We start from the raw sequence: 121,896 nt of genomic DNA on the forward strand, positions 1-121,896 counted from the left end.
CCAGGCCCAGGCGCTGCTCCCAGGAGGAGCCCGCCGTGGGCGGGATGGGTCAGCGGCCAAGGCCGAGCCCTCAACTTGCCGTCCCTGCCGTGGCCCCTGAAGATGTTCGGACGCAGAGGAAAACAACGCCCCCCAGGACCCCCCAGGGAGGGGGCAACTGTAATGGGCAGTGGGGGGCCCAGAGGGAAGACGTCCTGCAATCTCAGCAACGGGGAAGCTTGCGACCGTCCTCGAACTTGTCAGGTGTGAGCCCGGGTGTGGCCACCTGAACTGCGAGCCGCCTCACCTTGTCTGTTCTGCTGGACTCTGACTCTGGACAGAGCAGTTCTACTTAAGACGGCATTTGCCATCGGAATTATTACAAACAATAGGATTCTTTCACATGCAAGTGGCAGAAACTCATCTCAAACTGCTTAGGCCTCAAAGGGGACTCAGGTCCTTTATGAGACTAAGACAGAGGCTTCAGGAACAGCTGGATCAAGGGTGCAGGTGTCAGGACTCTGGCCCTCTCTGTCTTTTGGCTTCACCGCTTTCTCTGTGATAGCTTGGTTCTCAAACAGAGGATCTCCAAAAGGGACATGATGGCCATTGACACCCCTGGATTACAGGATTCGAGGTGCTTGTGATTTCAGGAATGGAGTCCCCTAGGGGGACAAGGTGGCCGTTGTAGGATAAGAGCCCCGGACAAGGTAAGGGGAACAGTGTGTGTGTGCACAGAGTATGCATCCGTTCTGCCTCCTCCTCCTGCCCTCCCAGCTTTGAGCTTCCGGGCTCCGGAAAGCTAACTACACGACTTGCCTGGCTCCCCCAGTCCAGGCTGTTTGGTGCCCTGTGTTTTCGCCTGTGCCCTGTCTTCTGCCGGAAATGCCCTCCCCCTTCACTTCTTCCCACTCCTACCCCACACTCACCTAAAGGTCCTTGGCCCTCCATGTCCGGTCCCGGCATCGAGAGCACATGGGGGGAGCGCAGGGTCTCAGCTCCCCCCACCACCTGATGAGTCACAACCTTCTGTGACAAGGTCTTCAAGTGATTCAGACGCCCCTTGAAGCGCGGAAGCACCATCAGTGACTCCTGCTCATCCGTCAGGGTTCGGCTCAGAGGCCACCTCCTCCAGAGAGCCCTCCAGGCCTGCTCCCCGCCCCCAGCCTGCAGCAGGGGCAGTTGAAGAGCCCGGGTGGCCACCTTCTCCAGCACTTCGCGTCCCTCTTCTGTGCCCGTGACCCTGCGGAAGGACGCGTATCGTCTGTCGTGGTTCTGCCGGGGTCGGCGCTCGGGAGTCTGAGCGCCCGCTTGGGAATCCTCCCCCTGCACTCAGGCCCCTCCTGTAGCCGTGCTTGGGGTCCCTGTTGTGGGAGCCCCTGGGAGGGGAGACCACCTGCTCGAGAGGGCTTTGGGTGCGGTGGGAGCGTGGTGGGAGCCCAGACCGACGTGCCTGCTGCGGACTCCCCTCCTCGGAAAGCTGGCTTCCTGCTGGAACGGTCCGCGCCCTCCTGAGTGTTCAGGGCTCCCCGTAGAGATCTTCTAAGGGCTCCCCGGGGACGTGCGGACAGCCCTCGGGGTTCTCAGGAAAGATGTGAGGCCTTCTTCCTGGCTCTCCTCTGAGCACCACCCAGTGCTCCATGCGGACCCCGTGAGCCCCCTCCCCCTCCCCCACGCCACCTCCCCTGTCCTCACAGCCTCGGAGATCTGTGTAGGACACACATCACACATCCCCAGTGGCCACCCTCTCCCTCCAGGCCTACCCCTGCCCCTGGCATCCCCCCCTGCACCACAGAGACGTCTGTGCAGTTGCCCTGCCCCTCCCATCCCCTCACATCCCATCACCTTTGCCCCAGTTCCCCTGCCCCAGAAGCACAGCCCTCAGGCCTTTATACTCTTGTTCTCTCTGCCTGGAACGTTCTGCCCCCTCCCCTCCCAGGCTACCTCCTGTTAGCTTTACTCTCAGCCTGAATGTCACCTCCGGGTGTGATCTCTGACCCTGGTTAGCCATCACCCTATTGGAACCATCTACAGAGCAGAGATGACCATCCTTTGTCCCTTTGGTCTTTGTCACCTGGCCTTGCCCCTCCTACAACGTAAGCTCTGGGGTCCACGGGGTCCACGGGCTCACTGGGGTGTCCTTTCCATCACTGCCTCCCATGCACTGGAACACACATCATAGAAGCTGCACAGACATTTACTAAATAAACAGACGTGAATGAGGGAGTAACACACACACTTTGCATCAAATAGAGTCAAGGGTGCTGGTCCTTCTCCGAATTGCGTCTGGACCCTGTCTGCCTGCTCTGTGCCCGAGGCTGACCCCTCTGCCTACGTTCCCAGTCCCCTGGGGGGCTGTCCCTCTCCAGCAGTCCAAGGGGGACCGGAGGACAGAGGGGGCATTTCCCTGTTCCCTCGACAGCCCCCACTGGGCTCAGCTGAGGCCACATCCCTCTCCTCCCTCCGGACCGAGGTGGGACCAGGTTCCCCTGGTGCTGGTGGCTAGGAGCCCGCCTCCTGGGTCCTGCCCTCATCCTTGCTGGAGCTGGGGACTATCTCCTCGCCTTGTCGTCCTCTGCACCCTGGGGGAGAAGTGCTCCTGGCTGGGACCCTGGCTGATACACAGGGCACCTGCTTTCTGGGGATGAGATCAAGGGGTCTTTCCTCTGTTTACACATCGCACACACACGTTTTTGCTTTTCAGTTATTTATTTATCTAAAAACATTTTTTTAAATTTTCAATTCTATTTTTACATTTTCAGGTACTCAAGAAAGAACTAAAAGAGCCTAGATTCTACACATGTGCACGTGTGTGTGCATGTGTGTGTGTGTGCGTGTGTGTGTGCATGCACGGGTGCATGGGAGTGTGTGTTTGCCATTGAGAGAAAACTTTTTTTGACTGCATAAAATTTATAAGTGTTCAACAACAGCATCTTAAAACCACAAAGATGAAGAAAAAAATGACAGAACAAGAAAGAAACGGTTGCAAATTCTTAAGTTTTCCCATCTATAAATTTAGGACTAAACTAATCCCATGAATTTAGGACGAAAATATAAATGTAGGGCTAAAATATAAACGTGGGACTACGCTAATAACAATTTTGTGCAAGTTTGAGTGGGATGTGGTTTACGTTTTTTTCTCGTTGTTTTTAAAACCAAGCAAATGTTATTCATGTAAGTATTAGGTGACTTCTGCAGATTTGTGACCCTAGTCCTAGGGCGCAGAAGTGGTCTTGTTTTGGACATTTTTATGTCCGACCTTATTCTATGTCAACCTTAGAGAATGTTTGAAGGACGAGTGGTGTCAGTTTAAATCAAAACGCAATACTTCCATGTTTCTAAAGCGTCTGAGGGGGAAATCATGTATTCGTGAGAACATTCACGCAGCTATATTAATATGACGCCGCGGTAAAGCTATGCTGCTCCCCTGGGAAGACAAGTATAGCACGAGCGTAGTGACAGCAGCATAAGGAAAGCGAGGACGATCAGAGATTCGTCGCAGAAATGCGTGCAGGTGTGCGTGGGGGTGTGGGTGTTCAGGGCCCCGCTGCCCTGAGCTGAGTCAATCCCACAGGCGACCCCGGATCCCCGAGCCCTCACAGTGGGGACCCTGGTGACCCAGGGGACCCCCCTGACCTTCCCGGCCTCTCTGGGCTGTGGGGGGAGCAGCGGGAGCGAAAGGGCCCCTCGGGAAAGGCTGGCAGCTGGACTCCCGGCGGGCCAGCAGCTGCCTGATGTGGTCATTTTCTGCCCTTAGCGCCTCGAGCTTCCTCTTGGTGGACACAGCTGCCGCCCAGCTCTTCTGGGCTCTGTCCCAGTGGGCGAGGACCTCCTGGTGACAGTAGCGGGAGTTTCTCTCCAGCTCTGGGCCCACGTCCCGGGCCATCTTCTCGTACAGGTTGCAGATCTCACATATGGAGCTGGTATTTCTGCACACACTGGGAGGTTTCTTCTTGATCTCTAAGCAGACAGAAACATAATAACTTAGAAGGTACCAGTCCACACCTTCCTAATCAAATGATACAAGTTAATAGAAATAATATTGGCACAGGCCAACGTCACTAGCCTCCTGATGTGATGCACTGAAGAGAACACAGCATTTCCTCTGTGGTTCCCCGGCCGGAAGTGCGTAACTGGAATCGGATTACGAAGAAATTCCAGACAGACCTGAGATAGGGGGCATTCGACGGAAGGAACTGGCCCGTATGCTTCAAACCTCTAAAGGTCGTTAAAACCAAGAAAGCCTGAGAAATTGTGTCATAGTCAAGGAAAACTCACCGGACAGGACCACTCATGGTCCTGGGTTTGATCCTGGGCCACAGGAAAGAAACAGTTAGAGGCAATAGCATTTGAGAAGACGAAGAAAATGTGAATGCGAACAGTGGATTAGACAAGCACTGTGTCCAACGTTAGATGCCAGTATCGGTCATCGCACCATCGTGGGGGTGTACTAGGAGGTCTCGGGGAACAGGGGTTACGTGGCTTCAACTTTGTCAAAAGAAAGAGTTAGTCTCGTCTCTTCTTGATTCTAGATTTTACCTTCACATAGGGCTCTTTCTCCCCACCTACCTCTCAGAGGCTGCCCCCACCCAGGGAGACCCCACCCCCGCATTGCTGTTTCGGCTTCTTTGTTCTCTATTCCACAGATACGCCCGTCCCGCCCCTGGCTCCCATGGCCTTAGTGTGCCGAACATAGCGCCCGTCGTATGTACAGCTTCTACGCAGGATCCTGAGAAAAGAAAGGTTTGCGCTGCCCTGTTTGTGGGGGCTACAGGATGGCCATGCTGGGTACGTTGGGCAGCCGGCTCCCAGGCTCCCTGTTGCTCACGGAGGACTGTCGCCTGCCGAGTTATTCGGAATCACTGAATTTTTCTGTTCAACCTCATTCTAGCTATTTTGGGTCCAAGATAAGGAAAAGTTAATTACTTGCGTATTTGATCAACTGAGAAAAACAAAACCTCCAGACTGTGTATTTTGAGCCCTGATCCATTAGGACAACTTGCCCAGAGGAACCAAGTGAATGGTTTTCACTGTCAAGTCCACGTAGAAGAAATTCTGGCTGCCTTTCTCGCTGCACCTGTGCAAGGGCCAGAGTTTGTGAGAACAGCAGCGATGAAAACAGTAACTCGGGTGCTTGGTAAGCAGCGAATCGCTTCCAGGCTTGGTCTCATGAGAGCTTTGCTCTGCGAGACATGGATGGGCAGCTTCCCGTACAGGTGAGGAAACACCCTGGTTGTTTTTCTTCTTGCTCTGGTCCTGTATGCACTTGGTTGGGCCACAGGTACGAATAAGTTGTTCATACCTTTGTTTAAAGCTCTTAACTGCCAGGGTCACCTGGGTGGCACAGGCTTCAGCTCAGGTCACGATCTCGCGGTTCGTGGGTTCGAGCCCCGCATCAGGCCCTGTGCTGACAGCTCGGAGCCTGGAGCCTGCTTTGATTCTGTGTCTCCCTCTCTCTCTGCCCCTCCCCTGCTCATGCTCTCTCTTTCAAAAATAAATAAAAATATTGAAAAGTTAAAAAAAAAAGAAAGCTCTTAACTTTCAAAGGACAAAGAAGAATCTTCAGAATTTAATCTTTACGTAAAAGAAAACCAACTCTCTTGCCCAGTTAGCTCCTCTCTTGCCTTGGTCCTTGACTGTTTCCTTTTATTTCTATTTATAAAGCAAATTAACAACAACAACAACAACAAGGTAGCAGGATATGTGGAGAATAGCCAGGCTCCAGAACAGCCCTAGGTTGAATCCCCTCTGTCACCTACAAACGTGACTTCAGGTTCTTCCTTTAGTCTCTCGAGCCTCAGTTGACTCACCTGTAATGTCAACTTCAAAGTCAGGTTGAGAAGACCGAAGAAATAATGTGCGTCGTGCAGCAGGCTTGCAGCCTCTCGTGGAGAAAGATGTACCTGGAGGTGGCAGGCTTCCTCTCCACTCTTGGGAGACTCTGCTCTTGAAACAGGGTTGGCCCCAGGCTGCAATGACAGGGCCGACGTCGCTGCGAACTTCAGGCCAGTGAGCAGGTGCTGTGCTCAGCCATCCTGGGGGGAGGTGGGGGCGCAACCCTATGAATCACCTGGGAAGAGAAGCGGTGGGCTGTGATCTAAGTGGTCAAGTCCGCCCAGAAATTCCCCTTCCTTTTTGTGCTTGGGCTCATCCCCTCCAAATGGAAGGGAATCATCTCTGTCAGTGTCCCGCTCTAAAGAATCATTGGAAACAGTCGTTCTAAAAAAGTTTGGAGACGAAAAAGTTAAGTGGTGACTACCAAAGCATTAGTCACAAATACCAATGAGGAAGCCTGTTTTTGGTACCAAGATCCCTACCTAGGAGGGATTAAACAGCTCTTCCAAAAGTGTGCATTGTACGATTTCATCGCAAGCTGAACGCCAGCAAATCTCAGCATCCGGCCCCACACCAACATCTGAAACATCTTTTCCCTTCATCCCCATCCTCCAAGAATAAACACTCTTCATGGAAATCTCAAGAGGAGGCAAGAAAAGAAGTTGTTTTTCCAACCGATTTTAACCGTCTTTTCTAAAGTAGGAGGCTGTCCCTGGTGTACCTTCCTTATAACAAACGCCTCAGTCAAAGAGGGCCACTGCCGCTTCTTCTAGCAAGTTCCCTGGGTGCAGAGAGTCAGGACGTGGCACCTGGCATGACTAACAGGCACCAGAATCCGGAGGGTTCCCACTAACTCACCAGGCGAGGTCACATTTTATACCTTGCCAAAGGGAGACGTGCCCTGAACTCTGCAGTCCCGTCCTCCGGTGGGAAACCTTAAAAGAGATCAAACACTGTTATTTTGAAACACCAGAGCAAGTATTTCCAAGATGGTCTCATCAAGTCCCATGGAATTAACATGGCTCACTCTACGACGAGAAAAGCCATGCGTACACGAATGTTCTGCTAGCTAGAGGAGTGTTTGCTGGGAATAATGCAAACAGAGCTGGGGAGCCAGATCGTTGGGGAGCAGGACAGCAGCTCTGGAGGCGGGAAATGATGGTGCCTGGCAATCCGTGTTGCTGCATCCTGAAAACCTCTGCTCCTGGTTTTACCAGGAGCTCATAACATCATGTAGAAAACAGATTGACAGAAGCAGTTAAATAGGAAACTGCATGGAAAATTTGTCAGGGAATTATTTGTTTTTCTGATTATGTAAGTAATATACATGTTCTTAGTGGAAAAGAGGAGAAATGAAAACATGGCATATAGAAGAAAATAAAATCACCCAAAGGACTCAATTCTCGATGAAAAATGACCATTTTCTGATATATATATATGTATATATTTTTTTTCTTTTTCTACAAAATTGTGTTTTGCTCTCTATATATTTGTCTTATGCTTTTCCACTTAATTCGATTGTATTCTTATGTTGTACTATCCGAGGGGCTGAATGCCTAGGACACCCATCGCAAACATACTTCTTTGAGACTTAGAGTTTTTTTTCTAAAATATTTATATGAACTTTGTGGCCTACTCTGAAACATATGTATATTTGTTTTCATATAAAATATGCAGGACACAAATATAAAATGTAAGTTTTATTATAGGTAAATAAAATATAAAGTGCAATCTGTTTGGTAAAACATAAAATTATAAAACATATAATATGTAAAAGATATAAAAATGAAATATGCTTCGCTCTACATAAGTGGAAGTGCTGTTCCTTCATACTCTTTGACATTTTAGTTTATGTCATTTAAACACTGCTATGGCCCGCACCTCCAAGAAATTTTTTTTGCTTAATTTTAGGTAGCATCTTTAAAATTCTTTTTTAAGTTTAATTATTTATTTTGAGAGAGACAGTGCAAGTGGGGGAGGGGCAGAGACAGAGGGAGAGAGAGAATCCCAAGCAGGCTCTGAGCCATCAGCACAGAGCCCGATGTGAGGCTCGAACTCACGAGATCATAACTTCAGCCAAAGTTAGATGCTTGACTGACTAAGCCACCCAGGCACCCAGGGTAGCATCTTTAAAATACTCTAGGTTACTGGAAAAAACTCACTTGGTAATTTTTGTACATAACACCACCCACCGCACAACACACACACACACACACACACACACACACACACACGGAAAAACGAATATTCATTGATGGACTCCTTGGCCATAATTTCAAGGCTTGGAGGAAGGGGATTTCCTCAAGAAAAATGAATCTCCAACCCAATTCTAGAGTTGGTCTGAGGTGCCCCTTCGCTACACATAGACTGATCGATTTACAGAAAAAAGAAATCAATGGGTCGCAACATTTTAATTAACATTTTTCTCCGCTGAATGTCATGCGGTTTGGGCTTTCACTACTTGCCTGTGAAGAAATGAGTCACCATATGGCAACAGATCAGCCACGAAGGCGTCACTCATGCTTAGCATGGCTGTTTGCTGTCTTCATAGCCCCCAGATTGTTACATTATATTGCACATGATAAGGTTACATTCTCTGCAGACACAGGCATTGCTTTTCTACATGGAATTAAATATTTCGGTATTTCGTGACTCATTGCACAGAGTGTCGTCTCTCCCCACTGTGCCCCCTGATCTGGATGGACAGTCACCATTGTGGGGACCACCTCGTATATTTGGGCATCAGAAAAGCACACAGACTGAAAGATGCAAGAACAACTCCTACCCGGCAACTGACAAATGAGCCCAGCCCAGCAGAGGAACTATTTGAGATGTCCCCATCATCCAACTCGCCAAAGCCCAGCGTTCCACAGTTAGACATTCATATCATTGGCTTCAGCCTATTGAGGTTGCATGGCTTACAAAAGTGCTGATGCCACGGAGGTAAAGCCATACACTTTCAGCAGTCATTGCAACAGTGTTTCTCCAGGAAGAGGGATCGAATTGTCTATAACAGTAACCTAGGTGAAGGGAGGGAGAGAAGGGAGCACGGTTAGAGATTTATAGGCTCACCCCCAGAGATGTGATTCTGGAGCTCTTTATATCCTGAAATGAATGCATTATGAATCCTTTCTTGAGAGCAGAGAAGATACTAAATGATCTCTGGGGGTGATTCAGTGACCATCACTAAGGGACAAAGGGGAGCCTGCACAGGGCACCGAACAAGCCCGATTTTTCCTGGAAAGTCATCTATTAAGTGCTTTCTCAGACCGGGTATAATAATGGTGTACCTTGGATAAATACACAATAAAATGACAAAAACAAATATGTGTGCCTTTGTGCCCCGCTCTGTTCATCTAGGAAGGAGCGTACGTGGCACAAATAAAGCGCCCCCACTCCTCCCGAAGTTCCCTCCTTCATTCAGGCATGAGCCCCAGCACTGTGGCCGGGACACCAGCTGTTTGTAAGCGGACTCCCAGGGCGCATCAGCGGACCTCACCTACCCGGCCAGAGGCCTCTGGTGGGGGAGCTACTGGCCTCCGTAACAAAGTGCCCACAAACTGGGTCACTTGAACAGTAAGTTTACCGTCTGAAAGTTCCGGAAGGTAGAGATGAAGCATATCAGAGGGGTTCCTTCTGAGGGCCTCGAAGATCTGCTCCAGGCCTCTTCCCTGGCTTCTGATGGCCTCAGGCATTCCTTGTCCTTGTCCATCTTGTCCTTGCGTCTTCACATTGTCTTACGCTGTCTTCCCTCCTTGGGTCCTGGTCTCTGTGCCCAAATGTCCCCTTTTTAAAATTTTTTTTTTTTCAACGTTTATTTATTTTTGGGACAGAGAGAGACAGAGCATGAACGGGGGAGGGGCAGAGAGAGAGGGAGACACAGAATCAGAAACAGGCTCCAGGCTCCGAGCCATCAGCCCAGAGCCTGACGCGGGGCTCGAACTCACGGACCGCGAGATCGTGACCTGGCTGAAGTCGGACGCTTAACCGACTGCGCCACCCAGGCGCCCCCCAAATGTCCCCTTTTTATGAGGACATCAGTCGTATTGGATTAGGGACACCATAATGGCCTCATCTTAACTTCATCTTGTGCACCCAAATGACTCGGTGCCCAAGTAAGTTCACATTCATGGGTACTGAGGACCTCAACATCTTTTGGGTACACAATTCAGCCCATAACGCCTCCGTCTTTCTCCCTGGGTCTGTCTCAGCCGTGCCTCCCTGTGCCTTTGGTGGCTGGGGATGGCACCTGGTCCTGCACCTGTGTCTCCTCTTTGTCTTGAGCGGCTGAACAAGCAGTTCTCATCAGTGTCCCCACAGCCCCGTGAAGGATCCCCACAACTCCTTAGCGACTTATGGGGTTCCAGTAAAGGCAGCTTATCCCAACAGGGTCACAAAGAAACTGAAGCTCAACCCGGATGTTTGCAACAAACTAGGAAATCGACAGGCGAGCCCCGGATGGTCTTTCAGGGTCTGATTTCACCAGCTTTCTCCTTAGTGTGACTCTTATTAAATCATTACTTAATAATAATTATATTATTCTTGGGGCGCCTGGGTGGCTCAGTCGGTTGAGCGTCCGACTTCGGCTCAGGTCATGATCTCACGGTCTGTGAGTTTGAGCCCCGCATCGGGCTCTGTGCTGACAGCTCGGAGCCCGGAGCCTGCTTCGGATTCTGTGTCTCCCTCTCTCTCTGCTCCTCCCCCACTCATGCTCTGGCTCTCTCTCAAAAATAAATAAACATTAAAAAAATTTAAAAAAATAATTGTATTATTCTTGTGTCTGAGCTTGGAAACAAATTATACCCCTATCTCTGGAGGGATATTTAGATCTTGCCTCTGGGTCTTGTCCGATAAAAGGTTAAAATTCAATTACCAAATGATCAAAGAGTTCACTTTCCCCATAGAACCATCTTAACCTAAGAATATGATACTAGTGACAACAGCAATCATACTTAAGAGGCCATGATTTAATTTTTCAAAACTTTGCCGATACCCATCCCCCCAAAAAGAGATCTCCTTGTCACCTCAGAGGAAGCCAAAAGAAATATCATTCTTAGCCCTCACTAGGAGGTGAAATTTCCCACCTATCATAAGGTACCTGATCTACTTCCCGTGACTGTCCCTCTTCACGCCCAGAGATACTGAGCACCCTTCATTCAAAGTTTTTCCCAGTGTGACCAGTTGATGAAGCCATTGGCTCCTTCGGCCTCAGGTCAGTACTGGCACCATGATGGACCTCGCCTGGTCCTGCAAAACCACAGCTCAACTCCCGGTAGCCTGAGGAAGGGTGGGGTGTTCTCACTGCTCCAGGGCATTTCTGGAACAGATTTGGTAGCAAGCCATTAAAGCAACAGATATTAGGCTTGGGATTCTAACATGTGACTACGTGGTTACTGTTACCCAAATACTAGGAAACACTGCCCCAGATCAGGGGCGTTAGAGATTTTCTCAAGGGCGCACATTTCAATGTGATCCTCTCCACTCTGGGTGCCCTCTCTTCACTTGAAACACGGAGGTTTACTGGAAAGACTCATTCCCAAGAAGTCATGCCCATTTATTCTGCCTGCGGAGTAACACAGGGCTTCTTGTCTGGTCTCCCCGTGTGTGTGTGTGTGTGTGTGTGTGTGTGTGTGTGTGTGTGTGTGCATGTGCACCTGTGTGCACATGCCCTGGGGAAGGGGACAGCCCTGGGCACCACCTAAATGTGCCTGCAAACAATGTTCACTTATTGCTCCTTCAGACTCTCTAAATCTTAGAAACAAGCCCCCTGGGCGGGCTTGGGGGAAGCTTGGGGAGAGGGGCCCGAGCTGGGCAGGCAGCCCGAAGGGACCAGGGGGTGAAGAGTCACTGTGTGTGCTGCCTGTGCCTAATGGCATGCTCAGAGTCAAAGCAGGAAGGCAAAATACGTCCTATAAATCCAGGCGCAAGTTGGGGGTCGGGAATGGGAATCTGCACGAAGCAGCATTAGAAGCCCATGATGTTGGAGCATAAAGTCGAGTGATGGTAAGGTGACAGACACCTGGAAGTTGCCATGAAGGGGCCTCAGGCCCACTTGGTTCAAGTTTCCCCTTGTCCTGAGGCAGCCCTCAGCCACCAGCAGTTAGGAAAGGAGGCGTTCCTGCAGGATTTAGGGCCCCGGGCGGGTCTGTGGGTCTTGGAAAGGGCTCCACCCCTGTATTTAGAGTTTCCAAGGTCACTCCCAGTTCTACCTAATCTTGAGATAACTACAGGCCTTTGCCGAGTTCCCTTTTCCTAATCTGAAACCCGGGAAAATAAAATCTCCCCCACGGGAGGGGAGTGGCTCCCTCCTGTCCAAGTTCCTTGCACAGATGAAGCACATAATTCATTTTCCCTTGAGTTGAGCTTTTATTTGTTGAGCCTTGAGGTGACTAGAAGGGTGTACCTTTAAAAAGCCAGGAAGGGGGTGGGGGCCCTGTGCATTTGTGCCTGACTTGAATGTTTCTTGACTTCATAACAGCCTGACAATTTCACATTTCATGCTTGTATACAGACCGTTTTCTGTTTTCACTGAAAATGAATACTTGCTTCTTCTTCTGTTTATGAAATAACATTATAGCAGAACTGGGAAAAGGCAGAAATTTCTAAAGACTCAGCCCCTGAACCACTTTGTAAAAATCACCGTTTGCGTTGAGATGTATTTCCTCTCAGTGTTATCTTTAATTTTTAAATTATTGATAAATAAATGAATTGATTGAGTGATTTCACAATTTCCTAAGGGGAACTTCCTGAGGAGATCAGATTCAAGATCGGTTTTAAGTTTTTGGGCTACCTGCTCACTTTCTCTTTAGAAATATTGTGCTGATTTGTGGCCCTGTGATCACCGAGGGAGAGTTCAAGTTTTACCACCTTTTTCCTTAACATGAAATAGGTTGTTTAAATCTTTGCTAATTTGGTGGGTAAAAATTGTAACGTAGCTTTTCTTACTTACGCTTCTTTGAGTTTTTCGGAATGCTGAGCATATGTGTATTTTGGTGTAAATGCTTTCTTGGGTTCATTTCACAATGATATGATTCTGTTAGTTGTCTATTGCTTCATAACAAATTACCCCCCAAATAGGGACACGAATCGACAAACATTTATTATTTCACAAGTTCTGCGCGCCAGAAATTCCAGGGGCACCTGGGTGGCTCAGCCGGTTGAGCGTCCAACTCTTGATTTTGGCTCAGGTCATGATCTCACGGTTCGTGAGATCGAGCCCCGCATCAGGCTCTGTGCTGACAGTGCGGACAGCCTGCTTGGGCTCCTCTGTCTCTCTCTGTCTCTCTGTCTCTCAAAAATGCATAAATAAACATTAAAACCAAAACAAATTCCGGAGAAGCTCGGCTGTTCGGTTCTAGTTCGGATCTTGGTGGAGCTGTGGTCAAGGTGCTGGCCGGCACAGAGGCAGCGGAAGGCACGAGGGGGGCTGGGCAGTCTGTTCCCACATGCTTCACTCACTCAGCTGTTGGCACGAGGCCTCAGTTCGCTCCCGTGTGGGCCTCTTCATACATCCGTTTGCTTGAGTGTCCTCATGATCCGACAGGTGCCTTCGCCCAGAGCGAGGGACCCGAGAGTAAGTAAGAAGAAAGCCACAGAGGTGTCTTTCACGACTCACCGTAAGGAGGTCACAGTGTAGTATTTTTGTAAATAAGTTACCAAAATTGACTGAAGAGAAAATGTAAATAGACCCAGAACAATGAAAGAAATGCAATTGATTGTCTCTATGTGAGAAAGGCACATTATCACATGGTTCAGAAAGGGATACTCGTAGTCCATACCACTTTTCCAGAAGAGTAATGGATAGGGTAAGTCTGACCACCTACTCTATGAGGCAAGAACAAAAACAGAAACAAAAAAACACCTGGATAACAAAGCCAGAGAAGTACATGGAAGGAAACGAGAAGGCTCGGATAACTAATAGAAACAAGCGATATTACATATGAAAATCCAAATAAAGTTAGCAAACCAAATAGAACTTACATATAAATATATCATAGTGAAGTAGGATTTATCACAGGACTGTATCAGCGGTTTAGCTTTAGAAACTCTATTATCTCCGGGTGCCTGGGTGGCTCAGTGGGTTAAGCGTTCCACTTTGGCTCAGGTCATGATCTCACGGTTCATGGGTTCGAGCCCTGCTTAGGGCTCTGTGCTGACAGCTCGGAGCCTGGAGCCTGCTTCCGATTCCGTGTCTCCCTCTCTCTCTGCCCCTCCACAACCCGCCCCCCCCCCAGGCACTGCACTGCCTCTCTCTCTCTCTCAAATATAAATAAACATTTAAAAATTAAAAAAAAAAAGAAAATCTATTATCTATTCACCACATTATCAGATTTAGGAAGAAAAACATGATTATTTAATAGATGTAGAAAATTAATTCAACAAAAATTCTAGTGCTCCTTCATAAGAAAATCTACTAATGAAGTTGAAATGATAGGATGTATCTAACAGATATCTGATACTGATCATAAGCAAATATGATACTTCGTAGTGAAATTTTGTAGGCATTTCCTATAAAACCAGGAAGGGTTCTGACTCTTCTGTTCAATATTCCATGGAAGATTTTAGAGAAAATGTATCTCAGCAATCTTGCCGGGGAGAAGACTCCTACAAAAAAGTAAATTATGTCCCTTTACATAGAAAACAAAAATTACAAGAAATAATTAAAAGATTTCATTTATTATTATTTTTTTTAATGTTTATGTATTTTTGAGAGAGAGACCGAGTGTGAGTGGGGGAGGAATAGAGAGAGAGGGAGACACAGAATCGGAAGCAGGCTCCAGGCTCTGAGCTGTCAACACAGAGCCTGATGCTGGGTTCGAACCCACGAACCATGAGATCATGACCTGAGCTGAAGTTGGACGCTTAACCCACTGAGCCACCCAGGTGCCCCTAAAAGATTTCATTTAAATGAATCAAAATATTCCTTTTACAAGACGGTAAGATTCCCCTGTTTTTTATTATATATATTTCAAATTGTACATATGTACGTCTTTAAGTATACTCCCACACACAGTTGATTCTAGTTGTTCACAGTCCTCATGTCCTGCAAAATCACCATGAACACCAAATTAGCGCATCCTGAGTCATCGCTTCTAGAGAAATACAAGGTGAGTCCCGCAAGCCTCTGGTCGCAATGATGTCATCAGTAGGTGAATGCATAAACTTGTTTCATGTGCATTTCTGTTTAAAGATACATGATTTCATATTTGTTTAGCATATATCATTTCATTAAACATTGACTCATGGCCAACAGCGCCGTAACTCTTATCTGAACCAAGTTTATCTAACTCACATACCCTCCCTGTAAGGCACGTTATGGCCTTCTTGGGCGTAGGAACACCGCGGGCACTTCAGCACCATGCTGGGGGTGGGAGGTACTTTAAACAGTGACGTCGCCCACGAAAAGTACAAAAGTGTGGAAAATGTCACACTAAATAGACTGAAAGAGGGACACTTGTTTATAGTGCAAAAGCTGAGGCAAAAAGGCAGGGTGTTACCCCCCTTAACCTCCCCTGAGAAGATCAAAACCGGACGTCCCAAAATTTTCACCGATTTGTGCGTGCGCATCTGCAAATGACAAAGCATCACCAGTCTAGATTGGGGGTGACAAATACATTTTAGAAAGTAGGAAATTTTACAAATATGGCATCTGTGAATAATGAGGATCAATTCTGTATATATGCATATACATGTGCCTACATATACCTACACATACAAACACAGTATGTATAATATATGTATACGTATAGATAGAATATATGTATGCAGTAAAAGACATCGAAGCATGGAGGCCCTTGTGGAAAAAGTAAAAAACAAACAAGAAACTACCGAAGATGTACACAGGAGTTCTGGGTGGGGACACATGTCATGTTCACAAATGGCAAGACTTCATTTCTCAAAGGTGAGCATTCTCGTGTTGATCTATGAATTTAATCTAATTTCAGACAAAATCCAACCAGGCCTTCTTTTTTTTGTGGAAAATGGCAAGCTGGTCTCTATGTTCCTCTGGGAGAGATCAGGAATTATCAAGACCATTTTACAGAGGAAGGAGGAGAGCAAAAGAGCAGAGGCCAGAAGAGGGAGGGGCGTTAATATTCACTCCACCAGATGGTAAGTAAACAACCTCAACTCAACTAGAGGAGGAGAAATGTCAGAAAGTTACAGGTGAATCCCAGATGAGCAACTTGGAAACCTGAAAATGTAGGGAAAGTTTGTCTACCTTTCCAGATTGTTTAAAATGACAGCTTTGGGGCGTCTGGGTGGCTCAGTCAGTTGAGACTCTGATTTCGGCTCAGGTCATGATCTCACGGTTCGTGGGTTCGAGCCCTGTGCCGGGCTCTGTGCTGACAGCTCGGAGCTTGGAACCAGCTTCAGATTCTGTGTCTCCCTCTCTCTCTGCCCCTCCCCTGATTGCACTCTCTCTGTCTCTCAAAAATAAATAAAATTTCAAAAAATTAAAAAATTAAAAAAAAATAAAATGACAGCTTTATTGAACTTTATTCACATACCATAAAATTCACCCTTTTAAAGCATATGCTTTTGTGGTTTTTATTACATTCACAGAGTTGTACAGCCATCTGTTGCACTATTTAATTTTAGGACATTTTCATCTCTCTCCCCAAAACTCTGACGCCATTAGCAGTCACTCCCCATTTTCCCCTCCCCTCACCCCCTAGAACAACACGAATCTGCTTTCTGTTCCTCTGGATTTGCCTATTCTGGACATTTCATACAAATGGAACCGTACGTTGTGTAGCTTTTTGTGATTGGCTTCTTCCACTTAGCGTAATGTTCTCCAAGTTCACCCACGTCATGTCATGTAGTGGTGCTGCGTCCGTTTTTAAGACTAAATAATATTCCGTTGCATGAGTAGACCACATTTTATTGATCCATTCATCAATACATCTGGGTTGGTTGATTGATCCATTCATCAATACATTTGGGTTGTTTCCACTTTGGGGCTTTTCTGAACTGGCAACCACCAGTTTGTTCTTTGTGTTTGATTCTGTTTGTGTTTGTGTGGTTGTTTGGTTGGATTCCACAATAAGTGAAACCCTATGGTATTTGTCTTTCTCTTCTGCTTTAGAAAATTCTCGGTAATTATTTCCTCGAATTTTGCATCTTCCCTATTTTTTCTATTTTCTTTCTGGAACACCTGTAGAACATATGTTACAGTTATTTATCTTCTCACATTTTCCATTTCTTTATGTCTCTGCTGCATTGTTCGTAATTTTCTCATATCTGTCTTCCAGTTCACGAATATTTTCTTCAGCCATATCTCTTCTGTTGTGCTGCCTGCCAATTAAGATTTTAAATTCAGTAATTATATTTTATGTCTCAAAGATATAGCTTGTTTTTTAAACGTTTTTTTTCTGGGGTGTCTGGGGGGCTCAGTTGGTTAACTGTCCGACTGTGGCTCAGGTCATGATCTCATGGCTCATGGATTCAAGCCCCATGTGGAACTTTGTGCGGACAGCGTGGAGCCTACTTCAGATCCTCTGTCTCCCTCTCTCTCTGACCCTCCTGCATTTTTGCTCACTGGTACTCATGCTCTCTCTCTCTCTCTCTCTGTCTCCCTCCCTTCCTCCCTCTCAAAAATAATAAACATTAAATCTTTTTATTCCTTTTTACTAGCATTTTTAAACCTATATCTTTCATCATTCTAAACACACTCATTTTATATTCTCTTTCAATTGTTTTCTTATATCCCAGGTAATGGAATTCTAATTTCCTATTTACTATGTGCCTGCCGGCCCTCTTGTGGAGTGTATGATGTCCTTGTATATTTTAATTTTTTTTAATGGGAACTAATCTTCATTGGAGTTTGCTTTCTTTTTTCTTTTTTAAAAAATTTTTTTAATGTTTATTTATTTTTGAGAGAGAGGGAGAGAGAGACAGAGCAGGAGCAGGGGAGGGGCAGAGAGAGAGGGAGACACAGATTCTGAAGCAGGCTCCAGGCTCTGAGCGGTCAGCACAGAGCCTGACACGGGGCTTGAACCCACGAACTGTGAGATCATGCCCTGAGCCGAAGTTGGATACTCAACCAACTCAGCCATCCAGGTGTCCCTGGAATTTCCTTTCTTTCTATGTGGTCTGGGTTGTCAGAGTGTTTCTCAAAAGAGGTTTTGATCTTTGTTTATCTCGGAAGATTCCAGAGGGGCACACTGGTTTGGAACACGTTTTATGCTTATTTCTTGCCAGGGAATTCCTGGACAAAGTGGGGGGATGCAAATTGGAACCCTAACTTTGTGATAGGAAAGGGCTATGCTACTGGATTCTTAAGGGTATTTCTACCTTTACACCCAAATCCGGGTGGAAGGAGATAGTTGTAACCCTTGTTGTAACCCTGTACTAACGGGTGGGTGATTTTCTGGTCAGCTTTCAGGATCTGGCCCAAATGGGGGGTAGTCTCAGTTCCCACTCTTGCTTTGTCTGGCTCCAGGACCTCAACGTCTGTCCCTGTCTGGGTATTGAAACCTTAGCCTCCTACATTTCCAAAACTAAAATCCATTCTACGCCCAACTGCTTTAGCATCAGGTCACATGCTTCTCGTACCTCTACTCACGTCTTCTTCTTTCGTTTTAATGCTATGTAGTGTTTTTAAATATTTGTAGCCCAAGGCTTTTCCGGTTATCCAGACTGTCACAGTGCTGGCCACACACCCTGATATTTTAAGACCCAGATTTAAAAGCTGACCTACGTTATTATCCAAGCTGATCTCAGGGATGTTTCCTTTGATTCGACACTCAGAAGAACTAACGTGTTAAAATACGGAACACATCCTCTTCTGAAAAAATACTTCTAAAAATCAAATTAACATCTCGGGGCGCCCAGGTGGTTCAGCCGGTTAAGCGTCGGACTCTTGGTTTCGGCTCAGGTCATGATCTCACAGTTTCATGAGCCCCAGCCCCACATCAGGCTCTGTGCTGACAGCACGGAACCTGCTTCGGATTCTCTCGGGCTCCCTTGCTCTCTGCCCCTCCCCCACTCACACTGTCTCTGTTTCTCTCAGAATAAATAAACTTAAAACAATGAACATCTCAGGTGTCCCTCTTGATGTTTTAAATGATGAATTACGTATTTGTGTCTCCTAAAGCGTTCATCATGGCCGAGACCTTTATTTTCTTGGAAGCTGTGGGTACAGAACCAGGATACTGTGCCCAGCAAATGCAGTTCCACCAACACCCAGTAGATGGCGTAAATACAACCAGGTTCCAGGGAATGGCCTGGTGTGGCACAGAATCAGAAGGAAGAGAAGAACCATTTATCATTAAAAGGAGAGTTTTGACAGAGAGGTGGGGCTGTCTCAAGTTTGAGACGGTCAGGGAAGCTGATACCTTAATCTCTCCCAAACGACATCGGAAAATGTCTGCCAACACGACTCTATTTAATTTTTGTTCAACTTTCTCAAAAGAAAAACAAGAAAAAAGAGAAAAGAAAAGTGATTGTCCAAACAAAAGAAAAGAGGACAAAGACAGAGAGATATCCAAAGTGGGGCAAAGCCTGCGTTTTATGGGACCTTTTCACCAGGTGGTTCTTTCTTTGATGGTAAAACCCTATTTTTTTTTCTTTGCTCACTTGGGTTGATTAAAAGTGACCCTCCCTCTTTTCCCCCCAAAATACAAAACATGAGAAACGAAAAACCATGTTCACTGGGTTTTGCCACAGCATGGACTTTCCTTTTCAGAAAAGGAACTTCAGGCCCTACTGAACTGGCAACCCAATGTTGAGGGAGAGAGAGTCCCGCCCTTGGATTGCCCAATGCGCTGGGTTGTGGTAAGACCAAGGCTTGTCCAATTCCTGTCAACTCCAAGGATGTGGAAGAAATTTCGTGTGAGACAAGCGAGTCTGCGGAGATGTTTAAAACCCAGGACCCTGGTGCCTTCACTTAGACGAATCTAAGTTCTCATTCTACGTCACACTCCACACGTAGTGACAGAGAGCCACACGGCCAGGTGAAAGCGCACACACATCCAGCGTGCACACACACTCTCCGTGGAAGCCTTCCTCATCCTGTCCTTCCCTCAGCACTGGAGTCCGGGACTTCCCAGAGGAACAGAACAGGACCAGTTGGAGTGGTAAGTGTCCAAGCAGAAAAGGGTGCAGAATGGCTTTTCACAACAGGCAGCTTGGTGGCTGGATGCCTCCTGTTCTCCTAACACGTGGCCAAGATCGTCTGGAGTTTTGGAACTAGAGGCTCACAGCAGGAGAGACTGGGCAGAACTTGAAGGTGAAAAGCCCAGGGTAGGATTTAGTCACAGGAGAGGTTAAAAGGTGTTGCCAAATATTCAGATCAGACTGTGAGTGTCAAGGGAAGGACAGGAGCATGACTTTGGTGCTGTCCATTTCTTTGAATTGGTTAGACTGAAAGAAGTAAGCACAGGATAAGGCGAGAAATCCCTATGAAACAAACGAGCTGGAAAATCCTGGCTGTGCTCCCGGCTGATCTGGGGCAACGTGGAAAGGCGGAACGCAATTCTCGGACCACCTCCCACCCCACCCCCCATCTTAACGTCCTTTGTAGATGTTCCAGAGGACTCGGTGGTGGGGGCGGGGCGGGGGGAGGTCTTTCATTAGCATAGGGCTCAGTTATGGAAAGACTACATGATTTTGCTGTGGAGGGAAAGTCAGCCAATGTGAGACCTCCGATTTTCATAGCATAAAGTGAGTACATGACAATGGCATTGCTGCTCAGTGGCGAATAATGTGTTTATGAGGATGTGAGCATAAAACCCGGGACGTTTCCCCATCGCATTGGCTCACGGCTTTCCTTGTTTGCTTCTATTGCTGCAACTCTGTGAGAAAGTGACACGTTCCCTTTTCTTGGTGACTGATTCAACACCCTCTTGTCACATTCATCACACTTTTCTCATTTTTTTTTTTTTTCTCCAGGGCTCACAGTTCTGCTTCTGGCCTCTCCTGGGGTTTCAAGATAGTTATTTTTCTCATCCGTTCCTTTTTAGCTTTGTGTGAAGCAGCGGTAGAATCGATCACATGCCTTGTGGCGTCCCTTGGAAATCAACTTTCATGTTTTCCGATCACTGGGCTTTTGGTGGCACTCCTTGAATACCGATTGAGAGGTTCCCTTGGCTAAGTTACCAAAAGCAAGTAAATTCAAGTGAAACATTTTAAGTAAGATCTCCACGGAGTCCTGCTTGGTTTTTTTCTTACTCTGCATAGATAGCAATGATATTTATTCTATTACCAATAATAGCATAAAAACAAAGGCATTTCACTTCTCCAGATCCTTTCTTCTTTAAGAAGACTGTCTATTAAATAGGTAGCAAGCGAATTCAACACTTCATTAGACCCTGCTAAATTACAATACCAAGTTAAATAGAGGCACGGTGCGGGCACTAATCTGTGGCAAGTTATAATTTTGCACCTAGACCATTTTCCTAACTGGATGCCCCTGGAGCTCCAGGACAAAAGTTGAAAGTAGCAAAAACATTCTATTCCTTAGTTTTATTGTAAGAAATAAGGGGCAAGTATGTAAGCTTCTATCGGCCTAACGGATTAATAAAAGCTGAAGTGTTGATTTTGTACAATTACTGCTACTAAGCACTGTATACAGTGGTTCAACCGGGAGCTATTTTGCACCCCCAAGGGACATTGGCCAATGCCTGGAGATAGTTTCGGTTGTCGTAACGGGGGGGAAGGGATGCTGCTGTCTTCTAGTGCGTAGAGGCAAAAGATACCGCTAAACATCCTGGGATGCACAGGACAAAGGGACACTCCCCAACAACAAATAATGATTTAGCTCAAAATATCACAAGTGGAAACACTGAAAAACGCTACCGTAATGAATGATTCCTCCAAGGAAACCAAAACTCACACTGCACGACTGATTTACATGGATTCGGCTTTTTAGCACCTTTATTGAGGTGTAATTCACATACCAAAAAAATGCACCTCTTTGGAGAGTGTAATTCAATGACTTCTAGTTTGTTCGGGCTTGTGCAATCACCACAATCAAGTTTACACTTTTCTCACCCTCCAAATGTCACATTTTAATCCACTTTAGTCATTTCGCCCCCACCGTCTCCGCCCCCCAAGCCCTCGACAGCCACAGATATGCCTGCTATCTGTATAGAATTGTCCTTACCGTGCGGCTTTCATATCCACGCAATTATACGAGAGGCCACCTTTTGTGCCTGGTTTCTTTCAGCATCATGTTACCAAGGTTCATACATGTTGTAGCATGTATCAATACTTCATCCCTTTTTAGTGACGAATGGTGTGGTGTGTAAATAAACTATATCTCCTTATGCATTCATCAGTAGATGGCATTCAGCTATTTTGAATAGTGTTGCTTGAACATTCACGTACAAGTTTTCGTGGGAATGTATGTTTTCGTTCTCTTGGGCACAGACCCAGGAGTAGAATTACTCGATCATCTACCTCCAAGTTTCCCGTTTCGGGGAACAGCCAAACTGTTTTCCTAGTGCAACCACTTTGCATCACTCCTAGTAATGTATGAGGTTCCAATTTCTCCCTTCCATGTCTTTTTCATTATAATTATCCTCATGGGTGGCAGGTAGCATCTTATTGTGGTTTTGATTTGCATTTCCCTAATGACTAATGACAGCGAGCATCTTTTCAATGTGCTGGTTGACCAGCTGCTTATCTTTGAAGAAATGTCCATTCAGATCAATCAGGAATTTTTTAAAAAAAATTTTTATTAAGTTGTTAAAAAGACTTTATATAGACGCAAGTCCCTTATCAGGTGTATGATTTGCAAATGTTTTCTCCCATTTTGTGGGTTGGCTTTTCACTCTGTTGCCAGTGTGGTTTACAACTTAAAAGTTTTCAATTTTGATTGGGCTCCAATTCATCTATTTTTTTTCCTTTTATTACTTGTGTTTTTAAAGTCATATTCGTGGCTTTGCCTAACCTTAGGTCGCAAAGGATTGCTTTCATGTTTCCTCTCAGGAGCTGTATAATTTTAGCTCCTACATTTAGCTCTATAGTCTATTGTCAGTTAATTTCTTTGTATAATGTAACGAAGGCATCCAACTTCGTTCTTCCGCAAGCGGGCATCCAGTTGTGCCGGCCTCACTTATTGAGAAGACTTTTCTGTCCCCATTGAATTGCCTTGGCACCCTTGTTGAAATTAATTGATCACAAATGTGAAAGTTTATTTGGGGCCTCAATTCTATTTTATCGATCTGTCTGTCCTTATGCCAGTTCTACATGCTCTTGTTTATTATAGTTTTGTGATAAGTTTGGAAATCAGGAAGCCTGAGCTTCTCAGCTTTATTCTTTTTCAACCTTGGTTTAGCTATTTGGATCCTTTGGACTTTCATAGAAACTGACAATTTCTGAAAAACAGCTAGCTGAGCTTTTCTTTTTCATGTTTATTTTTGAGAGAGAGAGAGAGCGCATGAGCAGGGGAGGGGGCAGAGAGAGAGGGAGACACAGAATCGGAAGCAGGCTCCAGGCTCTGAGCTGTCAGCACAGACCCGGATGCGGGGCTTGAACCCACGGACCGCGAGATCATGACCTGAGCCCAAGTCGGACACTTAACTGACTGGGCCCCCCAGTCACCCCCCCAACTGAGATTTTAATAGACATTGCATTGAATCCGTAGATCAGTTTGCAGAATATTGCCATTTTAACAATATTAAGTCTTTCAGTCCACAAACATGAAATGCTTTCTCGTTTGCTTTCCTTTCATTCCTTTCGACAACTTTTTGTAGTTTTCAGTGTACCGGTCTTACATTACTTTTGTCAAGTTTACTCCCAAACATTTTTGGGATATCGTTATAAATGGAATTGTTTTCTTAATGTCATTTTCAGATTGTTCATTGCTAACATATAGCAAGATAATTGACTTTTGTAAATTGGTCTCATATCCTGCAATCTTGCCGAACTTGTAATTTTTTAGTGGATTCGTTAGGGTTTCCTATAAATAAGACAATGCCATACGCAAATAGAGATAATTTTCCTTCTTCCTTTATAATCTAGATGGATTTTCTTCCTTTTATTTCCCTAATTTCCCAGGCTAGACCTTCCAACATAGTGTTAAATACATGTATCAAGAATGGACATGTTTGGGGCGCCCGGGTGGCTCAGTCGGTTAAGCATCCGATTTCGACTCAGGTCATGATCTCACTGTCCGTGAGTTCAAGCCCCGCCTTGGGCTCTGTGCTGACAGCTCAGAGCCCGGAGCCTGCCTCGGATTCTGCATCTCCCTCTCTCTCTGTCCATTCCCCACTCATGCTCTGATTCTCTCTCTCTCTCAAAAATAAATAAACACTTAAAAACATTTTTAAAAAAGAGTGGACATGTTTGTATTGTTCCCCATCTTAGGGAAGAAGCATTCAATCTTTCGTCGTTAAGTATAATGTTGTCTAGATATTTTTGTAGATGTCCTTTACCAGGTTGAAGAGAGTTTATTTTCTTCCTAGTTTGTTGAATATATTTTTTATCATGAATGGGTGTTAGATTTTGTCAAATGCCTTTTCTGTTCTTTTAAAATGATGTGTGGTTTTGTCCTTATTCTATTGATATGGTGTATTACATTAATTGATTGTTGGATGTTAAACCAGCCTTACATTTGGGGGATATATTCAACTTGGTCATAGTGAATAATCCTTTTTATATATTCCTGGATTCAGTTTGCTAGTATTTAGCTGAGGGATTTTTGGGTCTATATTCAGAAAAGATATTGGCCTGTAGTTTGGAGAGTTTTCTTATGATGTATTTGTTTGCTTTTCGTGTCTGTGTGATGTTGGCCTCATCGAATGACCTGAAAATTGTTCCTTCCTTTTCTATTCAAATGCTTTGTGAACAGTTGCTATTAATTTATGTTTAACTGTTTGGTCAAATGTAATCATTGAGTCATCTGGGCCTGGGTTTTTCTTTACAAGAAGTTTTTAAGTTAGTAATTTAATCTTTTTACTTATTACATGTTCTTTCCAATTTTGTTTCTTCTTGAGTCTGTTGTAGTAGTTCCTGTCCTTCTTTTAATTTTTTTTTAAATTTTTATTTGAGAGAGAGAGAGCGAGAGAGAGCATGGAGAGGGGCAAAGGGAAAGAGAGAGAGAGAGAATCTTAAGCAGACTCCATGCCCGGTACAGAGCCCTGTGTGGGGATTGATCCAATCACCCTGGGATCATGACCTGAGCTGAAATCAAGTCGGATGCTCAACTGATTGAGCCACCGAGGCACCCTCGCGATAGTTTGTGTCTTTCTAAGAACTTGTCCATGTAATGTGTGTCCGTGGCACAGGGCTGTTCATACTATTCCCTTATTATTCTTTTTTTATTTCTATAGATTAGCAGTGATGACTGCTCTGGTCTTTTATTAATGATTTTAATAACTTGAGTTTCCGATTTTTTTCTTGGTCTAGCCAAAGCTTTGTCAATTTCGTTGATCTTTTCAAGGAATAAACTTTTGATTTAATTAATTTCTTCCATGGTCTTTCTGATCTCTGTTTCATTAATTTCTGCTGAAGTTTTTAATATTTACTCCCTATGATTACTTTAGCTTTAGTTTTCTCTTATTTTTCCAGTGTCTTAAGGTGGAAGTTTGGGTTATTGATTTGAGATCATTTTTCCTTTTTAATGTAGGTGTTTATGGATGTGCATTTCCTTAGAACCATTGCTTTACTTGTATCCTATATGTTTTGATATGTTGTGTTTAGTTGTTATTCATCTCAGAGTATTGCCTACTTTCCTTTGTGATGTATTCTTTGGTTATTTAGGAATGTACTGTGTATTTCCACATATTTGCTAATTTCCCAAACTACTTTTTATTATAGATGTCTAATGTCACTCCATTGTAGTTCAGAGACTATACTTTACATGATTTCAAACCTTTGAAGTTTACTAAGCCTAGCATATGGTCTATCTGGAGAAACGTTCCATGTACACTTGAGAAAAATATCTGTTCTATTGTTGAGTAGAGTGGCTTATAAATGTTTGTTCTTGTTTGTTTGTAGTGTTTTTCAAGTCTTATATCCTTTTAACCTACTTCCTAATTGTTCTATACATTACGGAAAGTGGGATATGGAAGTCTTCAGCTGTTATTGTTGAATTGTCTATTTCTTCTTCGATTCTGTCAGCTTTTTGCTTCATCTGTTTTGGGCCACTGTTATTAGTTGCCTATATGTTTTCAACTATATTTTTCTGATCAGTTGATGCTTTTCATCATTATAAAATATCCTGTTTATCTCTAGTAACATTTTTTTTTGTGGGGGGGGGGTCTTAAAATCTACCTTGCCTGATATTAGTAGTCTCTTTTCTGGTTGCTGTTAGGATGGGATATCTTTTTCCAGCCTTCTGATTTTCAACCTATTTGTTTTGCCTTGTTTTGTTTTGTTTTTAGAGAAAGAGAGAGAGGGAGAGAAAGCATGCATGCATGCGCGTGCGTGAGCTGGGGAGGAGCAGAGGGAGAGGGAGAATCTTAAGCAGGCTCCACACCCAGTGCCTGACAGGGGGCTCGATCTCACAACCGTAAGAACATGACCTGAGCCAAAATCAAGAGTCGGACGCTTAACTGACTGAACCACCCAGGCGCCCCATCAACCTATTTGTATTATTGAATCTAAAGTTCGCATCCCGTGGACAGCGTAGAGCTGAATCATGTTTTCTTCTCCAATCTAACAGTTTCTGCCTTTTGATTAGACTGTTTAATCCTTTCACATTTATTATTGTTATTGGTATGGTTGGATGTGTAGCTTCCATTGGACTTTTTGCTTTCTACATATCTCGTGTCACATTTCGTTCCTCTGTTTCTCTTCACTACTTTCCTTTGCATTAAATGCATATTTTTAGCGTAAGACTTTAATTTCTCCAGTGACTTTTTTCCTTTGTTTTTGAGTAATTTTCTTAGGCTTAGAGTAAGTTATTGTCTAGGGTTTATGGTACATGCCTTAACTTATTGAAATCGACTTTAGACATGCTAACTTAATACCAGTGAGATATAGTAACTTTTCTCTTACAAAGCTCCAACCTCTTCCCTTGTTTTGTAATATTATTGTTATACATATTATTTTCTGTATGTTATAAGCCCAACAGTAAATTGCTGTAATTTTGACTTTATATAATTTCATCTGTTTTAAGGAAGCTAAGATCAGAAAGGACAGAGACTATATATCTCAAGGCTTTGTTGTGATCAATTTTTTTTTATGTTTCATTTCTTGTTCGCTACATTTGTTCCTGTAGATTCCAGTTACCATCTGGGTAACCATAGCTTTGTTCCTTTCCACCTCCTTTATGCTATCATGGTCATATATATTACATTCATATACATTATAAGCCCTGAACCATATTTTGACTAAAAGTTCTACACAATATAGTGTGAAGTGGTTAGTTATTGTAGTCCTGGGTTTCATGTAGACCAAAGAGAAATACGCAAATGAAACGACTTATTTTCAGCAAGATATAACAATGGCAAGCTTAAGGGACATCCTGACTTTGTGATCTCTTTGACAGACTGACTAAGGCTGGGTCTAAAGATCTCTAATTCATGAAAGAGTACTTCACAACTGGGAACTTGTTTTGAACTGGCCAGTAATGCTCTGAAACCCTCACAGCTGCTTCAATGTCTGATTTTCCTGTGGTTATACAGACCCAGCTTGAGTGGTGTCATATTATTATAGAGTTCCTTCTTGCCTATATAAACATTTCAATACATACGAGTTTATGCACAAGGACATCTGCTCTTTTGGAAAGCTGAGTAGTGAGGGACTTGTTTTTGCAATGTTCCATATTTCTGAATTTTAAAATTTGCTCAGCATCCCAAGTCTGACAAGTTCAAGAATGAAATGAAAGGCCAGGCTGGCAACAGAGGTGTTTTCTGACTCATGAATAAGCCATCCAGGTAGAGGCAATACCTGTCGGGCAGGTTGGGTGTGTTACTAGATCACTTTCTCCATGCTTCAGCGGAGGGTGATGTCCAGACACCCACAGAAAGTAGTTTCCTGCTAAAATCAAGAAATGCTGGGAGTTCAGCTGAGAACTTCGCTTTCCCAAAAAATCAATATGGTCAGTGAACGGTTTCAGTAGATTTAACAGGTTTTTGGACACGGAGACTCTAGTTGAGGTCTTGTCTTTCTTTCTTTCTTTCTCTTTCTTTCTTTCTCTTTCTTTCTTTCTTTCTTTCTTTCTTTCTTTCTTTTGCTTTCTTTCTCTTTCTTTCTTTCTTTCAATGTTTATTTATTTTTGAAGGAGAGAGAGAGACAGTGTGTGTGCGAGTGGGGGAAGGGCAGAGAGAGAGGGAGACACAGAATCCGAAGCAGACTCCGGATTCTGAGTTGTCAGCACAGAGCCTGATGCGGGGCTCGAACTCATGAGCCGTGAGATCATAACCTGAGCTGAAACTGGACGCTTAACCAACTGAGCTACCCAGGTGCCCCTGGAGCTTTTCTTGAAGTAGATTAAGAAGTTTCCTCCCTTTTCCTTTTGCCTTTGCTTGTTAGAAAACCTGTCACCAAACTGCTTCAGGTTTTGACTAAACTCTCTCTTCTTTTGCCCAAAGAGATGAGCTGGAATTTGAGCATATTTGTTACTCCTCGAAAAGAAGGTGTAGACGCTCCCACTACATCCCCACACAGGGCTGTGATGGGAGCCCCGTGAGGGGGATTTTTCCTCCTTCTTCTCTCTGACTGTGTGCTCACTCAACAGCATGAATGTTTAGCATTTTGTCTTTGACGTATGGACTATTAAAAATACTAAGATACTGAGTACTTACAACTACTCTAAAAAACCGCTTCAAGTCAGCGTCTGTTGGTCTGTGAAGCCCTCTGGAAGTTGTCTGTTAACTTCTACCGACAACAAACAGAAATGTGGAGGTAAAATGCTTGGATCTCTGATGAGCTCCAGTCAGAGATGATTTCTCTAGAATAAGTATGTAGTTTTTCTAAACATAGGCCATTTAGACTATGCTAACATTTCTATTCTGCAATTGTGTTGTTACTTCCTTTTGCTTTCCTTTGTACTCATTCATTTCTTCATAAAATAAATAACTGTGGGGGCACCTGGGTGGCTCAGTCGTTTAAGTATCCTTCGTCGCTCAGGTCATGATCTCACGGTTCGTGGGTTCGAGCCCCGTGTTGGGCTCTGTGCTGACAGCTCAGGGCCTGGATCCTGTTTTGGATTCTGGGTCTCCCTCTCTCTCTGCTTCTCCCCTGCTCATGCTCTGTCTCTCTCTCCTCTCTCTCTCTCTCTTTCTCAAAAATAAACATTAAAAAAATTTTTAAATAAAAAATAAAACAAATACCATGTCGTTTCATCAAAGTGCTTGTATGGAAAGGCCACACCATCAGGGGGCCTGCTTCCAGCTCTCCCCACTTTCTACATTATCTTCCAGGTCAGGATGGGACCTTCTGTTCAGCTTACTGAGGGCAGTGATGAGGGTTTTAGCTTTGGTCAGTTGCCTGTACCTGGCTAACACGATTTCCTTCATCATCGCTTGCACTGGCTTCTAGTGTCAATTTATGCAAATAAAATTCTAATTATATTTGAAGAAGCCCGTTGTCATTCCCTTCATGACTTCTTAGCATCCTTGCGCTCACTCCTCCACCAGGTGTTAAGTGAAGGAAGCCTATATTCTCTTCTCTCTGCACATCTAGCACGTTACCAATGGAAGAATCGTGCTCAGTTAACAGTCCCCTTTCTTCCTGACGCGTCGGTTCTCTCAGGCACCTTCGCAGTATGACTTAGATATATGCGTGGCTCCCCACCCAAAACGCTTGGTTCTGAACCTCTCTCCAAATTCTACTGGAGACCAATCTCCAGACCATTTTCCAGCTGTGAAAGCAGGCTCTGTCTGGGAACTTATGTAGGCTCGCTTCTCCCCAAAGGAGTCTGGCCCAGAAAATATCCAGGGACTTCTCTTAGTTGCAGGGACACTGCACTGAGAGTGACTTAGTCCTAGGCGTGTCTCAAGTATTTGGATGTTCACCTGTTCACATCCTGGCACTAAATTCTACTTATGAGGTCAAGACACAACTCAGTCACAGTTCTATACTTGGAACTGTCTTGAGCTAGAAGCAGCGGAATAAATTCGGCTTGTTTTTCAAGCCTCGAGAGACCCAGAAACAGGTGGTGTAGGGATTGGGGGTGGGGGTAACTCACAACGTCGCAGGGACCCAGGTTCCCTCTTTCTTTCTACTCAGTACAGGGTTGAGTCTCCACACCGCAAGGGGGCCGGCTGTTATGCCACCAGCAGGAATAGGGAAAAGGTGAAGGGTGACATTGACACAGCCAGTTAAGTAAACTCTTGTGAAGATGTCTTCCAGAGGTGGGGGACCCCTTGCTCAAAATTGAGTTTAGGTGTTGATGCTGATAATACCATAATTGCATCCATCCAGAGGGCATGGAAAGGTTTGCTACCGATATAGTGAGGCTTTATGGGGTGAGCAGGGCGGATCATCCCAAGATGATCCCCAAATATCTTAAGACAGCAGAGAAAGGAGCCTGCCTTGTACTTTATTGAGAGTAGGAGAGGAGGCCAGGGGGAGAGTTGCTACATGTGGGTCGGAGCTTGTGGGGTCGAAACTTTCCACCACCGGCAAAGGAAGGAGCACCCAGGCTTGGTTCTCAGCTTCCTAGATGTGGGGCAAAAGAGGGAGGGCGGTGGGGCTTACAAGCAGAGATCAGAAATGGAGTCAGACTCAATCACACCGTCTTGTAGTCTCCTGCTTATCTCTCATAAGCGGCTGAGAAGTGTAGGGTTTAACTGCCACCGAGGAGGCCTGACTGTTCGCTCAGGAAGAGTTCATGCTGGTGAGTTAGGCAAGTCCCAGCCTCTTCCTTCGTACTGTCCTCACTCAGCAACTATTGCAATAGTCCCTCCTGGTGTTCCTCATTTGGACGTGAAAAGTGATCTTGGCTGTCCATCAAGATCAGTGGCGTTCAGGCGCTCTGCTCATTTTGGGCAGGTGACCGGGTCCAGCGAACTGTAGCAATGTGAGCTTTCCCAGGGCTCAGAGGATCAACAAGGCGACTCCGAGAAGGGGCTAGCAGCCACCCTTTGGGCCAGAGCAGGACCCACAGTGTGTGCTCGATATAAACACAAGCATGCGAATGCAGGCGTCTTAAAGCTCGATCACGGCGACACCTCTTGTTGTTAATCGCAAAGACAAAACGAACGCACATTATTTAAAAATCAGCCTAATTCTGACTTCCAGGTCGAAGGCTGTAATTCTTTAAACCTGAGGGAGAAGTCCTCTGAAAGATTATTCATAAAAGGAAGAAATTTTTCCCAGCGCAAGGACAAGAGGACAAAAATAGAATAATTAGATAAAAGTATTTTCCAATACTGTATTGTCCAGGGTTTGGCATGGAAAAACAAAAGTGTAGGAGAAGAACGTTTCTCCCTTGGGCTCTCTAAATCTCTTTACCTGTCCTTCCCTTACAAAGCATTTTTGGACTCAGAGCTCACTCCCTCGTTAAAGACAACCCTGCAATTGGAAGGCAGGTCCCTTGGGAAGGTCTGTAAGTTCAAATCCTACCAGTAGGTTGGCAGCCGTGACAATGGACATCTAGGGTGTTTCTGGATGGAGGTGAACTTGCAGAAATAAGCCATTTCCCACTGAACCATAGAAGCTATGGTGCCCGGCTTGCTGATACAGGAGGAAGAGAAGGTCTATCCACATGGCATGGATGGATGGAGAAGGATTCAGAACTCGTTTTTATTTACTTTTTTTTTGCGCATTTTCAATACTTCAAGGAGCCAGATGTTCCTGGAGGCATGTTCACACTTGCCGCTAAGAATTCAACCAGAAACCTCTTTGATGTCACATTTACATTACAACTTTGATATTTGTAACCAATCCTCAGTTCCCACGAGATTGCTATCTGAACGGCCCAAGGTCACAGAGCCAAGCCAGAAAATACACCAAATTTAATAGCCACCTAGGGCACTTATCCTGCTTCCCCAGAGAACCCATGGGCAACTCACAGGACTCCCTTGTCAGGGAATCTGAACACAGTTCTGAAAAACCTCTTCTGGGTCCTGATTCATTTTAAAGTGCCCCCCGCCCCCCCCCCCAACCGGCCCCGCCTTTCTTCTTTTGAAGAGCTTCAAACAAAAATAATTTCCACTGTAGCTGGAAAAGTAGAAAAGGTACTTAACTCCAGCCACATTTTTGGTACCCTATAAAAGCTAAATAAAAAATAGCAGTTCAACAATGGACGAGGTACTGCATAGATGTGCGAGATCTTGGCAGGCTCATGAGCAAACCAAAGATAGGGGAAAAAGAGAAAAACCATCAGCTCCTCCAACTTTATCTCAAAATACAAATTAGAGTCACGAGGGAAAGACCAGCACCTCCGCCCAGGGCACAGGAGCATCCCCAGCTTCTCACCTCACCTTGAAATGGGAACAGCAAACATCCTGTGCATCTGCTTTGCTGTGATGGCCCAAAGCAGAAAAAGGACATTTTTGCCACGACTGTATCATTTCATGCAGGAGTTTGGCTCCCGTCTCCTGATCTTGTCAGCAAAATTGACACTGAAGCGTTAGAACAAGAGTCTCGGTTTACGTATGCTTTCCTATGAGGTGCAAATTTGCACATACAGGCACCGATTTAACTGCCACCCCCCTTGCGGGGCTTCGAGTTCTGGGGTCCATTCCCTAGTCTTTCTGCTCGTTATGAACAACTAGATGCAGCCCTCGGGTTTACTAGTCATTTCTACCTCCCCTCACCCTTGTAGCTCCAGGGACCACTGTAGTAAAATACACTTTATCGCAGTGATGGCTGTTTCCCGCCCTCTTTTTTGACGACCATCAAGAAATGTAGACTCCCACCACGGCACTGCGGACGGTCAACTTCTTGTGGCCTCTAGACTTTCCAAAGTGGGCAACAAGTTAAAATAACGGGGAGTTCTCAAAGGTCATCGAGACGAGACCGTCTTCAGAGAGCCCGATGGCTGGATCGGAGGCACTCTGTCCAGTTTTCCCGACTGAAAACGGTTAAAAAGTCGCTAGGAAGTTCTGAAAAATCAACCGCGGTTATGATAACAAGTTAAGCATTAGCAAGGAAGTTTTTCTTGAGTGTGAGTCTTGATGCGTGGTCTGGGCTTTGCCAGTAATCTTACACCGGTTGTCTGTTTTCCTTTCAGAGGCGGGTGGGAAGTCGTTCCCCCAATGCATCTGGGTTGTTGAATATCCATTATGTTACAGGGGCCTATTCCTTCTTCCAAAACAATGCTAATTTTTATGGAGTCTAAGTGAAAACAGGAACATTTGCTTTCTTAGGGGTAAAGTTCTTGGAATATGACAAGGAGTGAGTACATTTCTTGACCAAATAGCACTTAACCAGACATTGCTTTCACAATTGACTTCTCTTAAAAGAAAAAAAAAAGATTTATTTTTTTTAATGTTTATTTATTTTTAGAGAAAGAGAGGAGAGAGAGAGAGAGAGAAAGAGAGACAGAATCCAAAGCAGGCTTTAGGCTCCAAGCTGTCAGCCCAGAGCCCGACTCGGGGCTCGAACTCACAAACCGTGAGATCATGACCTGAGCCGAAGTCAGACGCCCAACTGAGCCACCCAGGCGCCCCTCCTGGGGCTTAGTTTCTAGAAAGGCCCACCTCCCATGAAAGGCTTCTGTGGTCAACAGGTGGTACCAGCCGTCAGTGTATTACTCACAATAAAAGTGGCACGTGGGCATTATTATTGCTGTTGAATCGAATAAACACACCCCCAAATTGCTAATTTGTTCAAATCATTGAAAGATTCTCTGTGATTTACTGGATTCGATGAGGATGCAAATATAATAATAATAAAAAAAAAAAAAAGCCGGGAGAGACAGCATCATGGAACATATTGTACCTTATTGTAAAATAAAAATAGCCTTGGACAGCCCGTGGAATGTGTTCTAACAGCCTAATCAGTACTTTACTGTGGTTTTCCTGCCGGTCGGGGAGCCCTGCGTCAGAGACTGGATGCCAAGTGACTGGTTTGCGTTTTGGTGAGACATGTTTTTCTTGCTGAGAATTTTCAGGTCTGCAGTTTCCCTAAGTGCAAGGCAGCTAGGTCACCTTCCTGTGCGCTGGGGCACCGCCTTCGTGCCGGGTGTCTCATCGAAGGCTGGGGTACGGGAGCTCAGCTCACCGGTGGACCCCAGGAACCTACAGCCTCTGTGGCGAGGCCAGCCGGTCACCTCCCTGTCCCTGGCAAACGGCAAGGATGGGGGTGACCCACCGGCATTTCTAACGTGTACAAAGGCACTCGCTCTCCAGATCTAGACTCTGTGCTACAAACAGCAAATTCATGACAATGTGGGCCGTTGAGGCAACTACCTAAGTCAATCTGGGCAAAGCGATATGAGATTTTCACCCTCCATGGATTATCCTAGGGTTTTTTTTAGCCTAAACTTTTCAAGAATGACTTGCTCTTTTCTTTCTTTCTTTTTTAATTAAAAAAAAATTTATTTCTTTGTGAGAGAGAGAGAGAGAGAGAGAGAGAGAACAAAGTGGGGGGAGGGGCAGAGAGAGAGGGAGACCCAGAATCCCAAGCAGGCTCCAGGTTCCGAGCTGTCAGCGGAGAGCCCGACTTGGGGCTCGAGCTCACGGACCGTGAGATCATGACCTGAGCCAAAGTCGGACACTTAACTGAGCCCCCCAGGCACCCCAAAACCGCTTTCTTCTGTCCAGGGAGGGATTATCCTCAACAGATGCAAGAGTACCGGCCGTCGTGGCTGCCTCCCTCCCTGGGCTCTGGGCACCTCTACCCGACGCGGTGCTCCCAGGTCATCTTGTTTTGTTCAGGCAAGACCCAAATGGTGCATTTTTCATGCTCTTTCTTGGTTCTTTACCCAAACAGAAAACATAGGGAGCCGGGCCTACTGTGGTTATGAGCTTCCCGGATCGACCCAAAGTTGCTTCTAGATACATGCCGTTCCCTCTGCTGCTTCTCTGCTGCTTATTTCTGCCCCACCGACAGCGCTCTGGGGATGCCCGAGCACCAGGGTTTCACGCGGGTCTCCGCGCAGAAAAGATCCCGGCCCTGCAAACACACGCACGCACACATACGCACGCGAACGTGCGCCCTTTGAGCCAAACCGAACAAACACCCAGGACAAGGAGTTTAAAAACGGAGGCCCGTGCAATATTTGTTATCGATGTCCAAGGAGCTTTGTTTCAAATTCTTACCATGCCCGCAAGCTCTGCAAGGTTTCCTCCCCAGCCTGCCCCACGCCTCGCCTACCGCACTGGCACCCTTGCTCCCCCGCACACCCCCAAACCCTCCCTTCTCCGGCCTCCCCTCTAGGACTCGACCTGCTCGGCCGATTCCCCCCATCTCAGCGCCAGACGAGCCTCTTCAGTGGCACATGCCCGGCTTCCCGGCCACCTCACTGACCCCCATGACCCCCACGACCCCCGTCATGACTCCCGTGACCCCCATGACCCCCATGACTGCCCTCCTTGTCTTCTTTACCTCCCGACGAATGAGGCTTTTGTATGTTTGCTTAGAAGCTGATGGTGAAGAGGAAAGAAAGTGAGACTGCGCGGAGGGTCTGCTCTGTTTACCGCTGTCTTCCTAGCTGGTAGGAAGGCGCCTGACCCATCGCACTTGGTTCAACTTGGTGAATGACAAATAAACAAAGTTGTCAAGCCAAATGGTGTGGTGTACAAGGAGGAAACAAATGGTGGAGGTTCGACTCCCTGCCTCTCCACCCGGCGCTGTGACCTCAGCACGGTCTAGAAAGAGAGAAGGACCCAAGCCCGAGAGTCACCGAGCAAGTCTTTATTTAAGTGACAAATGGCCAACAATGGAAATGTGGCTAAAAGATGGGACATAGCTTACGTCTAATTCCGAAGCACTGAACGTCTCTCGCCCTTGTCTGCGCCATCAGTGAGACTTGGGCTAGATTTTTCGGAAGTTAAGATTTTGAATGGGTTTTCAAGCCACAACGTTTGGGGAGTATTTATCTTCTTTCTGACTTTTTCTACTGGGCTGTAGTCTTCTGAAGGGCAGGGTTATAAAGTGAGCATCTTTTTATTCTCTTATATTCCCAGGACAAACTTTGCGCTTGGAGCTCGATAATTCCTTATTGGAAAGAACCCCTTTATTTCTGGAGACTTCCTGTACTTTTTGTGGCCAGGAAGTCTGTTTCGAACGATACACTTCATACTGTCTGATCTGCCGAATCGAGGATCGGCAATTTCTTTTTTTCTCAAAAAGACCAGACAGTAAACATTACGCATTTTGCGAGCCATACTTCCTTGTCACAATCCTGTCACACCACCGTTTTAGCATGAAAGTAGCCATAAACAATCTCGTACACAAATGGGCATGGCTGCGTTGCAATAAATCTTTATTTATAAAAACAGGTTGTGGGCCGCATTTGACCTTTGGGCTATAGTTTGCTTTCTCCTGTGCTAGACTATTCTTACCATAAAATAACCATTCCTAAAGTGAACTGTTTGGTTCTCTCGTGTTGAATTGGACGTAAACTATGTGAGATCATTTTCATTTGCATTTCTAGTGTTATTCATTTGTTACTTGAATAAAGACTTGCTCAGTGACTCCCAAGCTTGAGTCCTTCTTTATTCCCTTTTCAGAAGGTATGAAACTTGACCCACTTAAGAAACGTACCGAGGCACTGCCTTCTTTTTTTTCTTCCTTTTTCTTTTAAATAATACCTCATTTTTGTGACTATCCTGTTGACACAAACTGAACCTGAGACAAAGCTCCTAGCGCTGGCTCACTAAGCTCTTTGTGGTCAAACTGGTTTCTCACCCACCAGACTCCGGGAGAGAGAAAGAGAGGACTGTACCAGATTAGATGTGTTTTGAGGAGGGATCAATATGTAATATACACCAGACTGTACCTCCTTCATTCTCCCTGGGTCTAACAACAGCTAATTCCCATATACAAATTGTACACAAGGGAGGACAAAGGGATGGGCTTTGGTCCCTTAGTTGCGACCCTAAAAATGCCAGGAAAGCAGAGATGCGTTGACGTTCCAGGCTTGGTACAGAAACCCAAACGGAACCGAGCCCTAGGAATTGACCGTGGACCACTGCCTTTCCTCGTCTGGTGGTTACCAAAACCCCTCTGCATAGCTGTGCCTTCCACTTTGCCTCTGTCTGATCTGGAACAGATTGGAGATTGTCTGTAGAACTTTTGACTCCCCAGGCCCCCGGGTCTCCAAGTGCCCCCTCTAAAGAGATCTAAGCCCAGCCAAAAAAAAAATCTTTATCTCTGGTTCCACCTCATTCTCACACAACCCAGAGTTCAAAATGACCTAGGGAAGTGGGAGAGAGGGAACTTTTTCTTTTGACTCCTGGAAAAGCTGTGTCTTATCCCAGGCCCTGGGGACAATGGCACCGGTGGTTAATGAGACAGTGGGGATTTGTCTTGTAACCTTTAGCGTATTTAGTCTGCAGAACTAATGGGAACCAGTAGGTACTCCAGACTGAGAACAGCCTCTTTTCTTCTTAAGAAGAGGTCGTCGAAGTCACCAGAGGGCTGGACTGGGAACACAGCAAAGGGCCAACCAGGGGCCGTGGACACAACCGAAGGCAGATGACCGCATGGACACGGTGGGTCCAAGATGCTCTTTTCAGGATGGGGAAAGGTACAGCCAGCCCTCTCTGTGGCCACGGAAGGGGTTCTCAGCCTTGGTTTCAAACCCATCATCTCAGGATGGGAAACACAATGTTGACGTCCTGGCCTCACCCCAGACTAACTAAATCACAATCCCTTGGCTGTTTACAAAGTTTCTCTGGGTGATTCTAATGTGTAGTTGGGGTTGGGGAACAGCATTTCACTTCATTACTGTCACAGTGCTGAAAACGCTATCGGAAGGAAGTTACTAAAGGTTACCAGTCTCCCCACCGGTCCCTCCCTTGAGATCCTCCTCATCTGAAACTAGGCTGTGAGGTCACCTTGTAAATGATTCCACTTATATATTCTTTTCCAAAGATGAAGGAGGAGGCATCTGGGTGGCTCAAGTTGGTTAAGAGCCTGCCTCTTGATTTCAGCTCAGGTCATGATCTCACCATTCGTGAGTTTGAACCCCATGTTGGTTTCTGCACTGATAGCGTAAAGCCTGTTTGGGATTCTCTCTCTCTCCCTCTCTCTCTCTCTCACAAAGTAAATAAATAAACTTAAAAGATAAGTAAATAGGGGCACCTGGGTGGCTCAGTAGGTTAAGCATCTGACTTCAGCTGAGGTCATGATCTCGGGGTCGGTGGGTTTGAGCCCCGCGTCGGGCTCTGTGCTGATGGCTCGGAGCCTGGAGCCTGCTTCGGATTCTGCATCTCCCTCTCTCTCTGCCCCGTCCCCGCTGGTGCTCTGTCTGTCTGGCTGTCTGTTTCTGTCTCAACAATAAACCATAAAAAATAAAGAAAATAAAACTTAAAAGATGAAGGATGTCTACAACTAGAAATCAAACGGGACTCCAGTCTGATGTCATGTGTTCAGTTTTGGCCATTTCTGTTCCTCATGGTGTGACCTGTTACTGCAGCTCAGTTAACCCCGAGGTGACCCACATGGGTGGTTGTAAAATACAGTGATTCAGAGTGTGAGCTTTGAAGTGAGACCTGGGTTTGAATCTCTGTGCCTCAAATTACTAGCTCTTTGGTCTTGGGCACGTGACTTAACCTAAAGCTTAGTTTTCTCATCTATAAAGTGGAAAGCTTAGTTTTCTCATCTATAAAGCTTAGTTTTCTCATCTATAAAGTGGAAAGAATAATCCTTATCTCAAAGATTTGTTTGCGGGGGGGGGGGGGGAGGCAGAGAGAGAGGGAGAGAGAGAATCCTAAGCAGGCTCTGCACCATCAGCACGGAACCTGACACAGAGCTTGAACTCACGAACTGTGAGATCATGACCTGAGCCAAAACCAAGAGACAGATGCTTAACCGACTGAGCCACCCAGGCACCCCTGATTTGTTAATATGATAGTAAGTGCACTATTAGAATAAATAACTTGATAGATAATAATAATTAAACAAGGCAGTGGATATAAAACACCTAAATCAAATTTCTGCTCCATGGTAAGACTTCAACCAATGATGGTTTTTATCATTAAAACCAAAATGAATGGTGTGTCTGGGCCAGAGTCTCAATTTCTTTTCTCAAGGTGTAATGGTTCAAGAATAAGACTCAAGCCCATGAAGAAACTCTTGATTTTTCTTGAGCAGTGAGCTCACTAAAGTTTTCTTATGTTGCCAAGTACAATCAGATCCAAGGGTATTGGTTACTGTCGGCATACAATGAGGACAAACGTTTGGAGGAAACTTTCTGCAGAATACAAGCCAAAAATAAAAATTCCAGGGCAGCCTTTGATTTTCTTTGAATGCACAGAAACTCATGTGAGGGATGAGGATATTTCCATATTCCCTACTATCTGCTGGAGGTTAAGAGATGACGTATAGTAACCTGAAGGGAGTGTTTCTATAATCTTGGTTGAAATGAGTGTTAATCATTTAGGCAAAGTATGAACATCTCCAGTGCTTGATTTCAATTAAAAAAAATAAAACAAGTAGAAATATACCACAAAGCAAGTAGAGTTCTAACATAATCTTTAGGAGGTAAATTATGTTTCATGTCACCCTACCTTGTGACCACAATATTGGCTACCTGGCCAATATGGTGTGTGTGTGTGTGTGTGTGTGTGTGTGTGTGTAAGGGCCAAGTATTTACCTAGTTGTCTATCAGACTGGTAGAACCAGTCCTACTCCACAAAATTTCTAGAACTTGCTCTTCACGATAGTATAAATGCATGTTTGAGAACCAAACTTGAACCTCGTCTTCCTGACAGGAGACATTTTAAATGGGAGGCTATCCTGACCTTCAATTCAAAGAAAAACGGAAAGTTCCACCCGAAAGTCAGAAAATGAAGGACAGGTGGGTGGATGGATGGGCAGATAGACAGATGATAGATTTAATAAAGCCCTGGAATGAAAAGAAATGCCTGTTATCCTGTCCCCCAAAGCTCCCAAGGCCAATCCACACTTAGCCTCCAGGTAGACAGATGGTATCACTGTTGTCAGGTTGGTGACAGAGTTTTTCTTTTAAGTAAATGAGTTTTTTTAATGTTTATTTATTTAGAGAGAGTGGGGGAGGGGCAGAGAGAGAGAGAGGGTGAGAGAGAGAAACCCAAGCAGGCTCTGTGCTGTCAGTACAGAGCCTGACACAGGGTTTGATTCCAAGACCGTGAGATCATGACTTGAGCTGAAATCAAGAGTCGGATCCTCAACCGACTGAGCCACCCAAGTGCCCCCCCCCATTTTTTTTAAATGTTTTATTTATTTTTGAGACACAGAGAGAGACAGACCATGAGTGGGAGCGGGGCAGAGAGAGAGGGAGACACAGAATCCGAAGCAGGTTCCAGGCTCTGAGCTGTCAGCACAGAGGCCGACGCGGGGCTCGAACCCACGTACCTTGAGATGACCTGAGCTGAAGTCGGACGCTTAACCGACTGAGCCACCCAGGTGCCCTGAGGTGCTCCTTTTTAAAAAATAAACATAACATCAATATCTGGCATTGGGCATCCTGACATTTGTTCATTACAGGTCCTCAGAAAACAAACCTAAAAAGCAGAAAACAATTTTCAAAACTCAAGGTCCAACGACCCTGTTTGCACATAGCAAAGTCGGCCCCTGCGTCTCCCCTGCGTGTTTCATCCCGTGCCGGTTTCCCCCCAGGCTTCCCCGTGTGCACCAGGAACACACACACACACACACACACACACAGTTTTTCATGTACCACTGTAGACAAGCTTTCCACTCCTCGCCGCTCCCCTAACAAAACCAGACGGGACCTTGTTGACGCAGGCTTCCCTCTTAACTGAAATTCCATCTCTGGGACGCAGTGAACTGACCAGCGTCGCTGCTTCCACATTTGGCCCCTGCTGACCCCGCCCAAGTGGTTTCCACACCCCCAGGTTTTCACTGTATACTTACCGCTGGTAGGAGCGCGTTGCCTCACCAGGAACCGTGAACCATCAGCGCACTCGCACCCCGTATCTCTGTTCGCACACATCACCAAGTTAGTTGTATCTGTATTTGATTCAGTATCAGGCAGAGTCAACACATCAGTAGCAAACAAGAAACCGGAGGGGGTGTTTGTGCAACGTCAAATATTGTTTTAGGTTCTATCACCAAGATTGGAGATAGATTGTCAAGCTTGATTTCTGGGAATGCTAATGTCCCATAAAAGTCAAGAAATAATGCTTAACTCAGTGCTATAAACCTTCTAGCTTATCACTGCAATGCAAGGCACTTCAGGAAAACTGGCACGATCAAACTCGTTTCCTAGGAACGAGCTAATTAGGTCCTATTTATTCAAGCAATCTGAACTCTTTGACTACCCAAATGGTTTTCGATAAAGAAAAAAATAGAGCGATACTCAGAAAACCCTCGGAAGCCCTTAGACCTATGTTGCCGTCCTTGGAAGAAGAAGCAGGACTTCTGGGGAATGAAATCATTGGAGATATTTTAGGCCTGCTCACGGTCTCTGCGTAAGGACCGGTAAAAACAGCAGATCTTGGAGGAATCCAAGTCTCCCACAATTGAGCTGTCCCACAATTCATTGCAAACACAGACGAAAAGAGCATCTAGGTATTAGAACAGGGCTTTGCACGGGATCGTTAGTGGGGGGTGTGGGTTCAGGCAAAACAAGCGAGTGTCCTGTCACAGTGGCCGAGCGCCATGGGCAGGAAGAGTGTCTTGGCACCAGCCCCCTTCCCCACGGAACCCTGCTCGCCAGGGTCCCCTGACAGAGCGCTCATGGAACCAGACACATCCCTCGACCTCGTCTAAACTGCGCGAGAACCCGGGAGATAAATTTCCTTCCCTTAGTTCACTAGTGCACAAACCAGCTCAGAGGATTCAGTGAACTTCCCCCCGGTCATGCAGTCAGTACATTCTAGAATCAACTCCATTCCTGTCTGAGACTAAACCTATACGTTTGCCCCCCCCCCCCTTCCAGCATACTGTTTTGCCAGAAAGAAATCATATCACAGTTCAGCATTCCGAGGCAAGGATTACATTTTGGGTTCATTTTTTTTTTTTTTTCTCTGTTGGTCTCCACACTACGGAGCGAGAGCTGACGGGTGAGATAAGATATACCATTAAACAATTTGAAAAGCAAAACATGACGCTGTTTGCCCAAGAGATCGCTGCGAGTCTAAGCCGATAACCCGAGGGTTCCTGTTGGTGCACATGCTCCACTGGGGGATAAGGGCTATTTATTGACTGATAAACCGTAATGCCGTGCCTTTGGAATCACCGCCGCCTAGTAAGTACACACAGATTTCAGAAGGGAAGTGAGCGAAGGCAAGTGTTCAGTGATTAGCAGAAATTCGACAATGGGAGTAGGGTGACAACTTACAATTTGTTAGTCAACGCTTGCTCCGGACGGGGGTGACCACAGTGGTGAACCAAAGCAGTTGGGACACAACAGATGATGGAGATAGAAAACGTTGGGGCACCTGGGTGGCTCAGTAGGTTAAGCGTCCAGCTTTGGCTCAGGTCACGATCTCACAGCTCGTGGGTTCGAGCCCCGCGTCGGGCTCTGTGCTGACAGCTCGGAACCTGGAGCCTGCTTCGGATTCATTCTGTGTCTCCCCCTCTCTCTGCCCCTCCCCTGCTTGCACTCTGTCTGTCTCTCTCTCTAAAAAAAAAATAAACAAATATGAAAGAAATTAAAAATAATAATAAGGAAAAAAAGAAAAAAAAAAAGAAAATGTCCTCCAGCACGTGGCCAAAAATAAATGCACAAAGGGGGAGTAACCCGAGGGATATTTCTTAGTGGGGGAGTAAAGCCAATCCAGTCACGCCGTTTCCAGCCTGGATACGTGCTGTCAGCCACCGAGGGAGTTGAAGGAGGCACAGCCTGGCTTTCAGGAGCCCAAGCTTGCCTCGGAATTCTCCAGATCCTCTTATTCGGGCTGGATCGTCAAGGAGAACAAAGAAAGAAAAAGGCCTCCTTTTACTGGCATTCTTTATCATCTCTTTGCCCTGCTGATGACTCGGCAGCGTCTACAAGTGCCCTTGATAAGGGGAAATGCCGTGCAAGGACAAGAGTGACCATGGACAGTCTTCCCCTTGAGCCCATTTTTCGTTTGACACATGTGTGTACCTTTTGGGTAGATCGGCGCGAGGCAGTGTTTCCCTAAGCAGTGTGGACCCTCTGCTTAGGTTGACAAGGAACAGAAGGGGTTTACGGCTGATATTTTAAGAGTGCCTGGTATCCTCTTTCTGCACTCCTGCTCCGTCTTCGGTGTGAAGTCCTTTAGAGTTTATGACAACTTGGCTGGGATCTTTCACTTTGCACAATTTAGCCAAATTGCATCACTCAGTTTTTCCACAATAGCTAGGATATTTGGCCACAGGCACAATCCCGCAATGGGAAAAATCCAAAAGCAAAAACCCCAGTTGTTTACCCAATTTTGCTAATAATAAATGTCTGAAATGAGTCCTAGGTGCATTTACGTCCTGTAGAAATAGGGGTACTGATGGAGAATCAGGATGTTTTATGACATTCTTCTGTGTGGGCTGTCGGAGATAGGAGCTATATGGGCTCATAGGGAAGCGATTCAGGATGCTACAAAAGAAAGAGTTACAGCCTAATCATTTCAATAACTGGTAAATCGAAATAAAAAGAGCCGGAAAACATGCAATGCGCCCCCAGTGGGCTGTGCCAGAGGCCAGGGGCTGAACTTGGGAGAAGTGGACAAGAGGCTCTGTGTATGTTCAGGAACCAAAACCTCAGGGCAACAAGTGTCAGAACAAGCGAGGCCCGTAGGGAGGGAGGGGACCGTTTGATGCGATGTGCTGATGAAGGTCCACATCACCAGATGGAGTCACACGCCTTGCTTGCCCTTTGATATTTCCAGCCTAAAAAGAAAGATGCCCCACTGAGTTGGTGATTTATTTTATTTTATTTTAGAGCGTAAGTATGCAAGGAGGAGAGAGAGTCAGAGGCAGAGAGAGAGAGAGAGAGAGAAGGAAGGAGAAACAGGGAGAGAGAATCCCAAGCAGGCATAACGCTCAGCATAGAGCCCAATGTGGGACTCAGTCCCGCAACCCTGGGATCATGACCTGAGCCAAAATCAAGAGTCGGACGCTCCACTGACTGAACCACCCAGGCACTCCGACTTGGTGACTTTTTATCACTAACCAAGGAGCAAACACTAAAATATTCACTGCTTTTGTCTTCCCCAAGTGATCACTGAAATTATTCAGGGTGATAATACCATTTTCTGTACGACTCTATTTTAAATATTCTAAATGTAAATCTTGGATTCTCCAACACAGACTCAGTCTACTGGGTGCAAAATACTGCATTTGCCCATCTGGTAGAGATAGGGTCCGTGGCCACCGATAGTTCACTGTCTGGTCTAGCCTATTACCTATACAGCTGGTTCAAGATTAAACAGTAAGATGGCAACAGAAGATGTGAGCCGATGCCTGTAACACGTTGCCGGATCAGTGATATGGCCGGGCTCTGAAAGGAAGGTGGCATCCCATTGGTTGCAATGACCTGGAAATGGGAACTCTACCCTGTGGATGTTGCTTTCCTGCTTCCCAGCCCACACTGTCAACACTGAAAAACAGACAATACCGTCTACCTTTCATTGATGGGACTCGCCACCATTCACCTAGTAAGAGTGGATGTCAGGTGAACAGGAAACAAATTGTGCGTATTTAACATGAGATATAAGGTGGCACCAACACTAGCTAAAGCAACAAAGTCCGACTTGAAAAAGGCAAGGGGAAACTGGATCACCATTGGGTTCACGTCAGTGGTGCTTCGTACGTCACCGACACTCGAGCCGTGCTGCAGGTGGGGACCTGGAATCAACAACTAGCTCCAGCAGAGGTTTAAAGGAAGGTGTCCACCCCCCATGAAGAGTGGTGATCATTTCTGTGTCTAACTTTTTAAGCATACATTTTCCCACTTGACAAAATTGTATCATACAAATGCCCTAGCAAAGGTCTGTTTGGTGCTAAAAAATCAGGATAGCATGCCTATGCTAACACTTTTATTTCCAAATTAAGTTTTGAAAATTTAGCAGTTGACTACAAAGATCTAAGGGATTTTCTGGGACATGAGACTGCCAGGGTCAAAACAGGGAGAATCATGGGAAAACCAGAAGATGGTTCCTTACCCTCCAGAGGAATAACTCGGAGGTTCATTGCTGTTAAGGAACTTTTGAATTTTGGGGTAATCTCTGTGCCATCCCATTATAATTTTGTAAATTTATTCTGAGTGTGTGTGTGTGTGAGAGAGAGAGAGAGAGGGGGAGAGAGAATCCCAAACAGGCTCCTCATTGGCAGTGCAGAGCTCGACGTGAGGCTCGAACTCACAAACTGTGAGATCTTGACGTGAGTCGAAACTAAGAGTCATACACTTAACCAAATGAACTACCCAGGTGCCCCTTTTTCTGAACAGGGCACATGATTTACTAGTCCAGGGGCTGTGTCCTATGGGATGGTTTAAAAACCAATAGATGAGATCAAGTTCAAGAACAGATGACCTTGTAAGTAATTCAGTGAGGGCCGTTCACCCGTTCTGTGCAAGGGAGCATCCCTTCACAGTGTTCAGGTGTAACTGGCCTCGTGACAAAAGTTGGGCGAGCTTACCTATGAGGCCAGCTTTTCTATTAGGTTTATAGAAATACCGTTACTTCACCTTACCTACTCTTTCAGTTGGTAGCCCCTAGGCCTTGAGTAGTTGGCTTGTTTAGCTCCTTTTCAGAATTTGCTGCTGTTGATAATTTCGAAAATTCTCTCAGGTCCTTCATGGAACACAAAACAGCTACACTCCTCACCCTAAATGATGCCCTCAAACTTGGCGTGTTTGATCATGATTGTTTTCAACAGAAGAGGCCCAAACATGTATTTATCTGTTTCCCCATCGGTCTCAACCTCAATCAAGAAAAAAAAAATGGAGTGGCTTGTGAGTTCTGGGTTGAGGCAAGCTGGCGGCAAGAAGTTAATGCAACAGGGATCTTGTTTGGACCATACGCCATGTTATGGGAAGGAGGAGCAAAGAGAGAGAGAACGCTAGAACTGGTCACAATCCTTGAAAGGCAACACGATACTGTTCTGAGAGACCCCTGTAGTCTACAGAGATGTTGAATGTATTGTCAACGATCAGTCACTGAAACTCCAAAAGCGAAGGGCGAGCTCTGGGGATGCGGGCTGGTGCCTGCTTCCACATTGAGTTCGATGCCTGGGGACGCCATTTTATTTCTAGGCTGATCTGGTGTAGTATCCACTGGGAGAGCCTCCTCCGAAGGCTTGAGCCTTTGGAGAAATTATTCTTATTGTTCTATTAACACTTTATCAGCTTCAAGCTCCAAGCCCATCAGGCAAATCTGGGGAGAGAATGAGTCCAATAGCTTGTCCTCGTGTCCTGACAGCCTCACACTGAGACCCACAGCTCTTTTTACACCAATTCGAGCTTTGACATGGGTTTCTGCCATTCGAATAAATTATATGGGTACAAACATGTGTAAAAGTAGGGATTAACATAGTACAGCTCAGGGTATGAGAAGCTACAGTGGGATGTTGGTGTAGATCCTGGGTTTCAGGCTCTGTGGACACTGTGAAGGAAACTCCCCGGTTTTTGGAGTCTAACTCAAAATATCAAGAAACTGGACAGAATGACCTGTAGGCTCCCTCGAGCTGTGACTAAGCCTTGCTGATTCTTCTCCTTGCTTCCTTTCTGGGACATAACCATCAGTAAGTGATTCCCTCTCCCTCAGAGCCACTCCAGGGAGAGATGTCCGGTGGGAGAGGCAGGACGGCAAAAGTGGGAGATGAGGTGTTTACATGAACGGGATGGCTTGGAGAGCTGGCGAGATGCCCTGACAAAATGGCGTTCTTGGGGGTTTGGGGCAAGCTCACTTCTGCTTGGTGACTGGAATGTCTAAATGGAAGGCAGAAATGATAGAGAACAAATATGAGCTTTGATCTCTTCGTTACAAAGTTAATATTCATAAAATGTAAACATTAATAAATAAAAATGTGGCCTTTATTTTCTTTTAAGTTTATTTATTTTGAGAGAGAGGAAGTGGGGGAAGGGCAGAGACGGAGAGAGAGAGAATCCCAAGCAGGCTCTGCGCGGTCAGCACAGAGCCCGATGTGGGGCTCAAACTCATGAATTGAGAGATCATGACCTGAGCTGAAGTCAGATGCTTAACCAATGGAGCCACCCAGGCGCCCCAGCCTCTATGTTCTTCTGGTGTTACTAAGAGAAGGGCACCTTTCAGGCTCTTGAGGTTCATGCTAAGGCCAGTGTGACCTATATACTTTCGTACTTAATGAAATACCCTTAATGGTTCTATAGCTGGATCCATTTTTGTTTTTGTGATTCTTGCCATCAAAACAAGATCCCGTAAGGCTCAGGTTAGAGCCACCTTGGCGAGTTGCCCCACAGGTGAGATCGCTTGGCTCTTCCCATGTTCACCATCATTTGTTCTATTTATTTTTTCTATAATGCCTACAGCCCTTCAGTATCCCTGCCTATGAAAAACTTACCAGTTGAACTCGATCGTCCCCTCCTCTGGAAGCCTACCTTCAAACTCCCAGGGCACAGTCCATTGCCCTTCCTATGGGCTTCTAGAATATTTTGGTCATGTAGCATTTATCACCCAGTTTATAGTCAGCTACTTCCCGATCTTGCACTCTCCTCCAGGCCTGGGACCGTGGGGTCGTTGTCACCCAGCAAAGAGAAGACACCCAGTTCAGTTATTAATCAAATTAAATTGACACGGCCTCAATAGCAAAGTGTTCCATTGGTGCTAGGCCCTGCTGGGATCTGCCTGGCACTTTGAGGAACTGACCATGTGTGTCTGAAGGGAAATTCCAAATTTTAGTGCTGACATCCCCAATTTTATTTTGATTGGGAAATTGATGTAGCAGAGGAGGGGGGTGATGGATGCTGAGGGGGTGAGGGTTCACCGTAAGGGGGGGGCCTGTACCAGTGGAAGGGATCACTTCCAGCATTCACAGGATGAGCCCATGCCCCTGGTGGCCTGCCCAGATCCCCTCGGACCTCCTTCCCTGCTTCTCGGTGTGAATATTTCATCCCCGTCCACCACCTCCTTAAGGCCACCCTTGGCCACTTCCTGGCAGAGGCAGAAAGCCAGAGCACCGGGGAGGTTGGATGTCCCATCAGCCCTTCTCTTAGTGATAGTGGCCGGGGCAAGAGCAGAAAAGTCCAGATCCCTTCTCTACGATGCTACTTTCACTCCAGAACCCTCTCCAGATTCAGGCCTGAGCCTAAAATTGTCCCCTTCCTTAACTTCATCCCTCCCCTGCCTGCCTCCCTTTCTCTCCGTCAGAGCGATTCCAGGAGCACTTGAATAAATCTCAAGTGCATCCTTGTTGCAACACCTGCTTCTAGAAAGCCACTCCCAGACGAGTTCAGCTCTGCGGCTTCCTGGGGCAAGCCTCCCGTTGACAAGGTCACAGGCAAGCGCCCCAGCTCTGGTCTGCAGAGTCTTGTGAGGATTGAAACGGACATTCTTCATTCCCCACGGCTCACCTACATTCGGGGGCAGGAGGAGTGCTCTACAGGCCTCCGGGACAGGAGCTGTGGGAGCAAATGAGGCACCCGGCCACATCCTGCTGAGCCTGTGCAGGGACTTGGAGCTGTGGGGTCATAGGCAGCTTCCAGGAAGTTTTAACATAACACTGACATAACACTCCATCAACAGTCCCATATCTGAAGCAACTTAAATAGCAACTTAAATAGTACATTTTTACTCAAAGGTAAAAATGTACTTTTTTCCTCTTAAAACACTTAAGGTGTTTGAGAGAACGAAGGTTTTTTTATGTCTCCATTTAAGCCAAGATGAGAATTGGAAGCATGACAGCATTTTCTTTTTTTTGGAAATTATTCTTGGGAAGTGGCTCTCCTGAAAGGCCTAGGTCTTGTGATCTTTTCTGTCCAGTTTTAAGACATCATTTTAGAACTTTGGATAAAAATGCAGACTTTAGATGTGTACTCTATTCAAATTTGACACATGTAAGAGTCTTGCTTTCAATTAATCAGGAAGGAAGGAAGGAGGGAGCGAGGGAAGGAGGGAGGGAGGGAGGGAGGGAAGGAAGGAAGGAAGGAAGGAAGGAAGGAAGGAAGGAAAGAAGGGAGAAAGAAAGATTCACTGAATACTCATTCATGTTTATTTTTTATTTTAAGCTAATAGACTAATAACATTAACCCTCTTCAATTATAAGATGATATGCTATGTGTTTTGAAGAAATCTGATCGTAGATTCCAGACCCTCCTCTCTAGAAGTGGCTTGTAAAGCAGATTTCATTCACTGGATAGGAGAGAGACTGGGTGACACAAAATGTTTTCGGTCAAGATTAATAATTTACCCTGGTTTTCTCACTTAGCATCCGAAATAATTAGCTCATTCGGTTATCAAAACATGCTAAGGAAAGTCTGTCCCCGTGGGACCCGAAATCTCATATAGATACTTTTCTAGAACTTTCCTACTCACCTCTCCACACTTTGCCTTGCATTTTTAATGCCTCGCCACCTTTTGTTTACCTGCAACCTCAGCACCTAATTGTCTTAACCTCTAAATTATTTCATGTATTCACACTATTTTGAGCTCATTTTCTTCTTTCATCACGTTTAAGAGTGTGTCATGAATGAACATGAGCTCTACTTTGTATGGCCCTGCAAGAACGAAAGCCAGAATACTAGACCGTGATTATCATTCATGTAGTGTATGACTACATATTCATGTAGTATATTCAAAGGAATCGACACATGCATATGTATGCCCACCATAGACTAATTTGAGAAAAATGTAGCCTAATGAAAAATGCATGGGCTGAGAGAGAGAACTGTTTTGAGCCTCACCCCTGACCCCCTTCCAGCTCTATGATTCTGAGCAAATCACTTAACCTCTCTGGCTCCCTCGCCCTTCAGTGCAACTAATCGTGCCTTTTTAGCCTGAGTATCAAATTGATAACATCCCTGAAAGATCCTGAGAATAAGTTGAGAACGAGTATTCAAATGTTAGTTTATTAATTAAAGCGGAGACTGGAAATATTCATCAAAAAGTAAGAAAATAAGAATTAAATTTCAATTGTAACAAACTGTAGTGTCCGTTTACAAATCTACGTGACAATTGATTATTTTAGGAACTCCGATGTGCCAGGGGCACGCAGCGAACAAGACTGGTGCGGTTGAGTCTAAATGAAACCAGCGAGAAACGATAAAGAACCAGCACAATTCAGGCAGTGCTCAGGGACATGCAGAGTAAAAGGGAGACCTAGGAAGCGAGTTGGGTTGGGGTCCCATGAGATGAGGGGCCCAGCCCCCCTGAGCAGGTGCCATTGGGCTGAGTCCTGAATGGGGTCAATTGGGTAAATGCAGATCTGATGGAGAACCTTCTGGGCTGGTAGGGCAGCCTGTGCCCATCACCTGAGGTAGGATATAGACAGACCTTGAAGTTGGGTTTCCCCTTTCTTGTTATTCTCCACCTCTGTGTTTACCAGTTGTATTTTTTTTTTAATTTTTCAATGTTTTTTTGAGAGAGAGAAAGAGAGAGAGAGAGAGAGAGCATGAGCAGGGGAGGGACAGAGAGAGAGACACAGAATCGGAAGCAGGCTCCAGGCTCTGAGCTGTCAGCACAGAGCCCAATGCAGGGCTCGAACCCACGAACCGTGAGATCATGACCCGAGCTGAAGTCGGACGTTCAACTGACTGAGCCACCCAGGTGCCCCTACCTGTTTTATATGGGGCTTCCTTACGAGCCTCCTATGGTGTCCGTCTGATTCTACGATCTGGAGTAAGATCACCAGCTGGAAGGTGTCTGCACCTTCCGTGTCGTCTTCATCCTCTCAAGCCCTGAGCCCCCGGGGAGCCCAGCATCTTCTCAGAGGGGCCATCATACTCTCGCAGGCAGAAGAGGAAGCCCTTGCTTCCCGGGAAAGAGAAGGGCAAAAGGGAAGGGTGCACTGTTCCCCCTGGGGAACTGGAAAAAAGAGAATGATTTACGCCAGTCCTTGGAGTCAAGGGAGGGGGTGGGACAAAATAGGGACTTTCAGACATCCCCCCTTAAAAAGGAGAATAACCCCTCACCCCTTCCTGCCCCCATTGAGTTCCGGCCGCCTGGAAAGCCACAGCGGCGCCCAGCGTGCAGCCGAGGGGATAATGCACAGCAGTGCGGACCCCAAAAATCAGGGGAGGGGACGTATCATTTGCTTCCAACAAATCACTCAGCATAAAGCAGCCGCAGAGCCCTGAGCCCTCCGAGGTGCCTGCACAGGGTGGGTGTGAGGGTGCCGTCGTCGCCTTTGTGACAGACGGCCTTCGCTTCCCTTGGCCTTGCCTTTGGGCCCATGCAGGAGGTCTCACTGGGGCAGGCGCCTGTGGGAAAGTCATCGCCTCGGAGTCTGCCGGGGCCCCTGTGCACTCTGGCCACGGGGCGCCTGGAGACCCGCACAGGCCTCGGACGGGCCTCCCCTGGATGGGTCATGGCCGCAAGAAATGGCTTGGTAGAGGGCGGACTTACCGCTGTGCCCCAGAAACAAACTCTGCCTCCATTTCCAGAGACTGAGGCTTCCCCCTTAGCCTTCTGCTTCGAGGACGGAAGTCTTAAAGGCGCCAGACTCTGCACACAAACGCCGGAAGCCAGATTCCAACAGGGAACCTCAACCCCAGCTTCCGCGACCCAGAAGAACCCGATTTTACCCATATCCGTCCAACTTCTTTATGCTGATCAGAGAACACAGAGGCTGTAGGAAAAATCAACATGGCCGTAAGGGGATCGAGCGGAAAGCACACAGTTTTTCTCGGTGATATTTTGCTTTTATGTATATAGTCACCATGTGAGTCATCGGTACAGGTTCCCTCTGCTTTTCCCAAGAGGCAGGAGTTTCTGTTAACATTCAGCTGCAGTGGGGACAGGGTGAGGAGGAGGGAACAGGAGGTATAGGGGAGCTGGCTAGAAGAGAGCGTCTGGTTATTTATTTATGGTTTATTCAGGCAAAAGGGCCTAAAAACAGGCTTTGAGTGGCCCGAGTTTCCTCAACGGCTAAATGGCCCTTTTCTTGGAAAGGACATCAGCTTTCTCTCCTACAGGTGTTCAGGGACCTCAGGGCTGGTGTCCACTAGAATGTTTTGCTGGTCTGTAGGTTTCCTTAAGGCACACTGCTGACATCATGGAGCCCTCTCTCCCTCTCCCTCTCTCTCTCTCCCTCTCTCTCCCTCCCCCCCACCCCCCCCCCCCGCCCTCCTCCCTCCAGGTCCCTCCTCCCTCCGCTCAATCTCTCCCAATCTCTTTCCTCCTCTCTTCAGTTCCTTCAGGTAAATCCTCCTGAAACTTGTACCAACTAGTTTTTGACTGACAGCAAGCAGCGAGAGACTTTTCTTCACTCTGAGAGAACCAACCCAAACACCGATCTTTCCCAAGGCGACCTGTATCACCAGGACCATTTCTTTGCCAGGTCACCGCCTGCCTTCTAGCCAGGAGCCCGGGGCATCCCTGCAGGTAAGAGGTACGCGCCTCGGTCAATACCGGAGCCCTCAGCCGGCTGCAGGGTTTTCTGGAAAACTTTACTCCAAGGCAATGAAGGGGGTTGGTGAGTCTCTTAAAACTCACTTAAATCATTCAAAACTTCCTAGCTTATCTGGGGGAGATTTACAAGTGCCGTTTGCATGTGGAAAGCGGGTTTTTACTTAATGATGGGGCAAAAAGAAAAAAAAAAAAAGCCCTTTATTCCTGCCTGGGAAACCATATCCAGATGTGGTCTTGTTTGCTGTGGGTGTAAGTGATCTAGGTGGAGGGACGGAATGACTCCGGCTTCTCCTTGCTAGTGTTTTCTCTCACGGTGTCTGTCGGAGCGGGTTTGGTACTGATTTGCAGGGATGAGATAGTTCTTGGGTCGTTCTCTGGCCGTGAGCTTCCTTTGTCCGGGGAGAAGTCAGGGTGGGCTGCCGTAAGGCGAAACCTCACCGGAATAGTTTAAAATCTGTTACCTATCCTCATGAGAGAGAGAGAGAGGGAGAGAGAGGGAGAGAGAGGGAGAAAGTTACGTAAGTTTTCCACGGTAGGTAAACAATTCTGGCTTCGGACACATTAGGAACCCTGTTCACAACCCGGCGGGGGAAGGCGTCTGCCTTAGAACCCGTGTGTGATTTCCTGTGAGTTCCCACTGCTCTCAGCTGAGCAATGTCACTCGGTGTGGAATTTCCACGCTGCTCCCGTGAAACCGCTGTTGTATCTCCTGCCTGCACTTCCGCGTGGCGTCGCCTGGAGGATATGAGAACCTGCCGTCCGAGGTGGTGTTTCTTGACCCCCCTCGCCGCGGGTCGGGAAACTGACGCCACAACGCGATGTTCAACTGGACGGAGTCCAAGACCCGAATCGTGTGCCCCGCTCGATTCACACGTGCGTGGGTTTATTTCTTCCGAGCGGAAAACAGTTTAATCTTTGTTTTGTTTCGTGTGTGTGTGTGTGTGTGTGTGTGTGTGTTTTACCTAAAGGAAGCGTTTTGAAAAAAAGAAAATGACAAAGGATTTGTCAAGTCCTTTCTTTGAAACCTCAGAACCCCGCTCACACTCACGCACAGTCGACTGCCATCCCAGATCTTACCCTATGGGTCCTGTCTTTGTAAATGTTTACACACCTGTGTAACGAGCGCCATAGCCTGAGGTGACGGATTCTCTCGACTTAAACTTGTCCTAAGGATCCAAAGGAGAGAGTCCAATGCGGCCACCGCTCGTGTTCAATTCAAACACCAGCCGCTGGTCGGGGAGCCACCCAGAGGTAACATGGCAAGTCTCCCCTAAAGGTTGCAAATTAGAAGACTTTAACCAGACCGGGGTCATCCGTATCCCAGAAATGCTCATCAAATAACGGAGCTGGCGGGTGTTCGCCGAGTTAAATCAACGCATAAATCGTTGGGGGTTTGCAGGAATAGACTAGGTTGAATGTTGTGATTCTGGAAGCTTAAGGAAAACACATTTTTAAAAAGCCCTCCCACCCTCTTACCACTCCTTCCTCCACCAGCAGTTGTGGTCATTTTACGGAAAGTGCTGTTTCCCCGATTTCCTCTCATCACACTTCAAGCCAGTGCAGACGGCCCGTGTTTGCAGGGAAGGAGAGCGAGACCCCAGGCTTCCCACGCCAGCGGCCGTGACAGCCAGTAAAATCGGGTCTGCGGGTTTCTTCACACAGGGCTCAGCACACCCCGGCTCTGCCCTGGCGTGCAGGAGATCTCCAAAGGGCTGCGCTTTCTTGTTTCGGTGTGTGTGTGTGTGCGCGTGTGTGTGTAATTATATACCTGAAAGACAGCAACATGCTCGGCACAAGAAAACCCACCCATGTGGGGCAGCGGCTGCACAGAGGCAAACCTTTTCAGACCTAATCAGTGAACGTCAAACACTTGAAATTGCCTTTCCTGCCGCACCCCCTCCCCGGATAGAGACACGGAGTCATCCGCTGACTTCCTCGCATGCCTCGCGTCAGAGTCCTGAGCTGCTCGTGGACTGGATTTGCCTGCTGGCCGCATCAGAACCTTAGAAGCGACACAAGCAGTCCACAGACAGAGCCGTAAGCATGATAGGGCACAGACGACTATCCCCTGTTCAAGGCGTATAAACCTCCCTAATCATTTCCTGCAGTCTTTAATATATAGGTGATTCAGCTACTGTCTTTTCGCAAGTTTTTTAAAAATTTTTTTAGGGGCGCCTGGGTGGCGCAGTCGGTTACGCGTCCGACTTCAGCCAGGTCACGATCTCGAGGTCCGTGAGTTCGAGCCCCGCGTCGGGCTCTGGGCTGATGGCTCAGAGCCTGGAGCCTGTTTCCGATTCTGTGTCTCCCTCTCTCTCTGCCCCTCCCCCGTTCATGCTCTGTCTCTCTCTGTCCCAAAAATAAATAAACGTTGAAAAAAAAATTAAAAAAAAAATTTTTTTAATGTTACTTTAGAGAGAGAGAGAGAGAGAGACAACGTGCAAGCAGGAGAGGGGCAGAGAGAGAGAGGGAGACACAGACTCTGAAGCAGGTTCCAGGCCCCAAGCTGTCAGCACGGAGCCCGACGCGGGGCTCGAACTCACGGACCGTGAGATCATGACCCGAGCCGAAGTCGGACGCTCAGCCGACTGAGCCACCCACGCGCCCCTCCCCCCTCCCCCTGCCCGCGGAAATTTTATTAAGCGCCTCACACTGGACAAAATCGGGTATCTCCAAATGTGTTTGAATTCGTCCTTCAAGTCAAAGTAGCTCGACTTCAAAAATAATTAGGAAGCTATGGCGGGAGTCAACGTTAGTGTGGATGCTTGCAAAGAGGAAGGTGTTGCGTATTCATGGACAGATGCAAGGGGCATATCAGACTGAGGTCATTATCCATCCTTCGGTTTCCTGTGCCCTTCGCCTCCGTGTCATGGATCCACCTTGACCGCGGGGCTGTGGGGGCAGCTGGAGAGTGGGGTGCGGCAGCCCTGGGTGGTGGGATAGCCTTGCTCTGTGCCCCTCAAGGATGCAGTGCCCGGGAAGCAGACAGCTCTGACCCAGCACGCCTGGCCCTCTGCTGCCGTTCAGGTAGCTTTCCCCCGTCGCTCCTTTTACAGGCAGGTGAAGGGAACCGTGTGGCCAGAAGTGAGCAGTTCTAGAAATGCCAAGCCTTCCCTCAACCAAAGGACAAGAGGACATCCTGCTTCCCCACCTTGACAGGGAGGGTTGAGGGCAGAGAAGGAAGGAAATAATGTATAATCTAAAAAACATGTTCTGGGGGGAAAAAAAAGTTTTATCTTGTAAGTGTTACTTTGTTGAGATGAAAGGGGGGGGGGAATGAGCAAAATCCACATTCCTGCGTAAAGCAAGGGAAGAAACTGGAATCTGACGAATGTCACAAAATGTTCTGTGGGTTTAATGCAGACAGTGGTGAGGGCTTCTCCGCTCAGCAGGGTGCAGCTGGAGTCCACGTGGAAATGCTGACCATATTCCCAGGGCATTTTAGCCCAAGACGCTTCTCCTAAAGAAAGGTCATCAGAGCTCGTGAGGGGTCTGTGTACCTGTGTTCCCTTCAGAGGGCAGGACGCCTTAACAGGTGGAAAGATCGGTAAACCCATAGTCAGCACCGTCCCATTTGACTCTAGAAGGTCACATACAGCCTGATTCCAGAATACAGTCTGTGGTTCTAGACCTAAAATTCTAGAGCACAAAATGCCAGGTGTTTTAGTCATGATACGGTCATGAACCAGGGATGCCTGATCATGCTCACAGCATCAGACGGGCGGGACACGAGAAGGACAAGGTGTTGATATTTGATACAAAAACACACATGTCCGCAGGAAGCAATTGGCAATTACAGTGGAAAAGCACGCCTGTGCTGCCTGGGGGCTGAGGCCAGGAGGAAATGTTGCAAAGATTTAGCAACAGTTTCGTTTCGTTCTTTCCCACCACTCGGTGGCTCAAATTCAGAGCAATCTGGGTACGTGTTGATCCACAGTGAAAGGAGAAGTAAGCAGTTCCTGGGGGGGCGGGGGCTGTGGCACTGGCCAAGAGCCAGTGTGCCTGCCCTGGCCGCTGACCAACCCCCATCAACCCCCAGGGTCTGGGTTCTCAACCTGACCATGCCCCTGGGATCACAGATCAGCATGGGGCCGATGGGGGACACAGGGGACGCCTCTGAGTTGGGATCCAGTTCTCAGGCTGTTTGGAGGACCCAGGTAGTCAGATTTGGGTTTCAATCCACACTGTATTTCAGCTGAAGTTGCTTCCTAGTGTCGGGCTGATGACTATGAAATTCTTGTGTGTTTTCTCGAGTACCGGCACCAGAGGCTCATCAAGGTCATATGGAGCTTGAAGAATATTCAATGTCGGGGCGCTCTTTAAGGAAAAACGTGACTAGAAAACTAGGTACAAAGGTTCAGCACAAGTGAGGCATCTTGAAGCTAATGTCATTACCTTCAGGATAAATCCACCCTGTCGTACATAATAAAGGCCTGATACTTAGTATCTCTGAGGGATCGGTTGCATTCGCTTATGTAAATTTTAACTGCTGGCTGCCCTCTAAGTAACTGGAAAAAGATAAGCGAAAATACCATCGTGCTTACGCATATCTAATGATCGGTGATATATGGAAAATTGATCCGGGCGATGTGTAGAATGTTCCTCCTGTCACTGGCGGGTTGCCGTGAAATGTAGATCCTTGTGCCGTGGCCAAACCTTTAGGCCATAATTAGGCCCAAGGGCAAGCTGCTATCAAAATGCTGCTTTTCCTACAGCAGAGGGTGTGGGCGCCGAAATTCATGCTGTGCTCACGTCAAAACTCAAAGAATACCATGCTAGTCGTGAGCCTAGGACCTAGCATGATATTAAAGGCATCAAGAGTGTGCCTGTCGGGGCGCCTGGGTGGCTCGGTCGGTTAAGCGTCTGACTCTTGATTTTTGGCTCAGGTCACGATCACACAGTTTGTGAGTTCAAGCCCCGCAGGGGGCTCTGTCCTGACAGCATGAGCCTGCTTGGGATTCACTCTCTCTACCTCTCTCTCTACCCCAACCCCACTCGTGCTCTTGCTTTCCCTTTCTCTCTCTGTCTGTCTAAATAAATAAATAAATAAATAAACTTAAAATTTAAAAAAAAAAAAAAAGGTGCTTCTCTTCAAACAGGCTGGGGGGCGTCCCTCCCGAAATGGCCATGAAATGTCCCCGTGTCCGGCAAGGGAAAGCCTCTTCCCTCGGTTTCTGTTAATGCTGTTCCCGGTTCTGCCAGAAGTTAACAGTGCCATTTCTCCGTATGAATGCTTGCAAAACCCATGCCTACCAGGCAGATAACGCTCCCACTCAGCGATGTTTGTGCCTGCAAATGTTGGCGCATCCGTATCTTGTTCTATCCTACTCCGCTGTGCCAAAGAATACAAGATCAGCTTTCTCACTTCCTGAGGTGCCCTGTATTCCTACCTTTGGAGAACACGTTGGAAAACTTTATCCTTTGTTTTGAAGCACCTCGACCTTTGACATCATCTGTGCTCTTCCTAAAAACGCCCTCCCCACATACCCGCCAGGAACTGAAGGAAATGGACAAGCCTTGGAGCGCCTGGTTCCTTTGTCTAGAATTCTTTAAATGCTAAAGAATGAGAATCTGCCCTGTCTTCTTTATATCTTCAAAAGTCCATGGAAGGGATCTTTATATAACAAACTGTGAGCGACATGATGCACAGACATATAAGTGCAGGTCACAAACGCCACGTGGGTGTGTATTTAGCCCACACATTAATAATGAAACTGCAGGTGTAGACAGAGTATTCCAATGCTAACAACATACAGTGGGGCTTTATTTTCGACACCTTGTCTTGTTTCATAAGTTTCAAATCCATCATTTCCGCCCGAGGTCCATATTAAAGATGAAACATCCCCTCAAATTGCCCTCTAAACAGTGTCAAAAAAAAAAAAAAAAAAGTGCCATCATAGGGATGTTGGTCTTAACAACAGTCTTTAACAAAGGAGTTGGGTGTTAGGTCGCATGATTCGATTCTTATCAATACGAATGCGGGGATGATCTGATCAAGAAATGCTCAGGGTTCTAGTTCCTGATACCACAACCCACCTGGCCCCTATGGGCAGAACTGGCTTGTCCCAGGCAGGCCAGAGCTGCAGCAGGAGGTAAGAGGGGGGCAGTGAGGGTGCCACTCCAGCGCCTCCAGGACTCGATCTCCTGGGAACTGGGGGAGACCACCTGGTCGTTGGCCCTGTACTTCCCGGCTCCGGCTTCTGGGGCAAGAGCGGTTCTCCCAGCCCAAAGGCAGGAGGGCATATCCTGAACCTCAGTCAAGCCAGACAGTAAAGCATCGTCCGTCCTGGGAAGTTCTGTGGCAAGCAGAGTCCTGAAGAGGGTTCCACATAACTCTCGCCCTGCAAAAAATAAGGTTTGTGCTTAGATAGGAAGCTACCGCGGTCTATAGGCCCCCCTTGGAACTCCACAGTCACCGTCAGCATCCTAAAGCTCTGAGAAGTCCTGTGGCAGAGCCAGGCTTTAACTGGGAGTCACGTGTTGTACGACCATGTTGTACGACCTGCCTCCCACCTCCTGCTTCCTCATAGCTATCGTTCGCTCCTCCAATGAATATGTCATCCGGCCGCACTGGGGCCACCTCTGCAGACTACTGTTGGCGTGGGATGGCGAGGTGTCCTTCGCTCCAAGAACATGTTACGGTGTTCGTGTTCTTCCTGGCTCTGAGTTATACCTTCGGGACCTGCGTCATCCCTACAGGTGACTGGCCGGCCTTTGGGACCGCGAACTGGCTACAGATAGTCAGCTCCTAAGAATGTGTTTACTTTTTGCCTCTTTCTATCTATCTATCTATCTATCTATCTATCTATCTATCTATAGATCTCCATCTTATTCCCTAAGGATTTAAGTGAGTTTCCAAAGACACTCACAGCCCCTCGCGTAAAATGTAACATTACATAAAAAGTCGATGTGAAGGGAAAATAGGAGTACGCCTCGGAGAGGTAGTTAGAGGAAATCACTTGCTCACTTTATATGAGTTTTGAGGGGCACAGAGAGAGGAAGACAGAGGATCCCAAACTCACAAACCGTGAGATCATGACCGGAGCCGCAACCAAGAGTCAGATGCTCACCTGATCGACCTGATTTGGCCCCGAGTTTTATCTGCTTTTTGAAAACCGCAAACTGAACGTAGGCAGGCAGGCCCACGGTGGCAGAATCTCGTTGGGGGCCTCAGAATTAACTGTGAGTTTTGAATACACTTCGTGTCTGAAACTGGGAATCAATCGGGCCCTTGCAGTGTTGAGTTTTGCAGGCATCGCTTTTTATGATTCTTTTGAAAGATAACGTCTATTCTGGCTCTTCAGATCTTTCTTTTTAAAATCAGGGTCTATAATTTAATTGTCACTATGTGTATAATTTGCTTGTCCATAAGTGAGGTGATAAATGTTCTCCACCGGTTTAGACTCGGGTCTGGCACCATTGCCAGGAGGCCACCTATGACCGGCCACGCCTGGGCTAGGAACCCTCTGTAGACGTCCCTCCGCCTCCCGGACGAGCTGGCTCACCCCACTCAACCCTACGTGACAAGGCGACCTGTGTGTCTGTCTCACCTGCCGACTAGTTGTAAGCTCTGGGACGATGGAGACTTACCTGATGCTTTCTCGGCGCTCCCAGAGCTCGGTCCGGATCATTCCTTGGGCGATCCTCATTGAGTCAACAGGCATTGACACGAAGCTGGGATTTTTGCTATAATTACATCCTCACCCGAACCGTGGCCTGCATTTACGCCGACAGAGAACTTTTTATCCAAAGTGTTTTAAAATAGCATGTATCTGAAAACTACTACCTGGTGCCTTTTTTTCCCTCGGGGAACGTTTCGACGTGATAGACCGGCTGCTAGAAGTGCTTAAATGGGGCAGCACGCACCTACCACAAAGTAGCTGAATAAACCCCATGCGGGGAAAGCGAGCAGCACACAGGGTATTTTGGAAAGAAGGACACTGAAATAAAACCCCATGGCTTTGGCATGGGGGCGTGCACTGAAAGTTGGATCCTGGGGATGAAAACAAGGGAGAGAAAGAAAGAGGAGGAAGTGGCTGCCATCCCGGGAGGCAGAGGGGGATTTGACCCAGGGTGCGGCCAATCCAGGGGGCAAGGCCCAGGCATCACGTCGTCTCTAGTCTCCGTCAAGTGCTATGTTTAGTTAAGGCCTGTGTTGGTGTACGTGTGGCAGTCAGGGTATTTGGCTCTCAGTGTGTTTTAAATTTGAAGTCGAAGAGAGTTTTCTAAGATTTCTCCATTTTGAGGATGAAATATTACAGGACTAAACCTTAGAAGAGCCTCTTTGCTGTGATTGCAATCAGATGCATCTCACTCCGACTGGAAGCAGCCTATGCCAGTGCATGGCATTTTGGAGTGTGAGGCTGTGTGAGGGTATGTATATTGAAAAAAATAAATTTTGTAGGGGCACCTGGGTAGCTCAGTTGGCTAAGCATCTGGCTTCGGCTCAGGTCACGATCTCGCGGTCCGTGAGTTCGAGCCCCGCGTCGGGCTCTGTGCTGACAGCTCGGAGCCCGGAGCCTGCTTCGGATTCTGTGTCTCCCTCTCTCTCTACCCCTCTCCCTCCCTCCCAGACTCTCTCTCTCTCTCTCTCTCTGTGTCTCTCAAAACTAAACATGAAAAAAATTAAAAATAAATTTTATAATGATGGATATTGGCCTGTCCAGCCCAGCCTCCTGGGAATGTTCTCTAAACTTCGCTTTTTTGCAGCACCCTTTGTTTAATTTTCGATAGCTGAAGAAATGGTCTGTGAGGCACTAGCCCAAAGTTGGTGGGAATGTATACTGAATGAGTTTGTAATCAACTCCTATTAGGAGTTTGGAGAGTTGGGCTCCGGCCCCAAGCCCCTTCGCCCAGTGCGTGCGTGCTGCTGGCCAGCTGGGCAGGAGGCTGGGTGGTCGCGGGAGAAGACGCAGTCCTTGATCGCAGGGATCCCCCCAGTCGGCTTCTGTGATGATGTACGGGTGGGAACAGAAGAGAAGAAATAGTAGAAACCACTCGTGCAGCAGAATGTCTGTGGCGTCAGGCAGAACAGAATCGCACAAGGAGCCAGGCTAGCGGTCGGGGATAGTCAAGAGAGAAGACCAGATCTGTTTGGGACGGTCGGGAAAGGCCTTGCGGAATCTGAGAGAGCGTAGGCGAGTGGACAGGACTTTGAAAGTCAGGATGGGAGGAGCCATCAGAGCGAGCAGAATGGCAGGTGCACCAGGGAGGAGCGGGGTGGGGGTGGGGAGTGATGGCAACGGTCAAGGCGATGCTGAGACCTCACTAAAGACAACTTGGTTCTAGGTCCACCTTAATCCTCACAACAACTGTCTATCCTACCTGGCGGGCTTTGCTATCAGCCTTGTTTTCGAGAGGAGGAAAACAGGGTGCAGAGGGTATGGAGCTTGCTTCAGAAGGGGTGAAGCCAGCTCTGATGCAAGGTCATTGACCTCTAGAGGCCAGGGCCTTAAGCACCAAGCCTCCGGAGATGAGACTCAGGGGCAGGCGGGTTGCCAAGGACTGTCTGGGGTCCGGTTTGGTAAGCAGTGAGGGGTCACCGAAAGCTTTGGTTTTGGGGGTTCTGAGCTGCACTCTAGGGATATCAGGCTGGGCATGCAGGCCACGTGACTTGCCTGAATGGGGTGTTGAGAGGCCAGTAGAAAGCCTGAAGACCTGGGGCCCGGCGTGGTAATAGAAGGGGAAAGGGAGGCACTGGCAGGGTCCATTAGAAGGGCTCGCACTACATCAGTCAGGGGGAAGGATTTCACAGGTGGCAGAACGAGGATGCCGTTGTTGGGACCAAACACCGGGAGGAGTAACTGCATTTGGGGAAGATAAATAATATGATTTCTGTTTGGGACAAGTCAGTTCTGGGCACTTCTCTAGGAGGGGCGTCCCAGGGAAAGACAGAGTTGTTCTCAGAGGAGGTGCTGTCGGTCAGCAACAGTTAACGTAACGGGACCAGGCGTGGTCAAGAGCGTCAGGTAGAGGACACGAGACGTGCTATAAAGAGCAGTACAGGAGGGTGAGCGTAGGACCTTGGGGACCATAACCAGTGGGGGGCGGGGGCGGACGCAGACGAGAGGAAAAGCCCACCGCACGGGAAGAGAATGAAAGAGAAGGACTCAGCAGAGAAGCAGACGGAAGACCAAAGTAGCAAAAGACGGTAGGAACGTTCTGGAGATGCTCTTACTGGTACCGCCTTGACTCATTTATCAGAGCGGGCAGGAAGCGGGTCTGGAAGTTGAGGGGAAGAAGCAGCAGGTGGTCTGACAACGCCAACAAGACAAGGTGGTGGAGAGGGCTCGGTAGCCTCTTCCCAACTCACACTCCAGGTAAAAGCTCAGAGGACCGAGAGAGACTATTGCGGCTGGCAAATCTGAGTCCTCAGGAGCGCAGGATGGCCCCTTCTGAGCCTGTCGATGGCGAAAGTCTCTTCTCTTCCAGTGTGCGTTCTAAGGGTGGCGAGCCCGGTCCTTCTCCTCCTGAAAAGTCAACCAAGTGATCCAATAAATCGACCTCTATCACGATTGTAAACGTATAGGTTTCGTGGGGAGGGGCACTGACATGTGCTCCTGAAGGAAGTTTCCAGCAACTCAGGCTCCTTCGTACCTGGATAGATACCTGGTTTTTGCAAGTTATGAGCTTCAGTCTTCCTGAGACGCCCTGGAAAAGCGACAAGCCCATGCTTGAATGTGTTTCCAGTAAAAAGGGAAAGATAATGCAGTGTCCAAATTTGCTAATTACTGCAATGATTAAAGCAAGACTTTTCAAGTTTATTCTTTCTTAAGATCGGCGACCTTGTGAACACAAGCAGGATCTGACAAAGACAGTCATAACGAGGGAGAGAGAACGAGCAAGCAATGCCAGTTCCCTCAGAACAATTAGCTGCTGTTGGCACTGAACCTACAGCTTGAAGTTTATTTTGCGGGGAATACCTTCTGGGTGTTTGGTGCCGTGCTGTGATTAAACAAAACTTCAGCAAAACACAAAGTGCAGTATTATAGCCCTTTTGAAAAATGCATACGTGGATTCAAAGAGTGGAAGCCTTAATTTTTCTCAGCAAAAGTCAAATGAGTAATATTTCAGAAACTTCTGGAAAGGAGAATATACATATGTGATAAGAATTCTTGAAGCCTTAAAGAAACAAAAGATGAGAGAGAAAAAGCCCCTGGCAGGTAATGGTGGAAGCTTGACAAAAAGAAGTTCACTCTGTTAAGAAAGAGGCAAGGGGCACCTGGGTGGCTCAGTCGGTTGAGCGGCCGACTTCGGCTCAGGTCGCGATCTCCCGGTTTGTGAGTTCGAGCCCCGCGTCGGGCTCTGTGCTGACAGCTCAGAGCCTGGAGCCTCCTTCGGATTCTGTGTCTCCCTCTCTCTCTGCCCCTCCCCCGCTCACGCTCTGTCTCTCTCTCTCTCTCTGTCAAAAATAAATACACATTAAAAACAAATTTCTCAAAAAGAAAGAGGCAGGATGCTCTCACGACGAGAGACTTTGGATTCTGGAAGCAGACATTCCGGATGTGAAATCCAAGTGTGTGAACTCCCAGCCACGGAGCCCTAGGGTAACGTGCACTGGTGTTACGAGCCCCGGTGTCTTCGCATATTTGGGGCACACGGGAAGCCATCAAACAACAGAGACTGGTTCCTTCTGTCTCCACCCCAGGGCCCCACTTCCCCAACAGATTCTTCAGCACCCCCTTCCGCCCAGCCCGAGGTGAGCACACTTCCTTAGAATGGCTGGCAAGAAGAAGGGTAGTGAAAGGAGGTGAAAACCCTGGGCTGGAGCCCCCACCTCCGGGCCGCGTGAGCCTCTGCCTCGTCCCCAACTTCCCTGTTTCTCATCCGTGAACTTGGAGGAATGCCTGCCATAGAGACACCAGGGAGTCAGAGAAGACGCTTTGGACGAACGTGTCAGGGAAGGCTCTTCTGTCTTCTAGGCATCAGTAGATAGAACCACTCTCAAAATGACCCACGTGAGCTGACTTTCCTCCCCGAGGACCTAATTCCCTTTTTATATGGGTCTGTTTTCCTGACTTTGTAAAGGAGCCCAGAATTCCAGAGGCTAGGTCACCACTCTCACAAAATCTTCAACCAGATTTTTTTTTTATTATTGTTCTTTTACTTATAAAAGGGATCATGCCCCTGTAGCTACTCAAACTGTGATGAACAAGATTTTAGACTTGGCAGAAGCCCGTTGACGGGGTTGTTCTCAAGGCAGATTGAATCAGAAATTACCCTTGTAATTATTTTTTTGACATCCTTCATTTTTTTTTTTTTTTTTTTTTTGCTGTTAAAAACACGCAGAAACATTAAAAAGGTAACTTTCTCCTAGGTTTTAGAAGAAGAGGAGAGTGACAAAGAGAAATACTATGAACTTGGCGTACAAATGAGCCATGCTCTGGAATTCGGGCGGGTCTAGGAAAAAGTACAGACTTCAGTGGAAAACATACATGGGTGTGTGAGAAATCCCTGTAAACTATAAATTGAGTACATACTGCACAGCCTGGTCGGGAAAGAAACCACAGTGCTCTCTAAAATCAGGGAAAAGGAGACAGAGAGGAAGGTTGGCACCGAAGTACCAGGTGTCCCTAGGACTTGGGGACGTGTGCGGTTGGCAGCCGTCTTACCCAGATTTCCGGAATCGGACGGTCACGAGCGCAGACCAGGGCATCCGTTAGCCGACCTGCTTATCGCCAACGCTGTCACTTGACCTCCATTTCCCAAGCTCCCCTCCTCACCCAGGCCCTCTGTTCAGTTGCTCTGCATTCAACCTCACCTTGTTGGCTTTGCCGGTGTGGCCTCTTTCCCCAAGGCCGCTGTTCTTTCCTTACGCTTCCAGTCTTGTTATCCGCCTTCAACACCCTCCCTTCAAGGCCCACGAGGCTCGGTTGTCCCTTCCACAGGGGCCTCATCACTTCTGGACTCCCTGAATTTCCTTCTCTCTGGGCTGAACCCAACCCAGAATGTCTCTGGGCAATGAAGCCCTTTTCATATGTTGGGTCCCCGAGTGGCTGTTTGTTGGGCACAGGTGCTGCCTCCCACCCCAATCAGATGACAAGCCCCTGATGGCTGGGGGCCTCTCGCCCTTGACCGAGTGACAGCCAGCCATGCTTCTCAGGGTCCTGCTTGGCACCCTGTGTTGGGTGCATTCGGCTGGCTGTTTGTGATCCTAATGCGAGGTGAGCCTTATCATCTCCCTTATTTATTTATTTATTTATTTATTTATTTATTTATTTAGAGAGTGTGAGCAGGGGAGAGGGGCAAAGGAAAAGAGAGAGACTTTTCAGCAGGCTCTACATTAAGCACAGAGTCAAATACAGGGCTCGATCCCATGACCCTGGGACCGTGACCTGAGCCAAAATCAAGAGTCTGACACTCTACTGACTGAGCCACCCAGGCGCCCCTTTTTGGAAAGGAGGAATCTGACAATCAGGGAGACTGAATACTTGTCCAAGGTCACTTTCCCAAGTACTTTCCACAGGGCATCTCCCTTTGTCCTCGGGATGAGTCCCTCCTGAGCTTGGCACAAGCTTCCAGACTTTAAGGGCCTCCCCTCTCCCCCCACTGTCATATCAGAAGACCTGATATTTGAACCCAAGTCTGTCTGGCTCCAACCCCATATTTTTTCACTATTTCATGTTGCATCTCTATCACCAAAATGCTCGAGACAAAGCTGAGCATGGAATAATATTGACTGAATATGTGATGATTCATCCGATTTGGTCAAAAACTGTAAATTGGACCAGGGTGTGTGTCGGGGGTGGGGAGAGAGACAGAGAGAGAGACAGAGAGAGAGAAGACAGGTTGATCACAGGAAAACAATCCCTGCGGCCCCTAAACTGTTGACATTTGTTAATAGTTCCTTCCCTGAACACTGTCATTCCCAGGGATGGTCCTATAAAGAATGTTCTGAGGACTGAGCTGAACACCATGTCAGTATTTTCTAGTCAGGAAGCAGTGAGCCTGTGCACTAGAATGCTTCCCCGATACAACTGTCCACAACCTGGCTGCAGGCCTGGTCGTTATTATTCCAGGCAGGTACTCCACATCCTGTCCAGAGGTCATTATGGGAACAGACTGGCAGAGAAGAAACATCTGGAGAAATGCATATGGAGGTCATCGAAAATGATGGCACATGAGAGCCATCCAAAGTCACGGGAAATTTCTAGTGTGTTCTCATTTGTTTACAATAATTCTCCACCACAAGGGGCTGCTTGGTAGCTTGGTATTTTAATGTTTATTTTTGAGAGAGAGAGAGAGAGAGAGAGAGATTGGGGGAGGGGCAGGGAGTGAGGGAGACACAGACTCTGAAGCAGGCTCCAGGCTCTGAGCTGTCAGCACAGAGCCCAACGCGGGGCTCGAACTCACAAACCACAAGATCAGGACCTGAGCCGAAGTCAGACGCTTAACTGACTGAGGTGCCCCAGTAGCTTGGTGTCTTGAAAACCAACCACGCAACCTGTGACCGAGCCCCGCGATCGGGCCCGTGACCGAGAGTGTGAGGCCCACGACAGCTCTGAGAGTGATTGAAATGTGATTCTTGATCAGATAACCTCCCAAGGCTCCAGAGGCCCGTGGGAGAGAATCCAGGCGAGAGGGAGAATTGCTAGCGTCCCCACCACCCATGAAGCATGAGAAAATGCTGTGCCTCCTTCCAGGCGGTCGTTCTGCTTGGCAGTTTCTATTGTCAAACAGCATATAAAAGAATCTGGAGCCAGGGCAGATACAAGTACCTTTTTTTCTTTTTTTGCAAGGGGGCTGTCGTTCACCCATAAAATCCAAAGTCCCGGGCTGGAATTTCTCGTGGGCCAAAGGCTCTGCTGTTCATCCACCGTGGAAGTGGGTGAGGGAGGCTCCATTACCCAGCTTTGGCCATCCCGTGAGCATGCGGCCCAAGGTTGGACTGCACACCCCGTCCCAGGTCCTTCCTGCAGAGCCGGGCCCCCTGGTCACTGCCCCAGATCTCCAGGACCTTCGGTTGAGCTGGGTCCCAGCACCTGGACTCAAGGTAAGGCCCCCAGAGTGCTTCCCGCTGGCCACCCAGGGTGCCACGGAGGGAAGGGAAAAATAAAACATCCAAACCTCACAAGACTAGGGAATTTCTGGAAGGTCCAACCAAAATGATTCATCGTGACCTCAGGCATGATTTTTTTTCCCCCTACTCTCCACTCTTTTCCATTTCAACTAATATGTATCTTACTGATTTGAAGAAAACTCCCGTGTTTGAAACTTCTAGTGCTTAAATGTGGGTAGGCACTACGCTATGGGACTGCAAATAAAGACAGTATTTAACCTCATGAGGAAAAAGAGTGATGAATACTTGTACCCTATGCTGTAGAGACTGAAGCCCCAGTTTATTTTCCTGAACGAAGGCTTTGGGTATACAACTATTAGTAAAGAACAGGCATGCTTCTAAAAATAGCAATTAGCTCTTAATTCAGATTAAATTCACAAATAAATAACTTGCAGCATTAGCACTGATGTTTGAGCCTTAAAGACCTTGATTTCAATGGCAAGGTGTCTAACAAATGCAGCTGTTTGAACAAGCACATACGGAGGCTTACTTCTTCCAATATCGTGTATTGTATTATCCACAAACCGCATGGCTTGTGAAGAGGGGGAAGGTATTTTTTTTATTTTTTTAAAAATTTTTTTTCAACGTTTATTTATTTTTGGGACAGAGAGAGACAGAGCATGAACGGGGGAGGGGCAGAGAGAGAGGGAGACACAGAATCGGAAACAGGCTCCCGGAGCCATCAGCCCAGAGCCCGACGTGGGGCTCGAACTCACGGACCGCGAGATCGTGACCTGGCTGAAGTCGGACGCTTAACCGACTGCGCCACCCAGGCGCCCCTAGGGGGAAGGTATTTAAAATATTAAGTGATGATAGCTAGCTAGTAGTCTAGTAATCCTTACTGACTGTCCGATTGATAGCATTTTACCTTGGGCTTTTAGGCTCTGCTTCAGGCCTGGTTAACTCTAAGTCACAATTTTTGGGAGTGAGAAAGATCCTACATAGACTGCTGTAAATTCATCTTAGCTCTGAGAGATGACTCATATGTGTATAACTCTATTTCATATACCTACCTATTCATTCTAATATTTGGAAAGCTTCTTCCCTTCCCTTCCTTTCCATTCCTTCCTTTTCTTTCCTTCCTTCCTTCCTTCCTTCCTTCCTTCCTTCCTTCTTTCCTTCCTTGGCGTCTTTTAACCAGTGTCTCCCCCTTTTCCCCGATATTGACAAATCAATTTCCCCAGCTTGCAAATAACTAGAACCCCTTGGTCTCTAAGAATTTTCTTGTCAGTCTGTTCCAATGTCCTATCGACAACTTGTCAACTACCCGTGACACCTGAGATTTCTCCCAGCAGAACTTAGGCTGTGTATGTTCACAGGGCGATTAATCTTTCAAACCACGATGGTCCTGGAGACCAAGGGCCTAGTCAGCCCAGAGCCGTCTTAGCTGTGCAGCTGACACCGAGAGTCACACATTCAATGTACACGTTAAAGAAGTAAACCGAGTTTCAGATTTTCGCGTTTTCTCTGCTGTTCACCGGCTGCCCATGCCGGAGAGAGCTTGGAGGCCATTTCGCCCAACCCTTTCATTTTACAGATGAGGAAAACAGGCCTAATTGATAGCTGGCGATACTAAATTATAGCCCTTCTAAAACTCAATAGCAGAGTTAGTAGGCTTCTTAATGTGCTCAATTACCGTATGGATTCCACGAGCCGATGAGCGCGCCGTGACCTTGAGAATTTACATTCTGCGGGTTTTCGATGTTTATGTTTCTACCGTGGTATTTGTAATCCCAAGTCCCGGTCACCTTTTACCAATGAGGCCTCGCCGGTCCCCGGCTCCGGGCACCTCTCCTCTTCTGTACTCGGCCGGGGCTCCCAGGTACTCAGCATCGACATCTGCGAAGTCATAGCAGGTGTAGCCAAGAGACCGGGTCCTGCGGCTGTTTAGACTCCTTCCTCTCTCGTCTCGTCTCCTGGCTTCTCGAGAGCTAGCTCCAGTTTCTTCCACATCTTTCCACCCTGCTCACATTTCCCCAAAGGACCATACTTAGTCCGTTCCCTGGACCAAGGGCACAGTTCAGCAGCGTTCGTCTTCTACTGCTCAGTATTTTCCATAACGTTTCCTACCTTCCTTCCCCTCCCCCTCAGCTGGAACAGAAGCTTCATGAGAACAAGCATCTGCTTGTACCGTGGTGTCCCCAGTGTTTGAGAGAGTCCGGAAAATAGTAGGTGCTCAATAAGTACATGAGCAGTGGGTATAACCTTTCCTCTTTCCCTTCTCTCTTAGGGAAACAGGGGTCCCCCCCTCCTTTCCAGGACTCACCCCTGGGAGCAGCAGTGCCTCCTGTCCACCCTCAAATCTTCAACTCCTAGATCATGTCCTATTTCCTGAAATCTCATTTCCCTGGTTGTCCACTCTGATGAACTACACGGTTGCCCAACCCTCTGGCTGTTCTTGCCCAGCTGCATTCCCGAAAAGTCCTCCAGTCCTCCCCAATGTGGCCCGCCTCCTAGCTTCAGCCCTCAGCTTCCTTCTGCCGTTGGTATTTTTCCTTGGTACAGATCTCATTGACTCATGCGGTTCACGTCTGCTCCCGGGCGGCGATTCCCAAATCTTCACCACCAGCCCCAAATTTACTTCCTAGAGAAGAACGCTTCAAAGCAAACGAGGAGAGCCAATCTCACGGCGTTGCCTTCAATACTCTGTCTTTCAGGCCTTCTTCTTCATCCGGGGACAAAGCAGCTCCTGTTCCCCTGCCACCACCTCACATCTAACAGGTGTGTGAGTGTTACCTGTTGGTAAGCCAAGGTGGTGATGCCCTGGAGTTCGTGTATTGCTTTATTTTTCTTGCATTAACGGCATCTTATCTCATCTCTATCTACTCTCTTCATCTCAATCTGTCTTGCTACATGAGCCTGGCTTCTTTTTACCTGTCGACAGATCAAACTCTTCGGCTTTAAAGCTCTTTAAAATCTATTTCCACTTGAGCTTTTAATCCATCCTCATATTTAATCTCTTAAGGCACCACAGTGATTCTCAACCATCAGGACACATTAGAAGCAAACGGGATATTTTGAAAAAGTACCGAAACTCAGGCTCCTAATAATATGTCTCTCCTTTCCTCCCCCCGATGAGAGATTCTGATTCAGCTGATGTGTGGAGAAGCCAAGGGATTAAGACATTTAAAAACTTCTCCATATGTTTCTTATATGCAGCCACAGTTGGAATTATTGATATAACCTATGGTCCAATCAAATGAACCTACTCAAGAAAGTATTTTGCCACCACATCATCCTTTTTTTTTTTTTGCCTGGGAAGTTCCCCTCACAGACAATTCCCTTTCTCCTATTTCCTCTTCCTACAGAAAATGCACAAAGACTTCTGTGATTCTTCCAGTTGGAAAGAATCGATCCTTTCTTGGACGTTTTCCCTATGTTTCTATATAGTACATTCGTTCACGTCAGCTGGGAAGACACTGTTACATCAGGACAATACAGAGCATTAGAATAAGACACAGTCCTTGTATTTATGCAGCTTGCAGACTTGTGGGATGGGAGAAACACATGAACCAATAAACATCGTAAGTTGTATTATAGGAGTTTTACATGTCCCTAAGAGTTAGCCGGAAAGGATCCTACTCTGCCTGGTGTTATAACAATTCATGTATATGTCATCTCCTCTATTAGATGGTAAAACTTGAGGACCAGGACCAGGCATAAGACCGTATTTTTCTTATAATGGTGTAAAATACTTGCTGAATAAGTGAGTGAGTGAGTGAGTGAGTGAATGAATGACATATTGGTGATTAGGAGACACTGAGGAATACTCACATCTTCTAGGAAATAATGACCCAGAGCGAGGGGTTGTCCCACTGGAGTTTGAAGGCCATGGCACCATTTTTAATCCTAGGCTATGTGTGGTGTTAGTTTTCCTCAATCATTCATTGCATATTTTACGAAATGGTAATAGAAATAGCATTAGAAACTAGGTCCCATTTCTCACGACTGAGAAGGCGGTGATGGGCTGCTCAAAATAAGGCTTAGCCCCTTTGATTTTAGTAAGTAAATCCTGGGAATCAAATGCGATGGTTTGATGGATGGAGGGAAGGACTGGAGGGCGAGGGGAGAGATTGGAAGAAACGCCTACCCGCCGTGTGGATTCATGAGCCTTCCCTCCTTTCCTTCTGACCTTAACCATGATCTTCCAGTGAAATCCTTGGGATTTTGAAAGATGTTGTCGAGAAAGCTGCGAAAAAGGCCACCAAGTGAATAAAAACAAATAGGATTCTGCCACAGTTTCCAGGCTGATTTTGTGTATGTGTGTGTACGGGGAGCGGGGTAAACAAGGAAGGAAACAAAGCACATGCGAACGTAATTAGACTTCTTTAGTGGAAAGCTCCGATGCTTCAAGCAACTACAGGTATGATTAATCATTCCCGAAAAAAGCAAGACATCCTTGGGGAGAAGAGCCGTATCTGAACATCTGTGTATGTACTCTTTGAGGACATCAGTGAATCACCAAGTAAGGGTCATCAACGGAGGAAGCTCCCAGCTTCCGGGAGCGTCTGAGTCAGGACAGACCAAAGGAAGCATTCCTTAACCCGGTGAACTGTAGCACAGTGGAAACTCACTTCTCTCAGAGATAGGACAATACGTGACTGTAAGTCCCTTCAAAGAAAGAATTTAGAAAGCTTCACATGTAATGATAAGTATGTTGAAACCATTCATATGTTTTAGGCCATGTCTTTGACCTTCATTCATCCTTTAATTTATGGATTGGTTATTAATCTATTGACTCATTTAGAGTCCTGAGGATGAGTCATCAAAAGTTTTTTTTTGGAGCACCTACTATATGCCAGGGACTGTGTTTCTGTGGCTACAGAGATGAACATGGCCCAATCCCTGCTCTCAGAGAACTCACCTTCCAGAAGGGGAGACAGATACATTCAGAGAAAGTCATGATACTGAAGTGAGTGTACTATACTATAGCGGTAAAGGAGAGGCAGGTCTTAAACGAACCTGCGGTGGGAGGAGTTAGCAGGGGAATCACGGGGTTTCGGCTAGGGGATCTGTGCTCACATGGACCTTTCAGGCAGTGGACACACTGGGAGCAAAGGCAGGTAGAAAGATGTGGGGCAGCACGCGGTGTGCGGAGAAGTGCATTTCGCCATCACTGAAGCATGGATGATGGAGTGAACGTCCAGAGATGTGCCCAAAATGGCAGCCAGGGGGTCTCACCTAGAAAACTCGGACATTGGGTAAAAAGTTTAGACTTTATATCACGTAAGACATGAAAACCAGGTTGAGGGCTGACTCAGGGGACGGACATAAACACGTCATCATTTTTGGAAGGGAGAGTGGCTCTAAAGGGGAGTCAGAGTAAAGAGAGGCCGAAAGGAGGTCAGGGACAGTGAGCAGGGTAGAGCCTTGAAAGGGCAGAGAAGCAGGGGATGGAAACAAGACTTAGCTGCAGGCAGAACCGAAGACGACGTGTTGTAATTGTAAAGGAAGTGGGGAGAGAGAGGCGGACGGGCATCAGGCTTGGGTGGCCGCGGAGTCACTCATAGAAAGAAAGAAGAGAGGCATCGCAGCAGCTTCCGGCAGGTGCAGGGAAGCACCATGACCCTGCAGGGAACACTGGCTTCATAGGCATGGTCCCCCCTGAGTCTTTCAGCAGTGAGAGGACCGAGGCAAAGTACTCTCCCTCCGCTTCGCTCATCAATACACCAATATATGGGAGCATTCATTTTGAGACCCATGGCTGCTTTCCTCAGCACCGGAAGACTCCAAAATGCCTCTGCTTCCGTTCATTCACCCATTCATTCATTCATTCATAAACATTAAGGGCCTGTTGGAACCTCGATATTGGCACACGCAACATAAGGTATGAGAGCTTATGTTCCAACAGGAGGCAACGGAGGGTGGTGCACGAGCTGGAATTTGAGTCAGACCAGGATCTAAATATTGTCACCACTACTGGCCAGTTGTGTGGCCTCAGGCGAACTGTCTGACTCATCCAAGCCCCTTATTTTCACCAGAGTTTTGCCAGAGTGACTCTGAAGTTTGGAGTTCAGGAACACGAGCTGTCAACACAGTTCTGGCCATGCGTATGCTCTCGGCTAATGGCTGTTGTTAATCTGATCATTGTTACTGCAATTAGATATTCAGAAGTCCACCAACAGTTCCACCACACTGAGATAAATATTCCGAGAGACAGAAGCACAGGGACAAGGGGGCAGGTAGGGAAAGCGCCTAACCTGTGAGAACAAGGGAAGCACATCCCCAGAATGAGCAAGGTCTCAAAGGTAGACAGGAGGAAGGGAGTGAAGAAGGGGAGAGAGCTTTCTAGTAGATGGCCTGGCATGTTTGAAGGTATCGAATCAGTCAACAGAGGACCAACCCATTTGGGCAACCGTGAGTCATTCGGCATGGCTTGCACAGGCCGCGGAAAAGCTGGCACCAAGGCAGGGGTAGGAGGGGCGGCTCCTAAAGGACTCACACGCCATGGTCATAAGGTCAAGGGATCAGGCCTTGGTTTGTAGATAACCGGGGCCGCTGAGCTGGGCGGTGGAGGAGAGATTTCAGGAGATCGGCAAGGCTGCACTGTGGGGAATGCCTCACACGGATGGCCACTGGGGACAGGCACCCGGTTATGAGCCTCCTGGGGTCACCGAAGAAAGAAAGTATGTGCCTCTAAGCCAAGGCAGTGGGGGTGAGAAGGGGAGGGGCAGCTTCAAGGGATATTGATGTAAACCAGGGGTCCTCGAGGCTGTGTGATGCAAGACATTCTTCTCAGCTGAACCTTTTGTCCTCACCATCCGAAGCCAGTAATTTGGCCTTTCTTGTTCCATGAGGTTTATTTACCTACGATCAAACAGAAACAAGAGATGGCATGCAGGAAAGACAAAAGGCCATTGCCCAACGTTTGCAGCTAGGGTCTGGCTCCCAATTCCACCCTCTGAAACCGGGATCTCTTGACTGAAACCAGGGCTGAAGACAGATCCAAGATAGAACATTAAGAATTGGCCAACCAGATGTCATTTGGGGGCCAACTCATGTCAAACGGCCAATGGAATGGCCCTTTAGGGCTTCTCCTTCGTCCACGCCACTGTCCTCGCTAATCCTGAACACGTGATCTCAGGCACTGAGTCTGAATCCTGTGGGTTGCATTGTGTTTGTGTGGGACATGGGCCTAGATTCGGAGGAAGCACTGTTCCAATTCAATCACACAGTCACTTTTCCGCAGGGAATGGAAATACTTGGATACCAGCCCCGCAGCCGAGAAGACACAGATATTTGAAAATTCACGCGAACGTGAATGGCCGGGTAGACTCTGTGAATTAAGAGAATCGTTGTGTCAATATCGTGTGCGTCTGTGCACGTGTGTTTTCACTCACAAATCTTCACTGAGCGCTACAGATGTGGGTGGGTTCTTTTTCTCCTCTTCCTTTGGACAAAGAACGTTTGCAACCCACTGACTTTCAACACCAGCCTCCCATCAGGGTGAGGGTGCACGGAGGTAGCCCTTCCTAGTCAGAAACTTCCGACTGAGCTTTCTTCTGCTTAACACGGGAGCCTGGATGACCAGGAGTGGTCAAAACGTTGGTTTCTAGCTCTGCTTCTCGTAAAGGAGAACCGACACTGGAAAAGAATTATTGAACACGGGACTGACGTGTGATGCTGCGCGGTGATTTATAAGCAGGGTTTAAAAAAAAAGGAAGTCAGCTAGCGACCTTGAACTTTCTCCCAGAGGTAAAGCTTTCTTCTCCGTAGAGTTCTGCGAGCGAAATCAGCTGGTGACGGCCACCGTGGGAGAGAAAAGGGTCACTGGAGCCGTTTCAGATTGCTCTGTGTTCTGTGTTGTGTAGTTCCGATGAGGAACTCGGGTTGCAAAATGCTGATTGCAAACCAAAGCTAGTGGCCGGCCTCGTCACCGGGAGCCTGGTGGAAATGCACGTTCTCAGACCTCAGCACACAGCTTCTGAATCAGAATCTGCATTTTAACAGGATCCCCAGGACATCCGTCTGCACATGAAGGTTTCATAAGCACTCGTCCACAGCGTCGGATTCTGGGTGCCTGAGGGGCTCAGTCTTGAGGTTCTGCGCGTCCAACTTCGGTTTAGCTCATGATCTCCTGCTTTCTGAGTTCAAGCCCCGCATCGGGCTCTTTGCTGTCAGCACAGAACCCACTTTGGGTCCTCTGTCTCCCTCTCTCTCTGTCTCTCTGTGTCTCTCTCTCAAGAACAAATAAACAGGAAAAAATAATAATAGAGCACTGGATTCAAAAATGTACAGTCCCCCACCCCCACTGCACACACACACACACACACACACACACACATACACGAACACTTTGGACTTACAGGCACAACACATACGCTTTTGTACATATATGTACTAATACACATATACAAGTATGTACTAATATATTATGCACATTTTTTAAAATGCACAACATATAGGGGCGCCTGGGTGGCGCAGTCAGTTAAGTGTCCGACTTCAGCCAGGTCACGATCTCGCACTCCGTGAGTTCGAGCCCCGCGTCAGGCTCTGGGCTGATGGCTCGGAGCCTGGAGCCTGTTTCCGATTCTGTGTCTCCCTCTCTCTCTGCCCCTCCCCCGTTCATGCTCTGTCTCTCTCTGTCCCAAAAATAAATAAACGTTGAAAAAAAAAATTTAAAAAAAAATAAAATGCACAACATATAAACAAACGTTGAAAACAATAAAGTACAAACTCAGTTTGAATACTTCAATTCTGTCCTTGCTCTCGGATTCCTGAGGCACAAAACGTCAGAGACCCCTGCCCTGAGAACTCAAACAGAGAGCTAGCACTCAAAGGTGTCTTAAACCTTCAACCTCTGATGGCCAGTGTGCAGAACAGGAAACACATAGAAAGAAATTGGTTAGGCTCAACTGAATATATTTATGCCCTCATGTTTGTCAATTTTATCAGCGTGAGAAACCTAAGACCCATTTTCTCTTTAAGGCAGGATCTTGTAGGCTATTCTTTGAGCTATGACTCAAGCCTAAATCTTCACTGGTAGTTCAGTGATTCAAGGTCACTGGCATATTTGTACCCTCTTCTCTCTGACATGCCAGGCCTTGGACTGGCCTCCCCTCTGACCCAGAACATCAGACGACATATCTTTAAATGAGCTTCAGCAGATACTAAGTCTGGACAGCCGGGAGTTCACTTCCATGATATCTTCGGGCACCCCACTCTTCCTCCAACATTACGTCCCTGCCATGCGGCAGTCCTTGTGTTGGCCTTGGGGTTAAAAGTTAAATGAAACACCCACGGAGTGCCTAGGTGGCTCAGTCGGTTGAGCGTCCGATCTCGGCTCAGATCACGATCTCACGGTTCTTGAGTTCGAGCCCCGCGTCGGGCTCTGTGCTGATGGCTCACAGCCCGGAGCCTGATGCTGATTCTGTGTCTCCCTCTCTCTCTGCCCCTTCCCCACTCATGCTCTGTCTCTCTGTCTCTCTGTCTCGCTCTCAAAATATAAATAAACATCAAATAAAAAAAAAAGTTAAATGCAACACCCCCTCGCCGACCCTGGTTTAAGGAGAAAGAGGGGTCCCAAACACAACAGTACAGCCACACGTAAGTGTTACTGTGAGGTGTGAACGACTTACAAAAGGCAGCAGAAAGGAATAAGGGGAACTCTCCCTGGAAGCTGAAGGAGGTGGCGTTCGAGCTGGGCTTTGAGGGATGAATAGGAGTTTGCCAGACATAGGGCACAGGAAAGGAATTCAGGGTAAAGGGACCCGCCCGAACAAAGGCGTGGGGCAGGAAACCTGTTGGGTGGAATGCAAACTCTTCCCAGTCGATTAAATGAGGCCCGAAGCTGATGTGAAATAATAGGCCTGGACACTTGCTGAACACTGGGTCCTCAGGTGGTACAGTCTAAACGTCTCTGAAAGTAAATTATTTCGTATGGTTTGGCCACCACAGCATGTGGAAAGTTTCTCGGTAGGGCACAGTGAGCACTTCTCATTTACAGTAAAACCTGGAATGTTTGGGAATGGTCTGTACTAGGGAAATTGAATTTTCAGACTCACTCCATAAAATGGAAAGTCTGGTTGACAAACGCTCCTAATTTTGTTCTCCTTTGAAGAGATAACTGCTATTAACACGTTAGATGCATTTCCATTTTAATCTTACCTAGCGAGGGAGACACGGAGCAAACACACTGCATGTCCAGCTTTATCAGCTTCCTGTTTTCAACGGGACACGTTTAGTGTTTTGCCATGGTTTTCAAAGACTGCACACTGTTTTAGCCTATACATATTTTACACATGTAAAATCGTTTCTTTCTTTTTGGTGATGCGGCTCGATCTGAATGTTTCAATATTGTGACTAATGCAGAAGACATTCTTGGACCTAATCCCAATTCGCACTTCATATTAATTCTTAGACATAAAGTCACTGGGTCAAAGAGTAGAAATAAAGAGTTTAAAAAACAAATTTAATGTTTATTTATTTTGGAAGGAGTGAGAGACAGAGCACGAGCAGGGGAGGGGCAGAGAGTGAGGGAGACACAGAATCCGAAGCGGGCTCCAGGCTCTGAGCCACCAGCACAGAGCCCGACGAGGGGCTCGAACGCACAAGCCGTGAGGTCATGACCTGAGCCAAAGTCGGAGGCTTAACCGAGCCACCCAGGCGCCCCTAAATAAAGATTTTAAACTTTGGGTGTAACTTTGTCAGTTTCCACCAGAAAAAGCCACGGCGAGTGACCTGTCTGAAGCTGTCTATGAAGCCATTCATCTCTGCATGGGCGACAAGATGGGCTGTTGACGTGTCTCTAAAAATCTGTGACGACTTTTCTTGGACCAGTGGCTTCTAGGTCTCATTTGCCAATGCCTCCAACTCTGCCAGTCCCCAGGGCTACCCAAGGCTCAGACGGGGACTGCTTCTCCCACACTCCGTGTCCGGGAGAATCTCATCCACTTACACGTTTCAAATTCCATTTGCAGGATGAAACATTAAAGGCATCCCTCCTGCCCAGCCCTCTCTTGTGAACATCAGCCCAGACCCCCAGGTCTTACCTCTGCTGAGGTCTGTCCTGCCCATACCCCGGAGCGCTCCCCCAGACCTCACCCCTGCAGGGGCTGGGTCACCAGGGGTGAGCTCTGCACACATATACCATCCAAGTGTTTGAACGGCACGGGTGTCTGAGAATCTATGAATGATCTTTAAATTCCGGTGGAAGATCCAGCCTCCTCTGAATGAGTATGTTCATTTTAACACCACCCCCCCAGCCCATCCCCCTTATCTTCATGCCCGGAGGTCAGGAGTCATTTTGGAGACCTCACCTGCTCCCTGCCCCCCACCTGTTACAAGTGCCTATTGACCCTGTCTGGAAGAGGTAACTCAGAGCCCCCCGCTCCTCTCAGTCGGCTGACGCTGTCCTTGTCCCCGCACCGGTATTTATAGCTTGGATTACCGAAAGCACCAGCTCTCCAGCCTTCCAGCATCTATGCTAGCCTCTTCCAACTGATTCTGCATGTTGCGGCAAACACGGTGACTTTAAAAGCCGGAGTGGTCCTCTCTTCCTTGACTGAAACCCTGAGATGCTTCTCGTTCCCCTAGGATGAAGGCGATGTCCTCAAGGAGCCCCCAAGCCCTGCGAGGTGTGGCTCGGCCCCGAGCTCCTGCCTGACTCTGCTCCACTCCCCTACTCCCTGGAAGGTGCAAGCTCCGTGCCACCCGGGGCCTTTACAGACACAGTGTGTCCCTCTGGCCAGAACGCTCCTCTCACTCCAGGCCCGCCTACCTACCTGCCGAGGGCTTCTCAGTCTTTATGTCTCCACCTTAACACCAGGGAAGCCTTCCCGGGATCCCAGACTAGGATGTATGACACAGCCCGGGTTCGATTCTCCCATCTGTTCCTGAATTTCTCCCTAAGGCTTCCCACAAATACCTTTAAACCTTCCTCTCCTGGTTTATCTAATCCCTCCCTTCCCTGCTCTACCATCAACTGCCTGGAAGCAAGAACCGTGCTGGTCTCGGATTCCCTGCTGGATCTCCGGCACCCGGTGCCGAGCCTAGCACATAACAGGTGCTCGGTGATCTCTTGGCGTTCAGATGAAGGAACGAGTAATGAAATCCCTTCAGACTTTCCACCTTTAAAATGTTTTTGAAGCGTATGTCTCTAAAGGTTGCTGTTTGCGGGGGGGTGGGGGGGAGCAATGGTTTTTTATTCATTGACGAGAGCTTGCGATAATCAAAGTAAGAACCCTCCGCTGTCGTCTGTGTGAACCAGAATTTCCTTTTGGTACGTCATATTCCGTACATTTTGTTTATTGCAAGCACCTAATGATAATAGCTCTTATATAATAATTAGTGTGAGCAGGCAGCACGCTATGGTGCTTTATGTACTACAACCTCACACGGCCCCATCGTGTGTAAGAATTTTCAGTGTCACCATTCCGCACATGAGAAACTGAGCCCAGAGGGGTTAAGTAAGCTGTCGAAAGTCACACAGCTACTATTAACGGAAGCAGGACCCTGTACTCTTAACCTCTATGCTGTTTATGAAGAAAGGCTTTTTTTTTTTTTTTTTTTTTTAAGCCCAGAGGAGGTAATGTTCAACCTGACTTTTAAAGAACAGGTGGAAATTAACCCGAGAAGGGGAGAATGAGAACCTTCAGGAAGGAGTGGCAGGCGGGAGACAGGAGCCCCGAGGGCACTGAACTCGGGGGGAGGAGGCCACGATGCACCCAGGCCACATCCTGAAGGGAAGAAAGGCGAAGTGAGAGCAGAGCTGGAGTCTTTAGTTTTGCAAAGGTGAGCAAGACTTATCCTGGCAGCCGAAGGGAGGATTTATAAAGAGGAGTGTTGTCAGAACAGCCACTCTGTGGATGAGTAAGCTTTCTTTCTTCCTGGCAAGGGTTATGATGAAATCATGGTAACATAAAGTTGCATGTGCCCGAATAGTAGATTTACTGTAAAAATCCAGCTTCACAGTTCTGGGAAATGCAATGTGTCAGGCTCTGAAGACAGGGGCTCCTGTGTGTTTCTGAGCTGTCATTTCCCCCTTTGTTTCCTCGTCAGAAGATACCGTAGGGTGGCTTCCTAGTAAGGGGTGAGGGGGGTGTCTCCCCACGGGGACCGTCACACGAATCGTTCCGGTCGCTGCCAACCCCGCGCCGTGCGGTGATGTCCCGCCGGATAAGGAATGGACTGTGCTTCTGGTTGTTCGGTATCCCAGCTACTCTTCTAGAAGAGGCAAATCCCGTAACAAGGGTCAGGGGCGTCCCTGGGGAAATCAGTCAGGGAGGATTTAATACATTGGCTTAATTTCTGCGACAGGACCAGCACGTGGGGCCTCATGCACAGCAGGGTTTAAACCCAGGTCCACGGAGTCTGGGGAGGCTAAGGGTAGAGTGTCCATGGCCTAGGCTGGGGCGGGGGAGGGACGGTTCACCCTCAATCACCTGTAAGCAAAATGTATACTGTTTTTGCAACCCTTCTACCCCCAACTGGGATTCGGTCACAGGGGGAATCGTAGGATTTCCGCTTTACGTACAGTTGTTTCCAAGATCCGAAACGCCATTTCTTGCTCACTGCACTTTCAAAACATTAGCGCTTATTAATTAATGCTTGAAAAAGAAGCCCAATTTTGTTTTTGTAAATGCTTTAATGAGTGCCTTTTACTGTCACCGGTGTCATTTGTAATCATATTTCTTTTTTTTCTTAATGTTTATTTATTTCTTTTTTGAGAGTGAGAGAGGGAACAAGCTTGGGAGGGGCGGAGAAAGAGAGAAAGAGAGAGAGAATCCCAAGCAGGCTCTGTGCTGTCAGAGTCAAGCCCGACATGAGGCTCAAGTTGATGAAATGTGAGATCATGACCTGAGCCGAAAGCAAGAGTCAGGCGTTTAACTGACCGAGCCACCCAGGCGCCCCCGTAATCATATTTCTTTCATTTTCATCTGCATAAACCCATTCTGAGAAGGCAGTTTGACCACCAGGATCCTAACGCAGAAGTGGTTAAGGACCCCCGAGCTAAAAGATGAAAACAGACCGGCTAGCTAGACTTTCTGATACTTTCTGGTGAACCAGGCATGAAATGACCCCACTCTCTGTCATCCTACAATGGTCACATTAGTCAACAGGGTTCCCAGGACTGGCTGCGCTTCTAAGAATGTCGTCTGCGCAGTAAACTTGTCTTTACATTTTTTGACCTTCTGAGCTACCCACGAGCATACATTTGCTCTTCCCTAGAGATGCCAGATTCAGAAAATAAAAATATAGGTCTCTTGGGGCGCCTGGATGGCTCAGTCGGTTGAGTATCTGACTTCAGCTCTGATCTTGATCCCTCGGTCTGTGAGTTCGAGCCCCGTGTCAGGCTCTGTGCTGGCGGCTCGGAGCCTGGAGCCTGCTTCGGATTCTGCGTCTTTCTCTCTCTGCCCCTCCCCGGCTCGTGCTCTGTCTCTCTCTCTCTCTCAAAAATAAACATTAACTTAAAAAAAATATGTCTCCTTTGTACTATATCTATATAGTACATATTTATGGATTTCAGATAAACAACAAATAATTTTAGTGTAAGTATATGTCAAATATTGCATGGGACATAGTTATAGTAGAAAATCATTGGTGGTCTGCCTGAAATTCATTTTTGACCGGGAATCTCCTATCCTACCTGGCAACCCCTAAAATCACCAAAATTGGGCTGCTAGTCCTCCAGCTAATTAACTATAGATGGTTAGAAAGTGTCTTCTTATACTGTTTACTGATGGAGATTAGTTAACTGCCAAGGGTCTCAGGCTTCGATTGGATGGAAAGGGATTTTGAAGTTTGAGATTTTCTTATTATCACTCAGTCACCATAAGCTCCTATGTTTTCAACTTTGCAACAGGCAGACAGCTCAGAAATATGACCATTCCTTCAAGTCATTTGACCACAATCCAAGAATTTGGGTATAAACTGTGTTCCCCTGAGAGCCTGTGATATCCAGTTTCTCTATCAGAGAAACGTGGTCAAAGTTTAAGCCGACAGTGAGACTGAATTTCAAAATCTTTTGACACTGATCCCATTGTTAAGTAACTAGGTTCCAAATCAAGCAAAAGCCCTAATTTCCTTTGTCTGGGACGAGATTCCAATTATGATAATGGTGTGCGTGGAAAACAACAAGGAGAAGAATTCCACTCTTGTGTCCAGGTGAATCACCCCCGAGGCCATTAATCATCAATTGATAGAGACCAACAATTCCAAATTTATTCTAAACAGAAGAAAAAGTAGTCAGCGTGCAGCCGGAAAAACAAGGCAGCCTGAAATCGGTATGTAGATTTACAACGTGATACGCTTTTTTATATCTCTATGCCTTCATTAGAGTAAAAATATTACATGTGTGAGGCGAGGAAAATGGGAGGGGTTAAAGGAGGGGTTAAAGGATCCAGAGTCTGAGGGAGTGAGAGACTCGTTAAGGGGCAAATCAACGCGAAATTTTGCAAACTATGTAATGATGCATTGTAACAACAACGAGGTGCTCTGCGAACAGTGCTGAGATGAAGGTTACGGAAAACGAACCGTCCTGGCTGGCTTCCCATTTTTTTTTTCCTTCCACTTTTAATGCTCCAGCCATGCTCAGTTTGAGTTTTATTAAACAGAATACACCAAATAAAAGATTTGTTTCTCTACGAGTACTGTCTGCAAAAGCAGACGCGTTCATTCTAATGTGTTCCAGGTTACGGTCAGACAAACCCAAACGCTCTGCATTCTATTCTCTTTGGCTAAAATCTGAAGGGGACCCTGTTGAGCCGCCTTCTCTGTGTTATGTTTGAGCTCATCCAGACAAGAATAGTGAGAATCCCCGAGTTAAAGAAATCTCTTCCCCGAAGAGAAAACCGGGGGCAGTGCGTTAGGGAGGCTAACGCAATACAATTCGTCTTGGTTGGTTGTTTTTTTTTTCCCCCCAGACATAAATTTTCCTGTTTTACCAGTCATTCCACAACAATGCACATCCAAGCCATGCTGTGATTAGAGGGGAGCGTATGCCTATTACCCAAGTTCTTCACATGTCGGAGCACGGAGAGACGAACGGTGGTAAACCAAAGGAAATTTCCATTTGCTTTTTAGCTGCTGCACTCTCTTACTCTATAGGAAAGTTAGCTGTTATTAAGTAATAACGTTCAGCTAAGTTGGTCACTTGTAACAACAGACAGATGTATAATGTTTTATTTAGGTTAGCCAGCTCTTTCACAAATAAAGGGCTGGAAATTAAACTGTCTTTGCAAAAATATTCTGCAAATGATACCTCTGCCTTATTCCAGTGCTCAGATTCTTTGCCATGGAAAATGGAAAATGAGTCTCCTGTTGAACCCTGTGTCTGTTTAAACTTGTTTTTGCCGAGCAGAGAAAGGTTGATGTTCTGTGGAATGAAAAAAATTAAAAAATGAATCTACATTGAGGGGTAAAGTGTATAACTATGCAAACCACATTTAGAGATGGAAAAGGATTTTTTTTTAGTACTTATGGAATTTGAAACAATAATAATGGAATGGAAACATAGGGAAAAGGCTAAGTATTTGACCACAGCGGCAAATTGGATCATTAGACACTCACATGCAATGCAAAATGCAGGATTTGTCTTTGAAGGAGTACTTGTTGCTTTTCCAATGGATAATAGGGCACAAGAAAGACCTCGTCAACCCACCAAGCCATTGCTGACAAGCTCTGGCCATATAATCCTTTGGGAAGTTGGATTCTTCTTAAGACCCAGGTTTTGGGGGCAGCGCCTGAGAGATTGGGATTCAGCAGCTGAAGTGTGAAACTTAATTGACATTTCATTTATTTTTTATTTTTTTATTAAATATAATTTATTGTCAGATTGGTTTCCATACAACACCCAGTGCTCATCCCAATAGGTGCCCTCCTCAATGCCCATCACCCACTTTCCCCTCTCCCCCACCCCCAACAACCCTTAGTTTGTTCTCAGTATTGAAGTCTCTTAAGGTTTGCTTCCCTCCCTCTCTGTTTATAACTTTTTTCCCCCCTCTTCCCTTCCCCCATGGTTCTGTTAAGTTTCTCAGGATCCACATAAGAGTGAAAACATATGGTATCTGTTTTTCCCGGCCTGACTGATTTCACTTAGCATAACACCCTCCGGTTCCATCCCGCGTTGCTACAAATGGCCGGATTTCATTCTTTCTCGTTGCCAAGTAGTATTCCATTGTGTATATGAACCACAATTCCTTTATCCATTCGTCGCTTAATTGATATTTCAAATGAACTTCCAAGTGATACTGATGCTGCAGCTTTTGGGGGGGTGGGGTGCAGATTCATCCTCTTCTACGGTACCGGTCTTCAGTGTCCATTGAGGTGAACAGCGCATCGCAAGAGATCTCATGGCGACGCAAACACCTGCCTGTAAGATGGATGGACAGGCACAAAGCCTTGCTTGCTTCCATCCTGTTTTCCCCCAGATACAAAGTGTAGGGTTTAAACTGAGTCCGCACTCCTCGGACTGTGCTAGAAATGCCGGGCATAGCTCAGCAGGACTTCTCAGACCCTGTAATACACAAACATGAGGGGTCCGTCTCCAGTGGGTAGAGATTGTGAGCTGTTTGGCTGTTTGGTAGGCAAAACTTCCCCCGCGTTATCTGAGCACAAATCCCTTTATTTGTGGCACGCCTGCACCACACGCTTGGGGGAAGGCTTAACAAAAGACTGCTAAGAACTTTCAGCTCCGACTCTTTCAACCATAGAGTCTAGGTTCCCTCCTTAGGCCCACGGCATTCTTGGCCCACGAACAGAATGACACCCACCATTCGGGGAAGAGACTTTGGGGAAACTTTCAATCAGTTGCTTTCCTTTTCCCCCAGATTCTCATTCCCACCCCTCCCCCAAGACAATGTACCTGAACTTCCGTCCCCTGGGACCCTTCTCCTGGTGATTGAAAACTCCACTGGGCAGCTACCATAATTGTATATTTAACTCCACTAACTTTCTCTTCGTTCTTACACCAAAGGGCCCATTCCTTTGTTTGAAAGCAACGAACGTTTGAGACAACCCAATTTATGTGCTTGGGAATTTCCTACATATTTTATGCAATTCATTAGGCTGTGCATAGTGTAGGTCACGCTCTCAAAGCGTAGTCTCAAGAGGAGTGGGGCCAGCATCACCTGGCAACTTATTAGAAATGCAGATTCTCAGGTTCCACTCTAGACCCGCTGAATCAGGAGCTTGGGGTGGGACGCAGCCATGTTTCCAGACCTCTGGGTGATCTGAGGCCCTCGGGAGCTAGAGACGTCATGGCGTAGAGACGAGAGGCTTGGAGCACAGGCTCAAGCAAACCACGTGCTGTATCCCAGTTTCCTAACCTGGAACCCTCAAATAATAGCAGTCCCTCTTTCAGAATCAATGACAGAGTTCAAATTAATATGTGACACCTCTATACGGCCTGACAGGGTATCAGCAATAAATCAACCATAGCTATGTATTCTGTAACGGATGCTCACATGTAGTGAGCAGAAACTTCCATTATGCTCCATGAATGTTCATCATGAGTAGAGATGCTCTTTGTGAGTTGAATTTGATGACCGAGGGCCACAGTGGCCACGTGAGAACATAGCTCTGGAGACAGGTCTAGTTTGCCAACAAGGTCCGCCATGAATGAACTCTGTGAACACGTGTCAATTACTTCAACTAAGCTTCGTTTCCTCCTTTAGAAAATCAAGAAAATACTTTCTTCATGAGGGAAAGGGAAGGATTGGATACAATACTGTCTGTCATTGCTTTGGAAGGTTCCTGGTTCCTTTTAAGTAGTCCCTTTCCCAAATGAAAGCTGTCTGTAATGATAACGTGTGTCTCTCATCACAGATTATTCAAAGCCTCATGAGGCTTTGAAGAACAAAGAGGCGGCCACAAAATGAGCAGCGGGCAAAAGTTTATTAGAATGTAAGATCAGAAAGGAGAATAGTAGGGAAGCTCTCTTTGCAGAGAGGCGACATTCGAAAGTGTGTGAGGGCTAGAGGCCAGGGTCCTTGTTTTGTAAGGTTCTGGTCAGCCCTCCCCCCGTTCTTCCCCCTGGTTCCTTCTCAGATTCTTTCCTCATTGGCCTGATAGCTCTAGGTGCTGGGGTGTCCGTTCCTGATTGGCTCTCATTGTACGAGGGGTGGTCTGTGGCCATACTTAGGTCTTTGGTCAAATTCCTGAGGGAAACCTGAGGGGGAGTAGGTGGGGTCTGTTCCATTCTTAAGAGGAACCTTACTCCTGAGGGGGCTTGCTGTGGTCAGACACTCCCAGCATTGTTCCAAAACAGGTGTTTTTCCCCGGGGACCTCAGGTCCTAGTCTTTCCCTCTCGGCCTACTGAATCCTGTCTCCTCCTGTCATACTAAGACACAAAAACTTACACTAGCTGTGTCCCTGTAGTCAGGCTTTCACTAGACTTTGCTTCAGTAACAATCAGTTCCAAGAATCCCGTGGCTTAGGCTACAAGAGATTTTTTTCTCACCCTTGTTGCAAGTTAGCCTTGGCTCAGCTGTAGCTGTAGCTCAGCCACTGGTGTCTCCCTTCTCCGATTCTCCAGAAGAAGGAGCAGCCCCATCCGAGACCCACCAGAGACCCTGCCAGGAATCCGTTGGCTGCCTCTGTTCGGGCAGGAGTTACTGAGGCTCACACTCCATTGGCTAGTGCAGTCACATGACCGCATCTGACACAAAAGGATGGAAACGGAGTCTCCATTTCCTACTCCCAGGGACAGACCCAGGGAAAGATTCGTTCTCGACGGACTCAGCCGAAAGGGACAGCACATAACTGGAAGCCACAATCAGCTACAACAACCAGTAGTCAACCACAGCTTTGTCGATTAGGATCCAAGTTCTTATCCTCAAAATATAGATCGAGACAGAGGAAACTCGGTGCAAATTTCCCATAGTCTCAACCGCCACTGCCCTTCAGATCCTTCAGATTCTTATGGAGGAGAAAGACCAATCATTCTTCCTAATCGCGCTCAGTTCTCAAGGGCCTGAGGGGAAAAATGGGCTTGCAGAATGAAGAGTCATTTCCCTGGCAGATAAGAACCAAAGAGCCACCCGTTGGGATCTGCTGGGAGTCAACTTTGTCCACCTTCTTCTTTCTCGGTAGACATGTCCATTGCTGAGACCACCTGGGAAAAGCCATGTGTGTCCTCAGCTGACATGGATGGAGTTGAGAACGGCGAGTCCTAGGCTGCTTTGGAGAGCGGGGAGGAATATGGCATGAGGCCAAAGCCAAAGGTCCCAGCACATGAATTTGAGTGGCCACAGTCACAGGATCCAAAGAGAGGATAGCCAAGCCTCACTGATTTTATTTTCAATTATTTTTAAACCTTTTGAGTTCAGTGAACCCCAAGCACATTCTTGTCGAGCATGTCTTTTTCTACTTACTAGTTAAAACCGTGGTTCCTTAAAGTGAAATTTAATCCAGGTATTTTGGATTCATAGTGAGGAGACAGATCATCCAAGAAATGTTTTGTTGGAAATATTTGATATCCAAGAAAGCTTTCAAAGCAACTTTTCCTATAAACAGGAACCTGTTTTGATAGAACTTAAGGTCAGATCCCCTTAAATCGCGGTTTTCGTCTGGAAATCCGAAGTTATGGTTTGATTTGGGGCCCATTCCCCTTGAAGGTATGCGACATCCCTTGAGTTGTGGTTGAGGGATCCCTGTTGCCTCCCTGTTTTGTTATCAGCTGCTTTTCTGTGGCTGAAAATCAGCTCTTTTTCTGCCCACCAGGGAATACAGAATGAAGTATCAGGACGGACAAATTGAAAACTCTCAAAGTTGGACTCAACGGAGTGCTAAGTTTTTAGAAGGAATCAGCGGTGGGCTACGTAGGAGGGGGAAAATCATTCCTTCATGCTTTAAAAAATCAGTACTTATCACCGGCCCACGAGGTGGATGGCACTCATCTACGAGCACGGTGGAGACTGGACATCTCTGGAAACTAACAACCTGATGTTCTCCCCGCCTGTGTGCAAGTGTTATTTTAGAACGTTCAGGGAGAGTGAGGGGATAAGGGTCTTCATCAAGGAGGGAAAAGCCCATCGCTCTCATTCCACCCGCATATCGCAGTGTGGTCGTTTTCAACTGTGCGCTCCTGGAACACCAGCGTCACCTGGGAGATTGTTGGATGCGCAGATTCTCGAGCTCCATCCCAAAGCTACTGAAACCGGAAACTCTGACCCCTCCAGGTGATTCTGACGCAGCTAAAGCTGGAGCACTTTCGTCAAGGTGGCAGAGAGGGCAGGCACGGGAGCTTCACAGGGGCACTACTGCCTCATGTCAGCTGTTGGGAACTTGGGTGAGTCGCTCAACCTCTTTGTGCCTCAGTTTCCTCCTCGTGGGACTAATGACGGCACCTGCCTCGTGGGCTTGGTGTGACGGTTAAGTACACGCGTGGAAAACACTGAGAACGATGGCTGGCACGTGGCTCCGTACTGTTATCTATGTTGATGATGATGTCTGTAATTTATCTGCAACTTTATTTTATTATTGCCCTTGTTATTATTCATCTGGATCTTTCCCACGTTGGGCCACTTCTAACTCTATTCGGACTCTCTTCGTGCTTATTACATGCATACCTGTTTCTTCTACTTGGTGGGTGGCTTTCTGGTCATTTATAGACTGACTTCTCTCTGATAGGACAGAGTGTTCCAGCTCACTGTGGCTGATTTCTTTGATCACCCATTCTTTTTTTTTTTTTTAATTTTTTTTTCAACGTTTATTTTTTTGGGGGGACAGAGAGAGACAGAGCATGAACAGGGGAGGGGCAGAGAGAGAGGGAGACACAGAATCTGAAACAGGCTCCGGGCTCTGAGCTGTCAGCCCAGACCCGATGCGGGGCTCGAACCCTACGGACCTCGAGATCATGACCTGAGCCAAAGTCAGGCTTAACTGACCGAGCCACCCAGGCGCCCCTGATCACCCATTCTTATAAGACCCGCTTTCTCTGCTGGCACTTTCTCCTCTCTGAGGAGGTGATGGGAACTCCCTCTAGTTTTCTCCATTCTCACTGTTTCGTCCTCAAGACTGGAAGTGTAGTTCGTCATATCACTAAATACCTTTTTCAATGTGCCCGCTGGCTAGTTCTGTCTCAAAAAATATGTTTTTCTTTCCTTTATCTCCAGAAAACAAACGCTACACACCATAAGCAATAAATGACTTCATTCCATGTGTGCGTTATTGGCTTGAAGTAGAGAGGGATGTTGACCTCTCCGTTCAGTAGTTTCAAGGACTACACTTTAGTAAAGATATCACCCTGCTAAGATTGCGTTCCCAGCCCACATGTCGGAACAAGATAACGAAAACCGGAGAAATATATACAATTTCCAGAGACTAAAGAAGACTCTAATGGTTTGTATGGAATATTGCCTGTTTGTGGGATGAGAAGAGGGGACGTTAGGGGAGCATATCTTGTATCACTCTTTCCATCCTTAGCTTTTGGAAACCGCTGTTGTTTCTTAACGCGTCAGAAGTGAAGCCAGGTAGATTGCAGAACCACTAGGGGAAAAATACCTAAGGCCGTGACATAAAATTATGTGGAATGAGTGTGTGTATGGACCCCGAAGTCAGTTTCGAGGACGACGTCTGCTGCAGAATACAATGCTGTCAGTTGGGCGCGCATGATGAAACGCGAATGGTGAAGCATACGGGTCAGATGGATGGGTGCAAAGGAGGAGACGCAGGATCTTCACAGATGACGGTTACGGGTGACAATAGGGGCAGTGATGAAGAGAGCGTAGTGAGAATCGAGTGTGCAAAGGGCCGTACGGGTCGGTAACCGGGGCCACTGACGTGAGGACGGGGTACGTCTGGTAACTGTTCACAGTACCCGGCGGCCCAGAGAGGAAGTGGGAGGCATACGGGTGCCCCTGCGTGTAAGACGGACAGAAAGGTGGGGAGGTCTGCAGACAGCTACCTTCGGAAGAAGCAATCCAGAAGAGAAGGATGCAAAAGAGCCTTTCGAAGTGCGAACACGTTACGTTACACTTTGGAGGTTGAAGGGGCACGTGTGGTGTATGGACAAGGGCTCCGGTCTAGTTTTTAAAGGCTTTGGACTTTGTTCTTTCTCCGCCGTGAGCCAGCTGTGTGATGAAGACCAGTCGCTCTGACCTCCCGGGTCGGTCTCCTCGTTTGAAAAATGTGTGTCAGACGCCTTGGGTTTGACAATCTTTTCAGCTCTGATGTTCTGTGACTCAACAGTAATAATGCATTTCCACAGGCGGTAAAAATATTCTAGACTCTTCCCTTCCAGTGCTCGGTGTTTACTTCCTCTGCACTTCCCCTTCCTGCCTCCCTGTTTGCTGGTCAGTTGAGAGTGGGCCTCAATGGGGGTGAGTTAACCCACTCTTTCCAGGGTGTTTTACTATTGAGCTCCTTCCACAGGGTGGGAATTCTGTAGGAAGGGCTGTGGTTGGGCCTTCGGTTTAATTCTTAAACCACTCCTTCGGCCTTTGGTCTACTCTGGGCACCTTGCCAGAATACCAGGGATTGGAAGGTGAACGCTAGGGCCCTAGCCCTGGGGCGGGGGGGGGGGGTATGGTTAAGGGTCAGTCTCACCGGGTCAGTCTCTTTGTAAACACCTGTGAACGCCACGCGTCCCTCTCTCTTTCAGGCAGAAGCAGCATCCCCTGGTAGCCAGGTGGGCGAAGGGGAGCGAGCACCTTCTACCTGCCTCGAAGAAGACGCCTTCTGACCTGCTGAGGGAGTGACCAGGTAGTAAACAGTCTGGGGGCACGGGGTGTTGAGAGGGAGGGAAGACGCGTTTACCCCGTGAGTGCGGCCCCCCCAGCTGCTCTTTCCCACAGAGAGGTGCTGAACCCAAGACCCCCCCCACTCCCCCAGAGGCCGTCGGTCGCGTTCCCCCTTTTAAGACCACCGATCTCGGATAGCTCTTGGTGTCGTCACCTCCAACACTAGATGGGCGGCAATGCAACAGAAGAGAGCTTTCCGCAGAAAGAGGGAAAAGATCCAGCTCATCCCAAGCCTGGCCCGTTGCCCCTTTTAAGGAGAGGTTAAAACAGAAGCTTCATGGCACTGCCTTCACGTACACAGGGCCAACCTCTCCAGAATCTGGCAGACAGCTGAGCTTGAGCTTGAGCTTGGAGCGCCGCTCATGCCCGCAGGACACTCGGGTGTCACTCACTCTTGAAAACTTAAGCCTCTGTTTTTATTCCAGTGGATGGAATGGCATGCACTTTCCCCTGGCAGTCTCTCTCTCTCTCTCTCTCTCTCTCTCCCTTTTGAAAGCGCACAGGGTGCATGTGTCTACTTGCACATAAGCTGCGTTTGTCTTACTGGTGCTCGTGTTTTGAGCGTGGCTATGCCTTCCGGCATGGCAGCATGGCGTTTTGTTTCCAAACTTTCGTTGGGGCCACTTTCCTCTTAGTTGACTGAGAAATGCCGCTGAGGGGCTGATAAAGCCGAAGCTCATCCTGTGTTTTCCTTCTAAATCGATCTCCAAATACGAGGAAGAGGCTGCAGCAAGAACAAGACATTCTGAATAGCTTAGGGCCCTTCTCTGCAGTGAAAATGAAAAGTAGCTTTCCTTCCCAAGGGGGGGGGGGAGAAAAAAAAAAGCATTTCGAGGGCCGCTCTGGAAGTGACACGCTCTTCATGAAACAGGAAAATTAAAAAGTGCAACCACTTACTGAATCCCCAACAAGTGTTAGCTGCTAATGGATGGTTTCACTTTCCTTGAAGGGGTTTGCCCAGAAGATTGCTTCCAAAACTTCTATGGAGACAGTGCTGCTCTAACAGCAAAGATTCCTGCATGAATCACAGACCACTGTATTCAGTTCCTTTTTAGACAGGGGGAGGGTTCCTTTATCCTCCAAATACCGGTGAGGTGGGAAAAACCCGTGCCGACCAGGTGGTGTTCTCCCGTACTCCCTCACATCTTTTTCAAGGAAGGTAGGGGTGATTTATTCCCGTCACCAGGCAGGTAGTATAAGATGCCGTGTGGCCTCACACCCAGCCTGTCCCTGTCTGTTGATGCAGAGGGGAGCGTTCCCTGGGACTTAGCACGGGAGCCTGACGTGTCTTCTAGGTGGGACTGTTCTGCCACGGCGTCGGATGCCTGTCCTTGCTTACTTGTTTAATTTTTGAAAGGAGGTTCCTATGATGGTTCTAGTTGGTTCTAAAGGAGTAATGCAGAAATTTGGGGCCATACCTAAATGTCATATCTAACGTGGGATTTTACAGCATTTTCCCAAGAATAACCAGCGTATCGACCGAGCTATTAAGAAAGTGTAATTATTCATTATGTGGTGGGTGTTGGTTGTTTGATAACTTAATGCTTTCCCACGTAATCACGAAGTAGGAGAGGTGAGGGGCGCCTCGGTGGCTCAGTCGGTTGAGCGTCCGACTTCAGCTCAGGTCACGATCTCGCGGTCCGTGAGTTCGAGCCCCGCGTCGGGCTCTGGGCTGATGGCCCAGAGCCTGGAGCCTGCTTCCGATTCTGTGTCTCCCTCTCTCTCTGCCCCTCCTCCGTTCATGCTCTGTCTCTCTCTCTGTCTCAAAAATAAATAAACGTTAAAAAAAATTAAAAAGAAAAAAAGAAGTAGGAGAGGTGATAGATTATAGATTATTCACTGGGTGGGGGTGGGGGTGGGGGGAGTGAATTTCTGTTGCAGAGAATGCCACACGAAAGGGTAAGTTTTTAAAAAGTTTATTGATATTACCCAAGTTTTAAAAATATGGAGTAATATTCTCCACTGCTGCATCAACACTGTCTTATAGATGGTATGTTTTAGTTATATCAGTACTGACCCTATGCTCAGTCAACTTATTTTTAAATTTTCCAGAATCGGAAATCTGTGGTAGCTGAGTATACACAAACATTCGTCATACTCTGTGGGGTAGACACATGTGTGTGTCATCTCACAACGAGAAGCTCAGCGTCGTTTTTGAGGGTGAGGCTTCGTTTTGGCAAACTTTCTGGTCATTATCTCATTTAACCAGCACACAAACTCTGAGGAGTAGGTTGTGTTCCCATTTTACAGATTAGGGAGCTGAGATCCAGAGAGACTGCATGGCGTGTCCCAGGTCACACAGCAAATAAATCGGAGTCAGCATTTAGCCCAGGTTTGCTTATCTCCAGATTCCATGCCCCTCACTCCACCCTACTGCCTTCCTCCAGAACTAGCAGACTAGTCTTGCCTTCCAAATTCTCCTTTCTTATATACGTCCGTATATATTCCTACATATTTCACCTGATTATCCTGTGTCTGTTTTCTGGGTGTCCTACCACCCGTGACAGTAATGGAACATCTTTCTTCGTCATCTCCTTAGGTGGTCCCAAGAGCCTGACAATGGACGCCGTTCACCTCGGCGTGTCCAGTGCTCCCCTTGTGAGGCAGCCTTCAGGAGGTGGACTCAAGACCAACAGGCCCCGAGTCATGTCCAAGAGTGGGCACAGCAATGTGCGAATTGACAAAGTGGATGGCATATACTTACTGTACCTTCAAGACTTGTGGACCACCGTCATCGACATGAAGTGGAGATACAAGCTCACCCTGTTTGCCGCCACGTTCGTGATGACGTGGTTCCTTTTTGGAGTGATCTACTACGCCATCGCGTTCATTCATGGGGACTTAGAGCCGAGCGAGGACGTTTCGAATCACACCCCCTGCATCATGAAGGTGGACTCTCTCACTGGGGCGTTTCTCTTTTCCCTGGAATCCCAGACGACCATTGGCTACGGAGTCCGTTCCATCACGGAGGAATGCCCTCATGCCATTTTCCTGTTGGTCGCTCAGCTGGTCATCACAACCTTGATTGAGATCTTCATCACAGGCACCTTTCTGGCCAAGATTGCCAGACCCAAAAAGCGGGCGGAGACCATCAAGTTCAGCCACTGCGCGGTCATCACCAAGCAGAACGGGAAGCTGTGTTTGGTGATCCAGGTGGCCAACATGAGGAAGAGCCTCCTGATCCAATGCCAGCTCTCTGGCAAGCTCCTGCAGACCCATGTCACCAAGGAGGGGGAGCGGATCCTGCTCAACCAAGCCACCGTCAAATTCCACGTGGACTCCTCTTCGGAGAGCCCCTTCCTCATTTTGCCCATGACATTCTACCACGTGCTGGATGAGACGAGCCCCCTGAGAGACCTCACGCCCCAAAACCTGAAGGAAAAGGAGTTTGAGCTCGTCGTCCTCCTCAATGCCACCGTGGAATCCACCAGCGCGGTCTGCCAGAGCCGCACGTCTTATATCCCAGAGGAGATCTACTGGGGCTTTGAATTTGTGCCTGTAGTTTCTCTCTCCAAGAACGGAAAGTACGTGGCTGATTTCAGTCAGTTCGAACAGATCCGAAAGAGCCCAGATTGCACCTTTTACTGTGCGGATTCTGAGAAGCAGAAACTTGAGGAGAAGTACAGGCAGGAGGAGCAGAGGGAAAGGGAGCTGAGAACTCTTTTGTTACAACAGAGCAACGTCTGATGTCAGTGAACGCCCCGGGTTGAACCCTGGGAGCCCTTTCTGCGTCCGAGCTCCCTTAGAATGCAGAGGTCACCGTGAAAACGTGAAGGTGTGGATTCACCCTAAAAAGCTGCACACACATACAAAATCACCCCCCGTCCCTTGGATCTAGTGCCTAAGCAATCATCGCCACGTTTGAGGAGTTCCTTTTCCAATGCTTTGTCTGCAGCGAACTCTCAAAATTCGTATTTCCTAAAATGGGGCTACATTTTCACAAACTTGGTGTAGGGCAATTGAAATAATGTCCTGCTGGGTGGACAGATAGTTAGCAATGCTGGTATTGAAAGGAAGTGCATTTCTACACAGGATATCAGCCATCATATAAGGTATTTATTCAAAACAATTATCAAAGACGTTATGGCCGAGAGTTGAAATGTGGTTCGGTATTCCTTTATACCATTGCTTTAAAGCACCCTCTTCTTTTCAAGGAGAGAAAATGCTATATATACAACGGAAGCTACTGATAATACCTAAAAAGGGGCAAGGGACTCTGTGCTCACAAAAATCATAGTTCCGTTTTTGCCTTTCTTCGTTGGATTGAATTGTAGGAGTGAAATTGATCAAACCAGGGGTAAACAGTTGAGAAAACATACACAAATGGACTTGATGCTATTAATTTTTGGTCGGTATGTACTGCTATTTTCTATTCAACACCAGCAACATCAGCACCATCTGGGAGCTTATTAGCAATATAGGCTCTCAGGCCCCATCCGGACTTAGAGAATCAGAGGCTGTCCCTTAACAAGACCTCCAAGTGATTTGTATACAAACGGAAGTCTGAAAAATGTCCACTCTGAAAGTTTTCAAGGGAACTTTCTGAAGCCACGGGACCCCATGGGTCCCAAACCCATTTGGCCCCCGGACCCGTCCTTCTTTCTTCAGCTTGTTATCATGGGCCAATATTTTTGTCAGCCGTCTCCTTCCTCATCTGCAAAGGAAGTGCCATTGATATTCCAAGATTGAAAAAGTTACTTGAGAGGAACGGCTGTCATGCTAAAGCACATGTTTGTTGACTCTAGTTAGCACAAAAGAAAATGAAGCCACATTACAATCAGAAACTTGCTCAGATGTTGAAGTCCACAGGGTTGGATGGGGCCATGAAGAACACAAGGGGTGAGGATAATGAATTCGTATACAGATGACTCCTTGGGGCATGAACTTTGGTAATCTTATAATGTGTAAAGAATGCCCCCAGCATTTAAATAAATCTCATGCAACTGAGTCTTACAGGGGTAACATTTTGCTCTTGGCAGAATCTAGGGGCCAGGAACCACATTTCTTTGGGGCAAAGAATATACGTGGGGCCGGGACTAGCTAAATGTGCCACAGGTGAATTCTCATTTCATTCAAACTGGGGTCAGTTTGTGTATTCACTCAAGAAGAATGTGACTGTAAGCGGGGAGGCACTGTGTAGACATACACATGAGCCCACATATATGTACACACATGGACACATGCACGCACGCACGCACGCACATCCTGGCTTTTCAAGCATAATTGTGGAAACGATCAATGAAAGATGTTTGCATCATTGCAAACATGTTGAGAGCCAGTCCTCAACAAATATGCTCATAGACGTTTTATTCTATAAAGATGGGGACACTGGGGCTTAGAAGAAAAAGGGAAAGCAATCTGGATTCGGGTTATCGGGGAAATGACGACACGGATTACAGCAAATCCGGCCCTATCTTCAGGCTACCACATTTTCAAATGTCCTTCCACGTAAGAGAAGATGTGGCTCACACATCTGACTGGGGGCTGAACACTTAATGCAGATGTAAGAATAACGGGGGTAAAGTTAGTGATAGAGGGGGTTTAAAGAACAATCTCAATGTACAAGAGGCTTTTCTTTTATTATTCAGGAATTGTTTTTTCTCTTTCTGTTCATAATTTAATGGCAGATTGTTTTAGATCTTTATTCTCTTAATGAAATTGCATATACAGACATTAGCCCTTTTAGTTATTTTATGTTTTTTTTTATTGTATATTGTGGTGTAATCGACAGGAAAATAATGCCACGGGCATGTTTACAGGTTTTCTATTGCACTATTAAATTCTCTTCATGGTATTTACATCAGTGCTAATTTAAATGTGATTAAGGTGAGGAATCCTGCATACTTGCGTAGTATTTGGTATATTGATGGAGCATGAGATGGAGAAATCTTTTGTATGTCCATTGAGCTTATCTATTTCAGCCAAATCTGAAAGACTTGGTCATCTGATCTTTTGCACTACCCGAAGCAGCATCCCCAAAGCCAATACTGGTTCAAGTCGATAAATCATATAGTAATACGATATTTTGTAAATAGTTCTATACTTATATCTGGTTGAAACTTAGCATTTCCCAAGCACACTTACTTATTATTACTTGGTGCACAGCACTCTGGTGTTAACAAACTAACCAAAGATGTAGGTGGCAAACTTATTTGATTATATCTGGACGGTCTTTTGACTGAAACCGATTCATGCTCAACACCCAACTGAGAAGAAATCGAGCTAATGCAACGTTTTTGACCCAAAAAGCCTTCTGCGTTTTGGAACATGTCCAATGCATCAGGCCTTCTCGGTGAGACCATTCCAAACTGTCACGTTCCCTTTGAAAAATCACAAAGCCAATAGCGGCAAATCAGTGTAATCTGATTTATTTTAGTAAGAAAATATATTGTACTTGCTTGGTACCTGGTAGCCAATGGTCCCAGACAGCAGAGCCGAGATTCACTCACTGACGCTCCTCAGAAGCCACTTTTGGAGACGGGGTAGAGACACACATTGGTTTGCTTTCCCATTCAGGGGGAAATCACAGCACCAGATGAGACTCCAGAAATCTAAAGTAACTGGCTAAAAGTGAAAAATGCCATGAATAAGGGGATCAGGTATTGAGATGAAATTAAACGATGATTCATTTGCTTTTTCTTTAAATTTTCAATTTTAATTGATGGCGATTTTGATGCCATTAAATGCAAATTAAGAAATATTAAAAAAGTGACACTTCTACTCCTGTATTATTCTTTTGTCCTTGCCTGGATCCTTTGAACTTATGTCATCTGGAGAAAGAAGGAAAGAGAGACAAAAAACATAGAAGACCCTAGGTCTTTGCTTTGGTAGCTCAGTCAAAGGTCATCATCCTCAGGCTTGGGTTTGTCACTGTGGTCAAAGTGTTGACATTTGACCGTGTGGTTGACAGTCTGGGATGGTGTTTTTTAAAATGAAACGCTAGCATTTCGAGTCTCAATTTCCATGTTCTGTGGTGCGCACTTGAATTGCAGCATTTGACTCTGGATACAGTCAAGATGCACTTCATTTTCTTCCTCCTGGAAGACACACTTGAAAGACTAAAGTTTGACATCTCACACTCCTCCTTGATTATTTGCATTTAACGCTCTGTGAACTTCAGTTTATCTTGAATCAGAATCCGTTGCCCACCCCAACTTGGGCCTGCAGGCAGTGATTTTCCTAGCCTTTAAGAGACACTGATGAATGAAGTCCAACTCTTTCCTGAAGCTTTCCACTAAATACTTACTGAAGAAGAAACAGAAGGCGGAAATGAGGTGTTAGCCACTTGACTTCATCTTCCTCCTCTGTCAGTTCTGCTGAGCTCAGTTTGCTTTCCACTTAATTTGTGCTTCACTGGCTGTTTTTCATCTTTGCTATCTACTCTATCAAGTCAACTTATTCTGTGGGTTAAAAAGAATTGATTCGGGAGGCACCTGGGTGGCTCAGTCAGTTGAGCATCTGACTTCGGCTCAGGTCATGATCTCACAGTTCGTGAGTTCAAACCCTGCATCAGGCTCCACGCTGACATCTTGGAGCCTGGAGCCTGTTTCAGGTTCTCGTCTCCTCTCTCTCTGCCCCCTCCCCTGCTCACGCTCTGTCTCTGTTCCTCTCTCTCAAAAATAAACATTAAACTTTTTTTTTAATAATTGATTCAAATTAGTAATTTGTGAACATTTAGATGGCCAATATTTGGGAACAGGAATTTTTATTTTTCTGTTGGCATTTGCTGGTGTATAAAAAATAGAAGACTGGGATGCCTGGGGGACTCAGTTAAGCGTCTGACCCTTGGTTTCAGCTTAGGTCATGATCTCACGGTTTTATGAGTTCAAGCCCCACGTCGCACTCTGTGCTGGCAGTGTGGCGACTGCTTGGGACTCTCTCTCCCTCGCTCTTTACCCCTCCCCCACTCATGCTGTCTCTTTCTGTCTCTGTCTCAAAATAAATAAATAAAACTTTAAAAAAAAATAGAAGACCAAGGAACAGCTGATAATTGCAGTTGATAGCTAATTCCTAATTAAATTACAATAATTGATTGTGGAAGTCAATGGACATAATTGATATAGGAGTACAAAAGCCAAAGATATCGTATGGATAGGTAAATGCCATAGAACTCTGAGTAGTAATAATCATACCAGAGTGAGGAATGCTAGGCATGCTGTGTCTACAGAACATGTCTTGTATTTAATGATTTTTTTTTTGTCCTACATCCTGCATGGACTTTATTAAGATGCTCTAAGTGTTCAGGGGCACCTGGGTAGCTCAGTCACTTAAGCATCTGACCCTTGATTTCCATTCAGGTCATGATCTCAAAGTACATGCGTTGAAGCCCCAAATGTGGCTCTGTGCTGACAGCCCAGAGCCCGCTTGGGATTCTCTCTATCCCTCTCTGTCTGCCCTCCCTCACTCATGCTCTCTCTCTCTTTCTCTCAAAATAAATAAATAAATAAATAATAACTTTTAAAAAAGATGCTCTAAGTGTCCTGTATTCACTTTTTTCCAAAAAACTTACAAAATCACACAACCAATTAGAGAAACATTTCAAATTCAACTGGATGTCTTGCATATTTATTTGCTAAATTTGACAGTCCTGCAGAGAGTATTCACATAATCCCAAACTATGCCCATCTCTAGAAGGGCCCTTCACTTAGAAGCTACGGTTTTCATACAGCAGGCAGTAAAGAAAGGGAGTGTTCCAGAAGGGTATTCTCTTGGCTTGCCCCCTTAGTAAGAGTACATTTCAGCAAAACACAAAGGGTCAGTGATACATTCCGTGTGGCACAGAACAGCATGTTCTTCGAGGCTATCAAGGAAGGGCCTAGGATGATGGCTTCAAAGTCCTCTGCCACATGGTGGACAGGAATCCTAGTTCCCAAGCCCGTGCCAGAGAATCAGACCTATGGTTAGGGTGGATTCTCAACAAGCACTGGGGGGGGGGGGGTGTGGAGGAGGGGAGGCAAAGCCAAAGACACGGAAGTCGGCATCAAAGTTCATCCCCAAGCTTTTTCTCAGCAGGCCCATCTGATGATGGTCTTCACTCACCATGGTCTCCTCTTCATTCAAGGCCAAACCGTGTCTAGCATCCAGGCACACCCACACCCTGAGGACACCCAATTTCATCCCTCAAAAATATTCAAGTAAAGGTAGAACCCGCCCGGAGTTAGACTCAAAGGGGGTGCCTGGGTGGCTCAGTTGGTTAAGCATCTGACCTCGGCTCAGATCATGATGTCATGGTTCATGAGCTTGAGCTCCGCGTCGGGCTCTGTGCTGACAGCTCGGAGCCTGGAGCCTGCTTCGGATTCTGTGTCTCCCTCTCTCTCTGCCGCTCCCCTATTCGCCCTATGTCTTTCAAAAATAAATAAAACGTTAAAAAAATTTTAAAATATTAGACTCGAAGGAAGCTACCACAATTGATTAAAGGGTACTTATCGTCTAAAAAAAAAAAAAAATCAGAAGTTGTTGACTCTGAACTAAGAAATGTGACCCCTTAGCTTGTAACTACTATTATTGTGATATTGCAAATGTCCTTAATATAATGGAAAAAGTAAAAAGCTTCCAAGAAGGTGATTGGGAAGTTCAAAGGAGGGATTTTTTTAAAATTCACTGTAATTTAACTTTATTCTTTCATCTTTAATCAAATCTTAATATTAAGGATGTTGTATGAAATCAAATCACTACAGGAAGTATGACTGTATCAGGGACTTTTTACAAAAACAAACTTCCAGATCGCAAGAGGAAGCTGTGTTTGTGTGCGGACACAGAGTATTAAATAGCAGTTGGGACAGGAAGACAGGATAACAGCCAACTTGGATCTATTTTGGAAGAATTATTTCTGTAGGGTGTCATGGAATTATAAGTTACAAAAAGTGTGTTTCACTCTGGTAAACAGACAGCTCCATTCCAAAAGGACCCATTCCAAGACACCACTTAATCAAATTCACGAGAATGTTATGGAGAGCAAAAATCCCCAATGACCTGCGGATTTTACAAGCAAACAGTCCCACGACTCATAAACCCTGACCGTGTGTGCGAAGCAAAATTTTGATCAGGCCTCAGTGTCCTGCTACATGCAGCGTTATGTCTGCTGCACCGTGTCACAGGACGCCAGTCCTTGCTTGTCAGTGACTTTGGAGCCGCTCTCGTGCTTGGATTTGCCTAAGCAGCATCGTGACTCCCAAGATCCCAATCGATCCCAAGATCGGGTTGCTACTGGTGGGTGTTAATATAGGTATACTATGTGACCACCAAGCCCAATCAACCTCTGACCGATCAGTAATTGTTCTTGGCATACGTCCCTTTATGTTCTAAAAAGCCACACACCTATGTGTCGAGCCATTTCTTGCTTTCGTAAGTATCTCCTCCTCTTCCTGTTTACGTGTGGAATCCCTCTCATCTGTGAGACAATAGCAAATCCAATAAGGCTAATTTTATAGTCTTGAGCTTTTTAAAAAATTATTTTTATTTCGTTGGAATGGAAACAGCGTTACAGGAGTGCTCTGATGGAGAGGGACCTAGTATTCCCTTGGAGAGCTCAGCGGCTGCTACCAATGATAGTAACTACAATAATTTGGGAGTTGGTCCTAAGACCTTGTTAAGATGTTGTTATCTGCCAGGGCCTGAAAGAATGTATTTTTCTTCCTTTTTACTCAAAGAAAACAAGATGAAGGGTCTATCTCATCTCTTTCTTTTGCCTTGATGCTCTAGTGATCATTTCGTTTTCATCAATGATTAAAGATCAAGTAACTATTTAACAACATCCTTTCTGCACCTCAACCCTTACCAAAGTCCCTTATGTTTCGTTGCTCTTCTGCTTTGATGGATTAAAAGAAAGAAAACACGTAGTTACATAACCCTTAAAGGCACAACGATTTAAAGTCCACACGGCAGAGACGTGCACGGAAGCCATCTTCCTGGAAGTGCCTTGCTGGGGAAACCACGCACACGTACAACGAAGGAACAGGTGCGGTCCTAAGCCTGCGACAGGTGTCTCTTTTGGAACCTTCCCTTGTGGAGTTTTGGCTCCTTCACTGCCACCTTCTCGGTGGTGGCAAGACTGTTCGTTGCGTGAGAATGTGACTTAGAAATTAAAAAAAGACTAGCGCATATAGTAAGAAGTCAACTTTGAGAAGGCTGTTTGGGAAAGAAAACAAAATGTTTCCCAGAAAGCGCACAGTATTTTGGAACACAGTAATGAGGCTCGGGAGAAGGAAATATTTTATTAATTTTAATTTGCGCTGATACGTATTTTTTTTCCTAACCCTTTGTTTCAAGAATCTCCTTGTCTTTGTGGGATCACCTTGGCCCAGAACCAAGCTATCCGTGTCCAAGCCATAAGATAGTTTTGCCTTCACCACACCACATCCCTGGGGCGGTGAAGATAGACATTTGTCACAGCAGCACGGGAAGCCTTGCTCCTGGGCTGAAAACAAGGCCTCCTGGCAGCTGTGATCTCTCTTCTCAAAAATCCTTGCTTTTGGTAATCTGCCTTCAAAACTGTCAGGCCAACAAGTTTAATGGTTTAATTTTCCGTGCAAAAGTCCACATTCTTCTCAGGAGATTTGTATTCATTTGAAATTTTTCCCCCAAATTTTCTATATCTTTGCTTGGATTTAACAGTTCCATCGCAGGACTCAGCGCGTAGTATATTTGAGTGTCCCAAAGGTCTTTTCACCAGTCTCAGGGGCCACCGTCTGTATTTCTTGGTTTGCCTCTACTGAGTCTGTCACAAACTCTTGCCCTTGGCAGGTACACCTTCCTATAAACTCTGTTTACGTGTGATTTAAAGATCTACCACAGGGGCGCCTGGGTGGCTCATTCTGTTAAGCGTCCAGCTTCAGCTCAGGTGGCGATCTCGCGGTTCACGCGTTCGAGCCCCGCATTGGGCTCTGTGCTGACAGCTCAGAGCCTGGACCCTGCTTCGGATTCCGTGTCTCCCTCTCTCTCTGACCCTCCCCCATTCATGCTCTGTCTCTCTTTCCTTCAAAAATAAATAAACATTAAAAAATTTTTGAAAGGATCTTCCACACGTCTGCTGCAACTACGGCCTCACAGTTTTACAGCAACACAGAATAATGCATGTTTTTCTTTACCCACCCCCACCATGAATATGGCTGACCTACTATGTTGCCCGCATGCTTCTTCTGCTCGTACAACCACACACATACATGCCTCAGGACTTCTGGCCACACCTTGAATTTGCAGAGAAGAAACCATCCTACACTCGTAGGGCTCTGAATACTTCAACAACTTTGAACATTTAATAGCGTGCTGCAGACCTGGGGAAGGAGGTAGCACGTGTCTGGTTACCTGTACTTTCCAGAAGACTCGACGGTTCACTGAGGTTCAGTGTCTCACCCTGTGTGACCTCGCAGGCCAGCACAGTAGCCTATACTTTTCCTTTTTGCTCCTAAATTTACAGCATGGAATGTCCTTATGGAGCTGATTTCTATGTGACCTAGGTCAACATGGGATCATCCAGGGCGTGCATGAGGCTGGGAGTCTGGGTGAATTCCATGATGGCCCTAACATGTTGCAAGGGGCCTATGATTCAGGAGCTGAGCACCCGGGATAAGGATCTAGAAGGCAGAAGTGACATTCAGCAATCATCCTGGAAGGAAAGGGCAGAGCGGTACGAATGCCCCTTGCCAAGACAGAAGCAGAATCCACACCGCTGCTGCTCATCTAAGTAGGGACCAGCAGTCAACCGAAGAAGAGATAGATGTGGGGGGCGGCCAGGATCAAGAAATCCTGGAAGAAGGTTGTGGTAACCCAGCAAATCTACCTTGTTTGGTTCAAAGTTCCTTACATGCATTATGACTGCATCGTATCTCCTTAACACAGGTAAACATTGTTAGGATTCCCCATTTTACAGAAGACAAAACCGAGGCTCAGAGAAATTAAGGAACTTGTCCAAAGTTACACAGCCAGTAAGTGACAGAGCCAGGAGTAAAACCCAGGACGGACCCAAGTGAAAGTCTGTCTTCTTCCCCGGGCTCTAGCCTGCATCCCGGGTGGGCGTCCGAAGGAGCGTAAGGGATTTAGTGGTTGATGTTCTCGGAGCAAACAAAGCTGCATTTGCTTGGCCCTCGAGTGTTTTTGCCAAGTGAAAACACAAGCATGGTTGAGTTGCTGTGTCACCACAGACCTGGCCCATGAGTGCAAAATTAATGCTGAGCCACAGCAGCACAAATATGGATTTTGCCTGAGTGTTGCCCGCTGGGGATGGGGCGGTACATTTCCTACTGATTGTTTGGCTGGGCTCTGGAGACATGAGTCGTAAGGATTGATACTGGGAACTTCAGTGAAACTCTCAGGTAGGCGATCACTTCAAGGTCTTGGCCAGTCAAGCAAAAGGCAGAGAGTTTTGTAGAGAGAAGCAAACACCACAGAATCAGCAGAACTCTCTGGAACCGGATACTAAGTTTATGGGGCCTATTGAGGACAAGCGAGTGGTCCCTGCACCCTGCTGTGATAGTGACCAGGGACGGAGTGGAAGTGATCAAGAAAAGCTAGAAACACGGACAAAGGTCACAAGGGAATCTCTGGAAGCTGACTGTGGAAGGCGGTTCTGATGGATGGGTCCCGACACCATTTCATGGGCAAATGGGAGGCAAGGGCAGTATGAATCCACAACAGAGGATGAGATCAAAGAGGTGAAGTTTCGGGAGTAGGCCTCCAGTCCTAGGGAGTCCAAATCAGAAGCAGAGCCCTGTCCCTAGGAGGGAGTCAGTGAAGAAGAAAAGCAAGGCAAATCTTATTTCTAGAGGAAAAAAAAAAAAAACAACCCTGAGGTTGGAACTCCACCACAAAGAGGCTGGCTAAGGTAGGAATGGAACCGGGCAAAATATCGTGGCTTCCTCCCTGGAAAGAAGGGTTCGCAGTGAGCAGGGCCTAAGTCGAGGTGGACTTGGTGAGGACCCAATGGCCCGTTGCCTCTTTCCTTTCCCTGAGTAGGAGTCAGAGCTGGAAATCAGAGCTCCTGCCTCAGGGCTCCCTAAGCAAAGCTTAGGAGGCCAGGAGGCAAGCACACCCTTCTAGACATGGTGTGTCGTTTATTGAAAGAAAACGTGGTTCCTCGCTTCGCTTAATATTTACTCAGCCTAGCCAGACACTTTAATAAACACGTGATTACCAAGCCACATCCTCTGGAGTTCTGTGATTGCCACGTTAGTGTGTGTCTTTCCCTTTTAAGCACACACGTCGTGTTGAATTAGGGACCACGTAATGAGCTCATCTTGATTTGATTACTTTGGTAAAGACCTTATTTTCAAATAAGGTCACATTCTGAGCTTCCAAGAGTTAGGACCTCCACGTAGCTTTTTGACAGGACAATTCACCCTACAACTATTCTTTCCTACCTTCTTCATTGCCAGCTTGTGCACACTCAACCCTCTTCCTATCCTTCTTCTTGGAAGAGGTAAAGGCTCCCTTCAGTAATAGTGACTGTCCTGAATTTCCCAGTCCTGCAGAATGGACAGACAAAGCAGACCTCTAGCAGATGTTCCCTTGTGATTTGGGAATCTATGGCAGGGGACACTCCTAGACGCTCCTTCTGAGAGGGTTTCTGGTTCTCAGTGCAGAGAACCAAGAGTCTTCTTCCTGGGAATTCTCTCCATTGCTTCATACAAAGGAAGGCTTTTTTGACACTGGTTTTCAAATGGTCAGAGGCTAGCTGTAGTCATATTAATCATATACTGGGTTTACATAACATAAGTTAATCATATACTGGGCTCCCCATCATCCCAACTGCTATCACAAAGAGCTTGCTGATTTCCCAAGACTTGGAAGTACTTGACATGTAGGTGCATTTCATAATTCTGTGTCTGTCATTTTTGGCGTTTTGTGTCTCCTACTACAAAGGTTAGGAAAAACTCTTCTTTTAATCAAGGCATGCTTCATGGAGGAGGTTCTGCAAGGACTGCCCTTTAGATGCTGAGGGACGCCTGCTGGGTTCCCACACTTGCATCATTTTGCTGAATCTGGTGGCATCACATGTTTATGAGAATGAGGCTCTTGTATATTGTTTTCATCCCCAAGTCGTCTCTCCCCCAGCACTGGAAACCTGAGACCCAACCTTGCTTCTCCCACCTTCCCTCCACCAGCATGTAATCCATTGCCAGTCCCTGCCCGCAGGACCCCTGACGGGGCTCCCATTCTGCTGCTCTGCTCTTCACTTGGGCTGCCATTGTCCCTTATCTGGTTTTTCTGAAAAGTTTCACACTGACTGTACTGTCTCTAGTCTTCTTCCCTTCCAATCCACCCCTCATGATGTGCCCAGAGTGGTTGTCTAGAACTGATGACATTAAGATCTGGTGGGATTATGCCCTCACACCAAACCTGACTCTTCAAAAAGGCCAAGTGTCCTAACATGGCATTGATGGCTTTCTGAGATCTGGTTCCTGATAACCTTCTCCCTCGTCATCCCTGTGCTTTGGGTTCTATCTTCAAACATCCTGAAACATTTGCAAATCCCTGAATGCTTCTCCAGCCTCTAGGCTTTGGGTTATGCTTCCCCCTCCGTCTGGGATTTCCCTGGCCAAGTCCTGCTAGGTCTGCTGACAGCTTTGTACAAATGGCTTTCTTGAAAATATCTATGATATCTCAGATGAGGGCTCCTGACCACGCTATTGACTTCCCATAAGGCATAGTTCTCACCCCTCAGAGGCTTCCCTGATGCATGACTGAGCTTACAACGCCTCTAGATAACAGTCCACAACTTCCCAGCTGTATCTCCAGAGCCAGGCCTTGCAAATGAGCAGTTCCCATCCTTGGTTCACTTCTGTAACTGACTCAACACTGGTTCTTCTGATAAAACTAGGTGGGGTGTGAGGTAAGATAGTGAGACATTTGCCTGGGGTACTAAATGTAAGGGGTGCTAAAAAGCCAAGTAATCAAGACAAATATTTTGAAGCAGTGTTTTTTAAAATTAAAAATCAATGCAAGAAATCCATGATGAACAAACTCAAAAATTTAAATAAAGATATAGGATCAATAAGAATGCTCAAAGGAAAATCTATAACTTCAGGTCTTTATTTTAAAGAAGAAAAGCCTAAAATCAGTGATTTAAGCTCCAGCCTCAAGAAGTGAGAAAAAGAATAAATGCAAGGAAGGAAATGATAGAAATCAATGAAATAAAAAAATACACAAACAATAGTTCTGCTTGAGGTAACAATTTTAAGCTCCTACAGATAGAAGCTATATAGCTTCTGGGAGAAAATGCATAAAATCAACTTCCCAAGGATTCTACAGAGTGAACAGGAGCAAGTAAGCTCTTAAGAAGCATTGAAACTCACAGGAAGCAGCAAGCATGGGGGACGCTCCCTTCTCTGTAGCTTTGCCCTAAGGCAATTGCAGTCATGGTGTCATAAGTCAACTAAAACTCCAATGAAAAGTCACCATTATTCTGGCTCTGGAGAAAAGGGAAGGTGCCCGGGACAACCAGGGTTACTGGAGGGTGGCAAAAATCTAAGAAAGGAGGGAACATGGAGTGGGAATCCCTAATTCTGTGCATAAACTCTAGAAAAATCTGTGGGTGACCACTGAACCGTTCACACACAGGACAGACTGCAAAGTCCAAACTGAGAATACAGGCACTGCATACACACAGGTGAGATCAAGTTGGAAGTTTAACCCTAACCAAGTTATTGCCCGTTAAAAGAAAAAACATAAGCACACTTCATAAGAAGAACATAGAATTCGGAGTCTCTACTATATGCCCTTGACAATATTCAGGATACAGTCCAAAATTAAACAACATATGAAGAATCAGAAAAACGTGACCTAGACTCAAGAGAAAAGACAATTAACAGAGGTTGACCCTGAGATGACAGTCGTTAAAACTGCTCGATGAGGTAGAGAAAATACAATGGTGATGAATGAAAAAATAAAGAAATCTCACTAGTGATATAGAATACATAATTGTATATAAGCCAATCTGAAATTTTGGAACTGAAAAAATAAAATATCTGAAATAACAAATTTGCTAATGGGTTCAATAGCGGAATGGAAGTGAAAGGGGAAAGGATGGGTCAACTTGAATATAAATCAGTAGAATTATCTAAAGAACAGAGAGAAAAAAGTTAACATAGGCCAGGGAACTGTGGGATAATGTGAAATGCCTAATGTACCAGCAAGCAGAGACCCAGTCATTGCATTTTAGTCATTACCCAAATAAAATGAAAATGTATATCCACTCAAAGACACACATCATTGCTAATAGCAGCTTTATTTGTAATAGCCAGAAAATCCGTGAACAGCCTAAATGTTCATCAATGGGTGAGTGGGTAACAAAATGTGATCTACCTATATAATGGCATACAAGAGAAATCAATGATCTACTGATGAAGACAATATCGTTGGATCTCAAAGTCATGTTATAATGAGCAAACGAAACCACATAAAGAGAATACATACTGATTTATTCCCTATCAAATTCTAAAACATTCCAAATAATCTATATTAACAGAAAACTAATCTGACGTTAACCAGCCTGGTCAAGGATGGAGAAACAGAAAGTAAACGGGCATGAAGAAACTCTTGGGGGCGATGGACATGTTCAGAATTTTTGTTTTGGTGACGGTGCATAGTCTATCTACCTCAAAACTAAGTCCTAGAGATCTGCCGTATGACCTAGTATATGTAACTAACAGTACACCATCATAACATTTAACATCTACAATATGTTAAGAGTTTAGATCTCATGTTAAGTGATCTTACAAAAAAAGAAAACTCCATGAAATAGAACATCGGGAAACTTTTGGAAATAATGCATATGTTTAGAACTTTGGTTGTGGTGATGGAATCATGGGTATGTGCACATGTCCAAACTCACAAAGATGTACGCATGTAATAGGTTCTGTTTTTGTACGTCAATTATACCTCAACAAGCTAAACGCGCACGTGCACACACACACACACACACACCCAGGACAATTTAAATGAATGCAGTTATCGTATCTTAATTTTACCACAATAAATCAGATTAAAGAATTGGTGTTTATGCTAACCACTAGGGAGCTAGTTAAAATGAAAGTTCTGGTTCTCTAGACTTGGGATGGGTCCCAAGATTCTGCGTTTGTCACAAGCTCCCGGCAGATGCCCAAGCTGCTAGTCCAAGTTCCACACTTAGGGAGCCTGGGACCACAGGACTTAATCTAGAGAAGATGTAGCAGAGGCGAATTTTATAGCCTCCTGGCGTGTGTGGTTAACATCACCTCTCCCATTCTTAGAGAGCTGTGGTATGTCCCACAACTTCTCCTATACAGTCTTATCAACCTGTGAGACTCTAATGGCAATAACAATCCCATCTGGCATTTACGAAGCACATCCTAAGTGTTGGATACTGTTCTCACAGCTGTACAGGAATTTACCCGTTTAATCCTCAATGCCAAGGCAGGTACTATTATTATCCTATAACAGGAAACGTCAAAACCAAAGCACAGAGAGTCTAAAGGACTTGCCCAAGATCATTAGCTGATGCCCAGAAGAGGCAGACTCAGCCCTAGTCATCACGCCCGTGACATTGTGCTCTGCGTCGTCTCAGAAGAATGATCATCTCCCAAGTGTGACAGGTTCTGGCCTGAAAGAAAGTCAGAGCTGCTGACCTGTGTGAAGAACCTTCCCACTTTGTCATTCTTTACGGAGAGCGTTATTGTTTCAACATCAAATATTTATTGAGCACTTGCCGTGTGTCGGGCTTTATCCACAAGATGGCGGCAATCTTGCCACATTCTCCCGGAGTTATGGCATCCATTGGCAGTCTGCTTGTTAAACAGTTTGCTGAGGATGCCAACCGCATTCCTTACCCTCCTTCCGTTCTCCTGGTTTTGGTGTTGTGTCAGAGCAGAATTTGTGCCACCCTTTTCCCTAGTGTCTCCTCGTAACAGAGCCCAGCCTGTGGGAGGGCCATGATATGAGCCTCTGGGGACTTGGGCTACCCTTTTGATCCCTGCTATCAAGGGAATGGAGTGTTGATCAGATCTCCCTGCTGTAATGGAGCTCCTAAGTGAGATAGAAGGCAGGGAAACCTCTGGAATTTCTTCCTGGTGACCCCTCAAACAGTTACATCCAGTCAGTTTCTAGGGCCGGAGCTGACACCCTGGGCTCATTACCCATCCTCCGAGAAGTCTCATGATTGTAAATGTTGAAAACCTCCTATTTTCCTGTTGTCTCAATATCCCCACAAGTAGGCTGCAAGCACCCCACCCCAACAACCAGGTGCAGCGGGGTGATAAGGCTGGCCCCTGCCGCAAGTTCCCCTCCTTGCCCTCTTGGACCGTGACCTAGTGACATTCAAATGCACCAGTAAAATCCCCGCATGTTTTTGCTGGTCTACTCCGCCCGACTTCACTAAAGGCCCTTGCCTGTGGTGTCACCCCCTCTTGGCTCCCTGCCCGCCTGGTGGAGCCCACCCCCTGGGTGTTCCGCCCAGGTGGCTGCTGTGTGCTGAGCCACGCCAGGCCTCCCTCCTCCAGGACCTGCAAGTATAATCAATCCCGTTTACTTTCATATGCCTCTCTGTTGTGTTATTCTGTGTCCACCCAGATCCATCACCAAAGAAACCTGTCTTAAGTAACGTAACTATTCCATACAATACACGGTTACCTCTCCCGGACTGAGGGTAAGAGGGTTCCAGGTCCCGGGGTGAGCCTCTAGCTCATCTAGCAGCAAAGCTTGCGGAAGTTGGGAGCTGAGCACGGCGTCCAAGGACATCTGTGTGATGCATTGACCGTGTCTAGGACAGCACGGGAGCCTTTCAGGGCAGCCGGAAGGAGGAGTTTCCTGAAGGGCGAGGCTGTTGATGGTAAGAACGGATTAGCAAGTTACTCCAAACTGTAGATCTTCCCTGAGGAAGGGACCCGGACTACTGACCTCTCCAAGCCCTCAGGGATCTAGAAGTCTACCTCAGAGAGTTTCGAGCGTGTCAGGATTTTGTGGGTTCCACAGAGCGGAACATCAGCCGCCAGAGAAGCCGATCCAAGGAGACGTTGGCCAGGCCCACCTCCCAGCTGAGGACACGGCTTAAAAACAGCCTGGGCAGCTTCCTGGTAGTCTCGTCGCTCTTACAGAACAGTTATTTTGGTGAGCTGAGTGTAAATGAGCGAGAAACACACGGATTTAATTTCCCTTGAAATTAGGGATGGGTGAGCCCAGCCACAGTTTGGAATTACTGAATGTCTCAAACTGTTTTGCTCAAGTGCTTTGGGTTCAGAAAAACCAAACCCGTGGTTCTGCACAGCCTGTTTCTCCTCATCTGAGCCTTCTCGTATTTTAAAGAGGATCTGATCTGTATGTTTCAACTTCTTCACACCGCACTCACCAAGATGTTCAGTAAGATTTCTCGGAAGCCTGAGAAATACGTCGTAGCTTTTATTTTCAAACACCTTCCGTAGGAAAAGGAAACAGTGGAGAAGTTTGGGAAAACGCTATGCCAGGAAATGTGGGTTCGGGTTAAAGTTCACACTTTCGGGCCGTTCTAGGACCCAGAATCACACGCCTATTCGGTACACGGTCATAACGTGCTAAAGGAGTGTATCCAAACTGCCTTGGAAAGTGCAGGGGAAGGTGGGTAAGTTCAATAAGGGTAAGCTCTGGGGAGGCCGGAAAGTGTGGTGTTGGATTCCAGCTGTCAGGCTGCGTATCCCTCGCAGCCGTAATAGAACGGAGCAGAACTAAGGCATCCTAACGTCACCCATCTGCATGGATCTCCACCATTCTCCAGGAAGCTCTTTGTTTTATAAGACATGGGATAAAGGGGCTGCTTATGGGCTGCTTTGGGGCGGATGGATGACCAGAGGTGGTGAGAGAACTGTGTCTCAGGAGGTAGGCGTAGAGAAGGAGGAATGCAGCGCCCCCTTTTCTTCAGAGATGTGGCGCCAACCAAAGACTCACAGGCGAGTTCTAGAGAGCTCTTTTCGCCTGAAGCTCAGCTTGAGGTTCCAGAAGACCGAGTAAGACACAAAGGGGAGAGAGGCAATTGTCTCCCTTCTTATGGAACAGTCTGTCTGCCTTCTGTTGGAAGCACAGTAACTCACCAAACCCTAATGGACCCACCTCTGTTTATAGTGGCACGGGGCCGATCATGAAGTCCTGGACGCCGCCCAGCAAAAGAAAGGAAGGAAATAGCAGATTCCTTGGGTACCTGATAAAGTTGGTCTCAGGTGCCTGGGGGATGCCAATTTGTGGTGGGGACTTTATACAGGAAACAATAAAAGTAACTGACAAAATCCAGAGAATCAGAGAACAAGGTTTCTTCTGGTTACCACGTCCCCATTTCAATATCCAAGCTGGGGTCTGAAGACCAAAAACAGATTACATACCTCTTTAAAACTGTATTTGTTCTGGCTTTGAAATTAGAAGACCCCAACAGGGCCACGTGGCAGTGACAATAGCAGTCGTCAACGTCCTTGGACTCCCCAACATGTCTCAGTCTCCTTTATAGCGGAGTTGAGGACACGTGACTGGTTCTGGCCAACAGAGTACCATTATGAATGATGTATATCCTTTTCTGACCTTTCTGGTTGTTAATTCATCTGTCCCTTCCTTCTCTTTGCTCAGGGATCTGGGACCACAGATGGCTTAGGCACACTGGACTTCTTGCAAAGGAGGACGAAGCCTTGATTCTGAGAAGTTACTGGGATTTGTGGGCGGGAGAAGCTTGTTTGTTATGGTGGCTGGTGTTAGCTACCCTGACACAAGCTGTAACTTTTGAGTTTCTGACTTAAGATGCGTCATTACGATGCCCTGATGTTAATAAAACTGGTGATGTCACGCCAGAGTCTCAGAAGTTTTCGAAAATGCACTGGTGCCTTCTATTAGTTTTCTCGTGTCACATAACAAATCACCTTGAGAGGGGGAGGTTTATAGCAACAAGAGTTTATGACCTCAACGTGTTTGACGGTCAGGAATGTGGGAGTGGCTTAGTTCCGTGGTTCTGACTCCAAGGGTCTCATGCGGTTGGGGGGCAAGGTAGTGGCAGAAACGGCAATCACGCGAAGGCTCATTTGGGCCTGGAGAAGATGCCGTTGATGGGAGCACTCCAGTTTTCACCAGTTATTGGCTGCAGTTCTCACTCGCTCACCACGCAGGCCTCTGCAGAGTGACCCGCATGGCGCGGAGGCTGGCGTCTTCCAGGGAGAGTGATCCAAGAGGGAAAGCAAGCAAGAAGCCATGATGCCTTCACTTGCTCTGCCTCTGACGTGGCCCTCTGTCACTTGTGGTTCGTTTCCCCGTTCACAAGCAGTGAGTCACTAAGTCCAGGCCACACTCAAGAAGAGGGGAATAAGCGTGGCATTTTCAGGAGAGTGTCAAAGAATCGGTGAACATATTTTAGACCACACACACCCCGTCACTTGCGAACAAAGCCAATGGGGATGGAGCCATGGGTTTTACATAAGGTTGCAGGGGAAGGGCTTCAATGAGCCATCACAGATCAGGCTCATGGAGCGTAATGGTGTGACGACTTCTTCCTTGCTGTATTTCCTGGTCTCGTGAGGAAAGCAAGGGAGCTGAAGCCATTCTAGTCAAACTAAGTAGACCGGGCCCTCACCTGAAGCTGCCTACTGAGACTCCAAGGTGAGCATAGAGGCCTTGCTGGTCATTGGCTCCTGTGAATTACAAGCTGCCTTTGGCATGATTCTCACGAAGCAGGGGCCCTGGCCGTGTAGGCAGGTAGAGGGGCAGCATCCCTCTGACATAACTACCACTGCCAACCTTCCCGGTTTGCCTGGTGGGGTACAGCCTGCCGCTTGCTGGTCCAAACTCTGGGAGTCCGCGTGGGAGGAAGAGGATAGGATAGATAGAATAGGAGGAAAGGCTTCCTTCTGCACAAAACATGGCGGGCAGGTGAAGCTGGCCTTGGCTTAAGCCAAATGGCAGGAAATAGCACCAACACTGGAAATACTAGCTCCGTCTTCCACCTTTCCTCCTATATCCACAGGGTCTATGGAAGTATGCCTTACGTCATGAGCACTTTGTTGAATATACTTTTGTTCATTGAATGGCACAGCACTCATCCTGGAAGAGAATGTTCTATGTCTGTTAGGTTGCTGGTGTCAGACACTTCATCATCCTGGGCAAACTGGTTGCAGGCTTGCACGCTGGGGAAAGGGTGGTGAGTGCCTACATAGGGATCACATTGGGATTTAATCCACTTCTGTTGTGGCCTGTCCTTGGCTGAGCCCACTGTGGGATCTGCACCCAAAGTTGGGGCAAAGGCCAGAGATGAAGGCACAGTCAAGCCACACCTTCTCAGGCTGATGGCGTTTCAGCAGCCAGATACCATACTCTGCTTCGGCAGCCATAGAAAGCAGCCACTAGAGATAGCTGGTGAGTGTGGTCAAGCTGGCTGTGCTCCATTAGTCTGCCAGGCCCTGGGAGCTACTGGCAACCACAAGAAGGGGCTATCTCTTTAGATCCCCCCGCCCCCCACCAGATTAGGCACTAACGTCAGGCTCTGGGACCATTTCAGCACTCCTTCTGAGCTGTCATCAGTGAGGTTGTGAAGTCCTCCAGCCTCAAGGGACAAGAGTGGAGTTTGGTGCCCTCCCTCTAGAAACAGACAGATAAAGAGCCAGGGAAAAATGAACTTCCTTCTCATCTGGGCACGGGTAGCCCTCGTGGTTAGAGTGTGAGACACCAAACTGACGAAGAAAGACATCCCGATTAGAGTTACAGTTTTATTTTAGCTTGAAAAAGACACTGTTTGTTTGTTTGAATATCAAGAGGAGAAAAAAACAGAGTGTGATGTCACAGAAGCCAAGGTCACTGTCAACAGTCTCAAATGCCACTGAAAAGCCAAGAAAATGAGGGTCAAACAGCTTCCATTGACTTCACTCTCTTGGAACTCACTGATGATCCCCGGAGAACGGTTTTGGTAAAGTAAATAATAGGTGAGGTGGGTTGAATAGAAAGTTAAGATTAGGAAATGAAACCAATGAGTGTAGATACTTTCAAGAAGTTAGTGCTATAAAGAAGACCGGAGAAAGCTGAACAGGTGAGAATTGGACAGGTTGTTGAGGGAAGATTTTGTTTTATTTGTTTGTTTGCTTGCTTATAATTTCTTTTCCTTTTTTCCTTATGTAAATGTGTATGTGTGTAAAGCCAGTATTTTGAATATGATTTAAAATGTCTATGTCTGTTTTCAATCAACTGAGTTTTGTTTTGTTTTATACTTTTTGAATTTCTTCACCTGTTTCTCATACTCTATACTCTGTTTCTGCCTCTGGAAACCACCAGTCTGTTCTCTATATCTATGAGTTTGTTCTTTGTTTTGATTTGGTTTGTTTTGAAGAGTTCTACATCTGAGAGATATCGTCAAGTCTTTGTGTTTCCCTCTCTAACTTATTTCAGTTAACGTAATGTCCTTAATGTTCCTCCAAAGGACACACAGTCTGAAAGTGAAAGAATGGGAAAAGATTTTCCATGCAAATGGAAACCAAAAGAAAGCTGAATAGACTACAATGATTTTAAAATAAAGCTTGTAATAAGAGACGAAGGTTAGGTGTTACACAGTGATAAAGGGGTCAATCGAACACCAGTGTGTAACATTTATAAATATTTATGCACTCAACATAGGATCACTTAAATATATAAAACGAATATTATAACAGACCTAAAGAAGGAAACTGACAGCAATACAATAATAATCGGGGACTTTAATACCCCACTTACATCAATGTAGACATCATCCAAACAGAAAAGCAATAAGGAAACATGGCCTTAAATGCACACTAGACCAGATGGACTTAACAGATATATATAGAACGTTCCACCCAAAAGCAACAGAATACATATCCTTCTCAAGTGCACACAGGACATACTCCAGGATAGATCAGATGTTCGGCCACAAGATAAGTCTTAATAAATTTAAGAGGATTGAAATCACATCAAACATCTTTTCTGCCAACAACGATATGAAACCAGAAATTAATTACACAAAGAAAACTTGAAAAATCACAAATAGGTAGAGATGAAACCACGTGCTACCCAACAACAAAGGGTCAAAGAAGAATTCAAAAAGGAAATCGAAAAATACCTCGACGCAAGTGAAAATGGAAACATAACATACTAGAATTTGTTAGATGCAGCAAAAGCAGTTCTGAGAGGGAAGCTCATAGAAACAAGAAAAGTCTCAAATAAGCAACCTAATTTTATACCTCAAGGAACTAGAAAAAGAAGAATAAATGAAGCCCAAAGTTAGTAGAAGGAAGTAAATAACGACGATAAGAGCAGAAGAAAATGAAATAGAGACTAAAAAGACAAGAGAGAAGAGTGTGTGTGTGTGTGTGTGTGTGTGTGTGTGGGTGTGGGTGTGTGTTTAATAGTTTCTCCTTGTTCCTTTTTTTCTTGCTTTCTTCATTTGTGGTTTGATGACTTTCTTTAATGGTATTCTTATATTCCTTTCTCTCTATATTTACTATAGATTTTGGCTTTGTGGTTACCATGAGGCTTACGTGGAAGCAACTATTAACAGACCTAAAGGAAGAAATTGACCATAGCGGGAACTTTCATACCCCACCTTCATCAGTGGATAAGGCTCGAGGATGTGATTGGCTTCCTTGAATAATTCTGTGGGCTGGCGGATGACTGAATGAAACCTACTACTCGCAGATAAGCAAGAATTGCATCTGGTCCACTTGATAAGAAATATTACCTGCTTAGGAGGACCCTATCAGCAGGAACAGAATGGAGGAATGATGAGGCATTGGGCCATTTGGGGCTCTCCTGATTTGAACTGATTTTTTAAATGTTTATTTTATTTTTGAGGGAAAGACAGAGACAGACCGCGAGCAGGGGAGGGGCAGAGAGAGAAGGAGACACAGAATCCGAAGCAGGATCCAGGCTCCGAGCTGTCAGCACAGAGCCCAACGCGGGGCTCGAACCCACAAGCCATGAGATCAAGCCCGATGCGAGGCTTGAATCCACAAGCCGTGAGATCACGACCTGAGCCAAAGTTGGACACTTTAACCAATTGAGCCACCCAGGCGCCCCTGAACAGATTTAAGGCAGCACATGACATTAAGCCTTAATTTTAGGCCTTATGCCACACACACTTCAAGTAGCTTCATCATCAAAACACTCCTACAAAATATCACCATTTTACAGACGGTGGATCTGAAACTCAGCAAAGTGTCCAGTGTTAGCCAGCTGGTAAGCAGGTGAGCTGGCGTTCAAATCTGTTTGTTAATCCCAGAGCCTGACCCCATAAACCATTGCTTCCAGGGCAGATGTAATCGTCCACCTTAGGAATGGACTGGGAGAGGGGACGAGAAAGAAAGAAGAAAGAAAGAAAGAAAGAAAGAAAGAAAGAAAGAAAGAAAGAAGAAAGAAGAGAGAAAGGAAGAAAGAAAGAAGAAAGAAAGAAAGAAAGAAAGAAAGAAAGAACATAAGCAAATACACCACATGCTACCCTCCCCCAAAAGCCATAAAGCTCCATTTAAACACAGTCTCTTCCTCTGCTCACCCACGATTTGACTTTTCCAGTCCCACACAACCTTCCCCAAGGCAGCTGGGTTAATAATACAGCCCCACTGACCGTTAGCAGCCAGACTCTACTTCAGATGTGCAACCTGGTACTTTAATCACTGGCCCCTGAAATGCATGCCTACAAGCCCAACTGCTCCGGACGCACTTCTGATTATACTGCCCTGGGGAAGAGAAATCGTCCAAGCAGATCAACCAGCTCCCAGGTGTTGCAAAGTCCCAAGCCAAAGATTGCCCCGAATTAGTCACCCTTCTGCACATGCATGTTGGGCATGCCAACGGGGCTTGGATTTCTAGAATAAATTCCTTAGCATTGAAAGGGATCTTAAATCTCATCCAATCCGGCCCCTTCGTTGCCCAGTTAAAGAAACAAAGCTTGAGTGGTACCCTCAAGGCCACAAACTGAGTCAGGGCAGGACCTGCTTGAATCCCTTTCTTAGACCCTTTACCGACCCCCTCCTCCTGTGAGCTCTCCCGCTATAGAGGTCAAAGAAGGCAGTTGCGCTCTTTTTCGAAGTCCCTTGCGGTTAGGGTGACCATTCGACGCAGACGTATCACGAGGGAATCTGCCGAGGGAATCCGGGAGAGAATTTTCCTCCCTGATAGAAGAAAAGAGGGAAGCAAAGAGAACTCTTTCCCTTCCCTGCTCACCTGTCTGGGGCTGAATTGTGCCCACCCCCCAAATTCTTATGCTGTAGTCCTACCCACCCACCCCACCCCCCTCCTACCATGGAAGGTGACAGCATTTGGAGGTATAGTCTTTAAAGTGGTAATCGAGTTAAAATGAGGACATTAGGGTGGCCCTAGACTAATATGACTGCTGTCCTTCTAAGAGGAGATTAGGACGCAGACACACACAAAGAGAAGATGATATGAGACGTAGAGAAGGGAACACGATGAGCCAAGGAGAGAAGACTCAGCAGAAACCTACCTGCCTGCTGACCTCTTGATCTCAGACCTCCAGCCCCTGAGTTGTGAGACTGTAAGTTTCTGTTGCTTAAGCGCCCCCCGCCCCGTCCCCCAGTCTGCGGAACTTTGCCATGGCAGCCGAAGGATGCTATACCCCAACCCCTGCCCCCTGGCTCCTATAAGAGCCCTTGAGGACACGATGCTCGAAGCCAGAGGAAGTGTCTTTCAACCATGAGGAGACTCTCAGAGCTGCGACACAGCAACCTGGCCCGAAGCTCTGCGTTTCTGAAAGTCCCCAGCCACGGATGTGCTGCTGGGGCACAGGCTACCTTTGGGCAGTGAGGCTGTAAGGCCCTCTTGGTCGGTGCCCTATTTGTTCAGCCTTCCGGCTCGCGGATCTGCTCTAACGTCATGCCCAGACTTCAATATGCTCGTGAGGTGTCATTCCTGGAGTTGGACTGTCCTGACATCTCAAGCAGGATCGCCGTCACACCTCAACTCCTACACCAAGCTCGTGACTTGCACTCTGCTTCCCTGGGTCCGGGGGTTACCCTTATCAATCACAACGTCACCCTCAAGCTTTCATGCTTTAGTCAAGTCCCGGAGAGCTTGATTTACGAGACAGAGTATTTGGATGGAGGCAACGTGGGGTCTATGGAGATTAGTTCAAAGTAGGGTACAGGGGTTCATGAAGCCACCGGGGGCCTCCCAGCAGGACCTTGGTCCTAGGATAGTCTATGTTATGTTATTGAGTCCCTGGGCCTGGAATCAATCGGGCCCTTTGTTCTAGCTGTGTCCTAACCCTGCCACGTGCTCAAAGCCTAAGCAGTCAGCTCACCAGGCTGCCTGCACCTCTGTCACCTGCCTGTGCCAGCCACCCCCTTCCCGCCCCTCCCTCCCACGAAGGAGCCGGCTGCCCGCTGAGAGCTCCGCCCCCCTTCACATACCAGCCTCACCCTTCGGGTGCCTCTTGTGACTCGCTTCCTTTCCTCACATCCCTGCCCCTCCTCCCTCCCGCTCTCCAGTCCCGAGCTTTCGCGCACCGGGCGCTCAAAGTCATCTTCTGCCTCCTAGGTTGTGCGGCGAATTCCTCTCCCAGCCTCTCTTAGTGCCTTTCACAGGCCTCTGGCTTAGACTATGCCCAAAGCCACGGTCGCTCCTTGTTTAAAACGTGTTTCTTTCCTCCCACGACCTGAGATCCTGAGGGCAGGAACTACCATTCATCTTTCTTCCACCCAAGCTTCTTTGGGGCCCTACCCTGTCCAACCGCCTCCCCAGGCACCCATGCAGCCCCAGAGGCCAGTGGGCACAGGCACTCACCTGTGTCGGGGATTTGTTCTTACTCGTTTCTTTGCTTTGGCCAACCTTCTGATCCCAGCAGCCGGAAGCTGTGATGTGACTAAGTAAAATGTGAAATCTCAGATTTATTAATCACTTCCAAGGTGCTGCACTCCCTGATAAGGATTTAATACACCCGTTTTATTAATTCTGATGACAGCTCTTATATACCTTGTATATAGGGTGTATGCTGTTTGTGTTCATGGTTCCCCGCTTTACAAATGCAGCACTGGAGTCTCAGGGTGGGTGATGGGAACATGGGAAGATTGCACAAGATCACACAGTCAGGAAGCGGTGACGCCAGAAGTCCAGAAAGAGAGCTCAAGGCAGTACCATCCCAATCCCGATTCTTTGCTGCCTTCTCGTTTTCACTGGCAGACAGGTTGGTGTGAAAGTGGGGGTTCCTTGTTCAAAGAGAGTGGACGACTGAAATCTCTGAGCTCAGTCTCCTCCTCCCTTCTCTCTGCCAAACTTTGGGTTTGTACTGAAGGATCCATGAGTCAATGTCAGCCTTCCATGAGCCCTGGCTTTCACATAGCCCTGGCAGGGAACACTCAGTCAGGGAACACTTTCCCATACTTGGAGGTCTTTACGTATGTAAATCTCATGCCGGCTCTTGTCCTAAGGTTGTGGTTTAGGTGTCTAATTGCGACTGTATTCAGATGATGTGTGTAGCATAAAATGTGCTTGAGCTCAGGACCCAGCTAGAGTAACGAGGGCCAAAAGTGGAGTCCCAGGTCATGTGCTCACACTGTGTGGGGGGCTACAGGCAGGTGCCAGGCAGACAGGAGGTTAGGCCCACCGCCCAGCTCAGCCTCAGGGGCAAGTCCATACCAGGGGTTTGCCTGGAGTGGTCTCCTACATAACACAGATGGTTCTGGAGACCAAGTCCCCCCGGGGGGCCCCAGGTGGCTCCAGGAGTTCTAGAATCTGTGACTCTGCACCCCACTTTGAACTGACTCTCCACGGTGCCCCAAATGTCTACCTCGCCATAAGTCCAGCTACCTGTGACTTGGGTAAGCCAGGGACCACAGGCAGTAGGCCAAGTTTTGCAACGCCCTTGGTGTATACAGGGCAGCACTTCTCAGAATTTTCTGAGTACCTCCAGCTATAAAGGACAACCCAGGACTGGAGGGATAGCTTGGAGTAGCCCCATAATGATCATGGAATGTCTTTGAAGTCTTGTATTTATCTTAATAATTGATGGGAGTTTTATGTCCCACTCCATAATATACTGATGTCTATTTTATATTAAATATAGAATTAGAGATTGCCCAGACCTTCAAAAAAATGTGCCCTGTGGTTTCGCGTTGCCTCAGTTGAGGGCTCTGTGCCCTGGGAGTAAAAATGCTCCCATTTGAAAGCAGGCTAATCTAAGACATTAACCTCATTGACTATTCCAGAACGCTGGCTCACTCTTGGGAAAACCACAGGCAGCCAGGGGCCCGAACTTAAGCAACATGCACATATGGTGAAACCAACCAGAGGGGAAAATTTCCAGGAGATATTTGCACATGAGCAATCATTTATTTTTTAGACATACATATATGTTGCAAGTATGGGCTCACCTTTCTTGTCCACAGGATCCCAGCCAAACCCACTATCTGGGTACTTCTAGAATGTTTGATCCACAAATCAGGAATCGCAAACAAAAGCAGTGCCATCTATCCTACACAGTGCCCACCCAGAAGCTCCTGGCCTGGAAGACAGTGGAATGGTCTCCTAAAGTTGAGCCGCTGACGTACAGATGACACGTGGCAGGGATAGGGTGCCATCATGCAGGATGTGGTACACCAACTAATGACCGTCCTATGGTGCTCTGTCTGAAACAGGTCCAACATCTGAGTCTGGGAACCAGAGGTTGGGAGTCAAATGGCCCTGCTCCCACCATCACTGCCGATGAGCCATTTAAGGAATTTGCACTTTGAAGTCCGTATGGTTTGAAGATTTCTGGGTCTAGAGGTCCGAGTTCCCAGAGTTGGGAAATGCTTCACAGGGGATATGAAGAACCTCGCTGAAACTTAAGCTACGGCTGCCATCAAGTAACGTCAGGCTCCTTATGCCGAGGGACGAGCAGGCAAAGAAAGGGGGTGTCATACTGCCAAGGGTAAGTCCTGATCTTTAAGAAATGATAGGCTGCTGCTACACAGCGGGCATAGA

At 46.8% G+C, this 121,896-nt stretch overlaps 1 protein-coding gene and 1 long non-coding RNA gene across 19 annotated transcripts; one reads left to right on the top strand and one right to left on the bottom strand.

Annotated features, from left to right (window-relative positions):
* Nucleotides 1–19,588: 19,588 nt before the first annotated feature.
* Nucleotides 19,589–96,805, top strand: KCNJ15 (potassium inwardly rectifying channel subfamily J member 15). Of its 18 annotated transcripts, XM_047099440.1 has the most exons (7): nucleotides 19,646–19,892; nucleotides 37,217–37,316; nucleotides 52,055–52,247; nucleotides 87,992–88,559; nucleotides 89,386–90,591; nucleotides 90,873–90,973; nucleotides 93,551–96,805. In XM_047099440.1, the coding sequence occupies exon 7, from the start codon at nucleotides 93,571–93,573 to the stop codon at nucleotides 94,696–94,698; it is 1,128 nt and encodes a 375-aa protein (XP_046955396.1). In that variant the 5' UTR covers nucleotides 19,646–19,892; nucleotides 37,217–37,316; nucleotides 52,055–52,247; nucleotides 87,992–88,559; nucleotides 89,386–90,591; nucleotides 90,873–90,973; nucleotides 93,551–93,570; the 3' UTR covers nucleotides 94,699–96,805. The 18 variants fall into 18 exon arrangements, 13 of the variants coding, with proteins under 13 accessions (XP_046955396.1, XP_046955402.1, XP_046955401.1 ...); XR_006965672.1 differs by lacking the exons at nucleotides 87,992–88,559; nucleotides 89,386–90,591; nucleotides 90,873–90,973; nucleotides 93,551–96,805 and adding exons at nucleotides 58,802–58,970; nucleotides 69,987–70,050; nucleotides 74,519–75,733 and having other exon boundaries at nucleotides 19,589–19,892; nucleotides 52,055–54,311; XR_006965673.1 differs by lacking the exons at nucleotides 87,992–88,559; nucleotides 89,386–90,591; nucleotides 90,873–90,973; nucleotides 93,551–96,805 and adding exons at nucleotides 58,802–58,970; nucleotides 74,519–75,733 and having other exon boundaries at nucleotides 19,590–19,892; nucleotides 52,055–54,311.
* Nucleotides 96,806–108,221: 11,416 nt separating this feature from the next.
* Nucleotides 108,222–119,942, bottom strand: LOC124526987 (uncharacterized). Its single transcript, XR_006965774.1, has 3 exons — nucleotides 119,908–119,942; nucleotides 119,719–119,797; nucleotides 108,222–110,800 (listed from the first exon to the last, which is right to left on the bottom strand). It is a non-coding gene; the product is annotated as an uncharacterized LOC124526987 (long non-coding RNA).
* Between the last annotated feature and the right edge of the window lie 1,954 nt (nucleotides 119,943–121,896).

This window comes from Lynx rufus, unplaced genomic scaffold (genome assembly GCF_022079265.1).
Source record: "Lynx rufus isolate CCGP_SWC_20201006 ecotype Redwood Valley unplaced genomic scaffold, mLynRuf1.p SCAF_5, whole genome shotgun sequence".
Classification (NCBI taxonomy): domain Eukaryota; kingdom Metazoa; phylum Chordata; class Mammalia; order Carnivora; family Felidae; genus Lynx; species Lynx rufus.

What these genes read in the sequence shown, in the direction of transcription:
- KCNJ15 (XM_047099440.1), top strand. Translation starts at nt 93,571, where the DNA reads ATGGACGCCGTTCACCTCGGCGTGTCCAGTGCTCCCCTTGTGAGGCAG.